The sequence below is a fragment of the Rhipicephalus microplus genome, unplaced genomic scaffold (assembly GCF_043290135.1).
Source record: "Rhipicephalus microplus isolate Deutch F79 unplaced genomic scaffold, USDA_Rmic scaffold_23, whole genome shotgun sequence".
NCBI lineage: Eukaryota > Metazoa > Arthropoda > Arachnida > Ixodida > Ixodidae > Rhipicephalus > Rhipicephalus microplus.
The window spans coordinates 9874206-10017750 of record NW_027464596.1 but is presented as its reverse complement, the minus strand read 5'-3'; the positions used below and the strand labels follow the sequence as shown (position 1 = coordinate 10017750).

At 46.5% G+C, this 143545-nt stretch overlaps 6 protein-coding genes and 1 pseudogene across 16 annotated transcripts in view; 4 read left to right on the top strand and 3 right to left on the bottom strand.

The window, feature by feature from the left end:
• The window catches only part of LOC119170816 (uncharacterized), a 4191-nt gene extending 1553 nt beyond the window's left edge, over window positions 1-2638 (bottom strand). Inside the window, exons 1-10 of one of the 8 annotated variants that reach the window (XR_012889019.1) lie at window positions 2303-2638; window positions 2138-2241; window positions 1899-2012; window positions 1606-1792; window positions 1401-1490; window positions 775-810; window positions 679-714; window positions 577-609; window positions 475-513; window positions 361-392 (exon numbers count right to left, since the gene is read on the bottom strand). Coding sequence is in view for 7 of the 8 variants with exons in the window: in XM_075883992.1 (XP_075740107.1) it covers window positions 361-392; window positions 475-513; window positions 577-714; window positions 775-810; window positions 1401-1490; window positions 1606-1792; window positions 1899-2012; window positions 2138-2241; window positions 2303-2504 (942 nt within the window). In the remaining variant the exon portion in view is untranslated. Of the gene's footprint in view, window positions 1-360; window positions 393-474; window positions 514-576; window positions 715-774; window positions 811-1400; window positions 1491-1605; window positions 1793-1898; window positions 2013-2137; window positions 2242-2302 lie in introns of all 8 variants that reach the window. The other 7 variants (XM_075883995.1, XM_075883992.1, XM_075883997.1 and 4 more) reach the window with 7 other exon arrangements.
• Window positions 2639-2695: 57 nt separating this feature from the next.
• LOC119170506 (uncharacterized) lies at window positions 2696-6346 on the top strand. The gene is made up of 3 exons (XM_037421702.2): window positions 2696-3998; window positions 4568-4685; window positions 5081-6346. Exons 1-3 carry the CDS (start codon window positions 2946-2948, stop codon window positions 6331-6333), a joined length of 2424 nt encoding a protein of 807 aa, XP_037277599.1. The 5' UTR covers window positions 2696-2945; the 3' UTR covers window positions 6334-6346.
• An 11089-nt stretch (window positions 6347-17435) lies between these two features.
• LOC119180779 (putative nuclease HARBI1) lies at window positions 17436-20630 on the top strand. Its single transcript, XM_037431913.2, has 4 exons — window positions 17436-18048; window positions 18105-18247; window positions 18855-19023; window positions 19740-20630. Exons 1-4 carry the CDS (start codon window positions 17647-17649, stop codon window positions 20433-20435), a joined length of 1410 nt encoding a protein of 469 aa, XP_037287810.2. The 5' UTR covers window positions 17436-17646; the 3' UTR covers window positions 20436-20630.
• Window positions 18854-24221, bottom strand: LOC119180782 (uncharacterized). Its single transcript, XM_037431916.2, has 4 exons — window positions 22727-24221; window positions 21881-21979; window positions 21714-21818; window positions 18854-21321 (listed from the first exon to the last, which is right to left on the bottom strand). Exons 1-4 carry the CDS (start codon window positions 22794-22796, stop codon window positions 20675-20677), a joined length of 921 nt encoding a protein of 306 aa, XP_037287813.1. The 5' UTR covers window positions 22797-24221; the 3' UTR covers window positions 18854-20674.
• Window positions 24222-53075: 28854 nt separating this feature from the next.
• Window positions 53076-59156, top strand: LOC119161020 (putative nuclease HARBI1). 2 transcript variants are annotated; one of them, XM_037413339.2, is made up of 4 exons: window positions 53076-53511; window positions 53587-53726; window positions 54179-54347; window positions 56780-59156. In XM_037413339.2, the coding sequence occupies exons 1-4, from the start codon at window positions 53302-53304 to the stop codon at window positions 57455-57457; spliced, it is 1197 nt and encodes a 398-aa protein (XP_037269236.1). In that variant the 5' UTR covers window positions 53076-53301; the 3' UTR covers window positions 57458-59156. The 2 variants fall into 2 exon arrangements, with proteins under 2 accessions (XP_037269236.1, XP_037269235.1); XM_037413338.2 differs by having other exon boundaries at window positions 53076-53726.
• On the bottom strand, window positions 59141-127368 carry LOC119161022 (uncharacterized). 3 transcript variants are annotated; one of them, XM_075884063.1, is made up of 5 exons: window positions 127021-127368; window positions 122306-122430; window positions 60525-60587; window positions 60289-60351; window positions 59141-59821 (listed from the first exon to the last, which is right to left on the bottom strand). In XM_075884063.1, the coding sequence occupies exons 1-5, from the start codon at window positions 127077-127079 to the stop codon at window positions 59154-59156; spliced, it is 978 nt and encodes a 325-aa protein (XP_075740178.1). In that variant the 5' UTR covers window positions 127080-127368; the 3' UTR covers window positions 59141-59153. The 3 variants fall into 3 exon arrangements, with proteins under 3 accessions (XP_075740178.1, XP_075740179.1, XP_075740180.1); XM_075884064.1 differs by lacking the exon at window positions 60525-60587 and having other exon boundaries at window positions 127021-127367; XM_075884065.1 differs by lacking the exons at window positions 122306-122430; window positions 127021-127368 and adding an exon at window positions 61002-64427.
• LOC142786408 (uncharacterized) lies at window positions 118576-120629 on the top strand (annotated as a pseudogene).
• Window positions 127369-143545: the final 16177 nt, after the last annotated feature.

The window sequence follows — 143545 nt, the reverse complement described above, 5'->3', positions numbered from 1 at the left end:
ATTATATTAGAAAAGAGGCTGTGTGCACAAAGATAATAGTAAATCATGGTCACTAAGATTACAAATGAGTGCTGTAACTAAATCAGTGCTGTGAAGCTAGATGTAAGTATAATGTAATGAAGTGACAATTAGTTGGGATGCAATCACTCAATTTACTGAATGTAAACACATTTAATTCAAGCTACCATAGTTGCTGGTGTGAACATATAACATGCTACAATTTATGTTGGCATCTACAGTATAGATTTGAAATTATTTACTTTTTGACCATTTGCATCAATCATGTTCAAAGAATGCAACATTATGCTAATTTCATTGTGTGCTTGAACTTCACAGGTAAAGTGCAAAATATATACTCACAGAGCCATCTTCTAAATATGAAAAACATTTCCCTGAAAAAAGATGTTGCAAATTTGTGAAACATGGAAATTCAGTAGTTTCCTACAATAGAAGCACACAAGTAAAAAAGCCTACTTGGACTAGGCAGGTCATCAGATTCTTTTGCTGCACATGCTGGAAACACAAGGAGCAAAGCTAAATGTTTACACAAATACTACACATAAGCCTGTAACTCACCAGTCATCGAAGTGGGAGGTTCCTCTATGAAGTCTGCATAAATATTTTGCATTGTTATAATTACACGTAAGCAATACAATAGAAATAAACCTAAAGCCTTACCATCAATGGCACTTCGTGAGTGTAGACTGCCAGCATCTGGTGTGAAAAAGCCAAAATTTAGATCTCACAGGAATAGACAAACATCCTCCAACTTACTCGGTGACCCAGGCACAGTCTCTTGAATGGACTTTACTGCATTTTTTTGCAATTTTAAAATCAGTTACAAAGGCTGTATTGAGAAAATAATCTAGCCTCTTGCAATTTTTGGCATGCATCATTTTACTTCATTTATGCATGCAAAAAAATCAGATCTGTGTGCATAGTACACCAATTTACAAAACTTGCTAATTTTATATTTAATACTATTGCACATACAATTCATGCAGTGATGGAAGCAATACATGAACATCCTGGTTACTTGTGTGTTTCATTGTGTCAAATGTCATTTGCTAAGGAAGTGCAACATTGCATTTCCTAGCAAGTCTCAAGGCAAAAGTCATCAAACATGCATGATCCTTTGAATTCTTTCCCAGCAGGAACAAGCTTTGTTGACTCACTGGACTGCAAATAGTATACTGCAAAGTGCTTTAAGTAAATCTGAAAAATAATTAGTGATTATGAAGTAACCGATTATGCATCTTGATCCATTACATGAGAAGGGAATACTGCTTTAAGTACTCTAGCTCAAGAAGTGCTCTTATGCTATATGCTACAGATGATTGTCAATTCTATGTAGTATGAAACTAATAACACTAAATTTAATAACAAAAATGAATATGCACCTAGGTTGCTTGTGGCCTTTGCTGTCTCCTTTCTAGCTTGTACAGTGCAGCTCTCAACGTCAGCCTCTTTGCTGTGCTGCAGGTCTTCAACTGTCAAAATATTCAAGAAATGCTCACTAGCTATGAAATTAACAGGTTGTCATCAACATATAAAAAAACTTTCTCATTTTAAGAACTAAAATCAATATATAATTATTGTACTTACACCTCAGAAATTTTGAGTTTAACAGCACCTGCTGTGAGCTAACTTGTTCTTGCAAGAAGATGTTGTCTTGCCGCAGCTCCTTGCATCTCTTTTTCCAAAATTTGGTTTTTTTCTTCTCTTCTGTTACTTCTGAGCTGGACACGAGAGAGTCATCCGAGCTTGATGATGAACTCAGTCGCGTTTTTCGCTGCGTAAACATTTTTTTTTTTTTTGCTTCACTGAAGCTTTTTCACAGTGAAAAGAAGAAAAGAAGTTTAAGGAAATCGGGTATTATATAGTTAATACACGCTCACAGTTTGTTCCGAGTTCTGTCGGAGAGCGTGGCTCATCTGCTTTTTCAAGATCTGCTCGTACCGGTCTTTTTTTGCTGCAGTTCGGTTGACAGCTGTTTTTTTCATTCTTGCAGCCTGCAAATTTTGGATTAGACATACTCCCAATATCTTAAAATAATTCGCACTTCCTTAATAGATTCGAAAAAAAAGAGAAACACCTAAAAAAAAAAAGATTTGCGAATGAACAAGTGCGCACTTACAGTGGCCTTCTTGGTCACAGCTCCTTCAACGTCCGAGCCTTCCTCAACTGCAATTTTAGGGATCGGAATTCTTTTTGGCGATTCCCGAGCTTCTTTCTCTGTGGCTGAAAGTGCAAGTGTGGATATTAGACTAACGCGTAGATCAGGGTAGATGGATGCACTTACCGCCAAGTCGAAGTATCTGGGCTTTATATTCACCCGTGTCGTCACCGTTTGCTTCATCCTCCCAGTGAACGACATACACTGCCTTGCCATCGAAATCCGTCTCGTGCTTCGGATGAAAATCATGGATATCCTCCACTCGCACAACATATCTACGAGTGTCATGTGCATGGTCACTATCTAGAAAGCGAACTAGCGCGAACATTATATCGAACCAAATATGACAGTCAACGGGCTCAGCGCGCACGTGGGTAACGCGGGCCTGACACAAAGTGGATTGTACTCAGCTTGGCCCGGCTTCGCTCAGCTCAACCAACCAAGCCAAAACTGCTTGGCCTGGCCTGAATTTAAACGCGTACAAATTCATAAATAACGTTGTTAAAGAAACGGCCTATATATAAATAAAAAACCTGTAACGTTCGGTGCTAGAAATGCAAATAAAAATATATTACCTATTATTCACTTCATTGCTAAGCCGTTACAAAGCCGACTGAATCCAGATCTCAAGTCGTTTGCATGGCGTTTGCGCTTTCGTGGATCGAAAGATTTCCACTCAAGCGCACGCTAATACATATCGATTTGTATTTTTTTTATTAGACTGAAGGCATTTTACCACAGTTCGAAGTGTACATTCTGTACCGCTAACATGTCCCGGACGCCTAAACGACGGAAGTTATATCTAGAGCCATCCTTCGATGGGAAAGAGCTGCCCAGATCAACGCGGTACAGGGCGTCTCGCCTCGCGACTGACACTAGCCAAGTGGAAAACGTGATGTCTGATGGTAATGCTGCTGCAGATGAACCTGCTGATAATTCGCCAGTTCGCGTCTGGGCAAACGATGAAGTCGACGAGTGCGAAGAGTCGGGACCGAGCGACGATGAGGAAGCCCTGGCAGAGAACGCAAAGGAGGATGATCGTGAAACTGATGGCTCCTTTGACTCCGATTTATCTGCTGAAGACATCGTGACCCTAGTCATGGACTTTGCTGTTAACTTTGGCCTGGCGTGGACACAGGTAGAACACCTGATGAAACTAGTCAGTTTTTTAATGAAAAGAAAGGATCTCCCTGACACGAAGTTTCTGTTTAAGAAATTTGCGGGAGTCTCCACTGATAGCATGGGCTTTCATTTCTATTGTCCCAACTGCATTTGCCTTCTCGGCGAATGTGACGGGGACCTTAAGAAAAGAAAAGAATTCAATGCAACATGTACACAATGCCAACAGTTGTACAGTGGAGATACCCTTACTGCGCAAGGAAGTTTTTTTGTGACCCTTCCCATGGGGCAACAGATTTCTTCAATTCTTTCGTCTCAAGATACTTCCAGGTCACTTAAAAACTCTTTAAATGCACTTGCACATCGTTCACACGCCGCCTCTATGACAGACTTTACAGACGGAAGTTTGTATCTGCACCAAAGAAAAGAACTGGGTCTTGGCGCTATGGACATCACATTGACCATAAACTCGGATGGTAGTCCTGTGTTCAACTCATCCAAGTTTTCGATATGGCCCGTGCAGACGACAATTAATGAGTTGCCGCCCGGATTGCGTTTGAAAAATGTTACTGTTGCTACACTGTGGTATGGACAGTGCCACCCAGACATGACATTGGTGTTGGAGGCATTCACGAAGCAAATGGACTCGCTTACCAGGAGTGGTATCGAGTGGACATGTGATGGAGAGACCTTTCAATCAAAAGTGAGCCACTTCTATTTCATTGCGTAGTCTCCTCCTAGCAAACTTAGATGCATATTGTGTCCTTCCGCAATATTCCTTAACCAAAAACTAAAAAAAGAAACAGCAAAAGAGAAGGCAAATGAAAACTTACTACTGTAGTGATACTAGTTTTTTTTGGCTTCATGAAAAAGCTTTCATTTTAGTCTAATTTAACTGCTATATAACGCTTTAAAAACTGAGCAATGCACGAAATATTCTTGACTTTTGGTGAAGTGCCTGATTTAACTATAATTCTTTTAAAATTATGTTACAACAAATAATGGTACTGCTTTAAAAATACATATTGTCAACACACAAGCATTTGAGCCAAGTTTAATACCACTGTCGCACAGCCACTTGAACTCACAATTGTGCCAGATTCAGATTGACATTCTACACCACGATTAGCCTCATTCTACTGCTTGCACAAAGTAGGCAATCGGGACCGAGAAATCTTATCCCGACCAGACTTGAGTATGATTGAATTTGAAAACCAATATAGCACTGTCCCATTTCTTCATTAAAACTATATTCTTTTTGTTACATTACAGGTCTATTGTTTCGCTGCTGTAGCCGATGCTCCAGCCAGGGCTCTGATGCAGAACACAGTCCAGTATAATGGATACTTTGGGTGTGGCTGGTGTTTGCACCCTGGCAAATGCATTGAAGGTAAGCAAACTGACTTGTGTACAAAAATATCTGACAGACTACATCCTGGATATCAGCTTCACAATCACTATTTTGTTACTGAAATTTGGTTTGTGCATTATTATTACATCCTACTTAATTTTATTTTCACGCATTCTTTTCTTAAAGTATTTTTGTCACACTAAAAGTTAACGTGCATTCAAGACATGCTAGCCTTCTTCTTTACTTTACAAACTTCTAGAAAGCTTCATGTGGCCTTCACATCTGTATGCATTATTACAGCAGTTAGGAGTACCTGACATTTGCAGGAATATTATTACCAGTTAGAAAAATCTAGTATTCATTGCTGCAAAGGTTTTTTTGCCCACCCTCCCGAGTTTTGTATTTAATTTGTTTCTATCATTTTTATTTTGCAGGAACAGTCAAGTACCCTATAAGCGCTGAAGCTCCACCCGACAGGACTAAAGAAGGGATGATGCAAGACATGGCTGAAGTGCACAGGACTGGTGTTAATGTGCGAGGAGTTAAAGGGCCTTCCCCATTAATTAATTTGGTGGGGTTTGACATTGTGTGGGGCTTCACGCCTGATTATATGCATGGGGTTTTACTTGGTGTCACACGCCAGTTTATGGAGCTGTGGATGTCTGGTGTAGGCGCTCCATATTATATAGGGTCGCCACAGTTGATTAGGATGGTTGACGAAAGGCTTTGTGCCATTAAGCCTCCTCAATGCATCACGCGCCTGCCAAGATCTGTTGAACTGAGAAAGTTTTGGAAGGCAAGCGAGTGGCAACAGTGGCTGTTGTATTACAGCCTTGTTTGTGTTCACAGAATCTTGCCTGGCAAGTACCACAAACACTTTAGCTTGCTGGTGAAAGCTGTATACCTCCTACTTGGAGATACTGTCTCAGCCAAAGACATCAGGGATAGTACTGAGTGTCTTGTGCAATTTGTTATTCAAGTCCAAGTTCTCTACTCTAAGAAGGAAATGACTTCGAATGTACACTTGTTGTTGCACCTTGCAAAAAGTGTTACAATGCAAGGGCCACTCTGGGCACACTCTTGCTTTGTCTTTGAGGCGGGCTTAGGAAAGATTAAAAAGCTCGTCACTTCCGCTAAAGGAGTGCCTCACCAAGTGATGAGCAGAGTGCTTATGGCCAGCAAAGTTGGCGCACACAATGCAGCCGCTAGTGAGCAAGTTAAGAATTTCTTGTGCTCTGATTTGTGCAACAAAGAAGAGTCGCTGGCCCTTTTGGGAAAACCAAGAGCTGTCAGTGAGTCCATTCATAGAATTATTGAAGCGCAAGTCCCACACCAAATCACAGGGCCTGTTGAGGAATATGATAGAGTTCGCATCTCTGGACGCATGTTCCACAGCGAACAATATCAAAGGCCTCAAAAAACTAACTGCACAGCTGTACGACTGCGAGACAATATGCATGCTAAGATCCAGCATATTGTGTCAGTTAGCTGCAGTGACAGAAAAAGGATTTATTTTGTGTCTAACAGCTATGTTAGTTCTCTGTGTTTCGGCACAACACACATTTCATGTGTTCAGAAGTGGGTGGCACAGAATGTCGTCGAAGTGGACAGGCAGGCAGCTCCATGCCTGTGGATTGACTGGAACGAAAGGCAATTTTTTTGTAATCTTGCCAATCGTTTCCCATAAAAAGATTACCTGATTTTTGTTTGCATTTAGCTTTTTGGAAAATTTTAAAGGTGTCATGTTATACTTTTTATGATAAGTGTGAACGCACTCGGAGTTGCATGTAACTGACATGCTACACATTTAACTACTGCCTTGCTCATGCCATGCCAGCATGTCCAACATTCCCTATTATTTTAGGTTGTTCTTATAAGAATGTGGGCTCAACTCGGTTCTTATGGGGACCATTTCAAAGGCACTTGCACATTTTCCAGGCGAACCCAATGATTAAATTCACTACTACTGTTCTCAAAATAGTACTCAAGCAATCCCTTTTGCTTGTATTATTATATGGGTTTAATCGTGTAACCTTTGGTTATGTTCCTTTGGATGAATGTACTTGTATGAATAAACCTTTCGTGCTGTTCAGCCACATGGAATAAGTCACAAGCCATTTGCTTCTAATATAGTTGTGTCTGCAGCATGTCGGCAGTAGTCTCAGTTGGGATAACTGTCGGCACTACCCCACATTTAGTTGTTGCACGGAAGTAACCGCTGTACTGCACACAAGACTATTATGCTCCAACAAGATGATAATATTAATACTCGGGCGTCAATCAGGCCGTGATGGATGTAAAAAGATTGACAACAGCTGTTTGATATTAGTTCAATGTAATTATGCTAAAGCGTACGACTGAGTGCACTGTGTTGCTCAATTTCGATATGAAATATTTCACAATAATAGGATTTTCAAAAATACGAGATTAAGTAAAACTGTTCAGATTATTCTAATATCGAGGTAAACAATGTAAAGAGGCTGACATCTAAAGAAGAAAAAATAATTCATTTATAAACCACAACTCACCATTTGCAAGATGACAGTTACTCATTGTAATCTATTCTAATACTGGTCCTTTAAAGTACTACTAGGCTGGTAATACAGTACCCTACAATGAGTAGGACAAAAAACCTATGGATAAAACCAATTCCTTCAAGTGCAGCAGTGTGTCACATACATCTAGTTCAATTTTTTTCTGTTCTTTCACTGTAACGATTCATAAAACCAAAAAAAACTGGCAGCATTTCTATTTAGGGCACAACTTGGACCATTTTCTTCCAATTGAATTGCTTATGGTTTTCAGCTGGGCACTGCTTCCAGTTCAAGGGCATGCTCATGAAATTCCTGTGGTCCCTGTGGGTGGCCAGTTGAGTTGGGACATGTTGGTAACTGGAATCAACTGGGACCAGTTGCTAACTGGAACCAGTTTCAACTGGGACCAATTAGTTCCCAACTGGGACCAGTTGCTAACTGGGACCACTTGCAACTGGAATCAACTGGTACCAGTTAGTTCCCAACTGGGACCAGTTGCTAACTGGAACCAGTTGCAACTGGCATCAACTGGGACCAGTTAGTTCCCAACTGGGACCAGTTGCTAACTGGAACCAGTTGCAACTGGCATCAACTGGGACCAGTTAGTTCCCAACTGGGACCAGTTGATACCAGTTAATACCAGTTGAAACCAGTTAGATTCCCAGTTACAGATTTTCACTAGGGAGGGCCAGAAGAAATTACCAAGAAGCTGTGCCGGCTGTCTGTAAGTGTTTAAGATATATTTTTCATGGTGAAACAATATTTTTTTGCTTTCTATGAAAAGTGAAGGTGAAATGTTATCACTGGTGCACATATTTTCGGGGCTTACGTTTGTTTTACTGCACTAGGTGTGCACTAATAAAGTGGCCACTCGATTCACATGTTGCAGGACAACCCAGAACTCGTTTATGACGAGACTACTGAGGGGCGCCGTACGCACCACGAGTGGCTGACAGAGAATGCCAACACAGCAGGTGATGAGGAGCTGCGGCCGCGCCTCCTCGCCACCGCCAAAGAAAGGCATGAGCGGCTCGAGCACATGACCATACAACAGGCACTGTTGGAATATCCATTCTTGGCCACCGAACATTCTGTATGCTCTTATCTCCCTCCCCTTTTTTGTGACATCTGTGGTAAACATTGTGATCTTTCTTTACAGTGGCAGTTTGAATAGACCGATCCCACCAGCCGATCAGCGCATGCGCCGGTTTTCCGGAGTTGTCCCGCCGCCATCTTAGTTGTAGTCAATCGGTCAACCAGACTACAGCGACTACGCAGTGGCCGCCGCTTTTTCAGTACTGCGCCGGAGCTTCGCGGACGTCTCTCCGATTTCACCAGCAAGAAAAAGTCGTCATGTGAGTATTTTCAATACCTACATTGTCTGTTAATGGGAGCAGGCGGCGCGAATTTCGGTCATAAGTGCCTGCTACTCCTTCGTTTCGGCGGGACTTAGGACAGCCACCCGTTCATTGCCTGTTGAGTACCGTTTTCATTTGAGTGATGTATGTAAGCGGTTGTTCTGCGCGACTGTTTTTTTCGCATGTGCATCTCGGGGATTGCAACGTTTGTTTGCACAGTGACGTGCTGTTGGGGACAGGCTTTATATGCAGCGCCGAACCTTTCGTGTCTTACGGCACTTACGTGCACGAGTGTCGCGTTCAACATACAGCATTTGGTAGTAATAATATTTGAAATTCTTAATTTGGGTGGCGTTCTGATTTTAGTCCACCGAACGACGCGGTCGCTATATTTTGAAAACTCTTGACATTGTAGCGTCCCATGTTTCGCGCACGTGAATATGCAAACGCGCCGCTCTCCATTAGCAGCTGTGATACGCATTCATCAGTCATTCGCACTTGTCGGTTGAGCCGCATGTAAGGATACGGAGCCAACAAGGGACGTTATCTTACCCTGATAACTAGTGCTGTCTATTTGATAACTAGTGCTGTCTATAGTGATAACTATTTTACGGAAAGGACGAGATTACAGAGGCACCGTTTGCATCGAGGGTGATCCGCGAAAGCTAATCGCCGTTTGGCACAACGAGTTCTGGGTAAGTTGTTGCAAGCGTGCCGTGAAGTACGTTACGTCATTTCTAAAAAGTAAGGTCTCGATGTACGGTAGAGCTATTAGGAGAGCCTCGTCAATGAGCTTGCCTTCCCCTTATGCCTGCATGCTTGCCACTTGCGTTGTAAAAAAAAAAAAAAAACACACAAGCCGCGTACACGGTGCTGCACTTGCGCAACATGGAAAACTAAAAGACCTCAGCACTACAACTCGTAAGAATAATAATATTAGTACGCAGCGGTAACAAAAAACGCTAGAATAAGGAAGATGCGCTAAAAAATGACCGGCATGCACAACCGCGAACCGCGGCTGAGCTATCCGGTAAGAGTATACGCAGGCAGAGTGAGCAAAGATCATATTCTTTGGTATGCTAAGCTTCATGATTAAACATTCACATAAAAAAAACCACCGCAATACGCTTATTTAGTTTCAAAGCGGCACTATACATTTAATAAGATGTCTTACCTGCCGCCCCGTCCAGCCCTGTTGATACGCTGAATCCACGTCTCCCGAAGCTTTTGCTCTTTAGGAAAGAAGTAGAAACCCAAGCCTTTATCCCTTGTGCTGTTGTTGTAGCATCCAGGAACACAGCACGTAAATCCTCCCATCGTAAGACGGCTCCACACGACCGAAAAATCTATCGAAAAGGGAACGCTCAGGCACTTCGGCTGGCTGGTGCGCCCGGACGACTACAAGTACCGGCATGCACCGCGGCTGCCGCGGCAGCGGTGGCGTCGCGAAACTGGCCTGTGGGATCGGTCTATTCGACTTACTGTTCAAAAAAAAAACATCCTGGACAACATGATGAAGGGGTTTGAGTGCCTTTGTGGCATGATCCTCAGTCATGGCCACCAAGAGGAGGTGACAGATTTCTCAACCTTGGCCTCTGGTAATGTGTTCCTGTAGTCCAGATAGATAGATTAGTGGAGTTTATGGTACTCATGGCCCTGGATGCCCTGACAACCTTGGAAATGTATAAGTGGGCAGTTTATTATTTTTTCGAAGACTTTGCACAAGCAGCTTGTAAGTGCAATAGGCCTATAACTTGAAGCTACAGAAGGGTCCTTGCCTTCTTTCAAAATGGGAATAATAACCTCTCTCCAGGAGGTAGGGATAGCGCCAGAAAACTAGATAGCATTGTACAAACAAAGTAAGGTTTTTCGTGTTTCGATTGGTAGGTTTTTCAACATTTCATACACCACACGGTCAGAACCTGGGGCAGAAGTACTGCAGGAGTTTAGAGATGTTCGGAGCTCAGCTAGACTGAAGGCTTGGTTATACGCCTCGTATCTAGAGCATTTGTGTTCGAGCTTTCTGCTTTTCTATTCTTGTTCTGTATTTTTGGAAAGTGTCAGTATAGTGGAACGAGCTGGACACCTGTTCGGGTGTGCACCGAAGAAGTTTGCCTGATCTTCCAAGGTATCACCCTCAGTGTTTACGAGTGGAAGTGTGTGTACTTGTTTTACTGCTATCCTACCGACTATGTTCCAGACTTTAGCCTCCTGTGTGTATGAATTGATCCCCGACAAAAACTTCTGCCAGCTTTCTCTTCTGGCCTGTCGACGCGTTCTCCTGCCTTGAGACTTTATTTTCTTGAAGGTGTCAAGATTTTCGGCTGTCGGTGAGTTCCGAAGCAGCCTCCGGGCTCTGTTTTGCTATTTGCGCGCGTTTCGGCATTCAAAGTTCCACCATGGCACACGCCGTTTTCCAGGGTGTCCATTTGTTGTGGGATGCATTTTGTTGCAGCATCAATCAAAAACGCTGTGAAGTAGTTGACAGCAACATCAATGTTCAAAGTACATATGTTACTCCAACCTAAACAAGCGATAGTATGAAACTGTTCCCAGTCGGCTCTGTTTATGAGCCACTTGGGAACACGTGGTGGACACTCAGTTACTGTCGTTGTGCTCAAAACTACGGGGAAGTGGTCACTTCCGTACAGATTACTGACAACTTTCCACTGGAGTAGAGGCACAAGAGATGGAGATACTATGCTCAGGTCTATGGAGGAGTAGGTGTTATTAGCGAGGTTATAATAGGTTGGTTCTTTCAGATTGAGGAGACACGCGCTCGACAAGAGAAGGAACTGTTCAATCAGTGGACCTCACGCGTCGCACCGAGAATCACCCCATAGCCTGCTATGCGCATTAAAGTCTCCAAGGAGAACATAAGGCTCCAAAAGTTCATCAAACAGTGTAAATTCTGTTTTTGCACCTGATAGCTAGGAGGAATGTAAATAGTGCAGATTGTGATCAGTTTATCAAAAAGAACCGCTCGAACAGCCACTGCCTCAAGGGATGTTTGGAGTTGTAAGTGTATGCAAGCAATTTCTTGATTCGCTATGATGGCAACACCTCCGGATGTTGTCATGGCATCATCACGGTCCTTTCTGAAAATAACGTATTTACGAAGAAAATTTGTCTGTTTTGAATTAAGGTGTCTTTCTTGTACACACAGCACTTTTGGCGAGTGTTCCGTGTAAAAGTTCTTGTTGACGTCAAGGTTTCTGAGAAGGCCCACGACGTTCCATTGTACAACTTAAGTGTTCATGGTGAATGTAAAATAGTGCTGTGTGTACGAAAAGCAAGTGGCTGTTTAGACAAAGAGTTTGAGTTCACTTAACAGGGCCGTCACCAGGCCCTGTTATCGGCTTTTTTGTTTTCTTGGCGCGCTCCAATGAGCCACGCCGCTCTTTCGGCACCAAGGGTACCGATGTACCCATTTCCTCCTCGGAGGCACTGGATGCCCGCTTGTGCGGGCTGTTAGTTCGAATTTCGGGCCTCACCTGGTGAGGGGAGGCCTTGACACACGAGGACTGTATACTCTCCGGTCTCTGTTTGGGAGTAAGCGGTGTAGCCTGGGCTACAGCCGTCTTGGGGGAGTACTCTACGTTTGAAGTACTGGATGTTTTGGATGAGTCCTGGGAGATGTGCCACGGTAATAGTCCCTGCATTCTTTCTTTTTTGTTTTTGAAGTCAGTGTTGATTTTACGCTCCCAGTTAATTATGCCGGCAGCACCGAAGGTGGCCTAAGTCGTTTACGACGACGGTTACCGGGCTATAGTGAGCGTGAAGCTCATTAAGGACTTCAAGCCGGCGAGTGTGGCTGACTGCCAATAACACAAAGAGATATACTGGAAGAGCACGGAAGGAGGGCACGTCGACGAAGGGTGTTATCAAGCCGGCGAGTGTGGCTGACTGCCAATAACACAAAGAGATATACTGGAAGGGCACGGAAGGAAGGCACGTCGACGAAGGGTGTTATCGAGGAGACGTCACCCTCCTTGGTGGCGAGTTCCGTCTTCTTTGAGGTGTTAATTTTGGTGGCGTTTGGGAATCCGTTTTACAATGCAGGAAAAATGCGTGGCGGACGTCGCTGCTTGCACGTGTGTTATTCGGCGCGTAGTCAAAATAAGATGCATGGAATTGCTTCTGTGTTTTCAGTGTGCCTTCTTTGACCCGTTAGTGGTGGTTGCGCAACTACTGCTAAGTTGTTCATGCTTATTAGCCCACATAGCTCTTTTCATGTGCACGTGGTGGTCGTCTCGGGCACTCAATTTATTATTTGGCATACGGTATGACCTTACGGGCTGCTATACAAAGAGGCAAAACATTTTTTATGTATACTCTAAATGTCATTGGAATGTTTCAGCAGTCTTTCAGTCCACAAACGCACCACAATCGGGCTTAATCAAAACACGTGCATAGCAGGGAAAACAGCGAGCAAGTGATCATTCTGCAATGTAGGAAACCAGAAGACAAAATGTGCACTTATTCACAGTGACAGTCATCCCGGTGGACGCAAAGATCAATTAGAATGTTCATGAAATGTTATATTGTGCAGCTGGTCGAGTAATTTAAAGCGTGCAATCCGTCGGCATATAGGCAGTTTAGGCAGGTTAGGCCTGTTCGGTAATGCGGGTATATAATATGTCTTGTAAGAACGCCATAAATGCCCAACTTGCGATCAGCTGAGCTACACATATTTTCTGATTATCTTGTTCTAGTTTGAACTTGATGGAATCTTTGCACCTAGACATTTCAATTGACAAGATCTTTGAACTGCTGCATGTTGAAGCTATAAGTAAATGGCAATGCCAAAATTATTTTGACGAGTTTAATGTAATTATATATTTTTTTCTCTGGAATAGATTGCTATGGTAATAAAATAGAACTTCGAAAAGCTACTGCAAGACAGTTAATAAGCATTCCTAAGAATGGTGTTGCTCACACAGACAATTACGTTCAAAAGCTTTGACTAATTGTTTTGATGATGTGTGTTCCAATAGCTCATATGTGATCACCTAGTAAATTAATTGAGATTGTGCTACAACTAGCAACATGTGGTTTGTTTCAAGGTTTAAATACTTGCATAACTCTTACCATCAGCCATTGACTTACATTATCTAGAAGCGAATGCATGTACAGCACAGCTTTCTTTCTGCAGAATTAAACTTTTGTGGTAGAATAGATATGTAGTTGTACTTTGCATGCATTTGTGGTCCTCATACCACATTGGTACTTTAGTGGCCTGCTAAAATTTATATTCATTTGATAATTTCTGTAGCCACCTTCAGTGACCTTATCCAGAAGATGGGAAAGAAATGGCTGTCGGTTTCTGACACTGTCTTTTATGACATAGACAGTGAAGAAGAGACAATTGAAAAGGTAACATACTTGAAACTTTGTTTTCTTGAAATGGACCGTGACCTGCATCAGGCACCTGGGCAAGAAGTGACTACAGCATTTTCAAATATAGGTGCTAATACTATGCTGCCAGATTTGGTACTTATAGCACTTATAACTGCATTGAAATGGCATATTTCTAAATTTCATGAAGCTGCAAAACAAGGACAAGATGTTCTCCCGTGACTGTGTTTGGCAGTTTTATAGCAGTGGAAGCTGCTCAGAAGTTCTTTGAAAGCACAAAAGTCTTGGAGAGATCCTCTTACGGGGCACTATGTGTAGATAATGCAGCTAGTGTACACTAAGCATCAATTTTGAAGTGGTGATAAAATTACAGCTTCTTGAATAATCGCCCTCCCAGTGGACAATTCCCATTTCGCGGTTTTACATCGAGCAACAGTCTTCTGATGTGCACGCGACACAGGAGATGCTAAGTCAGGGTTGCAGCACTCTTACAACCGATAGGTGGCAAAACATACTGAGAAACTCTCTCCCATTGCTTTCGCATCAGTTGAGAAGGCCTTAAGGAAAGGAGCATGCATGTGCAGTCTGTTGTGGCCATTGTCTGAAAAGAGGGGAGGGGGGGTCCTTACAGGGTATTAGGACAAAAAGTGCTGTAGAATACTAGTTATAACTTGATTATTTATGAAAAAAAGTCAATGATAACTAGTAATCAATGACAAGTAAACCGAATTGAATTACCCAGAATGTTAGTTTTGGAAAAGTAATTGATTACTTAAAACTCGTGTAGAAATCTGATCAGTGAGTGTGAGCTAGATAGGCATAATATGGCAGCTTGTTACACTAATGGTAACTTTGCCTTGCACAGATAGACATTAGAGAGAATAGCAGACACAGAGCAGCAACTTCCAGCACTTTGGTTACAATTTACATAGTGACCTATGTTAAATTTCACAGATATGCATTTGTCAGCTTTTTAGATGACATTGTGTGTTAGTGTTGTCGCCTTTATCCTATTATGTGGCAAAAGTTGGTATGGCATAGTTGTTTTTGTTGCAGTCATGGTAACTATGTGTTTATTTATGTTGTGATGCAGCTAAGAATTTTTCTAGACAATTTAGAGCAAGTCTGGGGGGTGCGGAAATTGCACTGTTTGAAATCGAATATCACTGCAACTGTGGTGGCTGTGGTGATTATCGGGACGCCTTGCAATGCGAGATGCTATACCCTTGTCACATGGCTAATTCAATGCCATTCACAACAAATTACATTAAGTGGGTCTAATTTCATTTTACCTGCGAGGTGTTCCATGACAAAAACAAATGTCGTTTTGAAATGATGACCATGACCTCAGGCCTCCTGACCCATGGCTTTGGGAAAAATAAACATATAATAAATCTTGTATGTAACATGCGTGTATCCACAAAAATAATTTTTATGGGTGGGAAAGTGCACCTATAATAAAAAAACGTGGCAGTTTTAAATTAAAACTTGCCACAGCTGCACGACACACTCGAATATCGTTGGCCAATGGTATGACCGGGCATGAGTACAGTCAACTGAAGCAGGGTGCACAAGTGACTCCCCACTGCAGAAATGAGACGAGGGCAACGATTTCGTGTAGTCACGACATGATTAATATCCACAATACAGGCAATAATGACAACAGGGCACAAACAAAACATGCGCTGCGTTCAGCTGCTGTCATGGAGAGTAGCTTCTTTGTAATGCTATGGCATTAGAGAGCTCGATTTGTGGAAATTCCGGCGTAGGCATTATTGGTTGTGAGCGAAAAATCATCTTATGCGCTACTGAAAAACTGAGAATGATGCAAATAAAATAAGCAATAAAAATTCTTGAGTCAGAGTTAGGATCGAACGCAGTTCGTTTGCATGGCAAGCGGATGTTCTACCACACGGCCACGCATCTGTTTGGAAATACAATGAACGAACTTCCTCAGCTTGGAAATGCAGTGAGATTACCTTTCATACTTAACAAACACACACGTCCTGTATACATGCTTTACAATGCAACATGAAATATTGCAGTAATAATGCTTGGTACAACCTGCCATTTCTAGAGGGCATCATAACATGTCATTATCATAATGGCTTGGAGGTTTAAAACCGGTCACCCACTACCAAAGGCACATGCGCTACTGTACCTATTCCCTTAAGGCCGTGTAGTGGGTGCGTAAGAAGTTCGAAAAGGTTTCATGCACCAAGTGTTTGATGCACGTAGTAGCAACAGGATATCCTTATCGCCTTCAACTCCGAAAAACAAAACTTTAGGGTTCCTTAATTTGTTTTTTTTTAACTTTTGCACCTGCTATCATGTCATCAAACCAGTAATAAGTTGAGCGAGTAAGGAACAAGATCTTCATAAATTATAAAATGTATATATACTGAAGTTACAGCCATTTCCCTAAAAGTCCCTGGCATTGAGACTACTCAGTCAGAAATCGAATGCGATTGTGTTGCAGGAACTCGTTCCACAGAAAAGGTCGTTTTCATCAAATGGCATTAGTTTCCTCGTGTGACAGCAAAGAAAGGACATTGCAAACGAAGGACATTAGATTTGCTGTGTGACAGGGTGTTAGAATGCTCACTAGTCATGGCTGGAATATGCTACATATCATTTTAACATATGTTGTAGCGCAAATTTGATGGGGACACTGAGGACAAGAAAACACGGCACTCGCTAGTCTCACAAACAGTGGCGTGTTTTCTTGTCCTCTGTGTCCCCGTCGAGGTTGCGCTACTATACCATATGTTGAAATGATATCTCACCAACTAGCCCAGCTTTCAACCCTACTGAACTTCATACACTAGGTAGTTGCTACAACCTGAATTATGTTCGTATCAATGGAGCGTGTATGTTTCCTGGCATATTTGCTCGTTTTCGGCTTCTAATCAGTGATGTTGGCTTTGGGTTGATGCGTTTATTTGCTAGCATTCAAAAAAAAGAAAAAAAATATGCAACCAAGAACAAAAAGGCGCCGAAGCAGTGCGAGCTCCGAAGAAGAGCTTGTCGAACTGAGTCAGCTGGAAAAAGAGAGGAACCTTACGAGGCAGCTCAAGAAAAAAAAACAAAAGACTAGAGGAAAGAGTAGAAATACTTGAGAAGAGAAATGACAAGGTGCAAGACATGCTGCAAAACGAACTCAGTAAGTTATATTTATTCCATTCTGCCTTTTAGAATTTAAAAAAAAAAATGATTTTTCATGCAGTCAGTGAGTGCTGTGGTTATGTGTACACTAACACATTTTCTTTGGCATCTCCATTTTATTTCGATGCTTTTTGTTCCACAATAAGAAAGTGGTACCTGAAATAGCCCTTTGAATTAATGTTGTACAGTTGACATCCGATTTTGCGGACACTCAAGGGATTGCGAAAGGTCCGGAAAATCAGGCAGTCTGGAAAAACGAATGCAAGCAAAAATACACTTTTTGAATAGGTATTTTTCATTGACGGAAAGGGTCACGGCAGGAGTACAAGATTCTCGTTGCAATTCAGCAAGTGCATCATTTATGGCGAATTCCATTGGGAGAGCAGGTGCACTCAAAAGCACGCTCAAAGTGCTCTCTTCCGAGGCGGCGTGTTTCAGTGGTCGAACAGGAGTAGGAGCACTGTCATCCATTGGTAGAGCGAGAGCGCTTTTGCTGCGCCGAGAGCAGCCAGGAGCAGTTCTGTCTGCTCCCTCTTAAAAAGCGGAGTGAGTGGAAAACGCAGGAAACCACGTGTTTGGAACGTCATGTCCGGACATACCCTCTCAGCAATCCTCCTCACTTGTTTACATTTTGCGGCGTCGTGTCGGGCGGTTATGGCGGCAGCGAAGCGTGCGTGGTGCTCGGGCTCGAACGATTTTAACGTCGTAGCGGCAGATTCTGGCAGTGAACGTCCACCTTGCCTGCCTTCAGATTCACGGATGGCGGAGGCAGCAAAACGTCGTCGTCTTGCCGAAGTATTTGACGAGCTAGACGATGTCAGCAGCGATAGCTGCTGGAGCTCTACGTCCGAGTCGAGTTCAAGCAGCAGCGACGATGACGACGAAGTGTATGCAGCAGCGTTTCAGCAGCTCTTTTCTCTGCCAGAGCGAAGGCCGAAAGTGGAAGCATATGTTACAAAGACGGTGGCTAGCTACTCCGACGAGGAGGTGAGTCATTCGGCTTCTGTTTTAATTAGGTTGCTTAAAGGCCTGTTTTCTTCCAGTTCAAAAGAAATTTCCGCGTCACGCGGCCGGTCGTGGACTTCTTGGCAGCAGAATTCGCCAAGTCACCGCACTGCCCTCAGAACAGTGATCATGGTGGCCTGCCTGCCAAGTCGGCTGAAGAACACATTCTCTCCTTTCTTTGGTGAGTGTCCGTACGTTTAGGAATGCCGCTGTCATCAGGTCACTGCATAATCCGTTTTATAGTGGGTTAGAGGCATATGAAATATTGCAAATAAATGTACCTAATTCGCAGCATGTCATTGGACCACCTTGCTTTAAACTTGTTAAATGCTACTAGCGAGTGTCGAACGTAATAGAGTTATAGTATTTTGTGAAATGCTTTCGTAGTTTGTACACCTACACACTGAGCTTCACAAAATTCTCGTTACTAGAATCAGTGGCAAAGCATAATTCATGATGCATCATTACAAACAACCATGAAAACTTTTGCTCACGAAGCATTTCAAATCGGCTGTGTCAGCAGGTTCACAGTGAGCTTCATCTCCACACTTATAAATGTAATGCGCGAATTAAAATTAGAATTTGTTATTTAGATAGTGCTTCTACTAATCAAATATTTTGAGTTTCTAAGGTGTCACCCAAAAAGGTGGAATCGTGTTTTCTGACTTCAGTTGTCTTGCTAATTTGCTTCATTGACAGCGACAGCATTGTTAACACCATTATTCAGTCATTGACAGCAACAGCAAGCTTAATTCCATTATTTAATTAGAGTATCCTCTCCTTTTCAGGTATGCAGCCAACAAAGCATGCATTAGAGATGTCGCTGGCCGCTTTGAAGTCGCAGAAAGCACTCACCACAGAATGATGGGCCGAGTAACTGCATTCCTGCTCGACATAGCACCGAATGTAATCAAGTTCCCCAGTGACCTGCAGAAGCTTGCTGTGGATTTTGAGAAGGTAACTATGCTTTTGTAAACATGCTATTTAAGGTATAAACTACAGTTTTTTTCACACCAATGTCATACAGCTCTACACAACTCAAGGGACCAGACTAAGAGGAATTACACCTACTCAAACCACAATAAGGACTGAAAGCAACTGATATGCAGGATCAGAACTGCAAATGAACAGAAAATGTAAAAATGCAAGAGATATGAAAGAGCACCACACAGTCAAGCCTCCTTCATGTGTATTACAAATGCTGTCAGCAATCGGACATTTTTCTTGAGTAGTTTTGACCATGTGATGCTGTTTCATATCTCTTCTATTTTCCCATCTTCTGCTTAGTGATGTACATCTAGTACTTGTCCTGCATGTACAGTGAATAAACCTAGAGTTCAGTTACTTGTGCACTCTGTATGTACTCTGTATGTGTCATTAATTCCCCTTCGTGCGGTCCCATGTGTTCTTTACCGCTCTACTATTACAATTATGAATTAGTTAGTGCCAGAATGCACCTTTTAAATAAGTTATTACAATTATTTTTCCCAGATGCTTCACAATTAAATAGCCAGTTAATTTCAATCATGTGTACCGGTAGTGTATTGCACTCGCCGTTATGAGCTTCAAGTCTCCAGTTTGTTTTAAACTTTTCCGCATGTTATTGGCACCTTTCATTACCCTTAGTGCCATGCTTATTTGACTATGTGTGTGCACATTTTTTTCTCTTGCAGCTGTCGGGATTCCCAGACACAATTGGGTGTGTTGACGGAAGCTACATGCCTATCAGGTGCCCAGCCAGGAAAGTGCGATCTGTTTATATAAACCGGCACCATTACCTATCCTTGACACTTCAAGGTGTTTGTGACAACAAGAAGAGGTTTCTTGATGCCAGCACTGGCTACCCAAGCAAAATTCATGACGCACGCATTTTCCGTCGGTCCAGGATTTCAAGTGTTTTGCCACAACTGTGCTCTAGCAAGTACCATATAGTGGGGGATGCTGCATATCCTTTCCGGGAGTACCTGATGACACCAATTCGAGACTATGGGAATCTTGACAGCATCAAAAAAACCTTCAATGCAAGACTCTCCGGGACAAGGGTGCTTATTGAAAATACTTTTGGCGATTTAAAAAATCGTTTCAGACAACTGCACAGGTTGGATATGTGGACAGTGGATAACATGTCCAAGTTTATCATTTCATGCTGTGTGCTTCACAACCTCTGCATTGATTGTGGAGATTTGCCAGAGAACCTGTCACGAGACCTGTCACTTACCTCACAAACAACAAATGTAGACTCAAGCTCTTCTGCAGTTCAAGTAAGCAGCAGTAGTGTAGCCCAACAGGATAGCCTATTACGTGGCTTGGCTAGCATCAAGAGAGATCACTTGATGATAAAAATGGGGTTGCAGAACCAGCAGCCATGAAACAAGGAATTCCTTTACGTGTTATGCAGTTGTGAGCAAATATATGCTTACCAAAGGCCCACCTGAAAAGCTGAACTCGTTAAAACACCTTCAAGGTTGGGAAAAATTGTCCTTACCACACACCTGTTGGCCCATTTGCATTTTCTCAAGGTAGTGTATTGTGCCAAACTAGAAAATAAAAGACATTGAAACTAAGTAATCGCTTTGGGTAGTACGTTTATTTATTTAAAACTACCACTTTATTTTGGAAGTCCAAAGGCCTGACGGAGAATCTCCATTTTTTCTTCATGCATTTTGCGCCGCTCTTCACGAAGCACCTGTCGCTCGGCCTGCCTTTCAGCTCTTCGATTTTCTTTTTCTTGACGTCTGGCCGCCTTTTGAGCCTCCTTTTCTTCTTGCAGTGCCCTCATTTCAGTAAAAAACAACTGCATGTGTGCCAGGCGTGCAGTTCCTACCCGTGGCTTCGTGTCGGGATTTGAGGACTGCGTCTTATTTTCCTCAGTGGTGTTGGCAGGTGACAACACGGCCGGAGATTCGGGCGAGGCTTTGAATGTAGCCCCTGAGGCGTCTCGCTCTACCTCCGGTTCAATGCTGTCATCAATGCTTTCAATTTTTTTCACCTCGTCGTCAAAAGGCACAGGGGTGGGTGAAGCACCAGACCTTTTGTTATGGTCGGAAGACGCCTTCCGACGCCTAATTACTGTTTTGTACCTATTTTCACACTGTTCTGGGGTTTTGGCTATGCCAAGCACAGCCTCGATGTCCATCGATATTTGTTTAAAGGCTTGCTTCCTGTTTTTGAATTTTTTAAATGGGCCAATCTGAGGGAAATATTTGAGGTAGTACTCTAGGAGCAGCCTTGTTTGCCCCTCTGTCCATTCAGCAGCTAGAATAAGAAAGAACCAACACATAAATGGTTTATTGGGAAACTGTCGGTCATTGTGCAGGCATTACTTATAATTGAATAATTTAACACACAGCACGGTCACTTGAGCTTAATTATCAATCAGCAAGCATTAATCAACAAAACAAGCATTTGCGCAGACTAGCAAACATACATAAGTGATAAGTTCTGGTATTGTGCATGTAAATGCAATATGCAAATTGTGCCAGTCTTCCAGTAATTGTAGTGGTCTGCTTTCCATGCTCTCTTTTTTTTTTTGTCATTTAAGGATCACTCCTACAAGTACACTTTTACACGCTCTGATGCATGCTTGTTAGATTTACCCAAGAACACTTGCTGAGGCAATTGTAGACACTCAGTGTTAATATACTTGCCTCCACCTCCTCTCCTGGAGCCTGATGGCTTGCTTTGAGCACCAGTCTCCCCGTCAGCTGATCTTGATGCAGTGGGAGCTGGCAGGTGCAGAGTATCTGTGCCATCTAAAAAATATAAATGAGCAGTAAATGTAGTGCCTCGCAATAATGTTAATACTAATACTTACCACCTCCTGTTTCAACGCATGGCAATCTGAGCTCCATGCGCATTTCTTCGCTCCCTCGCCTTGGCACATCGCCAGCCATATTTGTACGCAGAACTGCATCTGTTTTCACACAATGATGGAAATGTAATCAAATCAGTTATATAATGAAAATGGTTTCTCAAGTAGTCAGCTACATTATGCAAACTCGGATGCCTTACACTCGAAGGTAAGCGGATTAGAGCAAGCAAAAAACAAATTCTAAAAAAGTCAATTCATCATGTTACAGGGCTGCATGAAACACTGCACAAATCACTGATAATTAAAAAAAAATATCGCTTATCATACGTAGCATCTCGACCCTGCGATAAGAAATCGTGCTTCCGAGGAGATGTATGGCTTCACCGTATCACGTGGGATGCTGATCTGCCGTCTGGAGACATTAGCCACTTAAAAATCAGAAATAAAAATAAATTGTTACTGCGTGCAATACTTAGCTGCACCCACGTGACACTTGCTACACGCCACTTCGCAGTTACTTTTCTTAAAACGCTGCGAATCATTCTGTTGCTGATGGAGGGGTCTGCAATGTAAGTTTGTTTTGAATTAAGGATTAATTACTCATGCAAGGAAACTTGGCAACAGGATAGTGTACTGCAGTACTTCTAGAATTGTTTACGTTTTGTTAACTGCTGATGACAGCAGCAGCTGGTAACTGCATGAACAGTCTGATAAAGCTGTCATATCCACGGTGTTTTTCTGATATGATAAAGAATAGTGGGCTTAGGTCCACGCGCGCAAGAATGCATTGCATGCTGCATGCGCGACAAGTGCGCTGAAACAAATAAAAAGCAATCAAATTCACTTTACCTTCCGTACTAGATGGTGCCTGGTGTTGAATTAAAGACAGTAGGATGCGCTGAGCTTCCGAGTCCATCATGTAGTAGTATACGAAGCAGCAGCTTTGCAGGATAGCGCGCAAGCGAGTGCGCTGTACCAACCACTGCCACACGTGCTTTCCTTGCCCGTCCGGATCAGACCGCACGTGTTTTGCAGCAGAGGACGCTGGGATGCACAACCTTTCTCCTCACTCGCCTTTTTATTCCCTCACACCTGCTCTGCGGAGGTGTGCCGCATTCCAGTGGCAGGTCGAGTGACGCGGCTCTCAGTGCTCTGCCCCCTACTCCTCTCTGCTCGGCACCCTTACTCCTGTTCTCTCAATGGAATTCGCCATTAGGTGGCCACGAAAAGAGCCGTTTGTAATAAAAAAAAAGGCGAAAAGAAAAAATTTGATGTGACCGACGCTACTGCATTTGTAAAAATTAAGCGTTAAAAGGTCTCGCTTATTTTCGTTTGCACGGAGTTCCACATGCCCCGAGTATGTTTGCCTCAATATCAGCTGATGTCATGCTGTCACTGTACACCTATGACGATGTCATGCTCGCGTCAACACCGAACTTGTTGCCCGTGTAGGCTCTGCCTCTTTGATCTCTGTGTCGGAGTTGTCGAAACCCTTAGTAACTTGAATGATTTCGTCACCGGTAAATTCCGCACACAGCTCAAGATTTTTGCTAGCGTCGGCAAAGCCCTCAAAGGTTATCCCGGCTGAAATCGAAACACCAGCACCGTGCGAGTTGTTGAAGCAACGACCGCAGTTGGAACTTCTTTACACACGCTGACCTCTCTAGTTGAGATGGCGTACATTTTAAAGCTGGCGTGGCAAAAACAATTCCAGGGAGTCTGTTGCGTTATCTATCGTCTTCTATGAGTCGGGAAGCATGCCGACGGCAGTCAACAGCGTAGCTTTCCCACCGGAGCACAGCCTTATAGTAACATTAGTAACAGCACCATGCAGTTGTGGCCACAGGTTTGCCTAAGCCACGGCTGGCTACAAATTGGCGTGCGCTGGATTCCGGCATTTGAGGTGTCGAGGGTACGGCAGCCACGTCACAGTGGGTTCGAGGGTACGAAAAGAACCAAAATAATGGCGCTGATAGTGACTTCAAGTCCGCTGTTAGCAGTAAAAAGTTAGCAGTAAAATCGGACGGCGAAAGCTATAAATGTCTGAAATTTTGGACTTTTTAATACACTGACTCTATGGGGAACTTGATGGTGCCACAGATCAGCCTGGGAAATCAGACATGTCCAGGATTTCGGTAGTCCGAGAAATCGGACGTTAACTGTATGATCAAAGTTAAAAAAACCAAAACAATGCAGCCCTTTATGGAATCAGATTTGTGTGAGAGAGTGGCCACTTAGTATGGAAACAGCTGTGATAGTAGCTGAATGATGTTTCCTTCTGTGACAGTGCAGTGGTTACAGCAGCACTAGCAGGAAACAGCAGCCAGCAAGGCATATGTTCTGTATGAATGGTCTCCGCTCGTCCTACCCTTTTTCACCAAACTGTAGACGGCTCCAGCAAGGTAACAGAAAAAATCGTGGCTTTAGGCACGATACCACCACACACCACCCATCAAAGTGCATTCTTTCTCATTATATTCATATGTACCTGGGGGGGGGGGGGGGGTCAGGCAGCTTAGCAGAGGAGGAACATATAACGTCACGACCCATCCTGCTGGAACTATTAGCTTTCTTCAAAAAAAGTTTGAATTATCTGACACTTAGAGGAGTTGTTGTAGTATAGTATAGAGATACTTCTGTAGTATAGTATAGAGATACAGATCGCTGTAGTATAGAGATACTTCTTTATTAATATTACGTTAAGTTTTATTGGCACAAGGGCATTTAAGGCCAAAGAGCGCCAGTACAAGTGTTGTTTCATTTCGGTTATTTGTTTAAAAATTAGAACAAATGATGTGTAGCAAATATCTACGAACCATTTAAAACACGGTGCATTTAAAAACAATGTCACTTTGTAAAAAACCTTCATTTCGTTGGCTGAAGTCTGTGACAATAAATTAGTCTGCAAGGCCCAAGACCCTCGCAGCTGAAGTCCTAGCCCGAGCAAGAACTGCGAAAACTCGGACATACTTTTTATGCACCAGGCGGTACCCTCACACTTGAGGGGCAGCCTGGTGGCTAGGATGGAATGATATTGTTAAAAATTTGACTTTCCCAAGATAATGAAGAAGTCTCTTAAGGTCAACCACTGGATCAAGTGATAAAAACAGCGCTGGATGAAGTGGGATATAATATCTATAGAGCTCCCTGAAATGGGTCAGTCGTGCTTGGTGAAGCACAGGACATTGTATAAGGACATGCACAACGGTTATACTCTCTCCACAGTGTATACATGTAGGTGGATCAGTGCCTGTCAAAAGGTGTTTATGTGTGGCATAAGTGTGGCCTATTCTGAGCCGTGTTAGAGTGACTTCGGCGAACCTGTTGAGTTTTTGGGAGATATAACTTTTCTCAGCTGGGGTTTTACAAGGTGGAGTTTGTTGTCGACTTCTATGTCCCATTCAGCTTGCCAGTGGTTGCGTAGACCACTACGTACAACAGGTTTTAGATCTACACCAGGAACAGAAGTTATATCTATGGTTTGCCGACCAGCGGCTTCTCGTGCATTCTTGTCCACTATTTCATTGCCCGCAATTCCAGAATGACCTGGAACCCAGCAAATAACAATAGAAAGTTTTAGGTTGTAGGCTGCATAGATTTCGTTAAGGAGCTTGTTGAAAGTAGGGTTCTTGCTGTACTGGCCACAAGACAGGGCCCTGACAACACTTAAAGAATCTGTGTACACTATAGACTCTGAAGCACACGCAATCAATCTCACGGCACTCAGTATGTTTTCAGATTCACCAAAGCTCAGCATCGTTTACCCAAATCCAAAAGAAGCAACAAGACCTAAGTTTTATGTTGTGGATTCTGTGCACTTGTTGAAATTCATCCGAAACAACTGGATAAATCAAAAGAATCTTGGGACTACTTATATTTTCCAATCTTTGATCTCTCAAACAACAGTGTCCATCCCTCAAAGGCGCTAAATCCTAGCAACTTCGAAAGGCAGAATGTACTACAAATTTGTAGCTGAGGCACTGGATCACCACTGCAACTTTCATGCTTTAAGGCATGCCAAAGAAACTGCCAATTTTACCAGGATAGTTCTTCGCTAGTGGAAGATTGTAAACGTTAAAACACTTCACAAAGGCCATAACCACAGATGTTTATGCCTACAGATGTTTATGTTCGTGCCTAAATGGTGACCCTAAGCTGGAATTTCTCAATGCATTTGTCCCTTGGTTGGATATGTGGGAATCCTACAAACACAACAGCATTCTCACACGACAAACTCAATCTGCTTCAAGACATGCCACCTATGCAATACTTGAATTCACCAAGTACTGCCTTGTCGAGCTTCGTTATAAATATGCCCTGCTCGGCAAGCTGCAGACAGACTGCCTCGAAAACCGATTTGGCCAATACAGGCAAATGGCTGATGATCATTACCACATCAGCATTAGGCAGCTGTATGAGAGTGAAGGCAGGATTCGCCTACATGATTAGTGGAGTTTATTAGCGCAAAGGCCAGATGTGTCCAAAGAGCGCCAGAGCGATGATAATGAACTGTGCGATATGCTGTGTGGCTAAAACAGATGTGACATGCCTGTAAATGGGCCTAAAAACAGTCACTATAGGTGCGTAAAATATTCGCCTACAAAATACTCTTTCTATAATGAGCAGTGACGATTTCATTAATGAGACTCTTCCATCAGCAACAGCCCCAAATCAACAGGACTTCAGAGTTACTGTCAAACCTGAAGACCTTCACAGCTTAAGCACACGCGTCGCTGTTTTTGCTCATGTCGGAGGCTTTTGCACTAACTCTGTGGTAAAAACCTTGTTGCTGACAGTTGCGATGCTGAGTGCGATAGTGACGCTAATTCTTTAATAGCAAGTCTCAATCGAGGTGGCTTGAGATTTCCGAACGCGTGCGTTGCGACAGTAGTGATGCACAGTGGAGTTGTTGTTGCAAAGTTGCTGCAAAATGAAAAAAATGCCGCGTGCTTTGTGCAGACACGAAATCACAGAGGTATTGTTCAACAGCTTATGAAGGAGAGCTTGCCAGCATTTGAGGAATTGGTGACCTGTGCGAATGGGCACGAACGAGATTTGGTGATAAATATATTGATAAAATGTGCAACAAATGTTCTGCTAAATAATTATTGCGGAAAGGAATGACACAGCCGCTGTTGCTAAAGCAGATGCCAAAGCTGTCGTAAAAGCACAGAAATTGGAAACTGTTGCTCAAAAATAAAGTGCTCATCTATCATTTGTAAGTTTCATTAGTATTTTCATTTATTTGTGTTTTTGATTATTTTTTCGTGTCCCTGTTTCGTATGTACATGTTGAATAAACTAACTACTGGAAGTTTCCACGCCAATATTTTGACAACTTTCTTATAAGTAACATTCAGACACGAGAGAAAACAATATCGCCGAGAGTAACTATTCGCGTAACCGCGTACAATATCGCGATACAACTGCTTCACTGCGAGAGGAGTGCCAGAAGCGGCGCACCCCCGCAGGACCGGTCGGACAACGAGTGATGCTGTAGCTGGCGTCATGTCACGTGAGGCGCAGGCCTGAAGAATTTTAGGAGGTGATGTGCCAACACGCCCTGAGCTCCCGTTGAAAGAGGGGCTTCAGGTCAAGCGCAGCGACAGCTATGGATGTATTGGTAGCAGCGTTGTTTTGGGCAGATACAGCAAGTTGATCCGCCAAGACATTTCTCCCGATCTCAGGGTGTCCTGGCGCCCAGCATACTACTACATGTTGTTTGAGTGTACAGATCGTGCACAAAAGACTGTAAAGTGACACAAGGACAGGGTTATTATGTTTTTGCAGAAATTTTAAAGCTTTTACGAGGCACGAGAAATCCGATTATATAAAGGCACATTGTATTTTGATTTCTGAATGTGCTTAACAGCCATAACGATCGCATAACCTTCTGCTGTAAAGATGCTTGAATGAGGGTGCAGAACACCAGAATCACAAAAAGATGGACCAACAGCAGTATAGGACACACCAATTACAAGACTTTGAAGCATGTGTAAAATATTCAGGACAAGAGTATTTCAGCTGAAATTCGAGAAAGTGTGCACGTATATGTGCAAGAGGAGCGCGTTTGGTTATTTCAACAAAGGATAAATCACAGTCAATGAGCTGCCACTGTTACGGCAGCGGATATGTTGCGGGAGCCATTAGACAGTTTTGAAAAAGCGGTACCCCGATTTCTTAAGTTGGGTTAGGTTAGGTCACGAGAAGTGAGAAGGGTAGTCTCCCTGAGGCACGGTTGTCAAAAAGAACAGAACTGGACAAATCATTAATTGTTGTGTGTGTGGGGTGTTTCTTATCCGAGTTTGATTGCTAATAATACCAAAAGGACATATAGAATCTCTGAAGGTAGAGCGACCACTCATTGGACTCTATATACATAGAGACTTTCTACGGGGCTGGTGCGAAAAGCACCCATAGAAAGGCGTATGCCAAGATTATGTAGAGGATCCAGAATCTTCGATGCGCTCGGTGTAGCACACTGGTAGACAATGGCTCCGTAGTCTAGGCGTGTGCACATAGGGCTTTTATATATATTATAAAGGAGATTTATTAAGCAGAAAGGTTGACGCTTGGAAGGCTTGGAAGGCGATGCACCAGCCGCAATTTCCGAGCCCGAGCCGCTGCTGCACACTCGATGCTGCTGCCTCTGCGCCGGAGTACTTCCTCTTCTTTACAATGGCCCCACGGAGAAAAAAAGGAGCCATCCTGGCGACTTACTCCCGGGCAGGCGGCGTTGAACCGTGGTATTGCTTGAGCCTCTGGACGTGTACAACCTCGCGGTTGCGACGTCGCAAGTCTGATGGTGGCGTAAGAGGCTCAATGAGGTAGTTTACTGGCGAAGTTTGTTCGACAATACGATATGGCCCATCGTACTTTGGCAGAAGTTTGGAAGAGAGCCCAGGTGTGCGATGCGGCACTGACAGCCATACAAGAGAACCCGGAAGAAAAACGGGAGTTGAGGTCTGGGCATCATGAATTGCTTTTTGCCTGTTTTGGTCATCGCAGGTAAAGCGACGAGCTAACTGGCGGCATTCTTCTGCGTGTCTGGCGGCGTCCAAGATCGGTAGGCACTCGGACGCGTCTGGTCGATAGGGCAAAATGGCGTCAATGGTGTGGGAGGGGTGACGGCCGTAGAGGAGGTAAAAAGGGGAGAAGCCTGTTGTCGCTTGCGTTGCCGTATTATAGGCGTATGTAATGAATGGGAGAACTAAGTCCCAGTTAGAGTGGTCAGGCGTCACATACATAGATAGCATGTCACCGAGAGTACGATTAAAGCGCTCGGTAGCCCCATTGGTTTGTGGGTGGTAAGCGGTACATGTGCGATGTACAATAGCACACTCAGCGAGCAATTTTTCAATGACCTCGGACAAGAAGGCGCGGCCGCGGTCACTGAGGAGTTCTTGAGGGCCTCCATGACACAACACAAAATGACGCAGTAGGAAAGTGGCAACCTCCTGTGCTGTAGCCATTTTAAGAGCAGCGGTCTCAGCATAGCGCGTTAGGTGGTCGATAGCAACTATTATCCACCTGTTGCCAGTCGGAGTCAATGGAAGTGGCCCATAAATATCTATTCCAACCCATTCGAAGGGTCGGGAAGGGCATGGTAAAGGCCGCAGTTCACCGGCGGAGGCGTGTGGTGGAGATTTTCGGCGCTGACATTCGGCACAAGAGCGGACGAAGTTGCGGACGAAGGTGTACATGCCACGCCAGTAGTAGCGATGTCGAAGCCTTTCGTAGGTCTTGAAGACTCCTGCGTGGCCACATTGTGGGTCAGCGTGAAAAGAGGAACAAATCTGCGACCTCAGGGTTCGTGGAACGACGAGCAGCCACTTGCGTCCCTCTGGTGCGTAGTTACGTCGATAGAGAAGCATTGTAAAGAAGAGGAAGTACTCCGGCGCAGAGGCAGCAGCATCGAGTGTGCAGCAGCGGCTCGGGCTCGGAAATTGCGGCTGGTGCATCGCCTTCCAAGCCTTCCAAGCGTCAACCTTTCTGCTTAATAAATCTCCTTTATAATTGGTGGAGCCGTGCCGGGTACCGTCCCTTACACCTTCCCGCTACCATCCTGGAACTCCGTTCTCGACGGCTACCTTCTGCTATGCCGGACGCCGATCAGCAGACGCTTCCATCTCTTCCGGCCACCTGTCCAGGCAGTGTTCCTCAGCGGGAGCCTCCAATCTTCAGTGGAACAGATGACAACGACGTTGAAGAGTGGCTCTCGACTTTCGAAGGGGTGAGCGCTTTAAACAGATGGACGGACGCGGACAAGTTGACACGCGTTTCGTTCTATCTCGCGGGTGTAGCCAGCCTTTGGCTTAGAAACCACCAGGCAGACGTCCGAACGTGGCCGCAATTTAAAACGTCGATTGTAGCAGTCTTCGATCGACCTGCCGTCCGAAAACTTCGTGCCGAGCAACGTTTACACACACGCGCACAAGAAACGGGTGAAACCTTCACAAGTTACATAGAGGACGTCGTCGATTTGTGCAGACGCGTGAACGCCGAAATGACGGAAGCTGAAAAATGTAAGCACATCCTCAAAGGGATTGACGACGACGCTTTTCAAATGCTCTTGGCGAAAAGCCCGACCACTGTTAACGACGTAATTAGCCTCTGCGCCGGAGTACTTCCTCTTCTTTACAATATACATGAGGCACTTCCCGAGATGATCGTTTTGAGACACTTGTTTTTTATGGACTTAATGTGCATTATAAATGTGAGCTTCGAGTCCAAGATAAAACCTAGAAATTTACGCTCAGCCTCTACAGGTATTCGTTGCCCAAGAAACTAAATTTCAGGATTTAGGTGGAGGGCTCTATTCCTAGAAAAAAGAACACAGGTGCTCTTCTGAGAGTTCATCATGAACCCGTTATTATCTGCTGATTTCGCCACCTTGTTCAATCCAAGCTGGACCTGCCACTCACAAATTGCTAAATCGCAAGATTAAAATTCTATGTGGATGTCATCCACATATGTGCAATAAGAACATATTTCCTGTGATGCAAAGGTGCATCGAGTTCATTTTAATGATGAAAAGCATGTAGCTAAGTACGCCACCTTGTGGTAGCTTATTTTGCTGTATAAATGATTGTTACATACCATTCCCAACCTGAACCTAAAACTTGCGGTTAGTCAAATAGCTTTCTATTACATTTAACACCTGACCTCGTATGCCTAAGTGCGACAGCTCTCTAAGTATTCCAAACCACCACGAAGTGTCATAAGCTTTTTCCATATCTAGGAATACAGAGAGAAAAATTGTCTCTGGACAAATGTGTCGCGAATCTGACTTTGCGGATTAGATGGTCGGTTGTGGATCCGCCTTCTCGAAATCTACACGGGTTCAGGTCTAGTAAATTGTTGTTTTTTTTTTTCGAGAAAATTTATGAAACGGCAGTTTATCACTTTGTCGAAGACTTTAGATAGGCAACTTGCTAGTGCGATGGGCCTATAACTAGACACACTGGATGGATCCTTTCTCGGTTTTCAGATTGGGATTATAATGGCCCCTTTCCACGCATCCAAAATCTCGGCGGAAGCCCATACAACGTTGTAGAGGTGGAAGAGGGTGTTTTGTGTGTCATGTCGCAAGTTCTTCAGCATTTGGTACATAACACGGTCAGAGAACCTAGTGCAGATTCATTGCAACAGTATAGTGCTTTTCGCAGCTCAGCCAAGTTGAATGAATCGTGGAATGCCTCAATTTTGGTGCATTTTCTAATTCCCAGCTTTCTATAGTTGCTTTGTGATGTTGAATCATTTCGTAGTGCACAGAGTTGGAAATACGTTGAAAATGTGCACCCAGAAAGTTTGCCCGATCTTCCAGGCTGTTGCCATCAGTGTTTACTCAAAGAAAGAGAGTGTGTTGTTTGGCCTCGTATCCTATTTATCTTGTTCCAGGCCTTAGCCTCATCTGTATAAGAATTATTGCCCTATAAAAAATTGTGCCAGCTGTCTGCGAAGGAACGAGCATCTCTCAGTTGTGGAGCCGAACTAGTCGGCGCAAAAGTCGAGAGGGGTCGGTGTTCATCTGCGTTGTGGGACATGTCCCGCCCACATGGATTCGGTGGAAGTCTAGCAATGCGACAGCTCCGTCGAAGAACTTGCGGTTCACCCTCTGTCTTCGGGTGTCGATTACCCTGCACCTCCCCCACAACTGTATCAGCGAGCTATGATTAGACGGTTTTATTTACAGGAGGTGAACGATGGTCATTTGCGGCAGCACACTGCGATCGTGCCAAGACTCTTCGTCTTCCTCTCCTTCTCTTCTCTACCTTTTACTAGTCTGTTACAATATTATAACCTGGCCAACAAAACTTTCATAGACCTCAGTATCGCATCTCCTTCACTTGTACCATTACTCCAATAGAAAACTATAAATAATCCCTACGGAAGTGACATTTCCCTGTCGTTTTGAGTTCACCAACATCAAACGAATGTCCTTCACAAGTTCCTTAATGGCTGACATACAAAGGCGACTGGGAACAGTTTTATAATATTACTCATTTAGGTTGGACAGACGTATGTGGGGTAAGCATAAATGAAGCTGAGCAGTACTTCAGCTTTCCTTATTGATGCAGCAGCCAAGTGCATCCCACAAACATCTGGACTGCCCGGCAAGCGACGCGTCCCATGGAGGAACACAGAGTGCTGTAGTGCGCGAAAAGAGCAGAACAAGGCATGGAGGTTGCTTTGAAATTCACCGACAGCCGAAAATCTTGACAGCTTTGAGAAAATAAAATCTCAAGGCAGGAGAACGTGCCAGCAGGCTCAAGGTTGGGTAACTACACAGGGTTAACCTTTGTCGCAAGGAAATTTGGATGTAAATGAAAAAGAGAACATGACAGGACCGATAAAGATAAAAAGTGAGAGAAAAAGACAAAGATGTAGGGAGAGTGAGATAGAAAAAGGCGACTGCCGATTTCCCCTGGATGAGTCAGCCCAGGGGGTGCAGTCTACGAGAAGCCGGGTACAAAGGATTGTGTAGCCTCTGCCGGGGGGCTTTAAAGGTCCAAGCACCCAGCGCTAGCTCAACCCCCAGGATCCCCCTTTTGCTGTACATGGCTCAGCCACGCACGACTAGACGTGGGAGGGAGTAAAAAACCCCCCCTTTTAGCTCGGGTACGTGGCGACGCTACGCACCAAACGCCTGCTCTCGCAGACGCCTCTGCGGGGAGCTTTGGGAAGAAGTGTACCAGGCTCACATAAGGGCTATATAATAAAATCAGATATGGTGGGCCTACATTTGCAAAGCAATCGGGGGAATCCTTAACCTATACCCCAGTTATTTCTGTTGATTCATTCATGTTTGTGTAATGCCTGTCTTTACATTGAGCTTCTAATTGTTTTGTGACAGCACTTGACCTTCAGAGCTGCAATATCGGAAATGGTGGTGCCTCTGCACTGGTAAACCTGCTGCAAAAAAAAATGTTGTGCTGGAGGTGGTACGCAGACGTCCCTGCAGGGAGGCCCCAACTTTCTTCATATGACGCTGCTTCATTGAAAGCCAGCGGACAGTAAAGATAAGAAAAATATGGGAAAATGATTTTTAATACTCACCGTACAGTTATTTGAGTGTTTTCTAGTTCATGCTCGAGGACATATATTTAGTGGGCAATGTTCTTTTGAATTTTGTAGAGATTATTTGGGTGCCCCCTGAAACTACTATAGATAAGAACAATTATGTAGATGAGGTTGCTCATCGTGAAAGGCCTGACATTTTCTTTTAGAATGTTGCTCACTGCTTATTCTATGCAGTTCAGCAATGACTTCACATGATTGACAGATATAAAGCCAGTCCAGAAGGTTTCGACAGCCATCAATAGATTGACCAAGTTGGCAGTGATGAAGAAAATACCTTGTAAGGAAGAAGCGAGGCAAATGTCGGAGAGAGCATGCCAAATGGGTCCCAAAAGGATGAGAACAATACGTTAGTGCATGAGAATTTTACTTCAACTTGTCTTGTACTTCATACTTGAAGTATGAGTGTGTAAGAACAGGGAAGAAAGCAGACAAGGATAACTGCGTACTTGCTAAGTTTGTAAGAAACATTACATCATGATTTTTTTGGTAACCCCATAGTTAATTTTCTACACTACAATATGCATTCACTCTCCTATATACAAGTAATATTTATAAGCGAAGAATTTTATTGTTTGCCCTATCTGAATCATAATAATTGCCTACCTTTCATGAAACTAGCCCAAGCTGTTCAAGGAGCTCTTGTCACTTTACTCAGAGTTACTCTGGCTTTCTCCTAGTGAACTCAATCACTTCCATTGCTATGCTCACACAGTTTTTTTAGCACTGAGTTTTTTTATTCACCTTCTTTTTTGAGGTACTTAATACAGCAATCTGCATTATCATAAATAAATCATTACAATTCTAAAAGTATTATAAATCTGTCATTTCTTGCTGTAATGGCACAGCTTTAAGTAAATGCAAAGTCGCCCATCCTAGCTCTCGTGGAGACAGACCTTATGCAGCTCCCCGCCAAGCAGCTGGCACAGTGGAATTGCGCCCATATGTATTGGGAGGCTAACTTATCACAGAAGGTCAAATCACAGGAGGCTGTATTAGGAGGCCATATGTATCGCAACCCGTTAGAAAAGTCCTTTCACTGTGCCCTAAGTTTGCAGTTTAGAGTGCATGTGTGTTTTTTTGTCCATGTTTTCTGTCATGTGTTACACATCTGATAAACGGATAAACCTCCACAAACTGCCATTATTACACTTCCTGTTTTGAACAGCATAAACGACAAAAGACGCAGATGATAGCTGAACAACATTAATGCTTGTATGGAGTCCTTTTTTTGTTTTTTAATGTTTTTAAAAGCATGAGCAGACATTATCTGGACCAACTGACCCTTTTGATACATTTCAATACACTTGCAAAATTGACCCTTCCCTAAATGTATCACCCTCTCTTATGGCAACTAAGAATATTTTTCTCACAATTGAATGATTAGGAGTATGCTGATGGCCCTCTTTTGTAGAAGTCACAGCTAGAATAAACCTATATTCAAAATAAGTGTAATTAATAAATTCATTCCTATAATAAACATGGTTACTTATGTGTTCCGTGAAAGTTGGCTATCACATCTGTGTTTTATGCAAGTGTGATGGAAGTCAACACACTACCCTTCGAGCTACCGTACTGAGCACATGCTGCCTGTTTACAAATTTTACACGACAAGCTTGCATTTCACCTTCCTAAGTTTATTTAAAAAGCATTTTTATAGATGTTAAAATGCTTCAACGCCTGTCATGACAGTTTGAAATTATTCATTACTGTCCAATAAAACTGCCTTGCATAATTTTATTTTTTACAGATATTATGCAACTTGTAGCTCTGAACGTCGCCTCTGAGAAGGTCAACGAATGGTCAGCATGCTCAATTTTATTTTTGCAAGAGACTGTGAGTAGATTGAGTAGTTAATATCACTGCATGTAAACAAACGAAAATTTAGATAAATTGCGTCAAAGCGAACTCACAATTTCTAGCAGAGGCTAATGATCAAGTTATAGCAAAGCAATGCCAGTATAGTTAAACGCCTTTATAACAGGCATAGCCAATCACTACGCATAGCTTTCATAGATTACGAAAAGGCGTTTGATTCAGTAGAAATATCAGCAGTCGTGCAGACAGTGTGAAATCAGGGCATCAATGAAGTATATATAAACATCCTGGAAGAAATCTACAGGGGATCAACTGCTACTATATTGCATCATAAAGAAAGCAACAGAATACCAATCAAGAAGGATGAAAAAGCCACACGCACGTTTGTGCAGGCTGGGCGTTTTTTGTCATGAAATGCGTCGCGGCGCATTGCAAGTTGGCAACCTCGTGCGCTATTGTGACAGTGCATTTTATCTTTTCATTCCACAAAAATTTTCGCGAATATATTGGTGGGTGGCTCGTGTTCTATAGAGTTTACTCATGCATCAAGTTGGCGGCACCATGTGACGTTGCGTGAATCACGAATAAATCACGGAATTATTGATTCCGTGATTGCCTGAAACAACAGCTGTACAGCTGTATCTGAAACAGTGAGGAACTACATTTAGCGTCGCATAGGTGTAGAGTTGTCACATGTTATTCGTTTATTACCTTTCATGAATCACAGTGAGGATCAGAACTGTATTAGGTTTCTGGTGCAATATTTCAATGCCATAGCTGTCATTTAACCTCAGCAACGAAGTTTGTGTTGTGGTGATGCATAAATTTTGCACTGTTTTGACCTGCAGGAATTTTCAATCCCGAGGACCAAAATGATATGGAAGAAATTTTGATGCTCCTGGATTCCTCTGACATCGAATTCAGTAATGACGATGATGACGAGCTGGCAGAAATTCGAAATCGGCAATCAAATCAACCTGGCAGTGAAAGCAACAGTGACAATGATGAAGACATTGAGCACTCTGTTCCCGCACCTGCTGCCTCAGGTGACCAGTGTAGTAAGAAACCGAAACTGAAAGTGCGAACAAAAGTATTGACGCAAATGAAGATAGAGGAAGACGAAAGTGTGTGTGTGGTGCGTGGCGGCGTCGCTCGTGAGCGGGCGCGTGAAAGAAATTCTTTGGAACGTTGAAGAAGAAGGTCGGACCGAAGCAGTCGGGCAGCAGTGGCAGAGCGAGGGTTGTGGCGGCTACCGGCCCGTTACGGTGCGCAACCTGTCACGACTAGACTGCCGACGACCTCGGGTGACGAGTTACGCCAGGCGACGACGGTGCTCGTAGTCACGGTCGAGACCTGCTGGCGAGTAAGCGACTACGTGGGTTGCCGAGTCAGGGAAGCCGAGGCGTGCTGTGCAGATCTATCGGGTGTTCTCGGGCGTGGCCGAGCACGGATCCGACCAGCCACCGTACAGCGAGCAGCTGTCCCAGCGACGGCCGTGGTGCGATGGCAACTCCGGGACCTTCTCAAATCCAGGAGACGCGGCGACACGTCGGACCATCTCGATGACAGTGGCGTGAGTGGATGACGTCGACTGATGCGCGAACTAGATTCGCTGTGTCAGGGCCGCGTGAACCGCGACTACGTGTTTTAAACCTGTAGAGCGAACTCGACTGGCACGAGTTAGGAGTGCATGTATGCAGTCTCAGTTCATGTATGCAATCATGTCCAACTTTTATAAACGTCCTGTCTTTGTATATGCCCTATTCCTTGTCGGTTGAGTGCCTGGGCCCACACGAACCTCACACCAGTCAACAACCCCTGCCAACGACAGAGAGGTCGCACCTTTTGGTGCAAGCATGACAAAGCATGAAAAAGCTCTTCAAACGACCGCGCAAAAAGTAAAGCAGCTGTTCGGTATGCGTTTAGTCACGGGCTGCATTAGATTTCCACAGTTACAGATGTATTGGAAAAGAGGGTACCATTTTGATCTCAACAGCAGCGTAATGACACATGAAGAATTCAAGAAGTTACGGTCAGGTGTGCACTTTGTTGACACGGAAAAACCGCGAGAAGCAGATGATGTGAGCAGGCTATGAAAAGTTCAACCAATAATTGATACGGTTAGGAACCGATGCACACAACTGGAGAAAGCTCCCAATTGCTACTCAGTTTATGAGCAAATGATACCATTTACTGGTAGGTGTCCTCTCCGACAATACATGAAAGGAAAGCCAAGACCACTCGGGCTTAAAAGTTTTGTTGTGACCACATCTGAGGGTTTAGTAATAGACTTCGAGATCTATCAAGGAAAGTCCACTCTCCTTGCTGAAACGTCACTTGGCTTGGGCCCGAACGCTGTGCTGAAAATAGTGCGCACATTGCCAGAGAAATCCTCGATATTTTTTGACAGGAACTTTACCACTATTCCTCTTCTGAACGAACTGCTGAAGAAAGGCATTGATGATATGGGTACTATCATGACAAACCGAGTGCGTAGTGTCTGTTTCAGAAGCGATTCAGAAATGAAGCAAGGCGACCTTGACGAACTCACTAGAAACGATGAGAAAGTAGCTATTGTCAAATGGAAAGACAGCAGGACGGTGCTACTGGCTTCTACTTGTGCCGTGGCCACAAAGGTCCAACATGTGAAGCACCGGTCCAAAAAGGAGAAGTACATCGATGTGCCCGCACCGAAAGTTGTCAGCCGCTACAATGCGAGCATGGGAGGTGTTGATACCTGTGATCAACTAATTGAATATTACCGAGTGGCAGTGAAAACTAGAAAGTGGACCTTGAAGGTCAGTTTGCACATGGTGGATCTTGAAATTGCCAACTGCTGGCTAGAATACAGGGACACCTGTCGAAAAGATGCGGTGCTCAGATGCAACACAATGAGCCTCTTGGACTTTTGCCTTGCTGTTACTGAGACACTTTGCGCTTCTAAACGCAAGAGACTCGAAAGCAACAACAAACATATGCAACCAAATCATTCTACCGAGAGAACCCCTGGAGCTGCAAAGATGCCCGGCATGGACAAGCGTTTGGACTCATGACCACTGGCCATCAGTGGACAGCTTATCGACTGCACATTGCTGCAGGCTTGCAGGGTGTACTTCTCGCACTCAGAGGCCTTGTGAAAAATGTGCGGGGATCCGAGGCGCGCCTGCGACAATTTCGCGGGCATTCCGCCACACGGCCACACCCTTTTGCTTTCCTGCTCTGTTAACACCACGTGGCGATAGATGGCGCCACGAGCGGGCACGACACGTTGTACGCGCGCGCCGAGGGAGCGCTCTCTTCTCCGTGGTCGGCGCCGGGTAAGCGTGTTTTTCCTTCGTCCACGTCCCCTTTGGGAATCGCCGGACTGTAGCCTGCCTGGGGTGGCCTTGGGCACCTCGGCAGGCGTGTTTACTTCAGCGCTAGCTTCGGTAGCGTACGCTAAGCCCACAGCGGTGCCTAGTGCTTGAAGTGGTCGTACCACAACGAGCCGCACTTGCCGTAGGCCCACGCGTACGAGGTTTGCTCTAACACTCGCGACCAGGCCCATTGGCCATCGTGAGAGTGCGCAGCATAGCCGCGAGGGACCTTTTTCCGACCGCCGTGTCAAAGCTCGCCATTGCCAGCTGCGACGTGCCCGCGGTTTTCCCCTTATTGTGAACGTCCGCGTGCGGGTGCCTTTGCTGTCCCGGGAGCGGACGTTGTACTGTTGTTCGGGGTGCCGCCAGAGGCAATAAAGTGTTGTGTTTTTGCATTAGAACACTGTCCGTCTGCCGCGCCGCGCTAAACACCTTATTAGTTGAGCGTGCGCGGAGCGGTGCGCTACACGCGAGTAAACGGAGTAGCGGCCCTGTGGCTCGCTAAGCGTGAACCGGCGGTGATCGTCCGCTGCAGTTAGGAGCGGGGTCACCATACTGGCGCCCAGCGCGGTATCAAAGGCTCATTAAGCCTTTGATTAGTCTTAGACGAGTCAGCCCGCCTTTGCGAATCAGGCTTGCCGCGTTTACCCGCGTTATGTCTGCTCCGCGTGAGTTCTGTCCGCTGACGCTTTTTGCAGATATCGCATTGCTCGAGAACTGGGCCAGTGCCCCCCTTGAGCATCACAATTGCGCACCCTCACTTGTCACAAGCCCCAGTCGGGATGACACGAGGCGCTACGTATCAGCTCCCACTGGAGAGGTAGCGTGTTTTGGGTCCGGGGCCATAGCCCAACCCAAACAGTGCACAAGGGCAAATTGGACTACTACTGCTCCCTTTGGAATGCATGGCAGTTCCATGTCACAGCGCTCCGAAACGGCTCTCAGTGGAGCTTCCGGGGCGCAGATCGGCACCGCGGCCTCAGCCGTTGCCGAATTTTGCCCGCTGGCTGCTACGCAACCTAGCAGCCAAGCTCATTTCAAGCACGCGCCTGCACCGCTAGCCGCAAGCGGCCTAGCATTTTCACATGAAGCTGCCCCAAGAGTCAGCTGTGAAAAACAGGCGCTCCCCAAAGTCGCGACGGCCGGTATCCATTTTGAAACCGCGCCGCTTATCGAGCTCGGAGACAGTTTCCCGTCGCTCGCCCGCGCCGCTAATGCACCAACAGCTTCTTTTGAAGCGGGCGCACAGACGCTGCTGCAAAATGCCGCCCAAATGATTCAGGCACTCACGGGGGCAGTCCAAACGCTTTCGGCCGTTCCGAAACGCCCTCATCCCGCTGTCATGTTGGCCGTTCCGACCTACAGCGGGTATGGTGATCTGCAAAGTGCAAGTATTACATGGACTACCTCACACGTTATCAGAGAGCCATGGGTCTAGACGACCAGGAAGTGCTCGGACGCGTCGTCCCGGCTGCACTGACTGACACAGCGGCCAGGTGGCATCGGCTTTCCGGCCACCGAGCAGCAACCCTTGATGAGTTCCGCGCGGCCTTCCTGCGCAAATTCTTACCCGCTGACTACGAGAGTAGGATGCGGCGCGAGCTCGAGCTCCGCACACAAGCTCCTGATGAGTCGCTTCAGGGGTACGTACGCGCAATGGAAGACCTTTTTTATATCGCTGAGCCCAGAGCCTCAAACGAGGAGCGCGTCCAACGGGTGATTAGCCAGGCACACCCGACCTTTTAGGCGTACCTGCGCGGCAGTCACTTCCGTGATTTGGAGGAATTGGCTGTCGAGGCAAAGCGCATCCAAGGCGACATTCTTGCCGCGCGTTCCTATCACCCGCCACCGCCAGCCAGCGAGGCCCTTGAACCGCACTGCGCGTGAGGAGGGGCCATGACCCTTTCTTGGCGGCAACAGCCCGCCGGAGCTGCCTTTCCGGCTACCGCTACAGGTGGGCGCGCGTGGGAGATAAGCGATCGAGCTTTAAATCCCTACACGTACGGGAGGCGTGCAGTGGGTGCTGCATCGCAACTCGATGCGCGCGAGCAGGGGCGAAATCCAACCCAGCGCTTCGCCGGTGGTAACAGTCAGTCGTCAGAGCGGTTCCTTTGATCACGCGGCGAACCGACCCCGGCAGCTCGAAGCTGCTCCGTCTCGGGAAAGGGACCGCGATGGAGTGCGCTGCTTCCACTGCCGTCAACGAGGGCACATAGCGAGGAAGTGCTCCGCGTTTGTGCTCCTGTGAGGCAGGGAAACGGGAGCGCGGGCTGTTCGTGAAGGCACGAGCGGCCGAACCCTTGCTTTTCCCCTCTGTGTATCGGGCAAGCAGTCTTGCTGATGCGCACGTGCCGTTTATTTCGGTCACCATTATCGGTCGCAAATTCTCGGCGTTACTGAACACGGGCGCAAGCGCTTCGTTGTTTGGCGAGCAGGTGTTGTCCCACTTGCAGAAACGCTCGGTGCGCTTGCGGGACAGCCGAACGACATTCACCCTCGCGAAAGGCGTGGCCCAGTCGGCAGGCGCCACGAGGTTGACTGTCAGTTGGGGAGGCCGAATGAGATGCGCGCGTTTCGTTCATCTTCCAGGGCTCAGTGTTCCTGTGATTCTCGGTCGGGACTTTCTCCTAAAAACCGGTATCGTAGTGGACATTGCGAATGGAGGCTATCGCGACGGACCTTTTTCCGAGCTAGAGCCGTTCATCAGCCCACCGGCACTTTCTGTTGCCTGTGAAGTTGAAGCGTCGAAACCGTGTCACGTGCAAACTTCGGGGGCAGGCCCCTGCGCTATGCACTCGTCGGCTCAAAATCCCGGTCTGGTCAGGTCGGGGAGCTTGAGCTGCGCTGTCTCCGCAATGGCACTAGACAGACGGCAAAACGCCTCTTGCTGCTCAGGTCCCCATTGCCACTCAGCTGACTTACCCTAGGAGGATATATATAAAAAAATTGCTGGAGTGGAGGGAGCGCTCTTCAAGTGAAGCCAGCGCCGCCATGTTGTGGTGGGCAGAAAGCTCGGCTCGGCTGGCTCGGTGGCGGCCAGCGCTGCCAGTTCACCTGCAGCGACGGTGGATTGCGGTTCGTGCGCCTGTCTTTCCTTGACAAGTGTGTCTCTGCAGTGCATTCGAATGCGTGCGGCTCGATTCAAGCGAGCATGGTACAATCCTGCGTAGCGTATGGGTGCACAAATCGCGCGATTCCTGCTTCCAAGATCACATTTCACAGGTGCGTACTGAAAGCACGTAGTGCTTACGCGGTCTAATACGGCTGACTCGTGTTTTTCATTGGTAGGCTTAAGGAATTAATATTTGGAAATTATTGGCAGGTTTCCAAAAGATGCTGAGACACGGAACCTATGGGAGCGAGCTGTGCGTCGTGAACACTGGAAACCGACAGATAAAGATCGCCTTTGCTCTGCGCACTTTGATCCGGCGTGTTTTGACCGGACCGGACAAACAACAAGGTTGAAAGCGGGAAGTGTGCCGACTTCGTTCGCTGCTTTTCCTGCCCACCTCCAGGCACCGGTAAGCATCGGAACTTCGCAGATATAGTGCTCTGACATCAAGGAGGTTGGAATGACGTAGACATATCTCTTCTGTCGTGTTTTGTCGACGTGACTGCATTGCTGCGTGTTTCTTCGCGAGCTTTTCGTCCCGTTCGCTCGTTTACAATATCGCTCAACACACGATTAGCGCATGATCATTGTCGAATGTTCCCGAACATGCTTTCGTGAATACATATATTCATGTTATGAGCAATAATTGAAGTATATATATCATTCTAAAAGTAGTTAATTTCCACTATGTGCTTATTTCAGGTGAAAAGGAAGCGGCCAGCACCAAAACCTCGAGGATGCAGTCCTGCTCAGCAGCAAGAGGCCTTAAATACTGAAGATCATGTCACTGTATCACCATCAAAGCAGTGGTACAAGACGAAGTTGCAGGAAACAGAAGACGAAAGATTGCACTTGAAGAAAAAAATTAAAACGTTGCAGCAGAGCAAACGAAGGCTGACACAAAAGAAAATCACCGCTGAAGAAATTATTAGAGGCATCGAAGAACAAAAGCTTTTGTCAGAAGAGGGCTCCAAGATGTTCGATGCAGCATTTTCTCCCGACATACAACAGCTGCTTCACCGGGCACGGACAGAAAGTGGAGGTAAATACCCTCCAGAGCTGCGAACGTTTGCACTAACTTTACATTTCTACTCACCAGCAGCCTACGAATTTGTGCGATCAAAGTTTAATGACGCCCTCCCTTCGCAGCGCACAATCAGAGAATGGTATAGGTCTGTTGATGGCCAACCAGGCTTTACAGGTGAAGCATTTTCTTTCTTGGAGAAGTTGGTTCAAGGTCGCTCTGAAACTCTTTACTGCGCTCTGATTGTCGATGATATGTCGATTAGGAAACATGTTGAACTTGTCGGAGACAGGGTAGTTGGCTACGTTGATTTTGGAGCATCTCTTGATGATGACAGCCTTCCTGAAGCCACAAATGTTTGTGTTTATATTGTTGTTGGCATAAACATGAGGCTGAAAATTCCAGTCGGCTACTTTCTTATCCACTCGCTCACTGGTTCTGAGAGGGCTGAACTAACAAAACAATGCATTGAACGACTGGAATCTGTGAAAGTTCAAGTTGTCAGTCTAACATTTGATGGTGCGTCATCAAATTTCACTATGGCAAAATGCCTTGGTGCAGAACTGAAGCCTGATCCTGTCGAGTTCTCCACATCCTTTAAAAACCCAGTTGATGAGTCAAGGGATGTGCATATCCTGCTTGACCCATGCCACATGATTAAGTTGATTAGAAATTCACTGGCAACAATGTGTTACATCACTGATGTTGATGGAAACCACATAAAATGGGCTTACATAAAGGCACTGGAGGCTTTACAGCGCGAGGAAGGGCTCCGCCTTGGCAATAAGCTAACTAAGGTGCATATGCAGTGGGAGAAGCAAAAGATGAAGGTACGGCTCGCAGTTCAGGCACTCAGCGCTTCAGTCGCAGACGCTCTTGAATTTTGCGAGCAAACGCTGAAGCTGCCACAGTTTAGAGGTGCTAGTGCCACGGCAAAATTTGTGAGGGTATTTGATCATCTCTTCGATTTGCTAAACTCCAGAAATGCGTTTGCAAAATCATACAAAGCCCCCCTTCGAAAGCAAAATGAGCCTTGTTGGAAACCATTTTTTGCCGACGCTCGAGAGTACATATGTGCTTTAAAAGACCCATTCGGTCGACCACTTTTGCAGGGAACAAAGAGGACAGGATTTGTGGGTTTTCTTGTGTGTATACAGAGCACAGAAAGTATCTTCAAGGAACTCGTTCATGAAGGTCAACTTAACTATCTGCTCACGCACAAGATGAGTCAAGATCACGCAGAAACTTTCTTTGGCTGTGTGCGAGGACGTGGGGGGTTCAACAACAACCCTACAGCTGCCCAATTCATGGCAGCTTACAAGCGTCTATTGGTCCAGACAGAAGTGAGATCGTCCACCTCAGGCAACTGTTCGCAAGATATTGTTTCTATTCTGGGTGCATCTGCCTCTGCCACTACATTTTGTGCAACCACTGAGGTCACATCGCGAAGGTGTGCCATCCTACAACCAGAGGACCACGATTACACAGACCGAATTGACTATCCAGAGAGCCTCTCCACATTCGTTTGCTCTGTCGTGCCTTACATTGCAGGCTTTGTCGCTCGCAAAATCGCTACTACAAACACCTGTGAGTTGTGCATAGAAGCTCTTCATGGAGCGGATACATCTCTATTGGTGAGACAAAAAAATCGAGGTGGACTCTTTTACCCTTCCGAAGACGTTGTGTCACTGTGCGAAACAGCGGAAAAGGGGCTGCGTCGACTGCAGGCTTCCACTCAATGCCTTAAGAACATACATGCCAATACCAAACAACTAGTCCTGGAGATTTTGAGTCAATCACTGGAAAAGAGGTGGTTTTCACAATTGGAACAACATCTTTTTGACGTCGACGTGTTGGACAACCATATTTACAACTTGAGCAAGCAAGTATTGGAGCTGTACATCAAGATCAGGCTGCACCACATGACAAAGGAACGAAGCCGGGAACTCGTGAAAGACAAAGTTAGGTCTTTGCTTTCAAGACTCGTCATTTTTAGGAATCAGTGAAACAACTTTGCCATAACGTTCATGTTGGCTAAAGGCTGAGAAAGCTGTACAAATAAAATTTTAACACATGAAAAACGAACCGTTCTGTAGTCTCTTTAAATACTGCCAGTGTATCGGCGACTATGTGAGCACGTTTTTACTTCTCTAGCAGCAATCATTTGCGAAAAAAAAACGGCCGCGGAAGTGCACTATATGCTACGCGGCCGCCTTCCTGCCCACCACAAGATGGCCGCCGCCGGCTTCACTGTGCTCTATGGGTAAGTATAGGCGGCTTCCACTCCAGCAATTTTTTTATATATATCCTCCTAGGACTTACCCAAGAGCTTGGTCAAGGGCGCCTGCACTCGGGCACAGGACGGAATGAAAGACCGGTAAAAGTTGGCCATTCCGAGAAAGTGGCACAGGCCGCGTACGTCTTGGGGCGCGGGCAAATCCAGGATTGCTCGAAGTTTCTCCCGATCTGGCTCAATGGAGCCTTCGCCCAGCGTGAAGCCAAGTAACTGAACTCGGGTTTGCGCTAGTTGGGCCTTTGCGGTATTTAACGTCATCCCGGCGGCTCTCACCCTCTCGAGCACATCGGCAATGTGTACCGAATGCTCTTCGAAGGTTCGTGAATAAATCACGATGTCGTCGAGGTAGCACATGCAGTAAGACCACTTTGCTTCCCCGAGGACGCGGTCCATGAGTCTCTGAAAAGTCGCGCGAGCGTGGCAAAGACCAAAGGGCATACGAGTGAACTCAAATAACCTTCTGTGGCACGTGAACGCGGTCTTGCACCGGTCACGCTCATCCATCCGGACCTGTAGGTAACCTTTGGAGGCATCTAATGTGGTAAAATACCGCGCAGTGCCGAGGTTTCCTACGATGGAGCTAATCGTGGGGAGCGGATAGGCATCCTTACGAGTCACTCCGTTGAGACGGCGATAGTCTACGCACAGGCGATGACTGCCATCATTGTTAGCCACCAACACAATTGGAGACGCCCAGGTGCTGGACGAACGGCGAACAATGCCAGCTGAAAGCATCTCGTCCAGCAAGCCGTCAATTACCTCCCTTTCCACAGGCCAGGCAAGCAGCACGCCGAGAAGCGGGCGAGAGGGGGAGCGAAAAGGAAGCGAACCCGTGACACCAATGCGAGCGGAGGCGATGGCTGCAGTCCTGAGTGGGAACGATACCAAGCTCCCCTTTGGGAGAATGGGAATCGCTTTCAGCAGACAAGAGTTACTGAAGGCCCAGCAAGATGATCCGTTTTGTCGCGAGTTGAGCGACGGTCTCAGGGAGACCGTCGCTCAGGGAGGCGTCTCGGCACTACCAGCGCCGAGACGCCGCTGGTAGTGCGGCGGGCGCAGGGGGACGGGAACCGGCGTGTGTCGCTGGGTCCCCCGCGGATACATACTTGCTGGACCATGATGGACTCCTGCTGACATACATAGCCACCGATGAGGAGTAAGTGGTCCCGTTTAAGGTGGTTGTGCCCAAAAGTCTGAGAGGCGCACTGCTGCAAGCCTCTCACGACGAGCCCATTGCCGGTCACCTGAGTGGCTCTAAAGTTTTTGCGAAACTGAGCAAGATTGTGACTTGGCTTGGCATGAAGCGTGACATTTTTCGCTATTGCCGTTCCTGCCACGTCTGTCAAACGGTCAAATCAAGGGGTGGCAAGCCGCCCGGCTTGATGAAACCGATTGTCAGTGAGCGTCCGTGGCAAGTAGCCACCTGCGATCTAATGGGGTCGTTCCCCAGGAGTAAGCAGGGGTTCATACATCTGATGGTAGTTGTTGATCATTTTTCCAAATGGGTGGAGCTGTTTCCGCTGCAGAAAGTGACAGCGCGAGTGGTGCTAGAGAGGCTACAGGAAGTGTTTTGTCGGTTCGGCTTTCTGAAAAGATTGATCACGGACAATGCGTCGTATTTCACCGCTCGGGTGTTTGGTGATACGTGCCGTTCCCTAGGAATAGATCACTGCACCACTTCGCCCTACCATCCTCAGTCCAATTTGACGAAGCGAACCAATCGTACGTTCAAACCGATGTTGGCGGCCTTTGCCGAAAGTCAAAGGGACTGGGCAGACCATTTGAGTGAACTCGCGTTTGCAATCCGAACCTCCGAGAGTCGCTCTACTGGTTTCTCTCTCGCCTTCCTTAATTTCGGAAGGGAGTTGGCAAATCCGGTGACCAGTGTCATGCAATGCCAGCTCGGAGACGAGGAAGAACCGGCAGACTGTTCTGCTTACGCTTCCACACTTCAGGACAGGCTTTGTCGAGCTCTCAGTAGAGCGAGGCAGAGTTTGGCATCGGCCAGGGCTGAACAAAAGGCCCAGTACGACCGAAGACGTCGCCACCTTTCATTTGAGGTGGGTGACCTCGTCCTGAAGCGCAACCACGCTCTTAGCGACGCGAGCAAGGGTTTGTCAACTTCGCTCGCTACAAAGTGGCTTGGCCCGTACCGAGTGGAGAAAGCTTGGACTCCACTCGCGTACTTGCTGAAAGACCCGCTTTCGGGAAAACTCAGCCGTGCCCACATTGCAGACCTGAAAGCCTTTGCGTCGAGGTCTGACGAGCCTGCACCAGCGCCCATTGGCTTTTCGCGCAAGCAACGACGCACACCCGCCGTGGCGGACCACATTCGGACCACGCACCGGTATAATCTGAGGAAGCAGTCACCTTAGTGATTTCGTGCCGGACGGCGGGCTTATTTCCGCAACCGAAGGCCCTCATTTATACTGTCTAGTCTCAGTTAACTAGCTTTTTTTACAGCCAGTGCTTGCAAAAAAGTCGGTCCCGCCCAGTTACTGCTGCTGATTTTCTGTTGAGCGTTCATGTTTTCTTTTTTTTCTTCTCCCGTTTCGCCCTGCGGAAAGGTAGCGACCGGTTGCTTGCGGGAACATTCAAGGACACTCTGGTGGTGCAGGTGTGTGTGTCTGTGTGGTGCGGAGAGGGGGAAGAACCGGGTCAATGACCCCTACGTCAACATAGGTGGCGCTGGTTGTTGATGGGGCGAGGGGGGAAGCCGAAGACTGCCAGCGGTGCGCCATTCTTGTTCTGGTGCTGGTCGCCGTGGTCACATGCCCTTCAGCGACATGCCCTCCAGCCAGAAACCCACACAGCAGGCGCCTCGGCGGCCAGAACCTTCCGCCTCGGCACCACCCAAGTCCACCAGGCGGGCGTCCTGGCGGCGGGGATCAACAACATCGGCACCGCCACCGGTCCCCAAAACACCAGGGCGGAGCGTGGCCACGTAGGCGCGGCAGGAGGTCCCGCGCTACTTTGTGAGCGACGCACCGTGGAAAACACAGCGGTGTGTTCGGCGCGACCTGCCGCTGGACCATGTCGCTTGGCCATTCCGGGGCTGCACGCTGGCGGAAAGCGAGAAGGCAGCCAGAGGCGCCCAACTACCTACCGATGCAGCAATGGGGTTCTGCGCCACGTGCCGCGTAACCGTGCACTTCAAGTGCCACTACAAGGGTGCCATGCACGTGGCGCGGACAAAGGCGGCCGCCGAGAGAATGGACACCGAGAGGAAGGCGCCGGATCCAGCCCCGCTGAGCCAGCGCTCGGACACGGACCTGGCGGCCCTGTGCCGACAGTGAATGGGGAGGACCCCCATTTCGCGGCACTGCTGTCAGGGCTGCCACCGCCCGCAGCCACCGACGGACCACCTATGGACGGCGTCGCCACCATGGACGTCGACAGTCTTTTGGAACTATAAGGCACAGCAGAGCCCCCCCTAAGAACGCTGCAGCAGGCAAAATATATGTTATTTTGTATTTCTCATGTGTACTCTGTGTTGTTTTATTTTTTTTCCCTTCAGCAGCAGTTGCAGAGCGAGGCTGAGGCTAGCTGTTGCCCAGTGCATGACGCCTTTGTATGTATGGGCGACGACCGGCTGCCTTTGCAGACCGGTATATATTGGGTGAATTAAGGAGAGGAGGATGTGGGGATCTGAGGCGTGCCTGCGACCATTTCGCGGGCATTCCGCCACACGGCCACACCCTTTTGCTTTCCTGCTCTGTTAACACCACGTGGCGATAGATGGCGCCACGTGCGGGCACGGCACGCTGTACGCGCGCGCCGAGGGAGCGCTCTCTTCTCCGTGGTCGGCGCCGGGTAAGCACGTGTTTTTCCTTCGTTCGCGTCCGCTTTGGGAATCGCCGGACTGTAGCCTGCCTGGGGTGGCCTTGGGCACCTCGGCAGGCGTGTTTACTTGAGCGCTAGCTTCGGTAGCGTACGCTAAGCCCACAGCGGTGCCTATACTCCGTTTCATACATCATGTGCAACGCTGTCAAAGCTAGCGCTCTTGTTTGCGCTGTGTACTGCCGCGACCAAAAAGTAGTGCGTCGCTTGGGGTGTACGAGAATCAATAAATGCTTCTCGGGAAACTTCTAAGCATACATATTTGTCATCAGGTTAAAAAACAAACGCCTGTGTTGTCGGATAAACAATCCAAATATGCGAGTTGGTAATTTATGTTTGTCGCTTTCATATCAGGTTTTTGCTCTCCACGCGGCCCGCGCCGCCGTTTTTTTTTTACTTGTTGTGGCAGCTTCGAAAAAATGGCGTCCAGCTCTGCGTCCTCGACCACCTCTCCTGCGCGAATTTTTTCGAAGCTTCGCACATCAAAGCTGTCAAAGCACGCCAAGCAAGTAATTGCAAATGTGTACGCCCGTACCAGGATGCGTTTCCCGGAGAAATCTGTGCGGGAAGTGCTGAGCGTTGTGAGCGAGGACACTAGAATATCTCCCCGTACCGTGGCGAAATTGAAGGCGGAGCGTCTGCGTGGGCCTTTGGTGTCACCGAAAAAACGAGCTCGTGGGGTGAAGATTTCGAGCTCGCGAACCGTCAAACATGACAGCTTGACAATCCATGCCATCCGTCTGAAAGTGCACAGCATGTACGCCAAGAGGGAGATCCCAACACTGGACAGTGTGATAAGGGCTGTCAACGAAGACGACGACTTGCCCAACTTCACGAAAACCACCTTGTGCAGGCTAATGAAGGACATCGGCTTCACCTTTGCTAAGAGAAAACGAAATCTTGCGTTAATCGGGCGCAGTGACATCATTGCTAGGCGTCGCAGGTACTTGCGGGTGATCAAGAAATTCCGAGGACAGGGCAGGTGGGAACCGTTATTTTCATATTTCCTTACGCAGCACATGTAGATTGCCTTGATATAACACTTGATGTTAGCATTGCAACTTTATAATCGTAATGGAGAGTATTACATCTGAATCACAACCTGAAAAAAAGAAAACGGTTAAGCAAGGTAATTGCTTGCAGGTCGCATTTCACGACTTTTGTTTTGTTGGGTGGGGTATTTGCCTCAATCGGTGAGAGTTATTTGCTAAATCTCAGCCGTTTGGTACGGTAAGTGCTCATTCCCATGAAAGATGCGAGTTACTGGCAGCATTGTTGGGAATTTTGGTGTCTATTTTTGTTTCCATTCGTGCAAAATGATAGCGACGGCCATTGAATTCTTACCGAATATAGCATGTGTGACATGTGAACTTGCCATGAATCAGAACTGACAGCCAAATGCCACCTACGTGCTGAATTAAAGCCCAACTAAAGAAAGCACTGACGCCGACCGTTTTTTTCCTCGATTGACGCTAAGCAGCTGTTTACGAAAGAGCAGTCAGCATATGAGTGGGTAACAAAGAAAATAGAATATGCATATGAATGCTTTTTGTACTGTTTGCTCAAGTTGTCCTTTGCAGTATTTTCGACTATGGTCATGCCAAGACTCAAGCTGCTGCTATGGGTATGTTTACTTGTGTGCGCTAACTCGCGCGCTCATTCGTTTTGCTTTGTACAGGTGCATCATCTACTTGGATGAAACATGGGTCAACGCAGGGCACACGAAGGAGTACGTTTGGCAGGACACGACTGTGAAGTCATCGCAAGATGCCTTCCTCAAAGGTCTGACGACAGGATTGGCTGCACCCTCGGGCAAAGGGGCCCGTTTGATCCTCGTACATGCTGGCAGCAGTGCAACTGGTTTCATCGAAGGAGCTGCTGACTACTTCCGAGCAAAAAAGGGGGGCAGCGCTGACTACCACTCTGAGATGGATGGCAGATACTTTGAGGAGTGGTTCACCGACAAGCTTTTGCCAAACATTCCGCCTAATAGCGTTATTGTCATGGACAATGTGCCATACCCCAGCGTAGCTCTTGAGAAAGCACCTACCAAGTCGACGCGCAAAGCCGATATTCAGCTTTGGCTCACAAAGAAAGGTGTTCCGTGGTCAGAGGACATGGTGAGAGCTGAACTGCTGGAACTTTCCCAAAAGGGTGTTGACACCCAGTATTGTGTACCGCATCGACACTCTGGCGGCTACCCACGGCCATGAAGTGCTTCGTGTACCACCATACTACTGCGAGTTCAACCCAATCGAGCTTGTTTGGAGCCAGGTAAAGGGGTACATTGCAGCACGGAATACGGATTTCACTTTGGCTGAAGTAGAGAAGCTTCTGCCAGAAGCACTGGCATCTGTAAAACAGGAAAAGTGGCAAAACTGCTGCGCTCATGTAGAGCAAGTTGAAGCTGAAGCATGGGAACGAGACATGACTGTGGATAGTGAAATCGAACCAGTTGTCTTCTGCATTTGTGATTCGTGCAACTCCTCCTCCGATGAGTCGGGTGCTCAGTTCAGTGATGACGAGTTGAGTGGCATTGAAAAACTTTGCTGACTTTCGAGGAATGTGCGGCCTGTCAGTGGTGGCTTTGTTCATGAGGGTCGACTGGTTGAGCTGGATTGTGGACACCTTTCTAGCGAACCTGCTCGTGCTGCTTCATGCTGAGCTCATTCCCCAAGAAGGCTGTGTTATTATGACAAAGCAAAGAGTGCTTCCTCAACGTGTGATTTTGTGTGTTGGGTTTAACCTCGCCAAGTGACCCGGGCTAGGAAGGACACTGCACTGTACTGCTCCCTAATAATTACCTTATTTATGTTTTGTTGTGAAGTGCTAACGTTCAAAATGGTCACATGACTTTTGTAAAAACTTGGTATAAAAAAGGAAAAAAAAAAGATGTCGGAACCCACCACGACATTGGCCAGACGTGCTCTTCTGTAAATAAAGTTTGCGTTTTTTAAACCACAAATGTCGTCATCCGTTTGGAATATTGGTCTATCGCACGCAATGAGTATTGCCCCTGGATGTATGTATGTATGGAACAAATCTCCAACTTTTTGAACCAGTACAATTTTTGGGCAGTGAATTACCCCATACCATAAAAATTTTCTCAATCGAGAAAAACGGGGCATATCCAGGTTTTTATAAAAAAAACTATTGATGCATAAACTAAAATTTAGAGTTTCTGCCGAATAACAGCCTAGCTGAAACTCTCTTTTGAACGATAAAAAAGTAACTCTTACGTGCGGGAAGGAGGATGGGTTGGAATTATACTGAAGAAATAAATCGCGCATAACAATTCACAAAAATGTCGCATATATTAAGACAACAAACGGGCGAATACCAAGTCTAGGAAATGTTTTATGCGTTTGTGTGCCAAAATCACTATTCCGAGCTACACAAACTTGCTTTCTTCCCTTTTCCCTGAATAACATATCATTCGTTACTCGCACGAAATGCGTCAGGATACCGCACAGTGCAGTGGAAGGTCGATTCCGCACTGTTTTGCTAATACTGAACAGGTTTCTCTGCCGGCGGCCCGCTATATTCAATAACCTGCTGAGTTTTTAAAGAGCGGCACAGAAAAGTGGATCATCGGGGCAATGACGAAAACAAAAGTTGAAGGTGAGCACCTGTCGTTAACCCAGCCTCATTGGAGCTGCTGTGCGACCTAATCAATGAATTAACGTCATCTTACACGTAGTACTCGCTCACATCAACGAGGTCAACCGACAATGCGGTATAATCGCGACAAAATCGCCATGCTGGTCAAACCTCGGTGCCAGCTCAGCAGGTTCCGGCCCTCACAAGGGAACTCGGTATGCTACAAATGAATAGATACGTGCAGTTCACTTCCGCGTGCAAGTAAGTTGAAGTTACTGAAAAAAAAAAAAACAAGATTTCGAATTGAACTCGCAAAAATTATAAAAAAAAATGGCACCACGTGGATTCGAACCCATGCACTTCAAAACTACGGTGAACTCTCCGGAGCGACGTGTCAGACCACTCAGCTACGAAACCGCGCGGAGCAACACCTCGTGTTTTCTTTACGGACTACTTGCCTAGCCTTCACAGAGTTGCACCTGATGTATGAAACGGAGTATAGTGCTTGAAGTGGTCGTACCACAACGAGCCGCACTTGCCGTAGGCCTACGCGTACGAGGTTTGCCCTAATGCTGTTTTTCACTGGTAGATTCGGAGCAGGTTTTTTTGCTCCGTGGCGACGAAACCGCATTTCACTGGTAGATTCAGAGTGGATCCGCGCTTTTCACTGGTAGTTTCAGAGCAGCTCGCTCCGAGGCGGATTGCTCGCACTGCTCCGCCGACAAGTCGCAGATTCGGGCGGAAACACGACGAGCAGCATACGTCACTTCCGTCGTTGTACGTTGCTGAGTTTTGCAAAATGGCTGCGTTCGCTGCCTTGGCGGAACTTCTGTCTAGCGACGAAAGCACTTCAAGCAGCAGCTCGTCCAGCTCAGACGACGAAGACTTCGAGGAAAGACAAGCGCTATGCGAAGCCTTCTTTCGGGAAACTTTTTCGGAGTCCCACCGCGAACGTCCCAAAATTTTGGGGTTCATCGAGAACGTTGCGCGGCTGTACACAGACGAGCAGGTAAGCGCGGAGCTCCCTCTTTTCATAATACTACATGAACCTAATTTCATCTTTTTATCATTTCCTTCTCTGCAGTTCCGTCAAGACTTCAGGGTGTCGAGGCGTGTCGCGGAAACGTTGATCCGTGGTTTTGAAGGCTCGCGTCACTACCCATGCAGTGATCGTGGTGGGTCCCCCTCGAAAACCGCGGAAGAGCACATTCTGGTCTTTCTGTGGTAAGTCTGCACGCTGTTTTAAAAGTCATGCCTACCAGTGTGTATAATCTTAATGCTTTCAAGTGCTTCGGCGTAGAAGTACGTTTTTTCGTTGCGTGCGCAGAATTTTGACGGGGAGTCCAACCATTATAAATTTTTGTTCGTGTGTTTATGTGCGCGTGTGTAGAGAATATACACATGTGAAATTTAACAATTTCGGCGGCGTTAAATCTCCCTAGTAGCCTTCCCGTGGCTACGCCGCTTGTGCTTTTTGTCCTTGAAAGTTGCTAAGTGTGATGCAATGGAAACCAATGAAATATGACCGCTTGCAACTGCACAGCCAGAGAGAACAGTGTTAAGAGCTTCTACTTTTCTTACGGCTGCTAATTTTGATGCAAATATTTCATGCCTTTATTTCACAAAGCAGGCTTTACTTGATCACTTTCTTCCATAATGTGTGTTTGCTGTGTCAGGTTTGCTGCAAACAAGGCGTGCCTGAGGGACGTTGCTGGACGCTTTGGCATGGCAACTGCGACAGCATTTAGAGTCGTGGAGCGCACGCTCGAATATTTCCTTGATATAGCCGAAGAGGTAATATCATTTCCAGGAGATCTTGATCAGCTGTCAGCGGACTTCGAACAAGTAAGAATTTTAGGTATTTCACTGTTCCATGGCAAACACAACAAATGAGTTGTCTAATTGAAGCTTACTTTAGAGAATAGTCACATAATACATTGATTGTAGCAGGTTAAGCTGCCGTTGGGGCACAGGGGATGTGGTACTAAGTTGCGCTTGAAAGATGGGGTTATTGTCAAGCAGTCTCACTATCAAATGAGAAATGCTAGTGAAACATGTATTGTTCATTTACAGTGCACATAAAAGCAGGGTGTCTGCCAACGTGGAAAAGTCAGGGAATTTCAAAAAAACCAGGCCAGGTCATGAAAACTGACAGCAGTTCTGTGGGACCGTCACAAAAATAAGCATCGCCATTCATCAAAGCTTAAAAAGTCTCTCAGCTGCAACTACAGTGGGCTGCTGGAAGGTGTGTGAAAAAAAAAAAAGGACAGTGCATAACTCTTGCTTCTGAGTGTAAACGCGAAAGGGACCCATAGAACACAAAGTTTACTGACATTTCAGTACCTCATATGGGAGAGAGCCTTGTTTAAAAGTCATGAAAAAGGCACAGTGTACTTCAGTACGCCTAAATACGTGACGTAAGCAGAGAGAGTACATTGTCAGAAGCCTCCCATCACTCCTGTGCAGCGTATGTACAGTTGTCTGTATCTGGATTCGAGAGTTTTACAAGTCTATTTGGTGGTCTGTGATTCCGTGTGTTCAGGGAGGGCAGTCGAGGCCACGCCTCGTTTTGTGGTATCATATTTGTGTTGTTTAACTTTTACCAGTTTCACCGATGTACTGGTCACAATTATGTCAGCCTATGGCATAAACTAGACTAAGGAAATTTCTGCTCGGCAACTTGTCCTTCACATTGGCTAAAGCATTCTTTAACATCCATGTTGGTATATCCACTCTTTTGGTGCCTGTTGCTTCTACATATCACACGGCATATCTGACTCACGTCTGTAGATTTATGCATGTTTTGTCTATGCCACGATTTCGGCCCGGCTTGAAGGCCGTCTGGTTTTTCTAGGCTAGAACTGCTATCAGCTGAAGCTTGCTGGGCTACTCATGTCTTTTAATAATAATAATAATAATAATAATAATAATAATAATATTATTATTATTATTATTATTATTATTATTATTGGTGGTGCAACACCAAACGTCTTCAGCTACACACTTATGCTGGTAGCTCGTGTTTCAAGGGTAGAACTTGGGTAACTTCAGCTAAATTTTTCATTTCAGTTTTGTGAGATTGTGTAAATAAATCTGCAATTATTTTTCAGTGTCACGTCTACAGCAGAGTACGTAAATCAAGGTAACATGCGGACATTCATGATTCATCTATAGAATCAAGGAAACTGTTCCACCTTGACAAATTCATTCTCACCACCACATATTCAAATGTCAGCACTTTAAACGTTGACCCCAGCTTTCATTTCACTTCAAGTATGACAGCCCAGATAAATGCATGTGCTTGTCGTAAAAAAAAAAAACATTTTGCAGTATGGCTATGTTCTTGCAACGTTGTCGTTACTCGTTGTCAAGGCAAGATACATAGAATATGCGAGTAGTAGTTATTTACTTTTTTTGTTGAAAAGTATACTTTAGAGGTGTGCAAATTAGGCGGCGGCGCAAATCAATAGTAAATACATCAATCTAGGTCGAATCAGTTCTAATCTAATCTACATATAAATAGGTGAGTCAGTAAATACAGTAGTTCAGGTCGATCTAATTAAATCCAATCCACATCCTAACCGGCGTGGGCTACAGCCATTATAGTAAAATAGATTTTACTCCAGTGGCAGAACCGGCCAGGCTCCTGTGTTTTCATTTTACACGAATGCCACCAAATGGCACCACTTCTAAGTTTCTCAGCAGCTTTGACTGCGATGTCAAACGATCGCAGACACCTTCAAACTTCATCTGCGGTTACTCTTAACTTGTGTGTTTTCTTCCTGGTTCTTCGGAACATCAAACAGCTGACTTGCTCACTGCCTAGCTCAGGGGTTTTATTTTGGCCAGATTTACATGTTTTTTCACAATTGTCGCATGCCCTGAGAACATTTTGAGTGCGTCTGGTAATTATGTTTACCTTTATAGAGCGCCCGGTTTTTTTTTTCTACTCGGGTTTGTTTGCAGTGTACAGTGTTTTCCATGCAAACGTGGCAGTCATGGAATTTGCTTTGAATCATGATGGAAAACCTGGGAAATTCAAGGAATTTAGAAATATGAAAATGGTAGACACCCTGAAAGGGACCCCTGGCACTTAAAATTTCTAATGCCTTTTGCTGTGGTGTTCCGTACAATGATTCCATAGTTCTGGCATGTAAAAGACTTGTGTCACCTAAAGTTAACTCCGCTAAGACCAACAAAACTACTGCATCAAGTGTTAAGATTATTTACTTCAAGAAGTTCACTACAGGTGTGTTCTTTTTCTCTCACTGTCACAGGTGTCAGGAGTGCCCAACACGATCGGTTGCATTGACGGATCCTACATAAGCATCCGCTGCCCTGCAAAAAAAGTGCGTTCAACCTATGTGAACAGGCACAGTTATCCGTCACTGACACTGCAAGCTCTGTGTGATCACAAAAAGAAGTTTCTCGATGTGACTACTGGACACCCCAGCAAGATTCACGATTCGAGAATCTTCAGGACATCGAGGCTTTCTTCAAAGTTGCCGCATGTGTGCTGTTCTGGGAAGTACCACGTTCTCGGGGACGCTGCCTACCCGCTTCGAGATTACCTCATAACCCCATTCAGGAATTATGGTCACCTTGACGCGAGGCAGCGCGCCTTCAATTATCACTTTTCGGCAACGAGAGTGAAGATTGAGAATGCCTTTGGAGACCTCAAGGCCAGGTTCCGCCAGCTGCTGCACCTGGACTTTCTGTTTGTAGACAAAATGAACAAGTTCATTATAGCTTGTTGTGTTTTGCACAATATGTGCATTAATTGTGGTGATGTGGATGTGCCGCCGTACATCGATGATGAACATGCACCGTGGGAATGGGAGGCACAACCGGATGATGTTCCCCCCAACAATGGCCCGCTTGCATCAACTGAAGATGCACTGCGTCGCCAAGGCGAGGAGAAGCGTGAGCGCTTAATGCAAGCGATGCGCATTTGATTTAAAGTTAGGACTGCCTACGTGTACACAAAACAAGAAACGTTAAGGTGTTGTAAATTTTGTTTCGTGTTGTAGAGATTTCTAGCAGAAAATAACACTAAAAGACGGGACGAAGCAAGGACACAAACTACGGCGCTGACTAACAAGCAAATTCGTTTTATTCTTCTAATCCGCGTATATATACTTTACCACAATCTCAAGGAAACAAAAAAAAAATAGAATCATGATAAATGCATGCCCCTCATTTCTGAAGCGTATCATTTACAACGGCGGCGAAACATGCATCAGTTTCCCTTATATTTCCCTCTCTCTGAAGGAGTTACCTCTCCTGTCTTATTGAGCATTTCTTTCCTCCTGAGTCAGCCAACATTTGTGTGTGTCTTTTTTTTGCTTTTTCTCACCCTTCAGATTAGTGGTGGAGTGTATATACCTAGACTGGAAGAATAAGACACATTTGGCTGTTAGTCAGTGCCATGGTTGTGTCTCTGCCATGGTTGTGTCCCTGCTTTGTCCCATCCTTTAGCACTGTTTTCTACAGGAAACACTGTACTAACCAGCTAAAATGCATGCCGCACTGTGTTGTAGTGACTCATCTTGCTAGGGCGCAGCCTGATTTTTTTGTTTCTTAGCTTTGTGACACGTAGCAGCTTCCACATAGCGTGAGTCAACCCAAGATGTTTGCAGGAATCTGACTGGATCAGTGTAATTGTTTCCTATGCGAAGCCATCAGCATGCTTATTGCTGACTAGTGCTAACGCCGCAGCGTGTTGGTCGGTATGGCTACTGCAGCTGAAGATAGCTGGTGATATTGATAGTAACTGCACTCTTCGTGCTGGTGAGACACGAGAAAGTGACAAAGTCAACCGGCCAAACATAGCTGGGCTCCAGCTCTCGTCAGCCACCACAAACATTCTGAGAAACATGTAGTGACATTGGCATAAGTCCAAGCTAGTGCAGGCTACACTGAGGAGCATTTGTGTTAATGGAACAATGTCACCAAAATTACGAGCTTGAAATGTTTGTGTTGTTTGTCTTGCAGTTGGGGCACTATGCTTGTCAGTTAAACCTGTCGCTTCGAGGAATATTCGTAATGAACACCCATCCCGACTCATTGTTTCCCACGCATGGTGCCCAAATTCAAAAAGTGCGCTCTGAACGTCACAAAAGCCCGAGTCTACATAGTCTTATGACTCCTGAGATTGTTCGCTGTGTAATTTTTTGTGATTCCAGTAGTAGTTTTACAGTGATGCCAAAATTAGTCACAAGGAGCCATTCTTGCATTAATTACACAGTACATTGCAATATTTATGATCACAGTTTGGGGACTACCGGACACAATGCTCTTAATTAAAGCATTCAAGTCAAAACAAAAATTTGTCAGGGGTCCTTTAGGCATGGTGACTGCTGCTGTGAGAAATGGCTTCTTTGTCATGCAATTTGGTTATTGCTTGTGCATTAACATTTCATTTGCCTGATGAAAATTTGCATGGACAAATGTTCTGCATTTCTTAGTCTTTGTTCAGCTTTTCTTACCATCAAAACGGCGTGAAATTATAATGATCATTGCAACTTTGTCTTGTAAAAGGGCCCTGGAACCCTTATTTCACCTCAACAACAAACATTGTCAATCTGTTATCAATGCGCCTGCCAACGTGCACATGTGTACAATGCTTACAATAAACATGCTTTTCACATTTTATTCATTTTTCTTCAAGTTGAAAATTTCACGGAGAAGATTCATCTTTTCTTTGTGCATTTCTTCTCGTCGCTGTGTTTTAGCAAGTCGTCGCTCTTCCCTCTTGCTGTCTCTTTCAGCCTTTCGCTCTGCTCGCCGTTCATCTAACTCCTTCATTTTTTCAAAGAAGGTTTGCAGGTGGAGCTCGCGTGCTGAATTCGGGCGTTTTCTTTTTGAATCAGGAGTGTCGTCCTGCCCAACGGAGCTGGATGGAGAGTGTGACGTTGACGAGCTTGAACCAGCAAGTGGAACAGACTCGGTGGATGACTGTGGACATGTCTTTTTTGATACCACTCCACTTGCGTCGCGTACCACTTCTGGTTCCAAGCTGTCGTCCAGCCACTTGATTTTTTCAAGCTCGGCCTCGTAGGGGACTTCTTGTGGGGAACAGCCAGACGTATTATTTTTCCCAGCTGCCACATTTTTTCTTTTCAGTACGGTTTTGTACCGAGAGCAGCACTGCTCACCAGTTCTCATTACACCCAGTTTATTATTAATGTCTGTTGCAATTTTTTCAAACATGGCCTTTTTGTTGCGAAATTTTTTCAGAGGGCCAACTTGAGGGAAATATGAGGCGTAGAGGTCCAGCAGCAGCTTCGTCTCGCCACTCGTCCACTCACACCCTGCAGCTGAAATATGCATTATACACACATAAAATACATATAAACTGGCATTAATAGACTTTTTTGATACAGGGCACGAAGCTATATGCTCTCTGAGCCATAGAACACTTACTGTAAAGCATTAGTACTGTCACACTGTTTTGGCACAGCAAATATTGGGTGCTGTGGGGATCGCTTTGCATATCAGAACAGACAATCATGCAAATTCATAATATTACTATACATAACTTATTCACAGCATAATTTTCTTAGAGAGTAAATTTGAAAACACTGCATAATAAATATGGGGCCTCTTCGTGCAGCTGACTATTCGTTGAATTCAATTTTATTATTTAAGCACCCAATATTGAGAAGCGTGAGCAAGAAGCCATTAAATGGTTTTGCGTAATTCGTGGTTTTTTTGAGAGGGTTTGCAATCTGCTGGACCTATCTTCATCCTAATGCCACTAGCATGTTTGTGTATGCATGCTTACCACGTGCAGGAGTCCCTGGCTGACAAGCCCGACTTGGTGACGCACCAGTAGACGCTGCAGAATCTGTGTTTGATAATTGAAAAGCATTGTAGTATGTTAATATGTGTTAATTTTAAGCAGGTACACAATTTTCTTCAAGTAGTCCTTACACGTTGCTCGTCAAGGCATTGTCCTCTACATATATAGACGACTGTATACAAAACTAGTTCTACAGAGACACATGTAGACCAATTTACCATTTCCTAAAAATGCGCCCTGTGTATGTGACAAAGCGTCGGTGGCGTCACACTGTGTAGCACCTTCAAATAGAGAAAAAGAAAAGACATTTGCGGGTTAACACCAAAAGAGTAGAGGTCAAGAATCACCAAGAAAACGTTACTTCTCTAGTAAATTTTTCATGCATGTATTCATGCGCGAATACAGAGATCGCCATGCATTTTTATTAAAGGTAATACAGCAGCTTGGTGAGCGCTGCGAAAATTCCGGCGCTTGTGATATTCTAAATAGTAGGACTGTAAGGTGTTGGGTAAGCAACTGCTCTGATTAAAAAAAAAAGCCTGCTCACAACATGCCGTATTTTTGCGAGCGCCGATTGCGGCCGTTACCACGTGTACCCGCATGCTTTACAATTATCTGACCAGTCTTCATGCGGAGCTATCAAAGTTAGCATTCCGTGCAGAGTTTATTATCAGCGTCAAGTACGTCGCACTTACCGTTCAGATCGTTGCCGCTGTTTCTGAAAACGCCCAGCAACAGCCGACGCACAGCCGGTGTCAATTCCGCGTGCTCGTCCATACTTGCTACACAACTGCTGTTCGCGACTGCGTTAAAGTGTTCTACAAAGCTTTAACTGCGTGGTCGAAATGCGCGCCCTGCAGTGGCGGCCAAAGTTGCCAAGGAAACGAAGAGAGCGGAAAAATAAACTGTTTCCGGAACCGGTTTGCGTGACGTATGCATAATCAACTTCCGGGGCACCTCTCACGGAGCATTCTCGTGTTTCACTGGCAGAGGTGGCTTCGTGCGATCCGAGTGCTCGCTCCGGGATTTCGGCGGTCGCTCTGAATCTCCCAGTGAAAAACACCCTAACACTCGCGACCAGGCCCATTGGCCATCGTGAGAGTGCGCAGCATAGCCGCGAGGGACCTTTTCCCGACCGCCGTGTCAAAGCTCGCCATTGCCAGCTGCGATGTGCCCGCGGTTTTCCCCTTATTGTGAACGTCCGCGTGCGGGTGCCTTTGCTACCTGCGTCTCGGGAGCGGACGTTGTAATGTTGTTCGGGGTGCCGCCAGAGGCAATAAAGTGTTGTGTTTTTGCATTAGAACACTGTCTGTCTGCCGCGCCGCACTAAACGCCTTATTAGTTGAGCGCGCGCGGAGCGGTGCGCTACACGCGAGTAAACGGAGTACCGGCCCTGTGGCTCGCTAAGCGTGAACCCGCGGTGATCGTCCGCTGCAGTTAGGAGCGGGGTCACCATAAATGCAACGTCTACTGGTGCCTTTCAAGTGACAAAAACTGTTTTAAAGTGTTTCACACACAGCTCTAACAACGTACTTTCTACTCTAAGTCCAGCAGTTTTAGATGCATTTGGTTGTACGGTTCACATGAATAAAAGCCCAGCCCACATGTGCGGGTATGTGTTTTATGTCAAATATGCCGATTTTTGTGTCGTAACTTGCCAAAACGCTTTTAGTATACAGCAATTAGTAATAATATTTGATAAAGTTACCGATTATTTTTTTATATTTTTGTCGGGCAGGAAAAGGATATAGTGACTTCGCCCCCACCCCCTGAAGCGGAACCCTGCATCGTACACCTATAGATATAGCGTCCCACCGCCGCATAGCCGGTGCGGCGAGCATCAAACAGGCCAGATATTTTCGTCGCAGCATCACACCGCCGCATTGCAGCAGCCAATCAGAGCATGAGAGGTAAGACGTCACGATGACGTGCCACGAAGCAGGTGAACCAGCTAGTGGAGCTGCCATATTGCCGAATTTTTGTGCTGAGAAGATAGCTGCGAAGATAGCCATGAGTTTAGAAGGGGCCCGATTTTCGACTGAATTATTAATTTAACTTGTGCAGCAGGAGCCGGCACTGTGGAATCAGCCCTCGGCAACGTACCGAAATGCGGATGCACGCGCGGATGCCTGGCGACGAGTCGTCAGCACGCTAGGCCTTGCTTTGACGGATGGTATTTACATGTACTTCATTGTCAAATAATTTTTTTTCTTTTGGGCGCTTTTTTGTAGTGTGAACTGCACAAGCAGCTGAGCTTTTCACGTGAGATAAAGTTTAAAACACACAAGTTTTAGACCCACACGGTGCGAACCTTGAAACATGATCTACGGCAAATCTGGAAAGTTATGTTTACCGGTTTCAAATTAGCAAGTGACATTCCATCGGGTTACACTCCGTAGTGATAGGAAACGGAACGTAATGACAAATTTTGAGCGCCTATGACTTCTTTTCCTAAAGTAATGTACACCAGCCCTTATATTATGACCACATAGAAGTGTTGTGGCAAGCAAACGAGCCTGCGGCTCTCGAGCCGCTATGTAGCCTCGAGTAAAGGGGCCTCACAAGAAAGCCACTTTTTACGCTTCTAACGAAAAGTCTTGCAAACACGTTTCATGCATCGTCTAACAAAGCTGTTGCAGTCTTAACGTCAACCAAATTGTCTTAACATCAATCATCAGTTATGTACCTATAGTACGAAATTATTACGCAGTACACAGCTCGTGCAATGTTTGTGGCATTGAAGGTTAAACATGGCAACATTTTTCGACTGTGAACAATTGCCCACATAGCCCACTTTGTCATTACAAGCATTAAAATTGCAATTGTGTTGGCCGATTTGGTGCATAGTATTATGAGATATCTGAGTGGCAAATGTGGAAGCATTTATGGAACAATCAGTAAAAAGCGTAGAATGTCACATGTCATTTTGCCTTCAGAGTTCTTTTTTTTTTTTTTTGCTTCTCAGTTTGTGTCACCAATATTTCATTAAAAATGTTTGGAGAAATCGTGCATAATATGTTTCTGTTACCTTTTCCTTTCTAAAAAATGTAAAGCTTGTATATAATAGATGGCGCAATTTAAGGGACACCTTCTCTAGAAAACTACGAGAACTGAAGAAAAAGAGCGGAGCCGGGGCGGGGGAGGCAACCCCAAAATGAATACTTTCCTCCTCTTCTTGAAGGACGTCACCGAGCGACGTCCATAAGTCGAAGCTTTGTTTGTGGTTTGTAGCTAACGAAGCGTTGAAAGTAGCTGACAATTTAAATGTTTTACTTGGAGCAAAAACACCCGACACCCAAACTGCTCCCTTCGTTGTGGCTACAGTGTCACTGACACATACTAAAGAAAAAATGGACACAACATTGCACTGATTATCAGTTGAAGTTCATCAGTGAGGCTCATGTACTTAGAATTAGGTGCACTTCTTGTAAGCATTTTCATCTATTTCAATTAATTTGCCACTAAATTTTCAACTAGCAACAAGCTCCCCTCATATACCATTAATCTGCTATTTGCCATTCATTTGGAAATTGGTAGAATTTCACTTGTGGAATTGATTTCTTCATGTTTAGATTGTTATCACAGTTTGCAGCATAATAGCAATTAGGAAGGTGGTGCTTTCGGGCCTGCACACTAGAAGCGATTGAGAGAAATGGGGGAGGAGCGTTGGGCTAGGAAGGTTTTCAGCTACTTGTACATGAAGAATGTCGATACAAAATGAAGGAAGAGAACCAGAAAATTGACAGGTATATACTTAGAAAACAGCAAGGGCCACACAAAAAAGAACTATCGGTTAAGAAGAAGGCGAAAGAAACAGAGACTGACAAGTGGAGAATTAGCATGATTAAGAAGTTCGCACTAGAAATCTATCGAACTTTTAAGGGGAGACGCGGGTCGAAAAGTCGCGTTTTTTTTCCAAATTTCACCTTTTCTGTTTTTTGTTGCTTTATCATCTTTATACATTATATTTTGACATCTGAAAATATCACAGCGAAATAAGCATCAGAAGTCAGTGAAAAACGCGTCTGAGTGAGCGGCAGTGACGCGCGGCATCACGAAATTTACACAAAACGGGCTGCTGTTCGCGTGCTCGCGGGGCCGCGAAGAGAGCTGTCCGCCATATTGCGGCCGCTGGCTCGTGTAGAGTTGTCCTTACTCTCCACGATCCCGGTTCTTGAAGTCTCGTACGTTCACGAAAAATCTAAAAAAAAAGCAACAAAAACAGTCTTTTCCCGCCGTTTCAAACCGCGCGCCACTAACGCAGGGCCGCCATTGGCTGACAGCACCCGTGTTTTCTTGCCGTAGTTCGCTTCACTGTTTTCCGGAGTTATTTTTCGCTGTTTTCGTGCGATGGCAAGCCCGAAAAAGGCCGTTGCCGACCATCGGAAATACAGAAGTAAGAACAAGTTCAGAGGGAAGCGGCGGAGGACGTACAAGAAAGCCACCGCCAACGAAAATGTCCGCGACGGGCCAGCGGCCGGTAGGCCTAACATCGACCACGGCAACGTCGACCATGGCAACTGCGACGACGAGATCAACGCTGCAGTGAATTTTGTGAGTGCATCGCAGAAAAAGATCGCGTTATTCGAAAACGACGTCAGGCCGAATGCCGATCGTGCCGAAAGCGTAGTGCTGTGCGAGTTGGGTGCATTGACGGCCGTCGTCGCAGGCGCGGCATGCCCCGTTTGTCACGAGAGTAAACTCGCAGTTCGGGCACCGAATAAAAAGCGGAAAGGCCTTTCGGCGTTTCTGGAGCTACACTGCGAGAATGCGGAGTGCTCGGAGAGCATCCTTTCGTCCGCGTACTCGTCGAAGCGGGTCGCGTCAGATGGCGGCCGCGGTGCAAGCAGAAGCTACGACAGCGGGAGTTCGCGTGACGCCTTTGCCGTGAACCTGAAAGTGGTGCTTGCAGCGCGTGCCGTCGGTATCGGGCATGAGCAACTTTCACGATTTTGTGCAGTAGTTGGATTGCCAAACCCTATGCACCATAAGACCTTCCATGCTATCGGCAAAAAGATTCACAGTGCGGCAGTGAAGGCTGTCTGTGAAAACATGCAAAGGGCACGCAGCGTCACCAAAGAGGTGGCTGGTAACAGTGACGTGCCAGTCATGTTTGACGGCACATGGCAAAAAAGAGGCCACAAAAGCCACAATGGTGTGGGAACTGTAGTGTCCTTGGACACTGGTTTGTGCCTGGACTATGAAGTGCTTTCCAACTTCTGCCTGGCGTGCAGTTTGCATAACGACATGGGAGGCGATGAAGAAACATGGCAGGCGTTTCATCATCCCGTTTGTGAGAAGAATTGCGACTGTTCTTCGCATGCCATGGAGGCCGAAGCTGCAGTGCGCATTTGGCAGAGGACTGTGGACTATGAGACACCCCTGCGGTTCACCATCTTCCTAAGCGATGGAGACAGCAAGGCCTACAACGGGGTCTGTGATGCCAACGTGTACCCTGACACTCCAATTGAAAAAGAGGAGTGCACCAACCACGTGGCGAAACGTCTGGGCACCGGCCTGCGGAAGCTGCCAACGCCACTTCCACGAGGGGAGAAGCTGAAGGAGACCACCATCCAGAAGCTTCAAACTTACTTTCAGGTGGCCATTGTGAACAATCGGGGAAATGTCCACAAGATGTACACTGCCATATGGGCCTCATGTTTGCACTCGTGCTCAACAGACGGTGCTGGAAGTCACAAGTTCTGTCCTGCAGGCCCAGACTCGTGGTGCAAGCACCGACGTGCTGAGGCGCAGGGCCAGCCTGCACCGTGCCACACCCCCCTCCTGACCAAGGCCCAGGGTTTGGCAGTCCTCCCAATCTACAAGCGTCTCACAGATGCGAAGCTGCTTGCCCGGTGCCTCCACGGCAAGACACAGAACGCGGCCGAGTCCCTGAACAGCAAAATATGGCTGCTGTGTCCAAAGACCCGGTTTGCTTCCCGGACTGCTGTGGAAACAGCCACAGCCATTGCAGTCCTGTGGTTCAACCGGGGCCACGCGAGCTTTGAAAAGGTGCTGGAAGAGCTTGGGGTGCTTCCTTCGGAGGCCCTGGTTACCCTCAGCGACCGCCGAGACAGCATGCGCATGCACAAGATGAATGTGCGTCAAACCGCTGAGGCGAGGGCACACCGTCGCAGTGCAGCCAAGAGGGCCCGGGTGGAGGAGTCCTGCCGCACCAGCCGGGAAGGGAAAACCTACGGTGCTGGAGAGTTTTAGACAACTGATATTCCCTCTGGACATGTGTGTATGTGTTCAGCACAAGTTTCGTGCTACTGCGTTTTTCATTTTTGTAAATACAGACTTTCAAACTTTCAAACGCGTTTTTCTCATTTCGCAATTTTGGCCAATTTGCATTTTTTGCGGGAAGTGTTTCGGGCACTTAGAATGGTCATACGACGACGAAATTTGGCACACACATTGAGGAGAGTGCGTAGGGTGCCGATATCTACTTGAATCAGCACAACCTATCAGCTGTAAATATCTATTAATAAATTTAATGGTGGTCGAGTGGAAAAAAAAGGGTAGTTTGCTACACAGATGTTTTTTTCATAGTTTCAAAGTTGGAGCACAATTTCTAGCTAGATATCGGCACTCTATGGCTAATAGGGAGCAAAAGGAGCCATTGAACAACTCTCTGCATGAACATTTAGTATGCGCGAAAGTTCCCGGAAAACTTATCAAGTTTCACCATTACTTGAAACACAACTCCCAAACTATTGCACTTATGTAAAAACTGATTACAGATTTGGAATCAGGAGGAAAAACTGCATCAGTGGTCCAATTTCTGAAGCTCTAAGTTGAATAACAAAAAAAAAGTGCTTTCGAGGAGCGTCTCCCCTTAAGCAGAAAATTGTCAAGGAAAGGATCTATGATAGTACTCGGAACAGTTCTCTACTGTTTGAGGCCAAGACAGGAGTATTGCGAACCAAGACATATCAGGCTAAATAGAAAGGGGTAGACATGGTATGCAGTGCATGCTACGAAGAGGAGAAAACTGCCAAAAACTTGATAATGTTCTGTAAAGGGCTTCAACCTATATTCAGGATGATGGCGCAGAGTTTTTCAAAGCACTGGGGTTTAGAGATAGGGAGGGCAAAATAGACTTAAAGCGGGTAGAATTGACTAGAAGGAGGTTATCTGATTGGTGGCTAAAGTCAAGGCACGAGTGAAAATTAAGCCATTCACTGCAAAGCACCAGTCCTATACTTCACTACTTAAAAGAAAAAAAAAGATTTAACTGGTTGTTCCTTCACTAAGTATTACGGCTAGGTGGTGTTAGCTGCCGCCCAACCTAAAGGGTAGAGCCACATCAATTCATCCATCCACTACGACGGAGCATGCCAGCATAGAGATGAGTGGCAAAACTTGAGCCGTTGCCCCCCCCCCCCCCTGTGAAAGCAGAAAAGGTCTGTGTTTCAGCAACGCCACCAATGATGACTGCTACTGCTGCTAGTAGTCATCATAATTATTTATTTCAAATCAAACAAAGGAATAAGTACATAGTAAGAATATAAAGGAGGTGCTATAGTCATCGACTGAAATGGGACCTTCTGCGCTTGTAAGGTGGCTATTGTACATGTTGCCCCCACTGTTCAATGTTGTAGCTAAGATGGGAATGAACAAAAGCATAATAAAGTGATATGAGAGTAGAGTAGAAATGCAGTTGAGCTTTGTTGAGAGTGTGTACACTGTAGGCCATTTTTTTTTTTCATGTTGGAGACATGTAGATGTCTCCAACATGAAAAAAAATCATGCAATTGTCATGCAAATCATGCATGACAAGTAAACTCATGCAATTATGAAATCCTACAAGTAATTATGTCTAAAGCCAGGGAGATGATAATCGGGGATGAGACAACCCCCACTTGAAATTAAGCATCTGAATATCTTCTCCGCTGACAAAGGCACTGTTCTTGTACTTGCTTAGAAAATGTGTAGGTGTTTGCTAATAACAACAGCATGGGCATACAAGTGCACATGCCCTGACAAATCCCTTACTATACTTCAATAAAAGACTGTCCAAGCATCGTTAGAACAAGAAATGCATAGGTACTGCTGCAATTATTGTAACTTGGGTGTCACTGTGAAAGCTAAAAGCCCACAAACTAAAAGTCTCTGCGCAAGCACACTTAAATCTGTATAACTTTAATAAGATTGTGCTTGTTTGCACAAACATCACACCACCTTACTTTTTTTTTTAAAGACCCCTCAAGAGGGCTTCACATCCAGCTCTAGAATTTTTCTGGCTAGCGCCATTGGGCGCAAGTCAAAGAGTCAGCGCTCGGACGAAGGCACAAAGTGCCTCAATTTCTTGGAGATGGCTTATGCTAGCATAGTCAAGCAAGCCACGAATGCTGCTGTGGATGCATTCCGGGCAAACAATGGGGGATTCGTGCACAGCCTTTTTCTGGGGCTGTGTTTATAGATTGGGAGGGCAGCCCTTCAGAGGATCTCAGCAAAACCACTGCATTTTTCAACTCAAATGCAGAAACGAAGATCTAAAGGTCTGCGTATGCTCGAGTATGCTGCCTGCATCTCCTCTGAAAAGACACATCCTCATCTACCCTCTCGGGCTCTTCCTCCTCACCGGAAGAGTTCTTGGGCAGAGGCCACTCCATGTGTGAGACTTGTCCACTGACCTTGTGCAGTGCGCTAGTGACTAACTTGCACATCTTGGGCTATGCCTTCACCGAGTGTATTGTATAGTTCCTTTACCCTTTCTCGTAGGCGGGGCACAAAGACAGCAGGGCACCGTACTGGCAGAAGCTGTTGAGTGTTGGCTGAAGCTGGGCTATAAAGGCCAGACTTTTGTAGAAATTTCTATTTCATTATCTCTCTGATGCAAATATCTGGCCCCACTATCTCTAGGATGCAATAACTTCTCTTCAAATACCCAAGTGAATTTCATAAAGAACCAACCCCAGAAATTCTGGAAGTATCTATTGAAACTAGAGGATCGAGCAACTAAAATAGAAATTAATGGCTCAGTAGTAACAAATTAAGGGAATTATAGCAATAATGTTTATTAATTATTTTCAATCTGTATTTAACCGTTAACCCATCATAAGCACACCTTCGACTGAGCTTTAGGTAGTTATGCCAGAGATTACGATTACAGAGTCCAAAGTTTTGAACTTGCTCTAAAAAATCGACAACAAGAAAGCGATCGGTCTCGATAACCTATCCAATACATATCCAAGACGATATGCAGAGCAATTAATGCTATTCTTGCACATCATATTTACTGAATCGCTTAGCAAAGCAAACTTATCCACGGACTGGTTACACACATAGGTAACCCCCGTTCACAAAGACAGAAAAAAACACACTTATAGATAAATACCCGTCGATGACATTAACAAGTTGCTGCTGTAAAATACTCCAACACATAATTAATAAACAAATCATGATAGACTAACACAACTTTTAAGAAATAACTAAAACTTCGCTTCAGCAATCACAGATGGGTCACTAATTCACACTATATTCATTGATTTCTCAAAAGCATATGACCGCGCGGTACATTTTGAGTTACCGTGAAATTCCGAGCAAGCACCCCCCTTCCTAGTTTTTTGGAATTCGAATTTGCCGCCCACTTCCGAACAAGCGCCCCCTATCAAAACTGACGCACTTGCTCCGTCTCTAGACATTGCTGGATCTAGCCATAGCCGTTAGGCTTGGCGTGTATTGAGGTGTGTTAACGTAACCAGTCTGTATTTGTTCAGTGTTCCTCATGGTCGACTTTGCTACACGATGTCATCGATGCGTTTTTACACTGTTGCGAAGAAAATTGAAGTGGTTTAGTGGCATCACGAAGGTGGAAGAAATGCACACCAACCTCGCAGCACTTCATCGATCGCAGGAGGATTCGCCAGTGGGACGGCAAATATGTAGCCTTGCTGCAACAAAAATTCGGCAAGTCGAAGTCACGACGCAAGCTGAGCAACTGTGCTACTGTACTGAGCGAAGAAGTACTTCGTAGCTTCGTAGCTTCGGACCATTATATTGCCAGTTAGAAGAAGCATTTTCGCATCTCCATGCGACAGGCAACGAATGAAAGCCAGCAGACGCCGTATGACTACGCAGAAGCAGCGCATGCCTTTCGGTTGTCCGTGAACGAGCTGCGATTGATGGCCAACTACACGCCTTTTAATGTGGCCAACATGGACCAGACAATGGTCCACATGGACTGCCCGGCATCTCGAACAAACAACATCATCGGGGAAAGTTCTGTCCGGATCGCCAATACTGGATGTGCAAGGCAAGGATTCACAGTCACACTCGCTGCCTGCCCCTCAGGCCACAAACTTTCGGCCTTTGTTATTTTCAAGGGGCCGAGCAGGAACATTCCAAGAAAAGCTTTCACAAAAATCCGTGTACCAGGTGGGTTTCTATTTTTTTTTTCCTTGTTAGTGGGGGGGGTTGCGAGATCATGATATAGTATTATTTTTTTCTTATACTCTCCGACTGCTACAAACAAACGCTTACCCGAGCCCTGCGGCACTGCACACAATGTACCCTGAACGGTTTCCAAGCCCGGACTGCCCCCTGTGAGGTGGTTATGCGGACTTCGAGCATGTACTGTGGGGCTGCGCCTCTGCCGGTCCCCCTTTCACCCAAGAGGAAATGAAGCGACTCATTAAGGCCCAGGACCACACCTCTCAAATCCTGGCCGTCCAGAGGGCCCGCGCGAGGGCCGTCAGGTTTAACCTGATGGTCCCCGAGTGGGCCTAGCCAGGTGACGCTGAGTTTACTCGCGTCTATTGTGGACCGAATAAAGTTGTTTCACTCACTCACTCACTCTTATAGTGAACGTCCATGTGACAGCATCGAAGAACAGGTGGATGACATCTGAAAAACTCCAGGAGTGGGTGTCACGGGTGTGGGGTCCAAACAGCGGTAACGTTAGGCGGTTGTTGGTATTAGACCAAGCTCCTATTCACAAAAACGCAGGCAGGAAAGAATGCTGTGGAGGTGCGAGATACAGACATTGCATACATGCCGGATGAATGCACAAGCCTACTGCAGCCAGCCGTCATGTACTAGAACCGGTCTTTCAAAGCCAGCCTTCGAAAGAGCTGGGAGGAATTTATGCGCATAGCAGAAAGAAATTCGAAAGGAAACCTAAGGAAACCGTCGCGTCAGGATATATTGAATTTTGTGGCCGCAGCGTGGGACGCTGTACCAGAGGCGACCATTATTCAGAGTTTAAAAGGGTGCGGAATATCGAACGCACTAGATGGATTGCAGGAGAACCTTCTACATGGCTGGTTGTCCAGCGTTGGGGATATTCGTCCAGAACATCCCGAGGAACTGCAGGCTGAATGCTACAGCCTGTTGTTTGACACCAACTCTGACGGGTCCTTTGATGGATTTGAAAGCGAACAAACAATCATCAAAAATTTCCCTATAGAGCTTTTGTTCACTCTGTATATCACTGTAAGAAGCTTTTATCATTGTTTAGAAAAAAAACGGCCGCCATCTAGAACTTTGCAGCACTTCCGTGCAAGCGCCCCCTCCCCTTTACCGCGGGTCATTATTACCACCTCCGGGAAGGGGGCGGGGGGAGGGGGGGGGCTTGTTTGGAATTTTACAGTAATTGAAAAACTTAGGTATATCGGCATTGCACCAGAATTATTAGCCTGGATTGCTGCCTATCTGGGCAATCGCACACAATATGCCACAATTAATACTACTAACTCTGATTTATTTGAAGTATACTTGACAGTGCTAGGACCACTATAGTTCCTTATTTATATCAATGACTTAAATCGTGTTGATGAAGGCATGAAAGTGCCTTTATCTGCTGATGATCTGATTATGTACACCTGTGTGCGTGGTGTTGACGATCAGATGCTTCTAAATGTGTCTCTAAATAAAATTATTGAATGATGTGCAACCTGGGGTACAAAAGTAAACGTCAACAAAACAAAGTGCATGACGGCTAGCCATAAGAGATTACCTCGTACATTCACTTATACAATGGCGGGCTCTTATATCACGCGAACAGACTCATGAACTATTTAAGTATAATGATCACAAGCAACTTAAAGTAGATTGTTCATATTGAAAACACATGCGCAAAAGCATTCAAAACACTCTGGGTTTCTGTGCAGAAAGCTAGCTGTGACTCCTGCATCTGCCAAGTTAACAGACTATAAAACTATATATATATATATATATATCTATATATATATATATGTGTGTATGTATGTATGTATGTATGTATGTATATACACACGAGCGAGGTGACACAAAAACACGGGTTATTATTCGAGAAGCGTAAGCCGCAACAAGCTGGTACAGGCAGTAACTCGGCAAGCACGAGCCACACACGGACGTCTACGTCTTCTTTCACGCTGGCACAAAGCTGGCGCCACTATGCTCCGGTACAATTACTCCCCGCGCAGAAAGGACCCAGCCTGGCGACCTAGGGAAATGACATGACAAGGGGGTCATACCACGGTTTGAGGCGTGATATGTGTACTGTTTCACGCCCACGGCAGCGTTGGTCCGAAGGTGGATCAATGGGCTCACCTTCATAGTTGACAGGAGGTGATTGTCACGCCACACGGTAGGGGCTATGGTATTTCGACGAAAGCTTCGGGGAAAGACCGGGAGGGGTAGACGGGACCCAGAGCCAAACCTGGGTTATAGTGGACACTAGACGCAGAGGCATCGTGGTCAGTTTTCTGGCGCCATCAGTCTTGTGCGGTAAATGAGCGAGCGAGTTGACGATACTCTTCAGCATAAGCATCTGCTTCAGAAGCGGATGTCGCTTCGGAAACATCAGGCCTGCAAGCAAGAATGGTGTCCATGGAGCATGATGGCTCACGTCCGTACAGGAGGAAGAAAGGAGAAAAGCCAGTGGTTGTTTGTGGCTCAGACTTGTACGCGTACGTGACAAAAGGAAGCACTTGGTCTTGGTCGTCAGAGGCATACATGGCAAGCATATCTCCAAGGGTACGATTAAAGCGTTCTGTCATGCCATTGGTTTGAGGATGGTGTGCCGAGGTTTTCCGATGGACAATGCGACATTTCTTGAGCAGCTCGTCGACGACGTTAGAGAGAAACACGCGTCCACGGTCACTTAGTAATTCACGAGGTGCACCGTGTCGCAAAATGAGATGGTGAAGAAGAAAGGACGCAACGTCTTTTGCAATGATAGCAGGCAGCGCAGATGTTTGAGCGTAGCATGTCAAATGATCGACGACGACGACAATCCACCGGTTGCCTCGAAGAGTGTTGGGTAGAGGACCATAAATATCAATTCTGACGCGGTCGAATGCTCTCGCTGGGCAGGTTAAGGGTTGCAAAAGGCCAGCAGTGCTGTGAGAAGGCGCCTTGCGTCGTTGACACGTGGTGCATGACCGAACGTACTGGCGAACGTGCCGATACATGCCGCGCCAGTAGTATCTTAGATGAAGGCGAGAGTAAGTCTTGAATACTCCAGCGTGGCCACACTGGGGGTCATCGTGAAAGGCAGCGCAGATGTCCGAGCGCAAATGACGAGGGATGACAAGGAGCCACCTACGGCCGTGTGTGACGAAATTGTAGTGATACAACAAGCTTTCATGGACAGCAAAGTGTCTTGCTTGACGAGAGAGGTAGCGTGAAGTCGTTTCTGACGAACTGTGAGAGAGGACGTCGAGCAAAGAATTAATCCAGGGATCCTTGCGCTGCTCGGATGGCATGTAGGTGATACTCAAATATGGCGAATCGCAGATGGCAGTTGGTAAGCAGGCAAGGTCAGGAGGCAGTGGAGAATGGGATAGTGCATCAGCGTCTGAATGTCGGCGTCCTGAGCGATAAATAACACGGATGTCATATTCCTGGAAGCGTAAAGCCCAACGAGCGAGGCGGCCAGTAGGATCTTTCATACACGCTAGCCAGCATAAGGCATGGTGATCTGTGACAACGTCAAACTGGCATCCGTAAAGATAAGTGTGAAATTTTCCTATAGCCCAAGTGATAGCCAAGCACTCCTTTTCCGTGACGGAATAGTAGGACTCTGCCTTCGTTAGGGTACGGCTGGCATAGGCGACAACTTACTCGTCGCAGCCATCCTTGCGTTGAGCGAGAATGGCACCGATGCCGACAACACTTGCATTCGTGTGAATTTCAGTGGGTGCATTGGGATCGAAGTGGAGGAGAACTGGTGGAGACGCGAGTAGCCGGCGCAGCGCCGTGAATGCGTCATCGCAGTGGGAATTCCAGCCAGAGAGGTCCGCTCTACAGGAGAGAAGCTGAGCCAGGGGGGGCAATTATAGAGGCGAAATTGCGAATGAAACGCCAAAAATAGGAACACAAGCCTACGAAACTACGGAGCTCCTTTAGGGTAGTAGGCTTAGGGTACTCAACAACGGCACGCAGTTTGGCAGGGTCTGGCGATATTCCTTCTTTTGAAACGATGTGACCGAGAATCGGGAGTTTGCGGGCACCAAAACGACATTTCTTGATGTTTATATGCAACCCGGCTGCCGTAAGGCAGTGGAGAACTTGTTCCAGACGGGAAAGATGAGTTTCGAAATTTGCCGAGAATACAACTTTGTCGTCTAAATAGCAAAGACAGATGTGCAATTTAAGTCTCCCGAGGACACTGTCCATCATCCTTTCAAAAGTTTCAGGTGCACCGCAAAGACCGAAGGGCATTACATTAAATGCATATAAGACGTCAAAGGTCACAAACGCCGTTTTTGAACGGTCTGGTTCGGCCATTGGCACTTGCCAATATCCAGAGTGCAGATCCAGTGAAGAGAAAAACTCTGCACCTGGAAGGCAATCCAAGACGTCATCAATGCGTGACAGGGGATAAACATCCTTGCGTGTGATCTTGTTTAGTTGTAGATAATCCATGCAAAACCTACTGGAGCCATCCTTTTTTCGCACTAGACCACTGGCAAAGCCCAGGGACTGTGTGAGTGTTGAATAACACCATGTTGCAGCATCTCGTCGATGTGTTGAGTGATGAGGTCATGCTCAGCCTGCAAGACGCGGTAGGGGCGCTGACGAAGTGGATTATGATGACCGGTGTCGATATGGTGCGCAACAACTGACGTGCGTCCCAAGGGAGGTTGTCCGTGGTCAAAGGAGGAGTGGAAACGGTCAAGTAGTTGAATGAGCTGATTGCGCTGGTCTTGGGTAAGGCCAGTGTCTACGCTGCGCAACAGAACGTCTTCGTCAGGTAGTGAGGACGCATTGGCAGCTGTGACAGCATCCACGGACATCGGCGTCGTATCAGAAGGGGCATCGAAAGGAAAGATGTGATCATAAGTGTCAAGACTCCCAATACATTCGCCATGTAACAAGGTAGCGAGACAAGAGAACGGATTGCACGCGTACACGGCACTAGAGCCATTAGCAAATGTTATGACAGCAAACGGGACGACAAGGTTTTGGTGACGAGCGCATTCTTGTGACTGCATAAAGAGGGCAGTTGAATCAGGAACGGAGCTGCACAAAAGAGACACCGTGGCGACCGAAAAAGCAGAGGACTACGTCAGCGGTGACGATCACCTTTTTGGGTGAGCAAGGGAGATCTATGAATGTCGTGCTTAAGGGGGGGCGCGGCAAGTAAAGTGCCGATTTTGGTCAAAATATGCGATTTTCTGATTTATTTTTTTTCGTAATCTTCAGACCTTCAACTTCCTTGTTCTAAAATATTACAGCGAAACGTGCGCTACAAATCCCGCAAATAGTGTTTTTGCCGAGGCTAGTCGCCGAAAAGTGCGAAAAAAAAGCCCCTGAAACGGTGTTGTTCACGCCGCACAAACGCGCCAAGTTGTTGACCGTGGGCCGCCATTTTGGTAGCTTTGGAAAGAGGAGAAAGCCGGCTTCCCGATTGTCGCGGTCTCGTATTTGGCCGAGTGAAAATAAAAGCGCGAGGAGCAAGTAAAAAAACGAAAACGAAGAAAGGCAATTGGCTGCGCGGGTCACGTGGTAGCAGGCGCGACCTCTTACTGGTCAAAGCTGCGCCGCGCACCTTGGCAACCTTGGAAGCGCGAGCGCATCTGCGGCCGCCGTGTCGAGAATCATCCGGCGTGCGCTTCGTTTTTTGCCAGTTTGCTGTTTTTGTGATAGTTCGCGTGCTTTTTTTACCAAGCTTTGTTTACATCGGTGGTCTCTTCTGAGTGCTTGCTCATACTGCGGTGCTATGTTGCCGCAAAAAAAGTTCCGGAGCGTCCACAAGTACGGCAAGCGTCGGAAAGCTTGGAACTAAGGGCAGACGACTGCGGCTGCCGTCCCAGTCGCAGTTCCGGACGGAGCATGCTCTTCAAGCGTCACGGAGCCTCTACTCAGACCCTTCGCTGATTGTTGTGAGGCCGAGAGTGTGGAAGGTGCCACATCGTCGTATGTCAGACCGCCGGATGCCGTCGACCGTGATGGACGCTCTCGCGAACCCGATTGCGCTGGCACCGCGTCGGCAGCCGTTGCAACTCCGGGCGTGCGCGCGTCGAACATTCTATCGCGAGTTTCGGCCCAGATTCCGAGCAGTGAAGAAATCGCGCAGCGGGCGCAGACAAGGCGGGATGTTTTGGATGCCGTAGCATCGAAGTCCGCTTCAAAGCGGAAGCTCGAGCTTCTGAACGAAGGCTGCGACGAAAATGACGGCGGTAAGGACTCCACATTCTTCATTGTAAATAAGAAGATGCTGAACGGTCTGCTTTCGTCAGTAAAGTGCAACAAGTGCGACGAAGGGTCGATACGCCTCGAGACTACGCACTGCCTTGGACTCGCGGCGAGGATGGAACTTTTTTGTGACAATTGTGGCAGAGTGAACAGTGCGTGGTCGTCCCCGAGGTGCTCCGGGCAACAAAAAACGAACCCCTTTGAGGTAAACGTGCGTGCTTTGAGGGCTGTGCAATCAGTTGGCAGAAAACAATCTGCCATAAATGACATTTTTTCTGCGATGGACATTTCGCATCGAGCACTGCACCACAAGTCCTACCAGAGACTGCAAAGGAAGTACAGCCACCCTGCCACCACATCAGCTGCCACCCGCATTGAAGCAGAAAGTGCACAGAAGGTGCATGACATTTACAAGGACCTAGGAGGAGTGCCAGGCAACATTGACGTCATTTACGACGGCACGTGGATGACGAGGGGGCACAGAAGTCATATTGGCGTGGGCTGTGTAATCGAGCTGTACACAGGCTTGGTCTTGGACCACTGTGTCCTGTCCAACTACTGCCAAGGCTGTGCTGTTGGCCCCAAGCCTGGTGACGACAACTATGAGGAGTGGCTTGAGAAACACAAGCCACAGTGCCAAAAGAACACCGATGCTAATGCAGGCCAAATGGAAGTAGAAGCAGCTAGGATCATGTTTGAAAGATCGTTTACCAAGTACAAGCTTCGATACATCAATGTGCTCTGCGACGGTGACAGCCGTACGTACCTTGCCCTCACGCAAGACAAGGTGTATGGCTACATGGTGATTAAGAAACAGGAGTGTGTGAACCATGTGAAAAAAAGAATGGGCACTTCCTTGCGCAACCTTCTTGATGAGCACAAATCCAAAGGCCGAGGACTGAGCATGGGTGGCAAAGGCCGGCTGACGCAGGGCCTGATAAAGAAGTTGACGAATTATTATGGCTGGGCCATTAAGAGCCACCCCAACGATGTTCCTGGCATGGAGAGGGCCATCATGGCCACTTATTACCATGTAACATCCACAGACCAGGATCCACACCACAACCTGTGCCCAAGTGGGACTGACTCCTGGTGCCCGCACAATCAGGCATTGGCCAAGGGAGAGTTGCTGCCGCCTCACAAACATAAACTGCCCCCTCACGTGCGAGTGGCACTGCTGCCAATCTACAAGCGCCTCTCGAACAAAGAGCTCCTTGAAAGGTGTGCGCAGGGAAAAACCCAGAACGCTGTGGAGAGTATGAACAGCCTCATTTGGTCACTCCAGTCCAAGAGCCAGTTCGCCTCCCTTCGAAGTGTGGAAAGTGCAGTTGCAGATGCAGTCTGCCGTTTCAATGGTGGCTGCAAGAGTGCGCTGCAAGAGATCACTGCTCAACTGGGCTTCAATCCAGGAGACTGCTCTTTGCGGCGAGCAGCCGAAAAGGATGCCAAAAGGGTAAAGAGGGCTCAAAAGGCGCATTGTTCCACGACAAAGAAGCGCAAAACTGGGTTGCGCTCTACAGAGGCCAAGGCCACAGCATCTCAGGATTACTGCCCAGGAGGATTCTGAGTGTTTTAGGCATGTTGTGAACTTCCAAACAAGAGTGAACTTTCAAAGTCAGTTTTCTCAACTCTTGATTTTCGCCTATGTGCCTTCGCTAGAACATCTGTCATTTTCTAACAAAGACTGATAGAGTCGTTCCGTTTTTTGCACTAGGCTCAGGAGGCCTTTAGCAGTGCAATAAAGCTTTATCTCTTTTCTTACTCATCATTTAAAATTTTTAGAACACATTTTATAATTACTGCGATGTGTGCGCAAAACAACATCCATGTTTTGGAAATTTTATTTATGGTTACAAGAACTAGAAAAATCAACTAATAGCTTCTTTGCACAAGTTGATGCTTTAAGAACATAATAATATGAAAAAATAATTTCATTTAGCAATAATTATCTCTTTAAGTGTGAAGAGCATTAATTAGTATAATTATGCTTGTAACTCAAAAAGTACAAGAGGTATTTGAAAACGGTTTTCATATTTGGAATCCTCACAATCATCCACATACACACACCAAATTTCATCACAAACAGTACATTAATAAAAAAATTAGTTTTACTTGCCCTGTCCCCCCTTAATGGAAACAAAACGATTGAGCACGAGCGAAGTCGACAACCGCTTGATCAGCGGAAAGAAAGTTCCATCCCAGGATGATTTCATGAGCCGCATGCGGAAGGACGACAGATTCAACGATGTAAAGCACTCCATGAATCGCTACACGAGCAGTGCATGTGGCAGAAGGTTGCACGTGTTGCGAACTCGCTGTGCGTAAAGAAATTTCAACCAATGAAGTCGTCACTTTGTTCAGTTTGCGGCATAACACTTCACTGATTACACAAATAGCGGTACCTGTGTCGACAAGAGCAGTTGTGGCGAAACCGTCCACAAACACGGCGATCTCGTTAGGGGGCGAAAGATGAGGCCTTGGAAATTTCGTCGGTGGTGCAGCTCTTGCATCAAGAACTGCGACTGTTAGTTTTCCTCCTGGGCGTGGTTGGAACGGCGAAGCATGGGGGAAGGAGACCGATGACGGGGTGAAGGAGATCGACATCGGCTGAAGTCTGGTAGACATGAGCGGGGGTCATGTGCATCAGGTGTGGCATGCGATTCTGATTGCCGAGGTATGTTATCGGAATGCTGAGCATCATTAAAATAGAATCCACGGCGACAACAGTAGCGCGTGACATGTACGTAGCAGAATGGCCGGTTATCCGGAGTACGCCAAGAATTTACAGGTGCTCGAGGTGGTGAGGGCCGATTTACCGGATAAACCGAAACTGGTGACTTGTAGTAGTTGGTGGCTGGACTGTATAAAGCGAGCGGCGGTTGGGCAGGAGGTCGGCGGGCGGCTTCTGCATAAGTCGGCGGACGGCTTGTGGTGCAGCAACTGATATTGGGGGCGCGGGCAAAGGGAGAGCCTTGGCAACTTGCGTCTGAAGAGCACGGCAAAGTGAGTGGTCCAATGCTGTGGGGGGTCTCATTGATGGTGGCGGCAAGAGAGAGCTGTCGAGCAACTTCCTCGCGGATGTACTGTTTAATTTGAGGCATTAACACCCTGTAGTCGGGGCCACTGCTTTTGCACTCCAAAGCCGAAATATTCGCTGTTTGCGTATTAGCGCGACGTGTAGAAATTCGCTGCTTGCGCAGCTCATCGAAACTATGACATAGCTAAATCACGGCCGTGACGGTCTGTGGGTCTTTGGCTACAAGCATATGAAAAGTGTCGTCATCAATGCCTTTCAATATATTCTTTATTCTGTCAGCCTCCATCATCCTCGCATCAATTCGCCTACAGAGGCTGATCACATCCTCAATGTAGCTCGCGAAGCTCTCACCATTTCGCTGAAATCGTCCCCACAGGCCCAGTTCAGCGCGAAGCTTGCGCATGGCTGGAAAATGAGGTCACGGCCTATTTGAAAACCGACCAGGTAGGGATGTCCGCTTGGTGGTTGGTAAACCATAGGTTGGCCAAATTCGTCAGGTAGAAGATGACATGAGTCAGCTTCGCAGGGTCATGCCACTTGTTAATTGCGCTGGAACACTCGTACTTAGCCAGCCAGTCCTCGACATCATGATCTTCAGTGCCGTTGTATACTGGTGGGTCACGCAGACGAAGTACACCAGGGCACATGACAGGCGGCAGCGTGGAAGAGGCTTGTGGGGGATCGACGCGCTCGGCCATCGCGGACTCAGATGGTAGCTTACGGCTGCGGAGCTCCAGGACGTTAACCAGCACGTTTACACAAAATGCAACGAGTGAGGTTACGTAAAAACACATGTTAATATTCAAGAAGCGTTAGCCGCAACAAGCTGGTACAGGCAGAAACCCGGCAAGCAAGAGCCACACACGGACGTCAACGTCTTCTTTCACGCTGGCACAGAGCTGGCGCCACTATGCTCCGGTACAATATATATGTATACTTCGAGAATAGTGCAGTATAGGAAACTGCCCGTTTTTCGTTTTTTTGATCGTTTTGGAGGGTCTTCAAACTGTGAGGGTGACCTCACAGTGAAAGTGAGGTCACCGCTTCTCTGCTACGGGACCCTCTGCTACGGGAACTTGTACCATTTCACTTAGATCCTCCGAAGAAGGCTGGTCCACGAGCCGAAACTGTTAGGATTAAATAAATATTTTATTGTTTCCTTTCCTATACTGCACTATTCTCGAAGTTTATAACTTTTATTACGGTAGCCGGAAGAAACTCTGATCATCTATTTCATCTATTTTATACTCATGGCTACAGCAAGTGCTGCAAGGAAACAGTTAACATGGAAGTTCCCCCACCATCCCTCAACGACAGCCATCATCGGTGACTCTCAAGCAAAGTATCTCTACAACCATTTTGACCCCCGTCGAACAAACACGCCCGTCTTCATGACTCAATCTGGACTGCTTATGCAGGAAGCACTCTCACTGCTGGACTTTATTCCTGCTTAGTGACCACTCTGGTGTTACACGTGGGTACGAATGACATACCGTATTTTCTCGCATATAACCCGCACCAAAAATTGAAAAAAATCGCCTGAAAAGTGGGGGTGCGGGTTATCTGCGAATAATCCGGAAGCAGAGGTCGGCTTCACGGCAATGCATAGCCTGCCGTGCAGTCCGCATCCCCATCGGCATCGTCTGGTGCAAAGCCAATAAAAGCCAACATAGGCCATAGACAGATCCCGTCCGTAGCGTGTTTATTCACTTTTTGCGTGCTTTGTTTGATTTGGTCAACAGCGTCACAACAGCGATTTGACAGCGTCTGTCTCAGAGTCAGGTGTGGCCAGTTTGCACCGTTGGTCAGCTTTGTCTGGTGAGGCACCATGAGTGGGTCTCGGCGACAATCTTTCACCGCGAAAGAAAAACTCGCGATTATAGCTGCTGCGGAAGAAATCGGCAACAGAGCTGCTGCGAGGAGGCACGATGTCGACGAGTCCTGCATTCGCGACTGGCGAAAAAAAAAGGCCTCTCTCGAAAGTGCACACAAGCAGAAGCGAGCATTTCGCGGCCCGAAGACTGGTGCGTACCCCCTTCTTGAGACGCAGCTTGTCAAATTTATTGAGGAGCGGAGGAGTCGCGGCCACGCTGTGTCAACGGAGATGGCGCAGATGGAAGCGCTGAGGTTGGCCCGCGAGATGAACATCTCACGCGAGTTTCGTGCGAGCCGTGGATGGCTCCAGCGATTCATGGCCAGGCACGGATTTTCGATGCGGCGGCGAACGACTATGTGCCAGCGGCTTCCCAACGCCTACGAGGATAAGCTGTTGAGCTATCAACGTTACGTCATCGGGCTGCGGAAGGAGCACAACTACTTGCTCTCCCAGGTGGGAAATGCCGATCAAACGCCCGTGTACTTCGAGATGCCCATGGACACCACTCTGCAGAAAAAGGGCTCGAAATCTGTAAGCGTACTGACGGGCGGAAACACCAAACTACGCTGCACAGTAATGTTGTGCGCTTTGGCGGACGGTACCAAACTGCGCCCGTATGTAATCTTCAAGCGCAAAACGCTACCCAGCACTCCACTGCCACCAGGGATTGTTGTGCGAACCGAAGATAACGCGTGGATGAATGGTGACCTCGTCTGTGACTGGCTTCGCACGATCTGGGAGAAGAGGCCGGGCGCCATGTTGGCACGGCGGTCGGTGCTGGTGTTGGACTCGTTTCGAGGCCACTGCACTGACGCAGTGAAAGCGCGCCTCGCTGACCACCGCACCGACCTCGTGATCATACCCGGTGGCATGACTTCCATGCTACAGCCACTGGACGTGTGCCTCAATAAGCCATTCAAGGCGCACGTGAAGCGGCTGTATGCCGAGTGGATGGCCGACGGCCTTTACGCCCTCACACCGACGGGGCGCGTGCGGAGGCCAGACATTGCGCTGCTGTGCCAGTGGATCGTGGATGCGTGGGGGGCGATTCCGGCCGACATGGTGCGCAAGAGTTTCAAAAAGTGCGCCATCAGCAATTGCTTGGATGGCACCGAAGATGATTGCGTCTTCGAGAGCGGCGACGAAGCCTCGGATGGCAGCAGCGACAGCGGCGAGTCGGGCGATGATTGAAGGAACGGGAATCGGCGCCGTCAACGTTGCGGCGATCGCTTCGAAATAAAGTTCTTTTGTAAACGAGATTGTGACTGTGACTTCCCAAAACAGTTTTTTTTAAGCTAAGCATGCGGGTTATACGCGAGGATTTTTTTTCTTTTTTCGGGGAGTTCAAAGTTAGGGGAGCGGGTTATATGCGAGGGCGGGTTATATGCGAGAAAATACGGTAGCCTCTTCCTCAGCCACTGTAGTGTTTCAAAAATACAAGGACATGGTGAGCCGAATCGTGGAGCAGCGGCCGGATATTAAGAAGATCTTCACCACATTGGTGCTACCGAGGGCCCCAGACCGCAGGCGCGCATGCCTCAACCGGCCCTTCGTCGTACGGTTCAAGAGAGAAGCGGGCCACTTCAACCACCTCCTTCGATTGCACTGTCGTAGAAGCGGGACTCTCTTCTACATCAATCACGCCTTGGAATGGCTTCCGCCTGGCCGGGTTCTGGCGGCCGATGGTATACACCCAAGTTTTGAGGGTGTTGCCCTCATCGCCAGCCACCTGAGATCGCTGCTTTTGCGAAATATGGTGAGGTCTCCGTCAACCTGGCTTGACCATGCATCATTAGGTCTGCCGGGCTCACCGAGAGAACATTGTCATTCCCGGAGTGAGAACCCCAGCATCTGCGAAGCAAGCGGGATCCCGTGCCGACGATCATCACCACGAGCGCCGAGGGGTGCTCCTCATAGATCAAGAAGCAAGAGCCCCTACAACACGACTCAGGGCCACCCAGAGGCTTCCGGTGACAGTGCTTCTCCCCCACGTAGGGACTGACTCAACAACCCGTCAGGTACGGCCCGCTCCAGCACATGTTGGTCTCGCGATTTCATGTCCTTAAGAAAGAATCTTGATAAGCGCGTGAGGTTTGAAATGCATGCTTCATACCTTAAAACATATATTTCATCGGGATTCGCACCAAAGGGTCTCACTGTTCAACTGCAACCTGCAATGAATAAATTCAACAAAAATGAGCAGCGGCAGTGGAGCAATATCTTAAAAGATGCATCTATTAGGGTTACACAGGTCGTAATACAATGCAGTACACATAAGGCCGCGGAACTTAAAGAGGAAAAAAAGGCGCAATTAAAACAGTCAAGCTTGACGCAGTCAGAAACAGACGAGCTGGCCAAATACAAAGGAAAAAAAGAGTTTGACAATTCAGGGCAAGAAGGATAAGAAATTGAGGCGAGACGGTGCGTGGCCGACTTTAAAATACTCCGCCAGCAATCCTCCCACAACGTATACAGATCAAACTGTTACCTCTCCTCAATCTCCACAAAAGAGCACCGATGTCACCAATGTGGTTAACCTTTCCAGCAAATCTTTGACACCTGCGCAAACAAAGCTGCTATCAAAAGGTCTAACCTCTTGCCCCGCCTCTGGCAAAATTGATGAGTTTAAATTTTACCAAGATTTGAACAACTTTGCCAGAACCATGCCTCTAAAAGAATATTTTCATGATCGAAGCACCACGCAACAAAATCAATTTTCAGATAAATCTTGGACTCCAGGTGAACAACGAAACAAATATCTAGACATGTACATTTCAGCCGTCCAAGGTGATATAATCAGGGAATATGAAAAGCACCGACCCATTCGCAACAATCTGTCCAAAGAGGAGCGGGAGGCTTTGCGCAGTTTAAGTGACAGCCAGAGCATCGTTATTAAGGGGGGACGCGGCACTTCGGGACCGAAAATCAGCCAAAAAATCGAGTTTTCGCGGACCTTCTTTTCGCGTTCCCGACATCATTGCGCACCTATTTACAAAATTTCATAGCCGAATACCATCAACTTTTATCGTTATTCAACTTTAAAAAACCGAAAACGGGCGTCCTGCCCTTTAAATTGAGGGCGAATAGCGCATGTTTCGGCTCTACGATACGCGGGAACTACGCGCTCGATCGGCGCCATTTTGGTCTTGTTTGAAAGAACGTGTTTTCAGCTGTTTTTTTTTATTCAGTAAGCAACATTGAGCGCTCACTGCCATTGGCTAAACGGCGCACGTGACTGAAATGGCGCTTTCCGGTTGGCTGGAAGCTCGCGGCTTGCGCCTGCATACGCGACCCGACGCCATTTTGAAAGGGTTACCGCTGTGACGCCTCGAAATCGGCAGAGCACTCTGAAGCTTCTGATCGTATCGCCATGCCTGGAAACGCAAAAAAGTATCGGACCGTGCACGCATTTGGTCGCAGGAAACGCAAAGGTCGTGGGACAAAGTCTACGAAGTCATCAGAGCCCTTGGTTGACTCCGACGAACGATGTGTCGACGCTCCGCGGCCGTTCAGCGATGGTGCGACCGAGCGCGTTGCCTCCGACGACGATGACGGTGAAGCGAACTCCGGACGACTACGAATCGACGCCAAGGTGGTGACAAACGCCGAAGTTGAAGAAAATCATGCCCGGGAGAAAGCGACGCTCGACCGGCTTTCATCGGCGCCAGCAACTGCACGGAAAATTGACTTTTTCACCGCGAGTTGTAGCGAGGCAACCGCACAGGACACGGACCACGCTGCTCCTTATCTGCTTATGCATCTAGATATCCTAAACGCGATAATGGGTGCCTTGTGTTGCAAAGCCTGCCACGGACCGGCTACGATCGTCAGAGGGGATCGGGACTACGGACTTGCCGTGAAAGTGCTAGTGCAGTGTGAAAGGTGCGGCGAGATCGCGAATGAATGGACTTCGCCCCGCGCGAACGGCACGAAAATGTGCAATCCGTTTGAAGTAAATCTTCTCGCTTCGAGGGCGATGGTGGCTACCGGCAACGGCCAAACGAAAATGAACGATATTTTCGCAACAATGGGCATCTCACACCGCGGTATGCACCACAAGACGTTTCAGCGGCATTTGAAGAACACGCTGGCACCCGCTGCAACACGAGCGGCCGAGTCCGCTATGAGCGAATGTGCGGAAAAGGTTAGAACAATTTATGATGACTTGTGCTTCGGCCACCGGGGCAATATTGCCGTTAGCTACGACGGCACGTGGAAGACGCGAGGCCATTCTTCCCACATCGGCGTGGGCACAGTTATCGAATTATTTAGTGGCTACGTGTTGGACTACGTCGTTCTTTCTAACTTTTGCCTAGGCTGCGAGGTGGGCCCAAAGCCTAGTAGTGAGGGCTATCAAGAATGGAAGGCTAACCACAAATGCCAAAAAAATACGAACAGCAAAGCGGGGCAAATGGAAGTGGAGGCGGCTCTAATTCTATTTCAGAGTTCGCTTGAACGCCATGGCCTGCGCTACACAACTATGCTGTCTGATGGAGACTCTAGGACATTTTGCGCCATACAAGACGCCAAGGTGTATGGTTACATTGACGTGCAGAAGGAAGACAATAATATTCATCATGTACAGAAACGGATGGGCACCGCATTGAGAAACCTGGTGCAGAAACAAAAGTGCGATGGGAAAAGAGGCCTTGGTGGGAAAGGCAGGCTCACAGGTGAGCTGATCACCAGGCTGAGCACATATTATGGCCGGGCTCTGAAATCGCATGAAGATGACGTGGGCGAGATGCAAAAGGCTGTGATGGCCACATACCGCCACGTCACCTCCACTGATGAATGCTCGGACCACAGTCTGTGCCCAGCTGGTGAAACTTCATGGTGTCGGCACAATGCCGCAAAAGCAAAGGGTGAGCCCGACCCCAGGCATGCCTACAATCTACTCTTGTTCTATCTGGGTTATCATTACGATTTCTTTTTTGTCTCGAAGATAAATGCAGGGGATGTGTCGTAAAGTAAGTTTTATTGTAATAATTTTTGGAGAAAATTCTCTAAATGGATCTTTTGTTTCAAGTGTAGATGGGGAAATTTTTCATGTCATATTCAACATCCCACAACTTTGCTTCGAAATAGCCCAGAACAATGATTTATACTTTATTGCACACTGTGAACATACCGAATTGGTTCTATAGGTTGCACATCAATATCCAAGTTAGTTAATTAGCTAATTAGGCCTTAATTGAAAAAGTCGCAGTTCATTATATCTTTAAAACTAATTGTCACAGCAAAAAAAGAATTAGATTTTTGAAATCAGCAGTAAAATCTACATAGGCTCTCCAAATTTGACTGAGGTACTCGCAAAAATAAAAGAGTTTTTGGAAGGTGTAGCATCCCCCCTTAAACCAGCTGATAAGGGTGGTGCTGTGGTTGTACTCGACAGGACTGACTACATCAAAGAAGGGCTTCGCCAACTGGCAGATGAAAATTTCTATAAACAACTCCCTTGTGATCCGACAGAGGAGTATGAAAGTGCTATTAAGGCCTCACTGATATCATTACGTAAAAGGGGCAAGATAGCCTACCCTATGCTTAAAATGATGTCACCTAGCAAATCGTCTCCCGGGCGTTTCTATTTACTACCCAAAAATTCACAAGATTAACAATCCCGGCCGACCCATAGTTTCCAGCAACGGTACTGCTACTGAAAAAATCTCGTTTCATTGACTCTCTGATTAGGCACATCCCACAATCATTCCCATCATACATCAAAGATACCAGCCACTTCCTTCGAGAAGTCTCAAAACTTGTGGTACCTCTAGAGTGCTATTTAGTCACCATGGATGTCTCATCACTGTACAAAAACATTCCCCACACCGAAGGAATCGCCGCCACAGTCGCCGCCTATGGAAAAAGTAAATCAACGAGTGAATTCGACGAAAGCGCTTTAGAGGTGCTCCTAAATCTTGTACTTCAACATAATAACTTTGAATTCGACCAAAAACATTATCTGCAAGTAAACGGAACTGCCATGGGAACCGAAATGGCCCCAAATTACGCAAATATATTCATGGCCTCTTTGGAGATTCCTTTCCTCGAAAATTCTCCATTCAAACCTATATTTTACCGACGCTTCCTCGATGATATATTCTTCGTGTGGGCCGATAGTGAACATAATCTTTCCAAATTCATTTCCGGTTTCAACTCCCTGCATCCTTCGATAACATTCACACACACGTATTCGCAGAAGAGTGTTCACTTTCTGGATGTCACTGTATCCCTCAGTGGCACCACCATATCTACTTCCCTGTATAAAAAACCAACTGACCGCCAACAGTATCTGCATTTCCATAGGAGTCACCCCCATCACTGCAAAACAGGTGTTCCTTACTCTCAAGCCCACAGATACAGAAGAATTTGCTCTGAAATCACGCAATTTGACACCCACGCACAGGAATTGAGAGCAGCCTTCTTGCGTCAAAAGTACCCCGAAAAAATAATTGACAATGCAATTGAGCGCGCTCGCTCTTTGGACCGAGAATTAACAATGGGAGAAAAAGGCAGGAATAAAGATGATATAACTTCAGGGGCAATTTTAATCCTCACATACTGCGCCGCCACGCCTCGGGTGAATTCTATACTAACCCGCCACTTCAACATACTTAGAGTAGTCGCCTCTCTGCCGTTTTTCAGACTCCGCCCAAGGTGGTTTACCGAAGAAAGAAAAACCTGAGAGACTTGCTGGTCAGGGTGAAAACACACAAATCCAACCACCATCAGGGCTGTAGACCGTGCGGAAAACCTCGCTGCAGGGTGTGCACACACATGGTGACCACAGATACTGCCGAAGCCTCCTGTTCAGACCATGTGTACAAAATTAAAGAGGACCTTAACTGTGACTCAGCCAATGTGGTATACAAAATTCGCTGTGAGGTGTGCAAACAGGAATATATTGGACACACGGAAACCGCGTTCCGTTTGCGTTTCAACAACCACAGGGCACACGTAAAGGGCCTCCCCAATTTGCCGTTCTCCAAACATATCAATCTTCCTGGTCACTCTTTCGAACGCGTAAGTGTCATACTCCTACAATCCGGCTTCCAGAACACACAAGAGCGCGAACAGCGGGAGCCATACTTCATAAAGAAATTCAGATCACTTACCCACAGAATCAACGAGAGCCCTGGGCGACTGATGTGCCTCCGCGACGTTTCGTGAAACACAGAAATTGAATTACTCAATTTATTTATACATACGTGAAGTCGCACACGTAAGTTGGTCAATATAGCCCGTGAAACTAAACGAATTAGATGCTACGTGAACCAAACGGCGTGTGTCAGTATTATTAGACATTATTTTCATTTCTGAGTACTTTTTTAGTATTATTTTTATTTTTTTGATTACGTTTTTGTTTGTTCATCCTTTACAAGAATACCCATTCATTTATTTTCAGTATGACTGCTTGTACAGTTTTGGGTGCGACTGTTCTCACAACAAATTCGTGCAGGGCGGGGCCTCGCCGCAATGACGTAGCCACCATTTTCTTTTTTTTCTCTCTGTCTCTTTCTCTCTCCGTTTGACGGCGCGGTACGCGGTCGACGCAGTCGCTGTGGTGGCGTGCACTCCACGTGAGCGAGAAGCGTGCACTGTCTTGTTAAGTGGCCGGAAAATCTGAACCCAACGATGAGCGAGCCTCCTGACCGACAGAAGGTGATCGAAAAGTACCTCCAAGGATTACGTAATGACGACGGCTACTCTCATGGCTACCTGAACTCAGACGAAGAGCTAAAGCTTTTTGAGAGGTCCCTGGCTGCCGTCAACGAGAGGTAGGCTGTGCGGACATCAAGAGACCTGAGCAAGTCGTGTAAATGTGAGGATGTCTCGATTGCTTCTTAATGTATTGATATGCGCGTAGATCTAGCATTGAAACACGCAGTAGTAATTTAAACCAGCTAGGGACACGGAAGGACAGGCTTCTTCTCAGTTGCGGTTATTGGTTTTCACCTTTTTGAAGTTAGGGTTAGGTATCATTGTTTTCGTTACCGGTTCACAGTTCCAATGGAACCGATTCATTTCGATGGGAGTGAAGTATCGTTCGCATTACCGGTACATGACCCAATCTTCAGAGATCCTATAAACGTTATTGGAGCTGTAATTGGCGCCTTGTCTGTGTCTGCGTGTTTCTTTGGTCCCCGTTGCTTAGCGCCCCAAATTATTCAGTTGTAACTGAACTGTATTTTTTCGGTTTTAGTCATGATTAGCACCGCGCTAGCAAGCTAATTGTGACACGGCCATGCGTGCCATCCGTGGTCCTCCAGGAAGTGTGAATTAAACGTCTAGAGCAAGGCGGGCCTGATGTTGAACGCTGTATATGAGAAGCTGAAGTGACAGGGTCGAGATTTTTTGCCCAATTATATTAAAATCCCAAAGCCCAACCAAACTGTAACGTGTTGGTGCTGCTTGTAAGTTGTAACTTAAAAACTGCATAAAAAATCTGGGTAATATAATAATAATAATGATAATTATATTTATTATTCTGGTTGACAAAAGCCTTAATTTCTTGCCAGAGGCACCGCATCTTAATGTTTTTTTGCTGCCATTACACAAAAACTAAAACAAGATTTGATATTGCCCTCTGCCATGCATAAAACTAGGTGCCTTCATTAAATCATATTTATTGTTTATTTTAGCCAATGTCGTCTTCTCCATGATCCACTGCTGATCTCGAATCTCTCTGGACAATGTGCCGTTCCGAGTTGTCAAGGAAACCGTCAAAGTGTGCATATTTGGAACGGAGTACTACAAGAAAACTCAGGAGAAAAAAAAAAGAACAGGTATGTTACATGGTGATGCACTTCCAAAAGTTTCTATCTCATGCACATATCCAGCAGTCTTCCAGTTCAAAGATTGTGTGTAGGCAGTATAAAGAAAATTTACTTTAAGTTACTACAAGTTTACACGAGAAATAAATATTGTTAACTTCATTTACAGAGTTCAAGTACCACTGACTGGCAGAAGGAGGTGTACGAGAAGAAGCGGGTGAACCTTCAAGGCACAAAGAAGAAGGGGTGCGCAGCAACAATGAATTTGAAGTGGATTGAGTTGTACCCAGATTTCCAGGTATGTAATGTGCAATGACAAGTAAAAAATAATTCCAGATTAATTTCTGGGGACCTTTATCATGCCATTTATGATTGTGCAATCCGACACAACACAGTTGGTTGAAGATCATTATGGTTTCAAGCAGCACAACAAGATGAGGGCAAAGTCAAGATGCGCTCTATATTTACACCATTGCCAGTATGTATACACGTGGGAAATAGCAAGATAAACAGAGTGTGAAAGATAAAATGAGCACAACGCATACAGTTTGGCATCTAAGCCAAGACTGTATGTGTTTTGTGCTTTGCGCTCTTATTTTGCTATTTCCCACATGTATACATACTGGCAATAGTGGAAATATACTTCCAGCTATTAGTTCAGCGCTGTCTTATGTCTCATCTTGACTTCACCCTCATCTTGTCGCACTGTTTGAAACCATAAAATATGATCTGTGTACTTAACAGTGCCTGCTTTCTAGGTGGATGTGCCCCAGCCATGCAGCCAGACAAGAGAGGGTCGTCTGAAAGCCGACAAGGCCAAGGAGCAGCAGGAGGCACTTGACGCAGAGCAGCAGACTGTGGCCAAAGAGACGCGGGTATATGTTAGGATTGCCGACTGCAGTTCCCATCAAAACTATGGTTTCGAGGACATGGAAGCTTTCAGCCAAAACATGGACAAGAGCGTTGCTGAGCGAATTCAGATGTTGGCAAGAGAAGGCATTACCTCTGTATCAGATGTGAAAAAGTGCTTTCACTATTATGTGCACGACGTACTTTTTGCCAACAAGGAGAAGCCTGATAGCAGCTGCTGGGCCTTTTTCCCAACACATCGTGACATCAGCAACCAGATCCAAGCTGTGCTTAAGAAAGACCGCTTCAGCACAGTTGATCAAGAGAATGCTAGAATCCTAATAGAAAAGATCAGGGGTGAGCAACCCGAATCCTCCATTGTCTATCGGCCGTATGCAGCACGCAGCTTCGTGGGTAGCAGCGACTCGGACAACGTGGACGAGGGCGTTGCCAGCGAGTGTGAAGACACGTTGCTGTTTTGCTTCCAAACAAAATTCATGAGGAACATGCTTAAAAAGTATGGAGGCTCAGTAGTTTGCCTGGACGCAACCCACAAGACGAGTGACTATGCCCTACCACTTTTCTTGCTTGTCGTGAAAACACCGTCGGGATACACACCAGCTGGTGTGTTTATCATACAGTTCGAGACGGCCCACTGTATCGCTGAGGCTTTAGACGTTTTCAAGCAGTGGTGTGACAACTGGTCCCCACAATACTGGATGGTGGATTATAGCAAGACAGAAATAAGTGCCATCAAGCAAGTGTTTCCAGAGAGTCAAATCTCCATCTGTCACTTCCATAGACTACAGGCATGGCAGAGGTGGCTGCGCAGAAAGGAAAACAACATATCCGATCCAGATGAGGCCCCGAGACTCATGAAACACGTAGCCAGTGCTTCAAATCAGCATGACTTTGACAAGGCAGTTGAAATCCTTGTTGACTCTGAGTATTGGAAAAACGAAAGATTCCGCAGTTACTTTGAAGAAGTGTGGCTGTGAGTAAAGGAGCTGTGGGTCATGTCTTACAGGCTGGAGTTTGGCGTTGTGTTGACCACAAATAACGGCATTGAGGCCCAAAACCACGTGTTGAAGGCACAGTACGTGAAAAGTTCCAGCGGGAAACAGTCGTTAATATCCCTGATCCATGGCTACCTTCCCGACAAAGAAGCGAAATTCCATGAGGCAGCAAGGAGGCAGTCATCAGCGTACAGACAGTACAGTGAAAATGTTCCTGCATACCTGAACAACCGGCCTCATGGGTTCGTTAAGCATATGCTGAGACTGCTCGTTAATGCAGAGGAATACACCCCCACAGACATGGAAAAGCTCCCCGTTGAAAGGTGTGTTTACGGTTCATTCTGAAAGAAGTGATGATGATCTGTACACTGTCGACTTCACCAAGCCATCATGTACCTGCCCTGATTTCAGGAAGCACAAGTACCCATGCAAGCACTTTTGTGTTGTTTTTAAGTACAGCGACAGGTGGGGCTTTTCCTCTCTTCCGCAGAGTTACCTCAATCGACCGCAAATTACTCTTGGAAGCTGTCCAGAATCCGAAACAAGATCCGAGATTCCCCTAGTCAATCAGCCCAGCCCTTCTGAAGCGTCTTCACAGGATCTTGGTACAGCAGCATCAGAGTCAGACATTCCCTTTGTCAATGAGACCAGCTTTTGTGAAGTGCCTTTACAGCCTGGGGTTGCTATGCTTCCTGGGACAGCAGCCCCCTCAGTGTCGAAGCTACACAAAAGTATAACCGAGGAATTGGAAAAGTGCAGTTCCCTCCTTTACTGCTGCCATGACGTTCAAACACTGGTGGAGGGCTATGGGCTTATTGCAAGCCACCTTCCGTAAGCTGGCTGAATCTGTGCCACAGAGTTCTGGCCTTCACATTCAAGGCTCACCGACAAAAGGATGCTCGTCTCTGACGCCTCTTCCGAAAAGAAGACGCCTATTGTTAGGGTTGTTCGTTTTCGGGTAAAACCCGATTTTCCCGATTCTTGCACCCCGAACAAGTTTCAGGAGAATCGGGTTAAACCCGATTTCTCCCCGAATTAACCTCCCTGTAGCGATCTGCACAATCGTGAGTTGCTGCTAACTCGTGTTGATGCTCTTCCCTTCTCTTCTCACCACTACCTGTCTCCTTTGTCACCCCTTTCTCCTCTCAAATCTTTACATCCCCTCTCTCCTCTGCACGCACATGCGTGAGAGCGTACATGCACCCCCCCCCCCCCCTAAAAAATGCTTGCAGAAGAAAGTGGGAAACACGTTTGAGGCCGGCCCCGCTTCGAGTACATTGTGAACAAATTTAGGGTGAAAGAAAAGCAAAGAAATCTGCCCCTTTGCCCACTGCAGATTAGTCTCGGGTATGTGCACCTGCTTCCAAGAATTTCACGCGGAAGGGACGGGTGACCAGTCGGTGGGGGAGAGATTGAGCGACGAAGAAGCCAGCCATACCCTCCCCCAGCGTACAACCCCGCGCGAACGCCCCTCACTCTCTCGCGCAACACGAGACGAGACGCATATCGCCATCCTCACTTAGCATTACCAGGTGCGTCTTGTGAGCGCAAATCCACCGTCGCGGACATAAGGCGGCACCGGAAACTTCAGCGTGGAAATGGGAAGAAAACGAAAGACACTGGATATCTGGTGTAAAGAACATGAAGATCTCCCAATCGCAACGAAGGACAGTGAAGGCACCCGCACTTAAGTGTGCAAATATTGCAACACCGAGATGGTCACCGATCCAGCGAAGAAGCCCTACGACCGAATTCGTGAGCATCTAATGTCATCTCGTCATAAGAAGTTCAAGGCGGCTTCCAAGGAAGCTGAGACTGCGGGAACGTCTCAGCAGACGCTTTTTGATATGTCCTGTAGACAGCGTGCGAAAGAAACTGAAGCGGACGGTGTTATCCATAACTTTGTTCGTGCCCTAGCGTACAGCGAATAAGCATGCACTAGGCGGACGGACCGCTGGGAGACTTCGCAAGCAAATACTGCAAGGCCGCGAAGACCATGCCAGCAGGACAAAGACTTCGGCTGAAATACCTGAAAGAAGCTTTTGACAAGGACATGGAGAAAATCCGTGATGATATGCGAGATGTGAAAGTGAGCGTCATCGTCGATGAATCCCCAGACATCACTGGTGTGCCTACCATCAACACTCTCCTGTGCTACTATAGCCAGAAAAACGTGAAGAAGCACGTTGTTCTGGTCGACGTCGACAGGGTAAATGCATCGAACAGTTACACGGTGGCCAGCGCAGTTAGCAAGGCACTCCTGACGGTTGGCAAGACGTGGAAAGACGTTGTGGCAGTAGCCACAGACTCAGCGGAGTACATGCGAAAGATGGTTCGAGAAATCTGTCAGGCTGAAGGGATCCAAATCTTGCATGTGAAAGATATAGCACACCTTATTCATGCGAGTGTTGACCATGCTATTTCTTTACCATGCATGTCTGATGTTCGATCCGTAGTGATCAAGTTTGGAGCGTTATTTAAGCACGCTAACAAGCTTTACCAAAAGTACACTGAAATTTGTTCTTCTAATGGCCTCTTTGGACCTGACATTAAGGGGAGATGTGGGTCGAAAAACGAGGATTTTCTAAAAAATTATCGATTTTTTGTTTTCACCTGTTTTGTTTAGATTAGTACCTCTACTATTCTGAAAAAAAAAAAAAAAAATCAATGTCGAGAATCAACTGGAAATGCTTTAAAATTGCGTCTGAAGAGCACAAGGTGGCTGTCAAAAGGCCGAAAGTGTGTCATCTTCGAGCACCTTGCCGCTGATAATGCGCCGCTGCTCGCCATTGTCGACCGCATGAGGCGAAGAACCGAGCCTCACTCATCAAATAGCGACGGTTTCCCGCGCTGCTGCAACGCAAGAAATAATAAAGAGAAGCACGCTTTTGCCGCCTTTTTCGAGCGCCCCGACTGGCTTTTAAATCACGTGGTACGGATCGGGAGCCGCCATTGGCCGCTGCGCGCCTGTGTGTGCTGTGAAGCCTACTTGCAGGATCCGTGTCTCGTCGAGCAGCACAGCTGAACAACGCTTTTCTTGAGTGCTTATTCGTTATGGATGAAGAAAGCCGTAGGAAGCGCGGTCACCGGCCTGTGAAGTTTCACGCGGCGCACAAATTTCGAGGACGCCGGCGCAAATCCAAGCCGAACACTCAAACCACGATAAGATCGTCTGCTGCCGCAAAACGTAGTGGCAATGACGCCGATGTGCCCGACGAGTTTGCCGCGGCATTCGAATATGTGAGTGCCTCCCAGAAAAAGATCGGACTCTTCGAAGACGAAGAAAAATCACAGGACGACGAGTCTTCGTTGATTGCTGATGTGACAGCACTGAACATGCTTGTGCGCGGTGCAATGTGTCCGACGTGTCGCCATTTGGGATTACGTGTCCGGGAACCGGCCGACAAGCGGAAAGGACTTGCGTCGTTTGTCGAACTCCACTGCCCAAACAGTGAGTGCCCCGAGACTATTCTTTCGGCGACATATACTTCGCGGCGAGTAGCTTCAAGCGGGGAGGCCAGCGTGAGCGTGGCGGGTGACGGACTGACCGCGAGGAGAACATACGACAGCGGGAGCTCGCGCGATAGCTACGCTGTCAACATGAAATCTGTTGTGGTGGCGCGCTCTGTAGGCATGGGCTACGAGCAGCTAGTCCGATTTGCGGCAATTCTCGGCTCGCGAAAGCCAATGCACCATAAATCGTTTACTGCAATCAGCCGGAAAGTCCATGATGCGGCAATGGATGCCATCGGCGCCAATCTTGCGAGGTCGAGAGAGCTGACAGTAAAGGAAGTTGGCGGGGACGACATTGCCGTTATGTACGACGGTACATGGCACAAACGTGGCCACAAGAGTCACAATGGCATCGGTGCTGTTGTGTCACTCGACACTGGACTTTGTTTGGATTTTGAAGTCCTGTCAAACTTCTGCCTAGCTTGCAGTAGGCACAAGACTCTGCCAGATGAAGAGGAAGAAGTTTGGCAAGCATTTCATAGCCCTGTCTGCGAGCGCAATGTTGAATGTTCAGCCCACGCGATGGAAGCAGAAGCTGTAGTGCGCATTTGGCAAAGGAGCCAAACGTATGACACACCATTGCGATTCAGTAAATTCCTCAGTGACGGCGACTCAAAAGCACAGACGGCAGTTGTTGAAGCGAAGGTATATGGTGATGCTGCGATCATTGAAAAAGAGGACTGCACAAATCATGTAGCCAAGCGCCTCGGGACCGCTCTTCGCAAACTCAAGGAGCCACTGCCAAGAGGACAGAAGCTGAAAAATACTGTGATACAGAAGCTGCAAACCTACTATCAAGTGGCCATCACAAGCAGTAGGGGCAGCATTAAAGCCATGCACCGGGCGATTTGGGCCTCATATTTTCATTGTCGCTCAACAGATGATGCGAACACCCACGAATTGTGCCCAGATGGACCAGAATCCTGGTGCAAACACAAGCGTGCTAAAGCCTTGGGCAAACCTGCACCGGCTCACACACCCCTGCTCACCAAGGCCCAGAGAAAGGCAATTTTTCCTATTTACAAGAGACTAACCAACGAGAAGCTACTGACCCGCTGTATTCAGGGCAAAACTCAGAATGCAGCGGAGTCACTAAACAGTAAAATTTGGCTCCTCTGTCCAAAGACACGATTTGCCTCTAGACATGTTGTGGAGATGGCCACTGCTATGGCTGTTCTCTGGTTTAATAGAGGGCACTCCAGTTTTGAACTTGTTCTGGAAGAGCTTGGCGTGCTCCCACCTCACGATCTGGTTGCTCTTGGCACATCACGGGACAGCACACGCCAGAAAAAAATGTCTCAAAAACTAACAGGAGAGGCAAAGGCTCATCGGAGTGCGCTGAAGAAAAAATTTCTTGTCCAGGAGTCAGCTCGAAAGAGCCGCGAGGGCCAAACCTATGGTGCTGGCGCATTTTAATGGCAGTGGCCACTACAAGGAGGATTTTTCTTTCTTGTGTACAAATTTCGTCGCATTCAATGACATCTTTGATAAATAAACATGCAATTTTGACTTTAAAACTTCTTTTTCTCAAAACACAAATTTTGCCATTTTTGTCAATGTGCCCCTCCTTTTTCGGGTACTTCTGGTGCTCAGATCTGCATGAAATTTTTCCCAAATTTTTTTCCAAAGTACGAGAAATGCAATTATCTTGTTTAAGTTTAAATATTCTTTTTATATAATAAAAAAAAAGTTATGTAAACTTTTACTAGGATAGGAGAAATATGAACTTCCCACGTTAAAATTTTTCACGTCTAGTACATATTTTGTATGGACTTCCAAATTAGTTGTTTGCATTCCACGCTTCATTTGAAACATTATGAACTATCAATTGTAAAAAATTAATGAAGTTTAGGTATGAAAACAGGGGGGGCAAAGGGCTTAAGTTTTTCACTTTGTCATGTTGCAAAACTAAAAGTATGCAACTTGCAAGACAACTCATTATATATTCGAAATCAGCATAAAAAGTTCTATAAGCACCTCAAGTTTCATTGCTCTCGAATGAATATTTAAAAAAAAGTGTCTTCGACCCGCATCTCCCCTTAAGAAGCCACCTTCTGTTGTCCCGAATCGATGGCAAAGCTTCTACAAGGCACTTGTGGTAGTCGTAGAAATGTGGAGCTCGTTAACAGAACTTGCTGAAAGCTCGCATGATAGCAGCAAAGCGGAAGCTATTCGAGGGATACTTTCTGAAAAAGAAGTTGTTTATGCGAAGGCAATCTTGATGAGAGATGCACTCGGCCCACTTTTGGAAGCCCAGAAAACGCTTGAAAGTGGGAAGCTTTTGATGCCCAGCTTTGATCACCTGGTAAACGTGAAGCTGCAGCAGATTGTCGGGGAGCTTTCGGCGATGATCGGTAAAAGCGATCAGGCCAAAGCTGTTTTGTCTATGTTACCCAAGCGCAGCGCTAATTTAGTAAAAACTTGTTCTGAAAAGTTCTGCACGAAACTCGCCACAAAATGGCGCTGCACTCTTGGACGGAATGTCTCAGAAAAAGAGGAAAACCAGCTAACTTTGTGGAAGTTGGGAGCCGTCCTTGATCCGTTTCAGAAGAGTCTGCTGGGGCAGTCATTTGAGGACTACCGACCTCTGTTCATGTCCGTAACCGACAATGTAGATTCCCTTAACGACGAGTTCAACCAGTATTTGCTGGAAGCGAGCCCCACAAACCCAGCTGTCGAACTAATCGAGTATTGACATGACTCTACTTCTCGCTACCCAAGGCTTGCAAAAGCTGCACTGACATTGTTGTGCCTAGCTAATGGTAGCTGTGATGTGGAGAGAACTTTCTCCCAGCTGAGATATGTTCAACGACCGGACAGATCTCGAATGGAGACTGACATGTTGCGCATGCAGATGATAATGTATGTCAACAAGGACGTGTAAAAAATCGATGACCAGATTTTCGAGAATAAAATGTATAATTTCTAAGAGTCAATGTTTGCTGATTCATTCATTTTAAAACACCACTGATTCATTTTCAAACAAACACAAAATTTCGGGTAGTATACTGTATTTGCTATAATACTCTGGTGTCTGTCCCAATTACCAGCTTCAAACACCAAATTTAACGTGTTATACTTAAGTTAAGCCCGTGATACGTTTTGATAAGCTCAGTGTAAGTAACAGCAAGTTCTGATAAGTACAACCGTATATTTAACCCGAAAAAACCCGAAGTAAGGAATGGTTTCGCAAAAAAAAACGATTTTTCCCCGAATATCAGTTTGAAAAATACCGCTGGATTTTTACCCCCCGAATTTGAAAAAATATAAAACCCAAAAACGAACAACCCTACCTATAGTGTGCTGTCACTCTGCCATTCACTGGAGCTTTGACTGCTAGGAAAGGATCGGGGGAAACGGTAGAGATGGAGCACTCTGCGATTTTTTTTTTTATTCTTTTTAAAAAATTGCAGTTGTTGCAAAACTCAATTTATTTTACCATTGATAACTTTGGCCTAAACACAATGTTCGGACATAGTTGATCGACGTAGCGCGTTTAGAAACATAGGACAAGGGAAGGGACGGTAATCATAGAAAAAAACAGAAATAAAATGACAAGGGAGATTATTGAAGCAGAAAAGATTAGTAGATTAGGGCTGAACTGCATCAGCACTTTTTCTCTCGGTCTTTGTGAAAAAGAATTGTTTTTGAGAGCACAAGTTTTTAGAGCATGGCAATAGAGGGTTATTCATCTGTTTATCTGTTGTCTTCGAATTTCGTGAGCATATTTATGTACGCTCCTCTAAATAAAGATTTTGTTGGAAGTAAGCGCTCCCTTCTGTCCCTTCCCTTGTCCTATGTTTCTAAACGCGCTACGTCGATCAACTATGTCTTACCAACATGCCCAACTTTATACTCTAGACATGTTCGGACACCTTTGTGAATAATTTTTAGAATGTTTAGAGCTTTTAAGATTAATATGGTATGTTTTATACTAGACTTCATTAGAGTCATGCAATTGTGACATTGGCAACGACGGTGTATGTGTATAAATGCAGCCGTAATTTTTTGTGTTGGTGATACACTCAATTCAGAGAGTGTGTGAAAGTATGTTTTTAAGGCTTCTGCTATCTCTATGTGTATAAAACTGTTTGTAAAGTTGCATTCTTTCTGTACTTGCTACGGACGTGCTTGCTTTTAAACTTTCCTTTTGACATTTTAATATAGTACCTGTTGTATGTGAAAGCATGTTAGTACATTTTTTCGGGTGGTAATTTCAAGATGTATTCATAGCGTGCTTGTAATATCCATAGACTGTAAATAAACCAAATGTGAGAGAATGCGTAATGTGCACAAAAAGTTTACTGTGAAAATGTGAAGTATGGTTACCTACACAGCAGAGCAATTTCATCAAGACTGCTGCAACAGCTGTGACCGGTTGATGTAGAGGCTGGGCAAACAAACTGGCCTTTTTTTTAGGGCAACTATGAGAACTACCCCCTCAGTGAAACGCTTTAGGTATACATATTGATACTGCAAAGGAAAGTTTGACATCCACCTAAATGTGGATGTCAAACTTTCCTTTGCAGAATCTTACTCCACCTTGGGGGTTTCCCCTAAGTCTGGTCCATATTGATACTAGTGACTTGGGCGAGCTGCTTAATTATTCAATCTGAAAACTTTTTAAATGGCACCATATCCCTTTCCGACCCCGAGTCCAGTAAACTGGACATACAAAAAAAGCGATTACTACAACTAAAAATCGGCCAAAGCGAAACCAATTTTCAAGCTTTCCCCAGACCATGAGAAATATCTCAATTAAACTAGTTCCTGCCTTGGCCGCATAGGCTTGAGGGGGCAGCACAGAGTAATGACATCTTACAGCGGCAGGCCGCCACGTGCAACGCGCTCAAGTAAGTGGTTTTTTAGAAAGAGTCATGTTTGTTTAATTGATGTAGCAAAATTTCGTCTTGTTAGATAAACTCAACTCAAAATGATGTTATTTAAAGATCGCCTCAAATAAGGGTAGTTTGTGCACAACGCGACAATATTTTTATGTCCAGTGCACTGGACACTGGGATTCAATGCTTGCGCTTCGTTGAAAAATATCCGTGAACGGAGTATTACGTTTGATTTTTAATACGTGACCCAGAAAATAATAGTTTCTAACTTCAAATCGAAACATTTCTAAAATTTATTGTTTTTTCTTGCAAACTAAGTTTGAACACACTTTGGTTGTTTAGTTTGCAGAAAAAGCGCTGACTGATGACGAAACCCAAGAACTATTGTTTGGAGACGAGTCAGATGTTGATGTGGATTCATACTCTGGCGACGAAGCGGAAAAATTTCAACCGGAGTCCGCGCTTCATAGCGAAGAAAGCGACGAAAACGAAGATAGTTCCAGTGAAAATGAAAATGTCAAAAACAAGAAGTTTGAGAAAACACTTTTAGAGGAACGTACACGCCAAAAAGCTGCACAGTCCTGGAAAGTGCAAGCATTTTCGGCTCCAACTGACATCGAAAAAGCTACAGCTTCACTAGCCTGTCAGGAGCCTCAGACGTCTTTGACATATTTTAAGGAGTACTTTGAGGACGACTTTAGGGAATTTGTAGCGACAAGAACTAACTTGTACTGGGTCCAGACAAATGGAACCACGCTAGGTATGACAGCTAAGGAGGCCAAAGCTCTCTTCGGCATCCACATCGTAATGGGCAGCCTGAAGTTTCCTCAAGCTCGTATGTATTGGGCAGCAGCGACCCGAGTATCATTGATTGCTGATGCCATGCCGCGAGATCGATTCTTCCGACTCGGAAACGCCTTGCACGTCTGCAACAATGACAGCGACCAAGATGACAACAACCGATGCTGGAAGGTTCAGCCGCTTTTAGATCGTGTGAGAAAAGCCTGCCTGAAAATTTCGAGGTCGCATGCAGCCTGTGTGGATGAACAAATGGTTCCGTTTACAGGAAGAACACAACTGCGTCAGTACGTTAGGGGCAAGCCAAACCCGACTGGACTGAAGAACTTTGTGCTTGCCGACCGTCTAGGGAGGGTACTGGACTTTGAAATTTACCAGGGTGCCACGACACCAATTCCCTCAGAGCACAAGGACCTCGGAATCAGCGGAGGGATTGTCATGCGGCTTGCTGAAACGATGCCTCCTTGGGAGGACTGCGTGTTGTGTTTTGACAGGTTTTTCACGTCGGTGCCGCTAATTGAGCGTCTTCTGAAGCAAGGAATGTTCGGTCATGGTATTGTTATGATGAACCGAATAAGGACAACCTTGAAGTCTGATAAAGAGCTGCTTGCTGATGGGCGCGGATCAAGCCACGAGAAGGTGAGCGCTGACGGCAAAATGGTTGTGGTTAAATGGATGGACACGAGGTCAGTTACGCTGCTGTCCTCGTGTTGTGGAACTGAACCAGTGGACACCACAAAGCGATACGACAAGAAGCAAAAAAAAATATGTTGAAGTAGAAAGGCCAGCGTGCGTCCGTTTCTACAACAATCACAAGGGTGGAGTAGACCTGAACAACTTCCTGATCAGCCTCTACCGCATAAGAATGAAGACTAAAAAATGGTCTGTTAAGGTCATTTTTCACTTCACTGATCTCGCTTTGGTGAACAGTTGGCTCAATTACAAGGAAGACACCAAAGAGGCAGGCTACACAAAGAGCCAAGTGCTGCATCTGCTAGACTTCAGGATGCAGGTAGCAGAAGCTCTTATCAGAGGCTCCGAAGAAAGAAAACGCCGTGGACGGCCATCTGCGGATGTTAGTGGTCATTCTGAACACCACCACAGGGCTGCCGTCCAAATTCCCGGACCGGACGTTCGTTTTGAACAAGAAGGTCATTGGCCGGATCCGCAAGTAATGACCAACTCTCCTAGGTGCTGGCTTTCCGGTTGCAAGGCCAAGTCGCAAGTTCAATGCTCTAAGTGCAAGGTGTTTCTCTGTCTGAAAGCAGGCAAGAACTGTTTTCGTGATTTCCATCACAAGTGAACGCCAGAATTGACCAAAAGTTTGCATGTTTTCACCAGCAGAAAGACAATGATGCAAGACCTTGCAGCAAATTGCGTGCTTCAAGTACAAATTTTTTTATATGAAGCCGGGCGACAACTCTTTTTGTGATTTTAAAGCGAACTGAGATCCCAAGATTACCCAAAGCAATATTTTTCAATCAGCATTGTTCGTTACATTCAACTTCCTTTGGAATAAATAAGTCCCAGTGTCCAGGACACTGGACGTGGTTCTCATGGGTAATCTGTTGTACGTGGTGCCTTCATAATTTTTTTGCATGAATTCTGACAGCTTCCAAGCCAGAAAACATCCCCACCAATTTTTTTGGTTGGCCATAAAAAATTCGGGATTGAAACGGATATGGGAATGGAGATATAAAAAGGGGTTGCATAAGGAACACGAATGCACAAGAAAATATTACCGGAAGGTGATCGTCTCAACTTAGCATTTATCAGCTAGTATTTTTGAACTAAAGTCTTTAACATGTACATTTAGTATCGTGAAACTAGAAATAGTCAACGTAGAGCTGCCTAGTTTTTGCTCGTCATGTATCCAAAACATGCAACCCAATGTATGGTGCACACTACATAGCCTTTCCATGCAAAGGAGAGAAGCCTCATGAACGCTCTTCTTTGTGCCTTGGAGGTTCGTTCACTTTTTCCGTACACTCCTTCGGCCAATCAGCGGTACTTGCATGCTGTAAATGAAATGAAGAATATTTCTGGTGTTTTTGCGTGTTAACAGACACACAGGTCGGCTTTGATAAGTGCAAAGAAAAAAACAAGCCCATGTTTTTATAGTTCACACCAGGGATGTAGCCATGATTTTCTTTCGCTCGCAACTACTGATGGGGGGAAGGCATGGCAAAACGTCAAAGGTGGGAGAGGAGGTAGAAGAGGTCCCAGCAAAACTGAACATTTCAGTGTGCAGCAACCCCCGGCTATGTGTCTCGTTCGCAGTCATAATGCTCTTGGGCTTTTCCTAAATGTATTCATTGGCTAGAAATACCCTAAGGGCCCCAAAAGGGGCATATGTATAAAAGAAAATACGTTAAATACAGCTGCCACAAAGTATGCACCTTACACTGCCTGCACACAATCTTTGAACTGGAAGGCTACTGCATATGGATCACGGAGAATACGACATTGGCTGAAAATAAACAATAAAAAAATTTAATGAAGGCACCTAGTTTTATGCATGGCAGAGGGCAATATCAAATCTCGTTTTAGTTTTTGTGTAATGGCAGCAAAAAAACTTTAAGATGCGCTGCCTCTGGCAAGAAATTCTGGCTGGCTTTCGTCAAGCAGAATAATAAATATAATTATCATTATTACTAATAATTACCCGGACTTTTTTCGTATGACGTTTAAGTTACAGCTTACAAGCAGCACCAACACATTACAGTTTGGTTGGACGTTGGGTTTTTAATACAACGCTACAAAAAAGCTTGACGCTGACGCTTCAGCTTCTCATATGAGTTCAACATCGGACCTGCCTCGCTCTAACGTGTAAGTCACGCTTTTAATACGACCAGGGATGGCACATACGGATGTGTCACGAATAACCCAACCACAATTCGTGTCTTGTGTTGCGCACGATTGCTTTTTCGGTGTTGAAAATAACATAAATGATAATTCTGAAATGCACAAATGGAAACAAAATAAACGCCCAAGCGCAGCTCTGCCTTGAATTCAAGGCAATTATCTAAAGAGCACAGGAGCAGAATAGATTAGGTATGTGACCCTATGGCAGACCTTTAATTTTTTTTTTTAAGTCATGATTAGCTTGCATGCGCTGTTCTAATCATGACTGGAGCCCGAAACTAAAACAGTTCACTTCCAATAACGTTTCTTAAAATTTCTGAAGATCGGGTCATGTCCTGGACCCGGTACTCCACTCAAACCGAAATGAATCGGTGCCAGGGAAACTGAACCGGCAACCAGAACAATGATAACCCGACCTTCAAAAAGGCGAAAACCAATCAATTGTCTAGTGTTGCACTAACCGCAACTGCAAACAAGCCAGTCCTGCCGTGTTGAGTCCCTTTATCTACGTGTTTCAATGCTAAATCTACGCGCAGAGCAAAACATTAAGAAGCAATCGAGACATTATTACATTTAGGTCTCTTGATGTCCGCACAGCATACCTCCCCGTTGACAACAGCAAAGGACCTCTCAACAGCTTAATATTCAACAGCTTAATATGACAAGACAGCGCACGCCGCCACAGAACAGGGAGACGCCGCGCACAGCATACATACACAGAACAGCACACAGCGAACCAAGTCTAGGTGGTGTTGAGCGAACGCGCTGCCAAACAGAGAGGGAGGGAGAGAGAGAAAAAAAAAGCAAATGGTGGCTACGTCATCGCGGCGAGGCCCCGCCCTGCACGGATTCGTTGTGAGAACAGTCGCACCCTACAGTTTTCTGCAAGAGAGGGCAAGTGGAGGGAGGGGGAGAGGGCACATTAGCTTTCCAACGTGGCCATTATTTTCCGAAAGCTGGAGCGGGTCGTATGCTTCTTGTGTGTGTGTGTGTGTGTGTGTGTGTGTGTGTGTGTGTGTGTGTGTGTGTGTGTGTGCGTGCGTGCGCGGCCCGATGCCGCGGGCCAGCCGCCGAACCACGTGAACTTAAACTCGATCCATGTGTGGGATGCGAGTAGGCGGCAACATGTTTCACATTTTTCCGTTTTTCTTGGTCGCCTTCGCTGGCCTTACCTATACCCAGTAACAATGCCGGAATTACCGTCGCTCCTTTCTAGTTCCTCTCCTTCTTCTGCTTCTTGTTGTCTGTTGCTACCTCGTTCACCCGGGGTTTTTGTTTTTTTTTTATTGTTTTGGAGGGTCTTCAAACTGCCAGGGTGACCCTCTGCTACGGGAACTTGTACCATTTCACTTATATCCTCCAAAGAAGGCGGGTCCACCAGCCGAAACTGTTAGGATTAAATAAGTATTTTATTGTTTTGTTTCCTATTTTGCACTATTCTCGAAGTTTATAACCTTTATTACGGTAGCCGGAAGAAACTCTGATCTATATATATATATATATATATATATATATATATATATATATATATATATGTATATATATATATTTCCGTAATGACAGCATCACTGCTCTTTGAAATGTCATCAGAATTCCTATGCTAGCTTGCCGGCAGGGGGTGGTAGGGATGAAATTTCTATACTTGTTTTATAACAATTACATAAACATAGACAAACACGAACACTTGAAACCACTGCATCACCATTCTTGTAGAAATTGTCATGATTAGCACCTCAGGCAATACATATTGCGCTACGACACATTCAAATTTTCATTTCTTTTGGCTTGCATTGAAATATCGAAAGCATTACTCCAAGATATTATTACCGAAAATAGCATAGAATGTTTCGTGCAAATGGTAGAAGAGTATTTTCGTACGCTATAACATCGTGGTGTTCTTTTTTACCTTTTTTGCTATCTTGACTACGATGCCTACGAATTGTTTCCTGCTTTAGCTGTGATAAATGATGACTAGTTTGGTTTATTGTACATTGCAAGCCTTCCCTACCTGATTATGAGACTTACCAGACTTTGTTGTTTTAGTTATTAAGACTGTCTAGCTTGATTTCTCGTACAATGTACTCTTCTTGTGCATCTCTCGACCCACTTCCTGTAATGGCCTGTGAAAAGCTGACAGAATTTGACAAATATATAATATAAAATAAATAATCTCTGTCATCTCATATTAAAGCTTTTTCTCTCTGCAAAGTTGGATGATGTGTCCAGCGACAGGGTTAAACAACTGGTTCCCGCTTTGATTTGCTACTAATCATCGAGTCGAAGCAGGGTCGTCACATAAGGGGTGGGTTTATAATAGAGCCTGCGATTCATACCTGCCAAGTTCAATGATTCTGAGTCTGGGAGATCTCTACAACGGTGAGAGGAGGGGGGGTTGCACTAAATTATTTGGCCTCATTTTTTTCTGGCCCCAAGAAAAAAAACATAGCAAAAGAAAGAGGGGGCGTTACGTTCTTATGGTGGCTTGGAGTGGCCAAACACACAAAGGTAGAGTTTTCCACTAAGGTGAGAGTCTCAAAGAATCAACACGACTAGCAAAATCTATTTCCATCAAAACAACTCGTATATGTCTTTCTGGGTCACATGTAAACGGCGCACCTGGCTGCTGTAAAAGTGCGGGTCAAAGCTTTGCTCACAACTAGATTATTTTGAAAAGAACGCCAAACATGTCAAGCTTTTTATTTGTTTAACATCTTTACAGCCTTTGACCTACCGCTTTTTTAGCTGGGTACCCTCGGAGCTTGTAGATCGCCATCGTGTCACCATTACCGCGGTTTTGTGCGCGGCGGCTGCGGCAAACGGTAGCTCCTTTTTTTATTCCCGTATCCTTTGCTGCGCGTGTCGCTTGAAAACTAAGGCCATCTACAATCGCATATGCTGCGGTTTTGTCCGCAGAGTTTGCGAAGAACAGCGTTGCTTGGACTGGTCGAGCGCTGGACACACACATACTATCGGGGTTCTGTGTCGCCATGTATGATTGTGTCAAGAACGACCTCGTTTTGGTCCACAGAGGTTGTGGCAACGACAATCACACACACTGTAGAAAACAGTGCGTGTGCCGGTGGCACGCGTACTTCCGAAGCCTTGAATACGCTGCTTCTGGCCTTCATTCGAAGGTTTCCCTACTAAAGTTAGTACATTACCCCCCCCCCCCCCCTCCTTATTAGGAAATCTGTTCGGAAAATTCGAATGTAGGCCTAATAGACACTACAATTTGGCTCGGGAATTTTGTGAATTCGTGTCTGCTGCAGTTTAACATGACTGAGATTCTACTGTACATTGAGATGAACGCTTCTCCAATTCCTTTACAATAAAATGGAATAGGTTTGCAAAAAGCCTGGAGTGTATAGAGCTGCTTTTTCGTCAATGCGGCCTGATCACAAACAGAAATTTCAATTTCCTGGAGATTCTCATGACAACAGTTCAAACAGAATAAACAGTCGAAATACAGGAGTCTCCCGGGCAATCCGGGAGACTTGGCAGGTATGGTGAAGTCATTCGGAAAAAAAAATCCACCACGTTGTTCAAGCAATTGAAGAGGCTTGATCGTGCACAAAGTCAAAATTTCAAAATGAAAATTGGGTCCTTCTTGAACCTTAGGACAAATGCACTTTTCGACATGGCTGAGTGACATGGCTGAGTCTTACATGCAATTGTTAACAGTTGTAAGTATGTATATAGTTGTACATAAATGTATGTTTATATGTGCACATAGTGACTATTTATGTTCAGCACTCATCGAACCTATTTTTGCCCATATGTGGGAACTATGTGAAACACAAGTACATGCTGCTATTTGTAATGACGTTGTATAGTGTAGAATTATTTTGTGGTCAAGAGAACTGCTACGTTGATGATACTGCATATTTCATAGATTTTTATTCTGATCGTGTGTGGCTGAATTAGCACTGTTGCTATTAAGTCCAGCACGAGAAGGATTACTTCAGGAGGCAAACCCACTAAGATGAGTGCAGTGCAATACCGTATAAATCGGACTATAGGTCGAGTGGGAATATAGGTCGACCCCCCAAGTTCAGGTTACCGAAAAAGAAAAAAAAAGAAAACAACCCAGAACTGCCGAACCACATTTATTTGCAAATTGGGCGCACCGCACCCCTATCGTCGGAGCTCCCCTCAACCACCATCGCAACGACTCCTATTTGTCCGACAAAGCACCACTGTCTTCTGAAGACGAGAGTTTGTCACTGGCTGCCTCCCACAGTGCGTTGTCTTCAGTGCCATCCAGCAAGTTGCTGATGCAACATTTCTTGAAAGCATTTTCCACCATGGAGTCCAGCAAGGAGCGCCAGGCGGAAAGCACCCAGCCACAAGCAGTCGCAAGCGGAGGCCTCTGTAGGCGGCCCATCGGTGTCTTGAGGTTGTCGCCCGGCATCCACTCTTGATATTCCAGCCGCACTCGGTCCTTGAATGGCTTGTTTAGCACAACGACGAGCGGCTGGAGGGTGGACATCATACCACCTGGTATCACGGCCAGTCAAGTGGCCATGAAACGCATCCAACACCAGCATGCTATGAAGATGCAGCAGTGAACCTGGCCGACAGTTCCACACCACTCGTATCCATTCAAGCATCATGGCCTCGTCCATGTATCCCTTTTTGTTGAAGCCCCGCCACGGTGGTCTAGTGGCTAAGGTACTCGGCTGCTGACCCGCAGGTCGCAGGATCAAATCCCGGCTGTGGCGGCTGCGTTTCCGATGGAGGCGGAAATGTTGTAGGCTCGTGTACTCAGATTTGGGGGCACATTAAAGAACCCCAAATGGTCAAAATTTCCGGAGCCCTCCACTACGGCGTCTCTCATAATCATAGGGTGGTTTTGGGACGTTAAACCCCACAAATCAATCAATCAACCTTTTTGTAGAAGCGAACGACAACACCGGGCGGGAAGACTTTCTTCGGCTTTGTCTTGCATTTGAAAATGTCGAAGGGCGGAAGCTTTCTACCAACTGCCGTGCATGCCAGCATGACGGTGAAGCACGAGTGCTCGTCGCCAGTGGACAACAGCTTCACATCCTTGGCACCGCGCTGCGTGATCGTGGTTGACGAAGGCATGTCAAACCACACGGGGGTCTCATTGGCGTTGCCAATCTGCCTCATCATGTAGTCGTTCTGCTCCCGAAGCCGGTTCACCAAGTGCTGAAAGTTTATGAGCTTGTCCTCGAACTCCTCCAGCAACTTTTGACAGATGGATGTGCGCCGCCAGAGAGAAAATCCTTTGGGTCGCATAAATCGACGCACCTAAGAGTTCGGTACACGAAACTCTACTCTCGTGAGCCCAGCTTCTCCAGTGAGTTCCACGGCTTTCTCGCGAATGGTATCTACGGTCACTGGCAGCGAGCGCGCACGAACTTCCCGCACAAAGCCCGCTAGCTTATTCTCTAGCTGCAGATGAAGGGCACTTCATCAACGAAATGACATTTTCCGAGGATTGCACATCTGCAGCTTTCCTTTCTGCGCCCTCCAATAGCGCACGCTTTTTTCCAAAACACCAAGGCGGCACTGAGCAGCCATGTTCCCGTTCGCTTCTGCGAACTCAACAACATCTAGTTTAAACGCAACTGAGAATAGTGCCTCCTCGCACCGCTACACATATTCAGTGAAGGAAAAAAAAGGCCACTAAAAATGCAGCGCAATGTCAAATGGAGCGAAAACTCTGAACAGATCGGAAGCAAATCACGAACACAAAGAAAACAGACAAAGAGAAAAAAAACAGACTACGATTGGATTTGGATATGGCCGCATCTGGCTTAACAAGCACATGTTGCCAAGCAGCGTGGCACTTTTGGCTAGACACTGCTATATAAGACTAGGGGTGACATTAGCTTATTATTTCATTGAAAATATCTCGACTTATATTCCGGTTTATACGGTAGCTCAGTGTTGTCGGTGTGGTGTTCCCTCGGTGTGATTCTGTTGTGGTGTCGCAAGTGGTGAAAAAAGCAGTGGTGTAAAACAACAGCAGCACCACACAACGGACACGTGCACAACGAAAGGAAGGACGACGTGGGCAGGGCATGACACATGGTGAGCTTACGAGAAAAATCGGTTGAAAGCCAATGAGAAGCTGGCACACAGACGAAGAAGAGAAAGACAAAGACAGGCTGGAACGTGAGGAGTGAGACCCGGAGAAGCCAGAGCGCCACGATGACAGTGTCATTCCTACCTGGTCATCCCTACCAGCGACAGTAGTGATGAGGAGGTTGACAGCGCCTCTACGACCCTGTCGATGACGACGCAAGGTGCACTGATGTCTATCGACTCCCTGATTGACTTTATGCACATCAAAGGAATGCCGCCAGAGTTTTCGCAGCAGCTGGAAGCTATGCGCACCGCGGTTGTGAAGCTGAAGCTTCCGCGGAAGCAACTGCAGATTTCGGACTACTTCGGCGTGCCGAACCCGTGATGCGTTCTTCGGAGTAAGAAATAAAGTCTTGTTTTTGACATCCTACTATCTACAATATTTATTAATTGGTGAAAATAGCAAAATGAAGCCTGGAGCTACAAAAGGTACGTCCGGCGACGATTTTTTGGCGGCAGTCCAGATATAACGATCACCGGTTATAACGATCATATTTCTAGGTTTTCTCGATATCGTTATAAGTGGACTGCACTGTAATTCTGCTGCTCCGACTTGATGGCGTGTGCCCGCGGCAAATACCTTGCCAAAACACTTCCTTCCAGCAAACACGACAACGGTAACGCAGCCCATGGACCAGGGTATAATTAGAAATTTAAAATCATTATACTGGCATCATAAGTTGGAGCGAATTATTTTGTGCAATAACTCCCAAGTGACTCTCCTAAGTGCATTACACATGCTTGCGCGTGCTTGGGAGCAAGTGACAGCGCTCAGGATAGCAAATAGCTTTCCCCACTGTGGCTTCAGCACCGAAGCTCTGCAAGCTGACGAGCCACCAGTGCTCGAACACGGCGTCACCGCCCCCATGGCGGGCGTTTTGGAAGACGTCTTCTTTGCTAACTACGTCGATGTGGACTCAAGTGCAGTGGTGTGTGGTGCACTCATGGATGGTGACATAATATGTCGGGTGAGAAGTGCAGAACCTGTTGCTGCCAGTGACGATGATGAGGAGGACGAAGCACCAGTGCGGCCCTCTGCTTCCGAAGTCATGGCCGGATTGAATTCCACCCGTCTTTTGTCAACTTTTGAAGAAGGATGTGGGGATCTGAGGCGCGCCTGCGACCATTTCGCAGGCATTCCGCCGCACGGCCACAACCTTTTGCTTTTCCTGCTCTGATAACGACGCGTGGCGATAGATGGCGCCACGTGCGGGCACGGCACGCGGTACGCGCGCGTCGAGGGAGCGCTCTCTCTTCTCTGTGGTCGGCGCCAGGTAAGCACGTGTTTTCCTTCGTCCGCGTCCCCTTTGGGAATCGCCGGATTGTAGCCTGCCTGGGGTGGCCTTGGGCACCTCGGCAGGCGTATTTATTTGAGTGCTAGCTTCGGTAGCGTACGCTAAGCCCACAGCGGTGCCTAGTGCTCGAAGTGGTCGTACCACAACGAGCCCCACTTGCCGTAGGCCTACGCGTACGAGGTTCGCCCTAACAATCGCGCCTAGGCCCAGTGGCCATCGTGAGAGTGCGCAGCATAGCCGCGAGGGACCTTTTCCCGACCGGCGTGTCAAAGCTCGCCATTGCCAGCTGCGACGTGCTCGCAGTTTTCCCCTTATTGCGAACATTCGCGTGCGGGTGCCTTTGCTACCCGCGTCCCGGGAGCGGACGTTGTACTGTTGTTCGGGGTACCGCCAGAGGCAATGAAGTGTTGTGTATTTTTGCATTAGAACACTGTCTGTTTGCCGCGCCGCGCTAAACGCCTTATTAGTTGAGCGCGCGCGGAGCGGTGCGCTACACGCGAGTAAACGAAATAGCGGCCCTGTGGCTCGCTAAGCGTGAACCCGCGGTGATCGTCCGCTGCAGTTAGTAGCGGGGTCATCATAAGGCGGAGAAAAGGCCTTCCACCACATTTGCTCGTTAGAGCAAAAATTGCTGACTGTCGCCTACAAGAAAAGAAAGCAAACCGCGATCACAGATTTTTTTCAAAAAATAAATTGTTAAGCCCTATTCGCAGTGTTTTATTGTTGTTCCTTCATTTTCGTTAGTTCCAACTTTCGATAATTCGAATTGAAGCGGCTTACACTTGCGGTTCAAATTAATGAGCTTTTACTGTATTATCTTTTTGCAACAATCCCCCTCACGGCGATCACCATGGTCTTTTGTGCCTCCACTCTCAATTTCCCCTTTAAACCTTTCCAGAGTGCAAAACAATACTGTGTTTCTTCCTGACATACATTCAGACCAAATGACACAGTCTTTTTATGCCATATGAGACTTTTTATGAAATAACGAAGCAATACTACACAAAAGCAAACAATATTCTTTTTATTCGTGTTACCGTTTTATTTTTATGTTAATTTGTTTTACTTTGCATGTTACTACTGCATGTTACAATGCCAAAATCATCGCTCTTCCTGTGAGAAGTTACCTAGTAAACACACCAAAAAGAACAAGCGGCAATACCATTTAGAAGTTCTTCACCCACTCAAGACTCGCCGCTAGGGGTCCAGAGCGAACAGACGCGCATCACATCGCTTTGGTCAATTGATGGTTTCTGTGCCCAGTTACACCCTTCAGAAGACCCACCAAGGCTCTCAACGAATCCGAGAAGGTGCACGGACACCACTAGCTATCATCGTTGGGATGTGCCCAGCGATCTTCGAGAATTAGTCAATGAAACTGCCTCTGACATCCATGCCGTCGCACTAAGCCTCGCCTCTTTGAGGCGAGCTTCACACGTGCGCAGCGTTCCTTATTCCCCAATAGCTATGGTAAGGTGGCTAGAAGTGGAGGGGTGTCGAGCACGGCGGCCAGCCGTAGCGGAGGGTGGCCCTCTTTAGCGTGATCACCGCTATGGCATAAAATAGCACTACCGTCTGGGGCGCCGTCAGCACTTCCGCGAAAAAGAGGCCATTTCGGTTGTCAATGCCTGGCCACTCTGGCCTGATCGTCGACTTGTTGTGTTTTGCTGCGGACTGCTGGCGAGTGCTTCTGATAGCATGGCTACCGCTGATTCAAGAGTGCTTTGTGCTGGCAAAGATGCCGTCTACTTCAAGGAAAAGAAATTAGGGGACTCTAAAGCTTTGCTATAAGGAGACGCAACAGATTCTTTTCATGATTGTAAAGCTAGCTTTTCCGCTATGCAGCTTGCCCTACTAATGGCGGCTAGTCACTTTCTGCAAACAGAGTGTTCAAGCGCAGTCTACTTGCACTAAAGCATGGAAAATGTAGGTTTAGCTATCTCGACATTAATGCATGTAATAGACGAGCCCCAGCGTATTTTACAAGGCCCTGGTCTCCATTTGTAGGAGGAGAGGTGCCGCCACTAGTAGGGCAAACATGGAGTACCGAGAAGCGCACTTCCGAACTATGAAAAGGGTCTATAGTGACATCCTGTTTGTAGTGCGTACCTTAAACACTTAGTGCATGAAACGTTTTGAAATTGGCTATGCACCCACTATACGTGGACTTTAGGGAATGGGTGCCGTAGCGTGTGCATGCTTCTTGTATTGGAGTAACGGCTATCAACCACGGAGCAATTAAGGTAAATACATAATCTGATGCCTGTTGGCAATGGACGCTTGTCATGCATTATTACTACAATATTTCACATGGCACTGTGAAGCACCTCAGTATACTGGAGGCGTGAGTTTGTAAACAATGGCAGCTACTTTCAGTGCATTCCCAAGCAGATGAAGTTTTTTTCACCGTTTTTAGAGGCAGATACGTGGCCGTTTGGCAGAATATCCGCTTGCCATCCAAACGACCCAGGTTTGCTTCTCACTCAGACCCCAACAACCCTAATTGGGTCTCCACGCCGCTGATGATTTTTCACTCACAACCAATGACATCGACACCAACACCGGACTTTCTGCGAAGCAATCTCTTTAACGCTGTCGCATTAAACTCGAAGATAGTGCGGCAGGCAAGGGGAGCAAATGATCACCCGACTCCTGCTCAATTCATCGTTATCATGAGGCACTTTTATATACAGTATAACCTCGTTACAACGGACTCGGGTACAACGGACATTCGGATACTACGTACCAATTCACGGCGTTATGCTGATCTTCCTATCTTTTCCATTTATTGAGCTTCGTTTACAACAGACTCGGGTACAACGGACATTCGGATATAATTGACTAAATTGTGACGCCAGCAAGGTGGTCAGGCCTCCTTTACAGCGGACTTTTCTATCACGGACATCCGAGATTCAATTGTTTCCGATTTCAGGCATCGCTAGGCATAGTTGCGGCACGGGAAAAGCACGCCGGCGGTGTCAACACAAGCGGCGGCCATTTCAGGGAGGCCGCGCTTGGCTTGGATTGATCTGGCTGCCGGGGCTGACTTCGACTTCTGTTACATTTAGCGAGCCATAATTTGCAATGATTGCAATGTTGTCAAAATAACATAAAGATAAAAGATGAAAAAATCTTAGACTCGTAACGGACAATAGTGACCACTTGCATAAAACTGTGGTCAAAGTGAAAAATAAATAGAAAGCATGCGCTTGGCAGCGGCCCCTCTCGAAATAAAAGGTTTAGTGGCGCTTATGCTCGGCCCGGCGCAGGCGCTGCTGGTGCCGTGTACTTCGCTTTGTTCAATTGGGGCAGTTGGGGCTGTTTGGCCCCATGGTTTGTCATTGTGTATCCTGTTGGCCTCTGTGCAATGCGGACGTGATCGTGGTGTGATGGAACCGATGGAGCCGAACGCATCAGCCAACGCCGTGCGTCACAAAGCGACGAAGCGCAAGCAGATTTCCCTTAAAGACAAGCTTGATATCATCGAGCAAGTTGAGAAGGGAAAGAAGCAGGTGGACGTCGCCGTGGCCTACGGCTTGTCGAAGCAGACGGTTAGCACTATCATCAACGCCAAAGAGGCAGTCTTGGCGAAAAAAGTCTCAGGTGACTTGCAACCCAAGAGGTTCCGGCTTCGCGAAGCTTCATATCCTGACATTGAAGAGGCCCTGATGATGTGGCTTCGTGACGCCCGTTCGCGAAATATACCCGTTAACGGACTCCTGCTACGAAAACGCGCGGAGCAACTTGCCGTCGTTCTTAACCAAGAACAGTTCCAGTGCAGCGAAGGCTGGCTGAGCAGATTTAAATCTAGGCATGCCATCGCGTTTAAGTGCCTTTCTGGAGAGTCTGCCAGTGTCGACGACACTGTTGTAGTCGACTGGACAGCAGATGTTCTACCTGCACACCTTGAAGGCTACGCACCGCGGGATGTATTCAATGCCGATGAAAGCGGCATTTTTTATAAGTTAAAACCAGGCAAGACTTTTTGTTTTGGCGATGACACATGCCACGGCGGCAAGAAATCTAAGGAGCGCATTAGCGTTCTCTTCTGCTGCAATATGGACGGGAGCGAGAAAGAAAAACTCCTGGTGATAGGGAAGTCGAGAAGACCACGGTGCATGCGCAATATGCACGTTCCCGTGGACTGGCACTCCAACAAAAGTGCTTGGATGACAAAAGATATTTTTAACAAATGGCTACTCGATTTTGACAGCAAGATGGTGAAGCAGAAAAGGAATGTGATACTATTCCTGGACAATTGCTCAAGCCATATGCAGCTTCCCGGGCTTCATGCAACGAAGGTGGCGTACTTTCCACCGAACACAACGTCAAAAGCTCAGCCGATTGACCAAGGTATTGTGCACTCAGCCGATTGACCAAGGTATTGTGCACGACAGTGAAGTCACGGTACCGCTCACACCTTGCTGAGCGTTTGCTTTTTGACATGCAGCAGAAGCGGGACTCGGTGATCGACCTGAAATTTGCCGTGCAGGTGCTGTCAACTGTATGGGCGCAGATTCAGCCAGGAATCGTAAAGAATTGCTTTAGGAATTCAGGTTTCCGAGTTGACAGCGACTGCACAGACTGCTTGCCACAGGAAGATCAACCAGATCCTGGTGTGTGGTCAGCTGTGGAGGAGGCCTTTGGTAGCCAGCAGTTTTCGGATTACGTCACTGCAGATGATGACCTGGTCAGCTCAGAGCAGCTGACAGATGAAGAGATTGTAGCCCAAATTCGCCAAGTGCCTAATGCTGAGCAAGAAGAAGAACAAAATGAAGAAGGCAAGGCAACTCAGCGATTGTCCCAGAGGAGGTCACAACTTCTCAGGCGTTGGACTACATTCAAGGGCTCAAAAACTATTTTGAACAACAGGCCACGACTTCAGATGAAATGAACACACTTGTCATGATGGAGACACGTATAGTGTCTAAAGCTGTCCGCCACACAATACAGGCAAAGCTGACTAGCTTCTTTCAAAACATTTAAGAAATCCGCTATTTGACTATGTTTGTGACTTTCAATCCTCCCCTGTTATAACACTCATTACGTGTTTACGTATATGTCTGTTGTATAAGTACATGAATTGTACAGACTCCTTTTACAACAGACCAAATCCTCTTCACTATGAAGGTCTGTTGTAACGAGGTTATACTGTATTTGTATACACATGAATACTCGACCGTAAAAGTATTTTATGGTATGGTGTCTTATATTTTTGACACTTGCAGGTGCTTGAGCTTTTCTGTCTCAAGGTTTTTCTGTCTGACCAGAATCCACTTGCTTTTGAAGGGTCTGAATTAGGAAATGAGCAACAAGAAATGTAAAAGAGTAAAGCCTTGCGTGATGTGAGAGAAGCCACGGAAATGGTCAAGCGCATTCTGATGTATGCAATAAAGTTTGTTTACCTCGTAATATGGTGCATTTATTTATTTTATTTCTGTATTGGGAATGAAATGACTATCGAACGTTGGATTACCACACATGCTATGCTTTAATACTGATTTGGCTGGTGTGAACCAAGTTATCTCCTTTCGCGTGTAATGAGGCCCACGAATAAAATGAGCAATGCGCACAGCAGCATAATTAAACTCCAGTTTCACACTATACCCCGCGACAACTTTCTGTCAGAGTCCAGCACCGAGAGTGACGGTAGTGACAGTAACATGAGCGAACTGGAATACCTCACATGAATGCAACCACAGTCGTGAATGTAGACACAGTGAATGTAAACCATAATATTGTGTTCTGTACCTGTGCACATGTCGTTTTAAAGGGACCGACAACTGGCCAGAATATACCGAATACCAACCGAATACCTGCTTCTAACCTCATAAAAAATTCTCATCAAAAATGTTCCACGGCGTTTTCCCCGTTTCCATTGCACGATTGGGCACTGTCACAGATATTTCCGTTGAAATAAAGAAAACGGGCACCTTAAGGGGGGACGCGCCCTTTGAAAACCGAAAAATCGCGAAAAAGTCGATTTTTTTGAAAACCACATACTCGGGCAGTATGACTCATAAACTGCCTCTACTGTAAATATCAATGTCTAATTCATCGCGAAAGTACGTCAAATAAATTTTATAACATGCCGCGGCAGCCGGCAAGCGGCGAGCGAGCGCCAAAAATACCCCAACTTCGCGCGCTCGCCATTTCCCAACCGCTCGGCCGATCGCCGCCATCTTGATGTTAATTTGCTTGTGAATTCTTGCGCTTTTTTTTTTTTTTCGCTACCCGCGGCAGTAACGGTGGCGCTCCGAGGCGGGAGTCGCTCACGATTGGGGGGCTCGCGGAAGCTTTCGAATGTCCCGCTGCCTGGATGCGAAGCCGCGATTGGACAAAGCGCGCGCCTCTCGAGGGAATGGGGGAGCGCGCGGCTCCTATTGGCTGCTGCGCGCAATGACGTAGCTGCTTCTCCGGCATGCGCCGGCTCGTCGTCTGCACCGGCGCTTGCAATGCCGGCGTTCTTTGTGTGCCCCGTTTGCCATCATTCCGATCGGTCGTCACACGTGCTCCTCTATATTTCACCGTCTTCACGAGACGATCTTCTACCGTCTTCACGAGACGATCTTCTACCGTCTTTACGAGACGATCACTACCGTCCTCACGAGACGATCTTCCGCCGTGTTCACGGGACGCGGATTGTTGCGCTGACGGTCACGATGGGCATTTCGAAGTTCAAGACTCGACACGCGTTCGGTTCAAGAAAGCGTCAGCTGAAGCTCGTACGCATGGCGAAGCTCACCTGCACGCCCACGCGCGGCGACAGTTGCACCGATGCTTCCGCTTCATCTTTTCAAGACGATTGCGTCGACGCTTCTAGCGACGAGACTTCTACACCATCGGCACAAGGATCCGTCGTGACGAGTGAGGCTGGTGTTTCGTGCTTAAGTGCGCCTGGTGTGTCGCGCTCGCCAACCGCATTGATTCCGGCCCCGAACAGTGAGACCGCGTCGTCGACTGTGCACGTCCAAACACGTTTTCAGACGTGCGAGGAGTTGGCGACGGCGGAGAGAGAACGTGCTGCTGTGCAACGAAAGCTTGGCCCTATGCCAGCGACCGAGAGGAAGTTTCAAGCGATGATGCCTGAACCCGAAGCTGCCACCGCTACGACCGAAGGCGAGAGATATTTCCTCGTGCAAGGGGATGCCCTTAGCAACATGCTGTCCAAGACCCCGTGCCCGCGTTGCCTCGCGACCGGGATGAAAGTTCAAGGAGGCACCCAGCTTGGACTTGCCACGAAGCTTGAGCTGGTATGTCCACATTGTGGAATAGTTTCAAGTTCGTGGAGCTCTGCTCGTCAGAACGAGTCAAGGGCCTTCGACGTGAATATAAGAGCCATTACAGCCATGAAACAAATAGGGAAGGGACAGACAGCCCTCAACGACTTTTGGGCAACTATGAATGTTTCCCACCGAGGCCTGCACCACAGAACTTTCCAGAGGCACCTGAAGCAATTCAGAGAACCACAGCAACAGACCCTGGATAAATTCTATGAAGAATCGGCTTCTGCTGTGAAAAAGGTGTACAAGGAGATGGACCCATCTTTCTGCAAGGACATTACAGTGAACTATGATGGCACGTGGCATAAGCGCGGACATACATCTCACATTGGAGTTGGTGCAATCATCGAGTATCACACAGGCCTCATCTTGGATGCTGTAGCTTTATCGAATCAGTGTCTCGGCTGACACGTAGGACCGAAGCCTGAAGACGAGGGCTATGCAAGCTGGTTGAAGCACCATGTGTGCCAAAAAAACACTGATGCCAAGTCTGGGAGGATGGAGGTTGAAGCAGCTGTAACTCTGTTCTCACGTTCTTTGTCCAAGCATAACCTCCAGTATACAACCATTGTATCTGATGGGGACAGCGCCACATTCTCTGCCCTTCAACAAGACAATGTTTATGGGCTAGTCCCTATTGTGAAAGAAGAATGCTTGAACCATGTCCGGAAGAGGATGGGCACAGCCCTACGTAATCTTGTGCAGAAAAGCGAACAGGCTCTGGGAGGGAAGGGCAGATTGACAAAAGCCCTTATTGATAAACTCACAGACTATTATGGCTGGGCACTGGGGAACAATTCAAACAATGTGGCTGCAATGCAGCGTGCAGTGATGGCGTCATATTATCACGTCACCTCAACTGACGAGGATCCTCACCATGACTTGTGCCCGGAAGGTGCAGACTCGTGGTGCCGTCATAATGCCTGCAAGGGGAATGGCGCGCCACCTCCAAAGCACAAATACAATCTTCCGGGCTACGTTGCAGAAGCGCTGCTGCCAGTCTACCAGCGCCTTTCGCAGGCTTCTCTACTGCAACGCTGCCTGGGAGCAAAGACGCAAAATGCATCGGAGTCATTCCATTCTGTCCTATGGTCCTTGATGCCCAAGGAGCAACATGCATCATTGATTGCTGTCGAGACAGCACTGCATGACGCAGTTTTGCGGTATAATGCCGGCTGCTACAGGGCCACCCAAGAGTTGTCGTCATCAGTGGGACTCACACCTGGCCACCTAACCATTCAACGAGCTGCGGAGAAAGACTCTCTACGTCTGAGAAAGGCTCAGAAACGGATGAATGAGAAGCAGGAAAAGCGGCAAAGAAAAAGAGAGCCTAAGGACACATCTAGCTACTCTGCAGGGTCATTTTAGACCATAATAAATGTTTGAAACTTTCGAAGTCAATTTTCTCAGAATGACTTTTTTGGCCAGTGAGGCTGCTTAGTCAGGTGATCTCTCTTGAACTGCTGGTCTGATTTCTATCAGGTTTTTTTTATTATGCACCTTAATAAATTGCCCAGGGCAAGACAAGCCCGCTTTTTCAATTTATTGTGTCTGTAATTTGTAATAATTAACTAAAACTTCATTGATGAGAGCCAAATTGTGAACACTAAATTCAGTGCTCTGCTAACATTTTTTGGCAAGGAAATTTAAAAAAAGGGCTCTGTCTTGCCCTAAAGCACCTATCCAGGAATCATCATAGTGAATTTCACAGTGCTAGCACATTTTTCAAATTCTCCAGACCCTGACTAAGGGACCCATGTGGACTACCCTGATAAATGGCTGTAACTTGGGAACCAGTGAACATAACTGCATGAAACTTTGTGGTTATTCAAATGGCTTTGCTATTAGTGTACCCTGAAAATTTCATTAAGATATCTCAACAAACAAAAAAGTTGCCCTTAGAAGGTAGCCTCCCCCCTTAAAAATTGCTTCATCATCATCATCAGCCTGTTTAAGTCCACTGCAGGACGAAGGCCTCTCCCAACGATTTGCAATCCACCCTATCCTGAGCTTATCGGTCCCTTTAATGTTTTTCCCACAATAAAAGTGCGCCGACATTCGTTACAAATAGAGTCTGTTCTCGTAGAGGGCTTTACGCTTTGCTATATTCCTTCGCAGTAAAAGATCGCATTACAAGTCGTCGCGCTGCGTTTAGACACAGCCTGTGTCTTTTCCGGACGAGATGAACATCAAATTGAGTACTTATTGCCGAATCCAAAAATTTTTTTTCAAATACTGCTGCAAATAAAATAAATTTTATGAACAGTTATATCACTCTTGCAAATTAGATAGATATACATGTGTATATGCCTTCAATGAACGCCATTCACGCGTGATTAAGCTCGATGGTGCTTGCGCGCAGATCGTAATTCACCGCATTTTCACATGGCACCGTTGTGGGAATGCGCTGACGCGGACTGCGCTGGTGAAATCGAAACCGAAACACCCGTCGAAGCGGTCGGACTACTTGGCGCAGTAGCACATGCGCATAGGCTCCGCCCACGTAGCCTTGGCCGTGCTGCCACAGAAAGTTGTCGCCGGGTATAGTAGTTCATCAATGAGGCATTCCCGAAAGGCTTGTTTGCTTTTTGTTGGAAGATGACTGTATACCTCGTATTTGAAAATCCCACTGTGTGCGTGCGATGCTGAAGAACTGCATTATAAGCTAAAGTTGTATATAATTCGGTAACACGTTTACACTGCAGTGAAGCGTTGTCCCAGCCAAGCGCACAGAACAGCCGCGATCCCTGATGGCGCCCCTGACCGCTGTGCTACCCCATGTCATTCACGCGAATGGCGGCCAACTTTTGTTGCCCGTCCACCACACATCCCCGTCTAGCCACCATAGCTATGGAGGACACAGTGGATAAAGAGACCATCAACCAGCAAGACAACAACTTTTGTGAGTGGCAAACTGTGCTTCGTGCTTATCGCAATCGAGATCCAAGTTCTAATTGGGCCTCAAAACCCCTTTCAGCGGCCTAGACTCCAGCACAGCCAAACACCAGAAAGGCCAGCGCACCGTGTGTAAACACTCGAACCACACTCAAGGAGGTGACGCATCTGCTAGCACAACACGCTCTGACGAGCAAAAAAGCAAGCGACTCACCGCACTGCCGGCAGGCACAACCCGGTTGGTTTTTCGCCCGAAAGGCAAGCTCTCCTTGGAAGAGCAGCCAGTCAAGTCTGCTACAGGCAACGCATACCACTGTTGAGGGCTCAACGCTGGGCGAACTGCATATAAAAATACATCCCACAAACAATATTTTCACAGTGGCGCCTGCAGAGGAAGCAACAGATCTGTTTCTAGTGAAAGTACAGGCGATCGCTTAAAATGGAGAGCAATGCCCCATAGCCGCGTACATTGCAGCCCTCCCTACCGCCCTCAGGGGTGTAATTTGAAGGGTCTACTTGAACAAGACACCTGAGCAGATACTAAATAACTTGCACTGCCGCGATCCGGACTCCAACATCATAACCACCAGATGCATTAGAAAATCAGGCTGAATTTTGATTACCTTCACCTCTGATCTTGTACCCCACACCATCAAGTACATGTGTGTGGTACACCGTTGCACCAAGTACAGGGAAAGCCCTGATGCCTGCAACAAGTGCCGGAAGCATAGTCACAGATACGGCATGGACCTCCTCCAAAAAGTGGACTCGGCCCCCGATGGAGCGAAAAACACGAGAAGCGAGAAACCCCTTGCACACCCACATGCACCCTCTGTTGAGGCAGCCATCTTACCGACATAGTCTCCTGCAAGACCATGACACCCTAGCCTCGACAACACACGGACGTTGTCGAAAGCTCAGCCACCAGTGCACACTACGAAGAACTTTCCGCCCCAGGTGCCTCATCAACATCACCAGGCGAGCCTGGATCAAAACCACCAGTGTGCAAAAAACATCACAACTGGAAGAAGACTTAGCACTCCTGTGCGAAGAGGTAAGGCATCTAAGGTCAGTCATTAACTCTATGACACACAACGCCCTTCCAAACCCCCTAACACCTTCGACCCATCCCACAACCTATCCACTCCCTCTACCATAACCACCCGAGCTTTCTGTACCCAGTCCCCAAAAGAAACACCGGCCAGATAACACTCCAGACGAAGACTTAGACTACAAATTTAACGTGTTTGCCAACTAAACGCCAATAATATGGCTCTGACGCAGAAATACAGTGAAACTGCCATCGCAACGATCACAGAGCAGATTATAAGTCAGGTAACCACAGCCATTTGGCAACAACTTCCTTAAATAATTGCTCAAGTGTCTTCGCAAGGCCCTACTGCAAGTACCATGGCAGCTTCCATCCTTCGCCCTCCTTCTCTACAATATGGCGTGGCTGACGGCCAATTATTAACACCTACACATTATGCAATGGAACTACACGGAGTTTCACCACAAACGAGACCCCCTGTAGCAGCTACTCTCTGGTTCCTCTACACTCTGACTTAATAGCACTCCAAGATGCCGGTACGAACGTGTCACTGCCCAGATACACTTTCGTGCCTTCCTACTCAACTCCAAGCCCGAGGGATACTACGTATGTTTACAATTCTGTGCCATACACTTGTAATGTAGTAAAATCTCAGGTAGCTCAGACATTCTTCAAATTAATACCATTCAATCACAGATGTAATCCCCTCTTCATCCTCAATTGTTACTTTCTTCCAAAACAACCGGTCTCAGAACTTATCGCGGTCATTGAGGTCGCCTCTACCATTGCAAAGAGGAACCCCCTCATCATCTTAGGGAACTTCAATTGCACGCATGTAGACTGGGGATATATACGTACCAACAAGAGAGGGGCAAAATTATACAACACGTTTCATATGCAGGGCATAACCATATGCAATGATTTCAGTACTCCATCTCGAATCAGAAATATTGTCAGCGCCGACACTAGTCCATACCTTACTTTTGGCCGCAATATTTCCGAGCCAGTCTGGTGAAATTCAAATAAAACCTTTGGCAGTGATCATTACGTGGTTACTATAGCGCTCGACTTCACAAACAGCTTTGCATCTATCATGTCGGTCAGACTCGGCCGGGATAATTTTCGTACGCACAGAGAGGCCAAACCAGTCGAGTTGCCTTTTCAGCTTCCACGCGTGAATGACAGAGCTCGAACAGGATGTCCAGGCTTTTACACAAACATTCGACGCTACCCTACTAACTCCGACAATAGACAGCAGGTTAGCGCATCTACTCTAAGAGCAAGCTAGTTTACTCACGCGATCGAAAACACAAAGACTAAATAATAGACTTAAGGGGGCCCTGCAACACTTTTTGAGCATGGTCAGAAAACCCTGCCTATCAGTAGTAGAGGCTCCCGATAACACGCGAGCCAGCATGCGGCCTGGAATTGACAATAAATAAGCTAAAAATTGCTTTCTCTTCTCTCGACATACGAACGAAGATACTCAAAAATCACACGTAGCAAACCCATCTATCAGCCATTTGCTGATTTGGACATGGCGCGCTCGTTCATTACAGAGATCACCATGGGAGGCCACGACCTGTCCACGTGTACGCGTGCGATCCCACTGAAAAATCTGTGCATTAAAAGAAAAAAAAAAAGAAAAAAGTGCTCGAAGTCACAAGCCGCGCATAACGTATTTATTTGCCTTTTTCAACCCTCCTTACTTAGCTTCCAGCGCTTTCGTCGGGATGAGAGAAGAGAGAATGCGTTGGTAGCGAGTGACTAATTTTAGTAACTCTGCTCGTAGAAGACGCCTTCTAAAATTTTTGCGGCATTGAACTCATGAGGCAATAAGCTCTTCCAGTGCTTTCATTCTATAGTTACTTGAAAAAGTGTTTCAGGGCCTCTTTAAGCTTAAAATGGCGTAGCTTCAAAAAGAAATTGAAGCGCACAGTGCCGCTCTTTGTAAATCTAATATAGAACCAAATGTGTGATGGACTGCGAGGTGATCTCTCCTCATCTAGAGCATGGCATCTTCTTCGACACATGATAGACCTCAGTCAAATAAAAAGCAAACAAGGCTTACACTCAAAAGGCTTGCCAACCAAGTTGACAGAATCAGCAGGCACTGTTAAACAGACTCAAGCCAACTTATACCACTGTCGGCCAAGCAATATATCCCGACTACATTGGTGCCGATAAACCCTTCATCGACTCGCCGATATAGAAGACCGTAGTCAGAGCAGCCCTTTTTAAGCTCAGGATCTCAACCACTGGCACGGACCAGATCACTAATGTCATGCTCAGAAACCTAGATGATTGTTCCATTTCTGTTCTCACCAATTACTTCAATGAGTGCTGGGAAAAAAGGGAGATACCAGCTGAATGAAAGCACACAAAAATAACTTTCAGCGCTAAAATTAATAAGCCAATTAATGTCAACAATCTGAGTGAATTGAGTATATGCCGCCCCGTCCAGGCAAAAGTATTGTACATCTATCAGTTCCTGCACTGTGTTGTTCATTCCAAATTTTAGTCTATCTATGCTAGTAGTCTTTGGGAGATTACGCGCTGCCTTGCTAGTCATGCGGATTAGAGCATTTAGTTTATTTTTATGCAGGATAGGTTCAAGAAAAGAGCAGCATAGAGAACGCGACGAAGTACAATGGCATATGGCACTTTGTGTTTAGTCCCGATACGTATGGGGTGCCAATATTACCAAGGGAGAAGGGCAGCGTTTGTACATCATCAATGTGCAGGAAGGCGGTGTGCCCACTGAGGAAAGCCCGGATGCAGTTATAGATTCTATGCCCTAAGTGCAGCTCTTTGATGCTCAGTAGAATCACACTTTGCATAACCCTGTCAAATGCTTTGGTGAAGTCTATTGCCAGAACTGCTCTTTTATGATGCACCGTTCTATAGAAGACTGTGTGTGAAATCTGCAAGAGGGTGTCTTGTGTAGAGAGGTACGATCGATTCCCTCCATGCTATGGCAATATAGTCTATGCCGTTCCATGCGTAGCGTGAGATGGGCAAAGATAACATACTCAAACAGTATGCCCAAAGATATGGGATCATGGTTTGAGAAATCTTATTAATCAGCCTGGCCAAGGTATGACAACAGAGTTGGTAATTCATGATGTCCAGCTGACATACAGGTGCTAATGTTCCAGCCTGAATTCCAGCAGGAATACTTTGACAGGTCAAAAGTGATGCTTTGACTATACAATGACACCAGTTAGGGCACATGACTAAAAGCAATGCCACGTGTTGCAGATGCTCTAGTGTTTTCAGGTCATGTTGGTTCCCTATGTGCTTCAGTCATGCAGCCCAGTCTACCGAAGAAATAGGGCTCTATGTTTTCGGATAAATCCCCAACAGGACACTCCCAAGTAAATTTTTAAACAATTTTTATTTTTCGAATAAGCTCAAATTTTAAAAGGGCATTTTCAACAATCAAAGGGCGTTTGGAAAGCTGACAATCAATCGAAAAGAGCGCACTTTCATCGGGGGCAGTAACCTTGTAAAGTGTGCTCGAGTCCACTAAGACAAGATTTTGGGGTAATTATTGTATTCAAGTACTTGTGTTAGCATGCATATACGACTCCAAACCTTCCAAATATAACTTTCCGAACATTGTAAAACATGACCTTCCACACATTGTGTTCACACGTTTTTGTGTAGATATAAATTGATATAAGATTTGAGAGCATTCAAAATACTAACAATTATAATATGTTCTTCATTTTGCACAAAGACGACCGAAGCTGGGAGAAAGAGCTGAGGAGTAGCTTGGCACCAACACTCTCCACAGGCGCAGTTCTCGTTTAGATTACAGACAACGGTCCAAACACACGCCTCTAGAGTGGGCGAGAGATTCGGTGTTCACTCACGTGAGTCGGTCAGCAGCGAAGTCGACGTGCGGCAACACCCGGGTGAGCTGCAGGGCCATGTGGTCCCCGACAAGGTCCGCGCAGAGAACACTTGTCAGAGCACGCAACCCCGGGGCGATCGCGCGTTACCACGAGGCAGCAGCGAGGCCCGCGAAAACCGCGAAATGTAGAAAACTTCCAAAAGCGTACGAGGTTGGGCAACTCGGTGTTGCATAGTTTGAAGCGAACGGCAGCTCGTAAAGACAAGGGCGCAGTAAGAACCCTTCAGCGTCCTTTTGTTCAACTTCTAACGAGCTGCCGTCCACATCAAACGCTGCCTCGCACGCCCGCCAGCGAAGAAGAGACAGCATGGAGGAATGAGTGAGAGTATTCCACACGACCGCAGAAAAAGCAGTCACAGAGGCGGCCACTGCGAAAACTGCTCAAATTTTAGTTTTTGAAACAAAAAAATCTAGGAACTTTAATCATTCAACACGAGACTGAAGAAACGGTACTTCTTGTTTTTTGAGAATGCATTAGAAATGGCAAGTGGTCTCGGCGGGTCCGTCACCCCCGGAAGACTTTCCGGGGGTTTCCGGGGGTGACGGCGGGTCTCGGCTATTACTCCGCCCGCGCGCAGTTTAAAATTTTAAAGCATGCCATGCAGGCCAAAAGCCACACAGTCAATGCAAGTAGCACCCTTGCGGTGTACCCACATCGAATTACACAACTGTACGTGATTGACATCCGAAGCTCCACTGGTTTGTGTCAGTTGAAAAAAAAAACAAAAAAAGAAACAGGAGATTAGCCAGCTATTTTTTTTTTTTTTTTGCGGGGATGGGGGAGGGGGTTCACACTCACACCGACCCCACTGGGATAGGGGCCAGGAGGGGGACACAGGCATCACCTTTTTTCTGTGACGTGACTATCAGCGATAGTTTGAGCAGATTGTGTACATGTATATCTAAGTCATGATACCCCCTCCTCCCCCTTCCGATGCGTATATGCATGCTTGTGAGGATAGTAAGTAAAAGTAAAGTAATAACACTAAGATACTGCAAACGACAGTTGCAGTGGTCATTTAAATGAACGGCCTCTCGTCGCATCATTGAATTGACTAGTCTTCGAAAACAGATGCGACGACCCGCCCGATCAGAGAAGAAATCGATAATATCTTATAAGCGGAGATGACCTAGTCCTCGTCGGGCGAAGTGCGCTTCACAAGTCAAGGACGGCTCCAGTGTGGAATGAGAGTGACTGCATGCCGATGGGAATAATTTTTACTTTCAGCTCCATATGTCAAACATCCCTGACGCAGCGATAGCTTTTAGTAACTTTTTTTTTTGTTTGCTGCAAGCATCCGCGCATGCTGGCGATACATGACAAGTCATTTTTTTATTATTTTTTTAATTATGCTGCACGTCAGCAACATGATTTCGCACGCGTTATTTTTCAGGCAGACTTTCTTGCGACCATCGTTGGCATAACAGTTGAAATGTGCATTTTGATATATCAATGAAGTACTGCCAGTAGCAGAGGGTTTATAGCGCAATCTGTGAGGGCAAAGGGTAAATCATGTTTGAAAAATGTTCACTTGGTCTCAATTAAAAATGCATCCGGAACGAGACTATCACATAGAAACAGCTTGTTCACTGCGTATACGCGCTAGAAAATTGAAATACGTGGAAGAACGTGTAATGTGCTCCGTTTTTATTTTGAATGCGAGGTATTTCTTAGCGACCTCCGGTGACGTTGAGCGTATCTATCTATCTATCTATCTATCTATCTATCTATCTATCTATCTATCTATCTATCTATCTATCTATCTATCTATCTATCTATCTATCTATCTATCTATCTATCTATCTATCTATCTATCTATCTATCTATCTATCTATCTATCTATCTATCTATCTATCTAGCCGTTACGACTATTCACTCTCCTGGCCGTTTCAATAATGGTATCAATATCAAAATTGGTGTGCCATAACATGACTGTATGACGAGTATAACTGACTAGTTATAACATGAAAATCATTATAATTATGTGATGAATGTCATGCTTTTCATTTCATGGTCTTGCTGCTCTTGCGGTACTTTCATTCGCATGACATTTTGGAAAACTCTTATGGTGTGCACAAGTGGATCCAGCCACTCATTTTAGGGGGTCGCTTAAGGTAACCCCGGAGAGAGAGGCGTGGTCATTATTTTTTGTTTTTTTTTTTACTATCAAAAATACTATATAACAGAAAATACTCAATGTGTGTTCAAAGAGATCCCATTCATTTGTCTTATTGGTGATAGCAGGTGGACGGCAAGCACTGAAGAGGGGGGAAGGGATACTGACAGGATTTGAGGGGAGTGGGCAATCACTCCTACTGCCCCTCTTATGGATCCGCCACTGATTGTATAACATGACTGCATGGCGAACATAAGTGACACACCCTAACGTGGAAATCATGACATGCCCGCCATGATTTTCATGTTATGACTAGTCGGGACTACACGCCACGCTCATAGTGCGGTCCCGAACGTTTCGCTAGTTTCACATATATCAATATTGCTATAAGGGGACGTGAATGGATGACGAAGGTATGTGACTGGTGCTAACATAATAATCATGAGATGCGTATCATGTTAGCGCGCTCACAGCTGTTTCCCTAGCTCCACATTTACCAAATTTGGTATCACGTGACGTGATTAGACAACGAAGGTAAATGACACATCCAAATGTGATAATCATGACATGCGTGTGATGTAAAACATTACTACATGCTACCATTGTACCGTGCTCATGGCCATTTCGCTAGCTTCACAAATACCAAATTTGGTATTGCGTGACATGAATGGACGATAAAGGTAAATGACACGTCTAAACATGATAACCATGACATGCGTATATTGTAAAACATTAGTACATGCCACGCGCATAGCTTACTCACAGCCGTTTCGCTAGCTCCACATATACCAAATTTGTTATTCCGTGACGCGATCGGACGACGAAGGTAAACGACCCGTCGGAACATGATGATCATGATATGTGTGGCATGTAAAGCATAAGTACATGCTACGCTCATGATGCGTTCAGGGCCATTTCGCTGGCGTCACATATACGAAATTTGGTATTACGTGACATGAACTAGCGAAATGGCCGTGGCCATTTCGCTAGCTTTACATATACCAAATTTGGTATTATGAGACGTGAATGAACGACAAAGGTAAATTGCACTTCTAAACATGATAATCTTGACATGCGTGTCATTGTAAAACATTAGTACTAGCTACGCTCTTAACGCGCTCACAGCCGTTTTGCAAGCTCCACATTACCAAAATTGTTATTCCGTGAAGCGATCGGACGACGAAGGCAAACATCACTTTCGAACATGATGATCATGATACATGTGTCATGTAAAGCATAAGTACATGCTACACTCATGATGCGTTTACGGCAATTTCGCTAGCTTCACACATGCAAAATTTGATATTACGTGACGTGAATGGACTACGAAGGTAAATGACTCGTCTAAACACGGTAATCAAGACATATGTGTGTTGTGTAAGACATTAGTACAACCTACGCTCAAGATGCGTTCGCGGCCATTTCGCTACCTTCGCCTATACGAAATTTTGTATTACGCGACGTGAATGGACGACGCAGGTAAATGACACATCAAAACATGATAATAATGGCATGCGTGTCATGTAAAACATTAGTACTTGCTATGCTCATAGCGCGCTCACAGCCATTTCGCTAGCTGCACATATACCAAATTTGGTATTACGTGACGTGAATGAATGACGAAGGTAAATTACACGTCTAAACATGATAATCATGACATATGTGTGTCATGTAAAGCATGACTACATGCTACGCTCATGGCACGCTCACAGCCGTTTCGCTAGCTTCATATATACGAAATTTGTTATTAAATGACGTGAATGGACGGCGAAGGTAAATGACACGTCTAAACATGGTAGTCATTACACACGTGTCATGTAAAACATGAGTACATGCTACGCTCAAGGCGTGTTCATGGCCATTTCGCTAGCTTCACGTGTACCAAATTTGGTATTACGTGTCGTGAATGAATGACGAAGGTAAATGACACGTCTATACATGATAATCATGACATGCGTGTGATGTAAAACATGACTACGTGCTCGCGGCGGTTTCGCTAGCTTCACATATACCAAATTTGGTATTACGTGACGTCAATAGACGACGAAGGTAAATGACACGTCTAAACAAGATAATCATGACATGCGTGTCATGTAAAACATTGGTACATGCTACGCTCATAGAAGGCTCACAGCCGTTTCACTAGCTCCATATATACCTAATTTGTTGTTCCGTGACGCGATCGGACAACGAAGGTAAACGACACGTCAGAACAAGATGATCATGATATATGTGTCATGTAAAGCATGAGTACATGCTGCGCTCATGATGCGTTCTAGGCCATTTCGCTAGCTTTCACGCAGGGGCGTCTGCTTAAGTAGGCTTTTGGTGCATAGTGACACCACGGACCCGAGCTAACGGGGGAGTTTTGACTCCCTCCCACGCCTAGCCGTGCGTGGCTTTGCCGTGTCCGGGGAAAAGGGGATCCTGGGGGTTGAGCCCACGCTGGGTGATTGGACCTTTAAGACCCCCCGGCAGAGCCAACACACCCCTTTGGCGCTGGCTTTACGTAGATGGCACCCCTGGGCTTATCCACCCAGGGGAAATCGGCAGTCGCCTTTTCCTATCTCTCTCTACATCTTCGTCTTTATCTCTCACTTTTTATCTGTCATGTCTTCTACTCTCTTCTGTTTATTTCCAAACTTTCTGGCGGCTAGGGTTAACCCTGTGCAAATAGCCTAGCTTGGTCTAGGCGCATTTGGTTATACTTGCGTTGTACGGCTGACGTCTGCAGGTTTTAGCATCCGAAAACTTGTAGCGTCCCCTCGTTAGGCTCCGTTGTGAGTGGCCCCCAACGCTTCTGAAGAAAAATAAACAGGCATGCATAGAGATTTTTTCTTGCTAAGGTGGTAGGCCACCTTCAAAAGTAATTTTTTTTCACGCGAAATAAATTTTTAGGGTTTTGTTTTTTTGCACTCCCAAACATTCACATATATGTTGCAACACAAATTATCCTCCTAGCATCATTGGTTTGCGAGTTACAGCAAGTTTTCTATACCCTATGCTTCTATAGCAAAACTGAATACACATTTCCAACTGTGGTTTTGGTTTCAAAAAATCGCTTTCAAAAGCAAGTGTTGGTTCGTCTATATTAATGCTTTTCAAAATACTTTATGCATTTCATTGTGACTGTTATATAAGATGACGTCATTGAATACACTGATGATGTCATTAAATACACTGAGCTCACTGATGCCCTCATTGACCGCCTGTAAAACTACTATGGCGTCGCCGTAAGGGCTAATGTGGGGAGCCTTTCTGCAATGAAAAAGTCTACCCTTGCCAGTCTTCTTCGTTGCAGCTCTACCGAAAAGTAACCGAGACATGGCCTGTGTCCACTTGGACCAAAAAGCTGGTGCGGATACCAAAGGGTCGAAGCACTCGGCCAAGGAAAATATGTACACAAAGGAGGACTTCCAAATGATGTGCTCAACAAAGTTAAAACTGTCTACAGGGATCTGTGCTCTGATGAAGTTCCAGTGAAGTGCCTTCATGATAAGACTCAAAATGCTAATGAGTGTTTCAATGGTCTAATATGGCAGCGCGTACCCAAAGAGGTCTACGTCAGTTTGTCTACAGTAATGTTTGCCTTGCATGATGTTTTGGCACACTTTGATAATGGCAGTGTAAGTGCCCGAGATATCCTGAGGCAAGCTGGCATAGAACAAGGGTACCACAAGAAGAAAGCTTGCATCGCCAGGGATCACTTGCGCAAGCAGAGTGCTAAACGCAAGTCAGCGGATGGGAAAAAACAGGCCAGGAAGAAAAGACGAGCAGCCACCCGAGCAAAAGGAGACAATAATGCTGCCGCAGAAGGGCCTAGCTATGAATCTGGTGCATTTTAGGCCTGCATGCGAAGATTGTGACCCTTTTTACAAGCTCGGAAATCTTTGTTTACGTTTTTCTGAAAATAACAATTTGCTCCAAATGTTGCGACGCAAACTTTCATAACGTATTTCTCAGCATATACTTTGAACTGAAATTTTGCACAATGAATTACAACATATATATCTGTGCAGTGAACTAGAATGAAAGAAATCTATCGAATATTTTTTCAGTTCACAGCTGAATTATTCAACAAGTTCAGTTTAAATAGGCTCTTTTCCCCCGTTTTTTTTTTTGCTTTTTTAGCCTTACTTCTTTGATATTCACTGCATAATATTGCTACGTCGCTGACATATCAGGGGTCAGAAGACGACAACGAGGAAGTGGTCTGTCGGTTGGGCATGCTGTTCTGAACATTATCTCATTTATTGTAGTAGATTCTCTGCCTTACTTAAAAACACTTTAGGAGCCGTTTGCCACCTTCTCGGAATAGATTTAAATGCTGAAAATGTGCTTTCTTTCGGGGCTCTGTGTCTAGGCCACAGCGACGGAAAAATGGTTGACGCATTGCAGGAGTTCGTCAAAAGTTCAAAGAGGTTTAAGTGTTGAAATCAATGTTCGGTAGATTTTGAAATTTCAAAATTCATATTAAATCAAATACGACGCTTTATTGCATTACACTACAGATTATTAACAATTCAACCATCAAATTTGTCTTGTTGCGTCTTTCTTTTATGACTCGTAAATGAATTAATTTTAATCTGTTATTAAACAAGAAATTAATGAAAACTATCCGGTTCTTGGCCGATCCCCCAGCGTGGGTATGCGCCACATCGTCAAGGATCTTGACTTGACTTGACTGTCCTCCATCTTAGTCGACGCCATACGCATCAGTTTGAATATAGATTTTAAATAGACTTGCCTCGTGTTATTTTTACGTAACATCTTTGTGGTGGTCGTGCTGGGTACTTCCCCGTCTTCATCACGAAGCTTCGCAACGGCCGCACCATCATAGGTCCAACCATGTCACAGGTTGAACAACCATCGTCTTCGCTACTTGCCCCTTCCGTGAATTCTACATACGTCGTTCTACCTCCTGCTCGTGATCCCGGTATATTTTCCGGTCAGGATGGCGTTGACGTCGACAAATGGATCAACCGGTACGAATGGGCCAGTGCAAGCTATAGGTAGGACCCGACTCTTATGCTTGCCAAAGTGCTTTTTTGCCTCGATGGCCCACCACGAGTGTGGTTCGAGACGCACGAAGCGGAGATTACAAACTGGGACTACTTTAAAGAGAAGATCCGCGACCTTTTTGGCGACATCGTTGGGCGGTAGATCGCAGCGCGAAATCAACTGGCGGCTCGCGCACAGACGTCGACGGAGTCGTACGTCGCGTACATTCACAACGTCCTCGCCCTATGCCGCCAGATTGACGAGCACATGAGTGAGTCTGAGAAAGTGGCCCATGGGCTGAAAGGCATAACAGACAACGCATTTAATCTTCTAGTTTACAACAACGTTGCCACCATCGACGCCATCATTAAAGAGTGCCGGCGGTTCGAAGAAGCCAAGAGCCGCCGTATTACTCAGCGATTCACCCGGCTGCCCAACACGGCCGCAACCTCATCGTGTGAAGCCGCCCGCCAGTCCCCGACGTATGACAACGTCACACGCATTGTTCGTCGGGAAATCGAAGCCGCCTGTCTGGCTCCTCTACAGTCTCCCGTTTTCGCAACGGTTGCCTCAGACCAACAACAGCCGTCAGTGGCGTTAGTACAAGCACGGCCGCTGGATCAAAGCGTTTGATCCAGCGGCCGTGGTACAAGCTGTGGTCAGGCAGGAGTTTGCGAACCTCGGCCTTCTATCAGCATGTCCCTTGACTCGCCCTGAAGTCCCGTCTTACTCCCGAGGACACGCTCGCCGTTCACCCCCAACAATGCCCTTCCGTAACCATCCGGAATGGCGAACACCCGACGACCGGCCTATTTGTTTTTCCTGCCACCAGCCTGGGCACGTTTCTCGCTATTGCCGTCGCCGTTGGTCAAACCAACCACGTCAGACTTTCTCTACCTCGGCGCTCATGCAACCGACGACCCCTCGACGTTCAGTCGCCGCACCCTTCAATTTCTATTCGTCGTCATTTTACGAGCCTTCCACTGACGCCCCTTTGCTCGGTCGCCGCTACCCTGACGCCCCTCCGTTCGGTTGCCGCAGCTCTCGCTCCCCGTCGCCGCTACGTCACCAATCCCGCTCTCCGCCACCTCGGCGCTTTTCCTCGCCGAGCCGCTCTGGACGACCGCAGCAGGAAAACTAGATATTGCAGCTTATAGAGGTGAAGCTGCAATACCAATGACGGCCGAAAATCCTCTACTGACGCTTCCCACACACCACAGCCTTCTTGAAGTACAAGTAGACCCGGTTCCTGTGACCGCCCTCATTGACACAGGTGCGCACCTGTCCATTATGAGCGCTTCTCTACGCTGCCGCTTACAAAAGATTATGACGCCATCTACGACGCAGGTAATACGTGTTGCCAATGGCGGTACTGTATCAGTAATCGGAATGTGCACTGCTCGTGTCAGCATTGCCGGTCGTCACGCCGTGGTCCTTTTGCCGTCTTAGCCTGCGGCCCTCATGACCTCATACTTGGCCTTGATTTCCTTTCGGCACACTCGGCCTTAATTGATTGTTCGTCTGGTACCCTTAGCCTTGATTTTCCAATCTTAATTTGCCGACTACTCTGCAAAGCCCACCAGCCGCTTGAGCCCAACCACTTTCGTTCGCCTGCCACCTCGAGCCGACACGTACGTGTCTTTTTCATCGACCCCGTTCCTGACGGTGATTATATCGTTACGCCAATTACTGACGTTCGGCTGACGCGCAGTGTTACTGTGCCCTATACCATCGGGATCATAGCGGATAACTGTGTTACTTCCGCTCCATAACTTTGGTTTCACCCCTCAAGTGTTGCCCTGCCAGATGTCTCTAGCCCAGCTAACTGTCATAACAGAGGACGATGTTAGCGTTGTCGCTGTATCTGCTCTTGATCGAAGCGCAGTCTCACGGTCACCCAGCTCAGACGATGGTATTTTTCGAAACATGATTGGATCGGAGCTGTCGCCTCACCAGGCCGACGCTCTCTGCCAAGTTTTGGCCTCATACAGTGACATTTTCGAAACCGACGATCGTCCCTTGGGCCAGACTAAAATTGTCACTCACCGAATCAACAATGGTGACTCTGCGCCCATTCACCGTCGGCCGTACCGCGTGTCAGCGTCCGAGCGAGAAGTGATTCAGAAAGAAGTGGCCAAAATTCTAACAAAAAACGTAATCGAACCATCAACGAGCCCTTGGGCATCTCCCGTGGTATTAGTAAAAAAGAAAGACGGCTCAGGGCGTTTCTGCGTTGATTATCGCCACCTCAACAAAATTACCAAAAAAGACGTATACCCTCTACTACGCATTGACGATGCCCTTGATTGCCTCTATGGCGCCACCTTCTTTTCATCTCTCGACCTCCGATCTGGCTACTGGAAAATTGCTGTAGATGACATGGACCGAGAAAGGACCGCCTTCGTTACCCCTGACGGTTTTTACCAATTCAAGTTCATGCCATTTGGTCTCTGCAACGCTCCATCGATCTTCGAGAGAATGATGGACACGCTCCTACAAGGATCTAAATGGTCGACATGTTTGTGTTACCTGGACGACGTGATCATTTTCTCACCTACCTTTGCAACCCACCTTGAACGCCTTTCGACCATTCTATCCATATTTCGACGGGCCGGCCTGCAGCTCAATTCCTCAAAGTGCCACTTCGGTCTTCTTCAGATTACCGTATTGGGTCACCTTGTTGACGCTGCCGGCGTAGGGCCAGACCCGGCGAAAGTACGTGCTGTAACAAACTTCCCAGTCCCCCGCTCTGTCCATGATGTTCGCAGTTTTGTGGGCCTGTGCTCCTACTTTCACCGGTCCGTGAAAAACTTTGCGGCACTCGCATGGCCACTCATCAACCTTCTCAAACAAGAAGTCCCATTTTGTTGGGGCCCTCCTCAAGCTGACGCCTTCTCCCAGCTAATCACTGCTCTAACGACACCTCCTAGTCTTGCACATTTCGACCCCGATGCTCCTACAGAAGTGCGAACAGACGCGAGTGGTCAAGGGATTGGTGCAGTTTTGGCGCGAATTCAGCGGGGCAACGACCGTGTAATCGCGTACGCAAGCCGTCCGCTTTTTAAGTCTGTACGCAATTATTCTATAACAGAACGGGAATGTCTCGCCCTTGTTTGGGCGGTTTCGAAATTCTGTCCTTACTTGTATGGCCGCCCTTTCCGTGTCATCACAGATCATCACGCGCTGTGTTGGCTTTCTTCTCCGAAGGACCCCACTGGACGACTTGGTCATTGGGGATTACGCCTACAGGAGTATTCCTACTTGGTTGCTTATAAGTCTGGACGTCTCCATCTGGACGCCGATTGCTTATGCCGCTACCCTGTTGATCAGCCCGACGAACCAGACATCGAGCCTAGCCTTAGCGTCATGTCAATGTCCCACTTTCTTCGGATTGGTGATGAACAACGTCGTGATGCTTCTCTGCGAGAACTTATTGACCGTCTCGAATCTGCTCCGAACGACACGTCACTTCGCATGTACGCCCTCCTGAATGGCACACTGTACCATCGTAGCCTCCAGCCAGACGGCCCTGAGCTCCTTCTTGTCGTGCCGAAAAATTTGCGTTCGACCGTGCTGCACGAGCTTCACGATGAACCAACTGCTGGTCATCTGGGTGTATCTCGGACGTACGACCGCGTGCGTCGCCGCTTCTTTTGGCGCGGTCTCGCCCGGTCCGTTCGCCGTTACGTGTCCTCCTGCGATAAATGCCAACGTAGGAAGCGACCTACTGCGCTCCCGGCTGGACTTCTTCAACCGATCTCCATCCCAACCGAAGCTTTCTTCCGTGTTGGTATAGATCTTCTCGGTCCTTTTCTCGAGTCGAAATCGTGCAACAAGTGGATCGCCGTTGCTATAGAGAACGCGACTAGGTATGCCATCACTCGAGCGCTCCCCACCAGCACCGCTACTGACGTTTCGGACTTTTTGCTCCACGACGTCATCCTACACCATGGCGCTCCTCGCCAATTACTCACGGATCGTGGACAGGCATTTATGGCCCGTGTAATCGACGATCTTCTGCGCTCTTCCTCGACGCACCACAAGCTGACCACTTCCTACCACCCCCAAACAAATGGCCTTACCGAACGGCTAAATCGGGCCCTTACGGACATGCTCGCGATGTATGTGTCCTCCGACCACCATGACTGGGACCTGGCGCTACCTCACGTGACCTTCGCGTACAATTCTTCGCGCCACGACACCACTAGTTATTCACCCTTTTGTTTGCTTTATGGCCGTGATCCGACGTTACCACTCGACACCCTACTTCCAACCACTACAACGCCGTCAACCGAATATGCACGCGACGCTATTGCTCGTGCCGACCACGCACGTCAGATCGCCCGCTCTAGACTTTCGGCTTCGCAAACCACCCAGAAAGCCATCTACGACAGCCGGCATGCTGATGTTCACTTCTTACCTGGTTCTCTTGTTCTCCTGTGGTGCCAAGTTCGTCGAGTTGGCTTATCAGAGAAGTTGTCTCGCTACATGGGTCCTTACCGTATTATCCGCCAGGAAACCAACGTCACCTATGAGATCATTCGTGCATCTGAGACCACAAGCCTGCCTGCAACCACACCCAGCAGGCTAAAACCTTACCACCTGCCTACTGAAGACCGTAGTTAGTGTGCACTGAGACGGCGCTTTTACCGCCGGGGGGGGGGGGGGGGTAATGCTACGTAGCTGACATATCAGGGGTCAGAAGACGACAACGAGGAAGTGGTCGGTCGGTTGGGCGTGCTGTCCTCCATCTTAGTCGACGCCATACGCATCAGTTTGAATATAGATTTTAAATAGACACGCCTCGTGTTATTTTTACGTAACAATATTTATTCTAGTTCACTGCATAGCTACAGCCTTTAGTTACACAAATGTGAAAGATTTACAGAATAAAGCTATCCATTAGTCACTTATCACAGCTGGCGTGGCTAGCACTTTTAATGCAATTTTTGACAAAGATTACCTCCCAATAAATAAATATTCAATATTTTGCACATAAAATAGCTGGGTAAATTAAATAAGACATTTGAGGAAAAGGTTATATAAACGCTGCCTGCCCTTCAAAAATTTTTGTTTTTGAGTGGCCTACCACCTTAGGTTATCGTATCGTCTTAAAGGGCGTGCGCACCGAAGACTTTGGCTTTTTCAACCGATCAAATAAAAACTTCCATTTTCATGTTATACATAGTGAGAAAAGTGGCAAGCAAGCCAGAACTGTATCCCCCTTTATAATAGCCAGGTGTCTTACAGAAACTCTTGGGGCCGGGTACATAGTTACCAAAATGGCCAGCGGAGACCTCCTCCTCGATGTTAGAGAAAAGGAACAGTTTGAGAAGCTACAGAATCTTTCAACTTTTGGTGACACTCCGATCTCTGTAACACCACAAAGATCATTGAACACCACTCGTGGAGTAGTATCTGACACTGATTAGCTTGGCCTGACCAAAGCAGAACATTTGGAGGGTTCGTAGAGTCAGAGTGTGACAATTGTACAGATGATTATCATCAGAAGAGACAACAAGCAAACACCAACAAAACACCTCATACTTACGTTCGCCTTCAGTAATCTGCCAGAAACTATTCTAAGTGGGTACACAAAGACTTCGATCAGACCACACATACTTGACCCTCGTCGTTGTTTTAAATGCCAGAGGTATGGCCACGGCTCACAAAGCTGTCGTGCTCACCAAACTAGTGCACAATGTGGAGTGTCAGGCCACAATTCTGACAACTACAAAGAACTATCACACTGTGTGAACCATGGCAGAGATCATACCGCATACTCACGTTCTTGTTCATTTAGGAAAAAAAAAAGAAATCAACGCATTGAAAATTAAAAAAAGCATCACATTCAAAGAAGCAAAAAGAAAATGTCGCCATTTTATGGTGCCGCTTATGCTGATGCGGCACGTCAGGGGGCAACGCCGCACTAGCCCTCGCCACTCCTTCAGCCAGCGCAGAGCGAGCCGTCGGCTGTGGCGCCTGCCCACAAGGTGGCAGTAGTTGAGTCTACACCGCCTCCTAGCGAATCGAGACCGCAGACTCCAGGGCCATCTGGTGTCAAGGCTTCACCTCACCAGACGAGGCCTAAAATCCGAACCACCAGCTCGCATGTGCGGGTATCAATTTCCTCCGAGGAGGCAGTGGATACAACGGTACCCTTGGTGCTGAAAGAGCGGCGCGGCTCCTTGGAGCGCGTCAAGAAAAATACAAAGCCAAAAATGGGGCCAGACGACCGTCCTGCCACCGGAATCAACAAGTTCACTCCAACACAGGATACTCTCTGTACACACAGCACCTTCTTTTTATTTATGATGAAGACAAAAATTTTACAGTGGAACATCCGAGGCCTTCTTCGAAACCTCGATGAATTAAAAGAACTCCTCCATGAACACAATCCTAGAGTGCTGTGTGTAGAAGAGACGCACCTAAAACGAACAAACACAAACTTTTCACGTAACTACGTAATCTTCCGAAAGAATAGAGATGATGCCTTGCCACCATCCGGTGGGGTAGCGGTTATGGTTAGTCAAATGATGGCATGTACACGATTACCCATTCACACTTCCCTCGAGGTGGTGGCTATCTACGCAGTTATTCTAAACAAACTCGTCACCGTCTGCTCACTGTACATACCTCCACACCACCGTCTTGAAAAACGTGAATTCTAGTCTTCAATAGACGAACTTCCTGAACCTTATCTGGTCCTTGGGGACCTGAACGCACACAGGTGTCTGTGAGGTGACTCTCGCTGTGATGCAGGAGGTTGTCTCATTGAACAGTTCTTCATTTCATCTGCTGCTTGTTTGTTGAATAGGAAAGAGGCAATATATTATAACCTTGCCAACAAAGCTTACTCTTCCATTGACCTCAGTATCGCATCCCCTTCACTTGTACCATTACTCCAGTGGAAAGTCATAAATAATCCACACGGAAGTGACCATTTTCTTTTAGTTTTGAGTACACCAACATCATATGAATGCCCTCCACAAATTCCCAAATGGCTGGTAAACAAAGCCAACTGTGAACAATTTCAGAACATTACTCCCGTAAGTTGGACTGACATATGCGGGTTAGGCATAGATGAAGATTGCAGTACTTCACAGCTTTTCTTACTGGCACAGCAGCCAAGTGCATCTCACAAACATCTGGACTGCCCGGCAAGCGACACGTAGCATGGTGGAACATTGAATGTTGAAATGCGCGAAAGGAGCAGAACAGGACATGGAGGTTGCTCCGGAACTCGCTGACAGCGGAAAACCTCGACAGCTTTAAGGAAATAAAATCTCAAGGCAGGAGAGAACGCGTCGGCAGGCCAGAATGGAAAGTTGGCACACGTTTTTAACATGGATCAACAAATATACACAGGAGGCTAAAGTCTAGAGTAGGGTAGCGGGAAGACAAGAATAAACTCACTCCCAATCGTAAACACACATGGTGACAGCTTGGAAGTTAAGGCAAACTTCCTCGGCGAGGACTTCGAACGGGTGTCAAGCTCATCAAACTATACTGACGCTTTACATAAATATAAAACAAGAATTGAGAAGCAGAAACTAGAAAACAAATGTACAAAACACGAAGCATACAACCAGGTTTCCGGCTTGGCTGAGTTACAGACATCACTAATCTCCTGCAGTGTTTCCGCCCCAGGTTCTGACCGAGTGGTGTACGACATGTTTAAAAACCTGCCAATCGACACGCAAAAAACCTTGCCTTGTGTGTACAATGCTATCACGTTTACTGGCGCTATCCCTCCTTCCTGGAAAGAGGCTATTATTATTCCCATTTTGAAAGAGGGCAAGGACCCTTCTTCAGTTTCAAGTGTAAGGCCTAATGCACTTATAAGCTGCTTGCGCAAACTTTTCGAAAAAATGGTAAACTGCCGACTTGTACATTTTCTTGAAACAAAAAATTCGCGACCAGTTTTAGTGCGGGTTCTGAGAGGGTGGGTCCACCACCGACCACCTTGTTCGTATTGAGACACAGATCAGAGATGCTTTTGTCAACAAGCAATACTTCCTTTCTGTGTTCCTTGACATCGAAAAGGCATATGATACGACATGGCGCTTTGGAATAATAAGAGACCGGTCCCAGCTTGGCCTGTGTGGCAGAATGTTTACCATAATTGAAAGGTATTTCTCAAACCAGACATTCCGTGTTCGAATGTGTTCCGCGTTCGAGACATTCCGCGTTCTTTCCCAAACATTTGTCCAAGAAACAGGCGTGCCGCAAGGTGGTGTGCTTAGTTGCACTTTTTTATTATTAAAATGAATTATTTGCGCTGGTCCATTCCTCGCAATATGTTTTATTGTACATATGCCGAAGACGTTCAGCTTGGTTTCAAATCTTGTAATCTTGCCATGTGCGAGCGGCAGGTTCAGCTTGGTTTGAACAAAGTACTCAAATGGGCAGAAGAAAACGGGTTCCGAGTGAATGCACAGAAAAGTACGTGTGTCTTGTTCTCAAGAAAGAGAGGCACTCATTTGGAACCCGATATTCAGCAGCATGGGCAACGTGTTTCTGTTTTAACACTGAACACAAATTCTTAGGCCTAATCTTGGACACCAAGCTAACCTTCATACCCCACATCAAATATTTGAAAAACAAGTGCATAAAAGCTATGAACATTGTAAAAGTGTTTTCACACACTACGTGGGGAAGCGACAAGAAGTGTTTAACGAATTTGTATGAAAGCCTCGTACGTACCCGCCTAGACTATGGGGCAATAGTATATCAGTCTGCGACACCTACTGCCCTTAAAATGCTTTACCCTGTTCATCATCTAGGCATCCGTCTCTCTACGGGTGCTTTTCGCACTTGCCACGTCGAAAGCCTGTACGTGGAATCGAACAAATGGTCGCTCCACCTACAGAGATGTTAAATGTTTTTTAAATATTATCTTAATGTAAATGCAAACAAGAATCACCCATCACATTCCACAATAATTGACATGTCGAGCCTTGCTATGTTTGAGAAACGGCCTTCCGTGAGACAGCCCTACTCACTCCGTGTGAGGGGTTAGCGAAGGAAAGCGGTGTGCTACTTGAACACCGTTTGATGGCTCCCGCAGCATGCTTGCCACCGCGGCAATGGCAGGTGATAGATTGCGATGTGTCTTTCTTGGAGGTTACGAAGCACGTACCAATTGCACATATCCAGACGTGCTTCCAAGAACTACAACAGAAATACACATGTCCTGAATTCTTTACGGATGCTTCAAAGTCCGACAATTATGTCTCGTTCGCAGCCGTCGGCCCATCCTTTCCGGAAGCCGGCGTTCTGCACTGTGATAGAAGCATTTTCACCCGCGAAGTTTATGCGATACTCGCGGCCGTCAAACACATTCAACAAATAAAGCTACAGAAG

Bases quoted from the DNA above. Each gene is read 5' to 3' on its own strand.
- LOC119170506 (XM_037421702.2), top strand. From the start codon at position 2,946: ATGTCCCGGACGCCTAAACGACGGAAGTTATATCTAGAGCCATCCTTC. The intron at 3,999-4,567 runs GTGAGCCACTTC...GTTACATTACAG, and splicing joins GAGAGACCTTTCAATCAAAA to GTCTATTGTTTCGCTGCTGT. The intron at 4,686-5,080 runs GTAAGCAAACTG...TTTATTTTGCAG, and splicing joins CCCTGGCAAATGCATTGAAG to GAACAGTCAAGTACCCTATA.
- LOC119161020 (XM_037413338.2), top strand. From the start codon at position 53,302: ATGGCTGCGTTCGCTGCCTTGGCGGAACTTCTGTCTAGCGACGAAAGC. The intron at 53,727-54,178 runs GTAAGTCTGCAC...TTGCTGTGTCAG, and splicing joins CACATTCTGGTCTTTCTGTG to GTTTGCTGCAAACAAGGCGT. The intron at 54,348-56,779 runs GTAAGAATTTTA...TCACTGTCACAG, and splicing joins TGTCAGCGGACTTCGAACAA to GTGTCAGGAGTGCCCAACAC.
- LOC119161022 (XM_075884063.1), bottom strand. From the start codon at position 127,079: ATGGCCCTGCAGCTCACCCGGGTGTTGCCGCACGTCGACTTCGCTGCT. The intron at 122,431-127,020 runs GTGAGTGAACAC...TTTTATATGCAG, and splicing joins TTCGCTGCTGACCGACTCAC to TTCGCCCAGCGTTGAGCCCT. The intron at 60,352-60,524 runs GTAAATTGGTCT...TATCAAACACAG, and splicing joins GGGCGCATTTTTAGGAAATG to ATTCTGCAGCGTCTACTGGT.
- LOC119180782 (XM_037431916.2), bottom strand. From the start codon at position 22,796: ATGATGGACTCGGAAGCTCAGCGCATCCTACTGTCTTTAATTCAACAC. The intron at 21,980-22,726 runs GTAAAGTGAATT...GTGTGAAAACAG, and splicing joins GGCACCATCTAGTACGGAAG to ATGCAGTTCTGCGTACAAAT. The intron at 21,322-21,713 runs GCAAGTATATTA...TTCTTATTCTAG, and splicing joins CTCCAGGAGAGGAGGTGGAG to CTGCTGAATGGACAGAGGGG.
- LOC119180779 (XM_037431913.2), top strand. From the start codon at position 17,647: ATGTCCGGACATACCCTCTCAGCAATCCTCCTCACTTGTTTACATTTT. The intron at 18,049-18,104 runs GTGAGTCATTCG...GTTTTCTTCCAG, and splicing joins CTAGCTACTCCGACGAGGAG to TTCAAAAGAAATTTCCGCGT. The intron at 19,024-19,739 runs GTAACTATGCTT...TTTCTCTTGCAG, and splicing joins TTGCTGTGGATTTTGAGAAG to CTGTCGGGATTCCCAGACAC.